At 41.6% G+C, this 117599-nt stretch overlaps 1 protein-coding gene across 7 annotated transcripts; it reads left to right on the top strand.

Annotated features, from left to right (window-relative positions):
• The first annotated feature begins 11069 nt into the window (after nt 1-11069).
• PRDM2 (PR/SET domain 2) lies at nt 11070-112248 on the top strand. Of its 7 annotated transcripts, none has more exons than XM_072156154.1 (9): nt 11070-11196; nt 25358-25434; nt 38212-38329; nt 56010-56113; nt 70158-70310; nt 85056-85185; nt 102888-102992; nt 104958-109146; nt 110667-112248. In XM_072156154.1, exons 2-9 carry the CDS (start codon nt 25426-25428, stop codon nt 110677-110679), a joined length of 4821 nt encoding a protein of 1606 aa, XP_072012255.1. In that variant the 5' UTR covers nt 11070-11196; nt 25358-25425; the 3' UTR covers nt 110680-112248. The 7 variants fall into 7 exon arrangements, with proteins under 7 accessions (XP_072012255.1, XP_072012253.1, XP_072012254.1 ...); XM_072156152.1 differs by lacking the exons at nt 11070-11196; nt 25358-25434 and adding exons at nt 25720-25794; nt 37973-38124; XM_072156153.1 differs by lacking the exons at nt 11070-11196; nt 25358-25434 and adding exons at nt 25721-25794; nt 37973-38124 and having other exon boundaries at nt 104958-109152.
• The last annotated feature ends 5351 nt before the right edge of the window (nt 112249-117599 follow it).

The following is a 117599-nucleotide window of genomic DNA, read 5'->3' as shown; positions in this document are numbered from 1 at the left end:
TGACATAGTGGGAGCGCCCTGGGCTAATCATAATTATTAAATAATAACCCCTTTAACATCTGGTAAACTACTGTTTCAGTTCTGCTCGATGATAAAACGAGTACAACTCTATACAATACATTGGGGGACATGTATCCTAGTTTTCTCTTTCTTTGGTGTATAATTGAGACACTTGGAAGATCTTTTTTTGTGCCTTATATATGATCAAGTTTTGGCTTTTTCTTTAGACTTTTTGTTGCAAATGTCTCAAATCTCAAGCCATGTGAGAGGGTTATATAGAGGACACTGCTGTAAATTTTGCAATTGAGGCCATGGCCATGTTATCTTCCGGCCAGCCAGCGCATACTCAGCAGCGATCGCGTCATAGTATGCGCCTGCTGGAAGAAAACATGGCGGCGTCCATGTCGGCAGTTAAAGAAGACAGAAGAAAGAAGACAAGTCGAGTCGACATCAGGGAGCCGCGCCGAGCATCAGAGGGTGAGTATAAGTTTATTTTTTTTAAGTGCTGGGGGAGGGCAGGCTGTATACTACTAGGGGCTGGCTGTATACTACATGGGGGCTGGCAGGCTGTATACTACATGGGGGCAGGCTGGCTGTATACTACATGGCGGCAGGCTGGCTGTATACTACTAGGGGCTGGCAGGCTGTATACTACTGGGGACTGGCTGGCTGTATATATCTGCTTATACTCGAGTATATAAGGTAATTCCAATTCACATTAAAACAGGGTACATGAAAAAAAAGTCCTTCCTTTGCACCTGCCCAGGACCCAGTGCACCTAAAAAGTCGCAAAAACAAGCAAAAAAGTGATAAATCTGTGAAAAGTCGCACAGAACATCTGGAAAATAAAGATACATAAGGCACTGCACAAGGTGCAGACCAAGGAGTACTTGAAAAACAATAGCAAAAGTCACAGTGATATGTCAGAAAAACAACACTGACACTTAAAAAAAACGTATACTGGGCAGCATATGTAAATACGCCATGAACATATGATGACCCGAGGAGAGCTGCTGACAAACTCAGGTAGATAAAGAGTTCTCCAGGTCCCTGTACAATGAAGGTCAAGGACCACTTTCAGTCCGTCATAGTCATGATAGACTTTCTTCTTCTTTCATCTTCTACGGAGCCTACACTATGATGTATGAGTGCTGCACTATATTTAGAGGTTATGTAGCTCATCCGGCCATACAGCTTCGCCACATACAGCACCCTGAACAGTCACTCATCATATACAGCTTCACCACATACAGCACCCTGAACAGTCACTCATCATATACAGCTTCACCACATACAGCACCCTGAACAGTCACTCATCATATACAGCTTCACCACATACAGCACCCTGAACAGTCACTCATCATATACAGCTTCACTACATACAGCACCCTGAACAGTCACCCATCATATACAGCTTCACTACATACAGCACCCTGAACAGTCACCCATCATATACAGCTTCACCACATACAGCACCCTGAACAGTCACTCATCATATACAGCTTCACCACATACAGCACCCTGAACAGTCACTCGTCATATACAGCTTCACCACATACAGCACCCTGAACAGTCACTCATCATATACAGCTTCACCACATACAGCACCCTGAACAGTCACTCATCATGTACAGCTTCACCACATACAGCACCCTGAACAGTCACTCATCATATACAGCTTCACCACATACAGCACCCTGAACAGTCACCCATCATATACAGCTTCAGCACATACAGCACCCTGAACAGTCACCCATCATATACAGCTTCAGCACATACAGCACCCTGAACAGTCACCCATCATATACAGCTGCACCACATACAGCACCCTGAACAGTCACCCATCATATACAGCTTCACCACATACAGCACCCTGAACAGTCACTCATCATATACAGCTTCACCACATACAGCACCCTGAACAGTCACTCATCATATACATCTTCACCACATACAGCATCCTGAACAGTCACCCATCATATACAGCTTCACCACATACAGCACCCTGAACAGTCACCCATCATATACAGCTTCACCACATACAGCACCCTGAACAGTCACCCATCATATACAGCTTCACCACATACAGCACCCTGAACAGTCACCCATCATATACAGCTTCACCACATACAGCACCCTGAACAGTTACCCATCATATACAGCTTCACCACATACAGCACCCTGAACAGTCACCCATCATATACAGCTTCACCACATACAGCACCCTGAACAGTCACCTATCATATACAGCTTCACCACATACAGCACCCTGAACAGTCACCCATCATATACAGCTTCACCACATACAGCACCCTGAACAGTCACCCATCATATACAGCTTCACCACATACAGCACCCTGAACAGTCACCCATCATATAAAGCTTCACCACATACAGCACCCTGAACAGTCACCTATCATATACAGCTTCACCACATACAGCACCCTGAACAGTAACCTATCATATACAGCTTCACCACATACAGCACCCTGAACAGTCACCCATCATATACAGCTTCACCACATACAGCACCCTGAACAGTCACTCATCATATACAGCTTCACCACATACAGCACCCTGAACAGTCACTCATCATATACAGCTTCACCACATACAGCACCCTGAACGGTCACTTATCATATACAGCTTCACCACATACAGCACCCTGAACAGTCACCCATCATATACAGCTTCACCACATACAGCATCCTGAACAGTCACTCATCATATACAGCTTCACCACATACAGCACCCTGAACAGTCACCCATCATATACAGCTTCAGCACATACAGCACCCTGAACAGTCACTCATCATATACATCTTCACCACATACAGCATCCTGAACAGTCACCCATCATATACAGCTTCACCACATACAGCACCCTGAACAGTCACCCATCATATACAGCTTCACCACATACAGCACCCTGAACAGTCACCCATCATATACAGCTTCACCACATACAGCACCCTGAACAGTCACCCATCATATACAGCTTCACCACATACAGCACCCTGAACAGTTACCCATCATATACAGCTTCACCACATACAGCACCCTGAACAGTCACCCATCATATACAGCTTCACCACATACAGCACCCTGAACAGTCACCTATCATATACAGCTTCACCACATACAGCACCCTGAACAGTCACCCATCATATACAGCTTCACCACATACAGCACCCTGAACAGTCACCCATCATATACAGCTTCACCACATACAGCACCCTGAACAGTCACCCATCATATAAAGCTTCACCACATACAGCACCCTGAACAGTCACCTATCATATACAGCTTCACCACATACAGCACCCTGAACAGTAACCTATCATATACAGCTTCACCACATACAGCACCCTGAACAGTCACCCATCATATACAGCTTCACCACATACAGCACCCTGAACAGTCACTCATCATATACAGCTTCACCACATACAGCACCCTGAACAGTCACTCATCATATACAGCTTCACCACATACAGCACCCTGAACGGTCACTTATCATATACAGCTTCACCACATACAGCACCCTGAACAGTCACCCATCATATACAGCTTCACCACATACAGCATCCTGAACAGTCACTCATCATATACAGCTTCACCACATACAGCACCCTGAACAGTCACCCATCATATACAGCTTCAGCACATACAGCACCCTGAACAGTCAGTTATCATATACAGCTTCAGCACATACAGCACCCTGAACAGTCACCCATCATATACAGCTTCACCACATACAGCACCCTAAACAGTCACCCATCATATACAGCTTCACCACATACAGCACCCTGAACAGTCACTCATCATATACAGCTTCACCACATACAGCACCCTGAACAGTCACCCATCATATACAGCTTCACCACATACAGCACCCTGAACAGTCACTCATCATATACAGCTTCACCACATACAGCACCCTGAACAGTCACCCATCATACACAGCTTCACCACATACAGCACCCTGAACAGTCACCCATCATATACAGCTTCACCACATACAGCACCCTGAACAGTCACCCATCATATACAGCTTCACCACATACAGCACCCTGAACAGTCACCTATCATATACAGCTTCACCACATACAGCACCCTGAACAGTCACCCATCATATACAGCTTCACCACATACAGCACCCTGAACAGTCACCCATCATATACAGCTTCACCACATACAGCACCCTGAACAGTCACCCATCATATACAGCTTCACCACATACAGCACCCTGAACAGTCGCCCATCATATACAGCTTCACCACATACAGCACCCTGAACAGTCACCCATCACATACAGCTTCACCACATACAGCACCCTGAACAGTCACCCATCACATACAGCTTCACCACATACAGCACCCTGAACAGTCACCCATCATATACAGCTTCACCACATACAGCACCCTGAACAGTCACCCATCATATACAGCTTCACCACATACAGCACCCTGAACAGTCACTCATCATATACAGCTTCACCACATACAGCACCCTGAACAGTCACCCATCATATACAGCTTCACCACATACAGCACCCTGAACAGTCACTCATCATATACAGCTTCACCACATACAGCACCCTGAACAGTCACCCATCATACACAGCTTCACCACATACAGCACCCTGAACAGTCACCCATCATATACAGCTTCACCACATACAGCACCCTGAACAGTCACCCCTCATATACAGCTTCACCACATACAGCACCCTGAACAGTCACCTATCATATACAGCTTCACCACATACAGCACCCTTAACAGTCACCCATCATATACAGCTTCACCACATACAGCACCCTGAACAGTCACCCATCATATACAGCTTCACCACATACAGCACCCTGAACAGTCACCCATCATATACAGCTTCACCACATACAGCACCCTGAACAGTCACCCATCATATACAGCTTCACCACATACAGCACCCTGAACAGTCACCCATCATATACAGCTTCACCACATACAGCACCCTGAACAGTCACCCATCATATACAGCTTCACCACATACAGCACCCTGAACAGTCACCCATCATATACAGCTTCACCACATACAGCACCCTGAACAGTCACCCATCATATACAGCTTCACCACATACAGCACCCTGAACAGTCACCCATCACATACAGCTTCACCACATACAGCACCCTGAACAGTCACCCATCATATACAGCTTCACCACATACAGCACCCTGAACAGTCACCCATCACATACAGCTTTACCACATACAGCACCCTGAACAGTCACCCATCATATACGGCTTCACCACCTACAGCACCCTGAACAGTCACCCATCATATACAGCTTCACCACATACAGAACCCTGAACAGTCACCCATCATATACAGCTTCACCACATACAGCACCCTGAACAGTTACCCATCATATACAGCTTCACAACATACAGCAGCCTGAACAGTCACCCATCATATACAGCTTCACCACATACAGCACCCTGAACAGTTACCCATCATATACAGCTTCACCACATACAGCACCCTGAACAGTCACCCATCATATACAGCTTCACCACATACAGCACCCTGAACAGTCACCTATCATATACAGCTTCACCACATACAGCACCCTGAACAGTCACCCATCATATACAGCTTCACCACATACAGCACCCTGAACAGTCTCCCATCATATACAGCTTCACCACATACAGCACCCTGCACAGTCACCCATCATATACAGCTTCACCACATACAGCACCCTGAACAGTCATCTATCATATACAGCTTCACCACATACAGCACCCTGAACAGTCACCCATCATATACAGCTTCACCACATACAGCACCCTGAACAGTCACCCATCATATACAGCTTCACCACATACAGCACCCTGAACAGTCACCCATCTTATACAGCTTCACCACATACAGCACCCTTAACAGTCACCTATCATATACAGCTTCACCACATACAGCACCCTGAACAGTCACCTATCATATACAGCTTCACCACATACAGCACCCTGAACAGTCACCCATCACATACAGCTTTACCACATACAGCACCCTGAACAGTCATCTATCATATACAGCTTCACCACATACAGCACCCTGAACAGTCACCCATCATATACAGCTTCACCACATACAGCACCCTGAACAGTCACGCATCATATACAGCTTCACCACATACAGCACCCTGAACAGTCACCCATCATATACAGCTTCACCACATACAGCACCCTGAACAGTCACCCATCATATACAGCTTCACCACATACAGCACCCTGAACAGTCACCCATCATACACAGCTTCACCACATACAGCACCCTGAACAGTCACCCATCATATACAGCTTCACCACATACAGCACCCTGAACAGTCACCCATCATATGCAGCTTCACCACATACAGCACCCTGAACAGTCACTCATCATATACAGCTTCACCACATACAGCACCCTGAACAGTCACCCATCATATGCAGCTTCACCACATACAGCACCCTGAACAGTCACCCATCATATACAGCTTCACCACATACAGCACCCTGAACCAGTCACCCATGCTTTCTCACTAGTATTATCTTTTCTATTACAGATGTATTATACACAATGGATAACAAGCAGGTAGTTGAAGCTTCATGAGTGTTATAAACTCTCAATATCATATTGATAACTGGTCTGCAGCTTTGATACTAACAAGTTCAGACACAGACGCCCTACGGCACCTTATGGTGAAACCTAGAAACCATAATTAAAAGACATTTCATGCAATGAACTTGGTTATATTGTCTGTCCTTATATTGACTTTCCATTCCCAATTTTGGACAAGTAGCCAAAAATGGGATTTACAGAACCTGGGGGGAATTCTGGGGGACTCAAGGGAATAGCTGTGGCTGTAGCTACATAACATACAGGTATTTTTGTGTGTAGAGGTTGAAGTGTCCTATTAGAATTGGAGCTTTGTGTAACAGTTCTATAGACGGGTTTCCAATGTGTATAGGAATTCAGGATCCTTCAGAATACAGTGACCATGTACTCTCCAAGGAAACAATTTAAGTATCTTAAATCACAGGAAATATCATCTAGGTGTCTCTCCAAAGGAAGTGTCTTATTGAAGGACAAAGAAGCCAGAGACCACCTCTCCGATTTCTTATTGCAGAAATAAGGGGGAGAGATTGGGGAAAGCCAGAGAAGATGACTGTCTGCAAGCTATACACAAACTGTTCACCTATTCCTGCTCTATAAGTTCATGCCTGACAATAGAAAGCCATGCACAATCTGTCCATCACCTCCTGCTCTGTAACATGCCTGACGATAGAAAGCTTTTGCACAATCTGTTTATTTCTTCTTGCTCTATAACATACTGCCTAATGATAAAAAGCTATGCACAATCTGTTTATCTCTTCCTGCTCTATAACATGCTGCCTGACGATATAAAGCTTTGCAGAATCTGTTTACCTCTTCTTGCTCTATAAAATACTACCTAATGATAAAAAGCTATGCACAATCTGTTCATCACCTCCTACTCTATTACATGCTGCCTGACGATAGAAAGCTTTGCAGAATCCGAGTTCATCGCATCACACTAGCAAGTGTGGAACGGGCCTTACACTGCTCCACCTGATTAATCATAAAATTATGTGTGAATAAGTCATTAGACAAATTTATCACTTGCTACTTTTTAAAACCTCTTACCGACATGTGACGTAATACTACGTCACATGCAGGATGCGGTGCATGGAGAGGGCTCACAGGCTGAGCCCTCTCCATAGCTGGCAAGTCTTTGCTGCATATTGCTGTTCTCCCGCTGCCGCCAGAGGCTTCAAAAAGGATCGCTGCCGGCGGCTTCAAAAAGGATTGTCGCTCCTTGTGACGTCATCGAGGAGCGGTGATCCATCGCCGTGACAGCCTCGGGTCTTCTGAAGACGAGAGGCTGCTTCGTGTTAATCCTTTCATTACAATGTGCTATCAGCATGTTGTAATGAATGAGGAGGAAAATCCCCATATACTGCCATACTGTAGTATGGCAGTATATGATAGGATCGATCAGACAACCTAGATTTAAAGTACCCCAAGGAGTCTGAAAAATAGTAAAAATAAAAATAAAAAAAAGTAAATTAAAAAAATTATAAAAAAACATAAAAATTCTAATCACCCCCCTTTGCCTAGAACTGATATAAATATAAATAAACAGTAAAACTAGAAAAACAGAGGACAAAATTACACAAATGATACAGCCCCTCCCCCCGGCAGGCACTTGGCATCTTGATAGCATTTTAACTGTGGCAGGGGAGAGGACAGAGAATATGATTCAATAGGATGGCGGCGGGCAAAGATAAAGAGGGAATGGGTAACCGAATCTTAGACTTTACAATCTAGCATGCTTTTCCGCAGGGTAGGGAAAACAAGCTTTTCCACAAATGGCGTGAAAAGGGGAAAACACAGGTGCGCCTGTTACATGACACAACGCCAAGATGGTTGACATTGCAGAAACTCGTAGATGAATGTGAACTGGGACACAACATTGTATCATGTCCAACCTACTTGATGTGAGTAAGGAAGTAGATTCTAACAAATTTGATGCACTAATTCTTCCGGGGTCCGTCTATGTAATGACTGGGTACAGCAGGATATGGCCCCAGCATTCACAGCGTGGTCCCCAAATATTGAAGTAGGAGTCTTGCATAAGGCAATCCTCAGATGTTGGCAGGTGGTCATCAACAAGGTCTGGAGAGATTAAGATTAAGACTGAGGAATTTAGAATTAATAGAGATGGAACAAAACAAAAAAATAAATAAAAAAATGTAAAAAATTGAGGCAATGGATAGTCTTCCTTACGACACAAAAAAAGAACAGATAGTGCGCCCATTTATACTAACGCAATGTTATCTGCAGAAAAATCTAAGAGGTACATTGGGTCCCTTGCGTCTACCTTAGATGTGATTGTACCCATTGAATATAGATAACTGTTTTGTTTGACTTACCGAAGCACCGAGTGCGCATCACTTCATAACTTGTCTGTGATCCATTTAGATGCTGTACAGGAGAAGAAATTGTGCGTTTGTCTTCCTGCACTACTAGATGTTTTTTGTTTACAACTGATTGTTTCTATCTTGTGTAATATAAGTGAAAAACAATAAAAACTTTTTTTTAAAAAAAGCATTTTCTCAATCCGTTTTTCCGTTTTACAGTATAAACCGTAGTCTATGGGGAAGATTTGTCATATGATGAAATCCACTCCCATCCAGTGCCACTGGATACATCAAGAGGCTTAGACCTCTTGGCTAACTTGTGAAAACTTGCTTGCTGTAGCGAGTGCACAGGCATGGAGTAGGCACACTCTGCCACCAGCAGTGCCCCCTTCACTTCCCCCCACACCTCTTGTCATGGTGCTGGTGCTGTCAATTTGCAGGGCTTCTATAGCACTTTTCTAGCGTATAAGCCCTGTTAAATGTCCCCCTCTGAGTGATCTGTGCAACATGATTCTGATTTGGACATGCACTTCTTTTTAATTGATTGGCCATACCAGGGCCGCATCTGCCATGAGGCGAGATGAAAATCTCGCCTCAGGCAGCGGATGCCCGAGCCCTGAGTGAGGCTTTAAGAGACAGACGCGAATGATGTGCAGAGCGGCGCAGGCACAGATCCTTCTGTCTGTGCCTCTCTGTTGCTCTGGAGGACTCAGGCAGCGTGCAATGACGTCAGGCTGCCTGCGTCCCTTCACAGAGCACAAGGGAGACGAAGACCCGGGAAGAGGATGCGAGCGCCGCTGGGATTGTGACAGGAGTCGAGTCAAGGTGAGTTGATTGCTTTATTATTTTTATAAAAGGGGGGCTGTATATAATAGAAAACGGGAGGGAGGCGTATATAGTAGAAAACGGGGGGCTGTTTATATTAGAAAACGTGGGGCTGTATATATAAAAAAAGGGGGTCTGTATATATAAGAAAAGGGGGACTGTATATATTAGAAAACTGGTCTGTTTATATTAGAATACGGGGGGCTGTATATATAAGAAAAGTGGGGCTGTATATAATAGAATAGGGGGCTGTATATAATAGAAAAGGGGGGCTGTATATAATATAAGGGGGGCTTTATATCATAATAAGGGGGCTACATATTATTTAAGGGGGTTGTATATTACAGAATACAGGAGCTGCTTATTTTATAATAAGGGGGTTGTATATAAAAGAGGCTGTATATTATATAATATGGGAGGTGAGCTGAGCATTATGTAACCTGGGGGTGGCTTTTAACCATAATTTAACTACATATTATATAATCAAGGTGGCCTGTATATAATATAAATTGTGGATGAAGCATTTTTATATATATTTATATATATTTATATATAAATATAGGAGGAGGCTGTATTTAAAAGGGAGGGTTGTTTATATGGAGTACTGTATGCAGCATTTTAATTTTCGCCTCAGACAGCAAAAACCCTAGAATCGGCCCCGGGTCGTACGGTTCGTACGGTTCTTTATAATAATGGCCATTGATTTTGATCCATTAAAAAGTATTGCACTCAGTGCAGCCGTGTGCCCTTGTTAAAAAAAAAAACGGATGGACAGGGCGCGTGCATCTGCCTTAAAGATGAAGTCACAAGCTGCAGAAATTTTTGAGACTGTCCCAGGTGGCTTCCAATAATACCTGTTCTTTCTGTAGCAACAATCCGATTCCAAAAAAATGAACAGTCACAGGAATTTTAATAATAAATCGTGTAGTATATGTGAACCGTGACACTTCACAGCAAATCTGCCTAGATATGTAGTGCTGTATATTGTACCAGATTAAATCATCCATAAGCAGATGTGCCATTCAAGTACCTGGGAAAGATGGGTGGGAGTTAATTTTTTTTTTTAAATATCATCAAATCCAGCTATGATGTGTCTTACATAACACACAAGATGCCTCCTGCCAGCAGATGTGTCCTAATAACCCATTTCCCATGCAAACTTGATTCCCCCTTGGAAAATCTGTACATCCCCTTCTCTATTCTGCACACAGTCTTGGTTTCCCTTTTAACGCAGTAAATAGACATAGCCCCTTTAAGATGAGCCCCAGCTGGTGCTGAAGCTGAGCATGCTGGGAATACTATTCAGTCTGCAGGCCTGTGTGCAGAGGAGAATAGATTCAGCACTCATCGGGCTGCTGCTGTCAATGGAAGACTCCTGCAAGCTGCTGGGGATCGAACCTGGGACAGGTAGGTGCCCTGCTCCCTGCTCCAGTGCCCCCCAGCTAATGGGACCCTATGGGAAGAGATGGGGCATGCTGGGCACAACACAGGGGCAAGGAAACCCCAGGAAGTTGTCAAACAATTCTGATCATCAGCAGAAAGCCTGGATTATGGGGCAGTGCCATTAATATTCATGCAGTGGAGTTGTCTCTCCCCAGATGCTGGATACATGACTTTTATTGTACTTGTAACATTGTATATGCAGCAGCAGGAATTGTGCAGGAAACCTATAAGTGACTGTGTGCGAGCTGAGGCTTTGTTCATTTGTTCAGGCTTTAGACTCCTTCTTATTTTTTTTTTTTGTTCAACACTTTACAGACTGATCTTACAGAATTTTTTTTATATGTAATGACTTGTCCATAAAATGAAGAACAAAAAGAATGGAATCTTTACATAAGGAATTGTTAGCTCAAATTTGTATGTAATAATATTTATAAATAGTTTCTTTCTTTTATAATGTATTTTTTACTATTATTATTAGGCAGTGTTTTTACTGTAGAGAATTTTACGTGATTTTTTTTTTTTGAGAAATTACATATTGTTGGGCATTTTGAGTACACTGGTAGCCCACTGACAGACACACCTTTTTTTAAGGCATCCTCTGCTTTGTATAGTGTACTAACTGTACAGATGATAAATGCATTTTTTTCTTTTGTAATTCAGCGAAAGAAAAAAAAGATTTTGTTCCTTTGTTGGAATAGGGTCTATTTAATAAAATAATTTAATAAAATGTCATTTTAAAAAATTGTGTGCAAAAGCTAATAAAATTAACTAAAAATCAAGATGATGGGATATTAGTATTATATTGTTAGATTTCACAAATTTGTCACATTTGACAAATTGTAGGATCTAATTTGCTTTACATAACAGGACAAGGTAAACAAATGATTAATTTATGAGCCAATATACATAAATGAATTCAGCCTCGGTGTGACAACATTTTTTTTTTTTTTTTTGTCACGCAGATAAAATGGTGATAATTGTGATATTAGAATATAGGCATAAACAGTAATTACGGTGTTTGCTTTCTAAAGGGAAGCGTGTGTGTTACAGGTATCTCTGCTCAATGGAAAATGTGTGAAATGTCTCATTCTGAATTTAGTGTGGGTGTAAATTGTGAATACATCTTTAAGTACTTCTCTCGTCCTGAAGCTTCGCAGCGGCAGGAGGTCCTTGAATGTCTGGACTAGACAATGTGGCACAGCAGAATTTTAATAATTCTACTTGACAAAGGCCCCATGTCATATTCCTGGGTTCTGTCTCAGAATACAAATTCAGAGAGACTGCAGTAGGATAATTCTACAATTATATAAAATTGCATCCCCAAATATCCTAAATATTTGTTAATATCTACACATATTTTAATACTATTTTACAGGGTTTTGTCAATGTGGACAGTTGACAATCTTCCTGATGTTGGGTTGAATATGTAGTCCAAGTCATTTGTTTGTCTTCTTCATTGGTATTGAAGAGTGAGCAGAGCAGATGCAGCAGGTATATGGCAGGAAGGAAGGAAGGAGTGTGGTGAACTGTATAGACAGTTATACCCGACTCTGCTTTTAACCAGTTTGTTACCAGGCCAACTTAGATACAGGCAAAGAAGGGGTTAAATTTTCTTCCTGCAGGCAGTTTGAGTTATATGGGCAGAAAGACCTTTTAGGTAATACCTGATTTAATTTTTTTTGAAGACCTCTCTGGTATTGCAAGTTAAAGGGCACCTACCACCACAAATCTACCTATAAAGGTAGATTGGGTGGTAGGTGCATCAATGGGACGTGAGGATAGCCCTTTTAAGGGCTAATCCTCACGTCCCCTCACTTTTTTGGTAACTTTTATTCCATATATATTTAAATTTACTTATGTGGCTACCGGGGCGTGGAGTAGCCGCATATGAGATTACATGAGGCGGCTACTCCACGCCCCGGTACCCACTTTACCCCTCCTACTCACCCATCTTCGGCGCGCAGCTCCGCGTAGCTGCGCGCCCTCGTCCGGCGACCCTGCCGTCTGCGCATGCGCAGAAGAGCAGGCCCGCGCCTGTTTCGGAGCAGTGACCGCGCAGGCGCGGGCCTGCTCTTCTGCGCATGCGCAGACGGCAGGGTCGCCGGACGAGGGCGCGCAGCTACGCGGAGCTGCGCGCCGAAGATGGGTGAGTAGGAGGGGTAAAGTGGGTACCGGGGCGTGGAGTAGCCGCCTCATGTAATCTCATATGCGGCTACTCCACGCCCCGGTAGCCACATAAGTAAATTTAAATATATATGGAATAAAAGTTACCAAAAAAGTGAGGGGACGTGAGGATTAGCCCTTAAAAGGGCTATCCTCACGTCCCATTGATGCACCTACCACCCAATCTACCTTTATAGGTAGATTTGTGGTGGTAGGTTTCCTTTAAAGCCCCCAGTATCACGGTGATGTCTCTTAATATACTTTCTTCTTCTTATTTTTTTTGTTGGTGTGTTTAGTTTGTTATTTGGAAGCCGGGATACACATGTTGTGGAATTGTTGCTGGTTAGCCAGAGCAGAGATTCTAGCAGCTATATCTATAAGGGTGTATTCACACTGCTTGTCTGTTGAATGTTGTTTCCCATTTGTCTCTACATTGCTTTGGTCTTTTGTCTGTATCTGCCAAAAAACCCCTGAAGGTTTAAAGGACATCTACCACCAGAATGAATGATTGTAAACCAAGCACAATGACATACTGGTAGGATCTGCTCTTATTTTAGCTTCTTACGCCCTGGTTTTACAAAAGAAAATCTTCCAGGCTCCATAGGTGTTACTTCAGCCTGGAGCTCCTTAGGCTCATTTGCATAATTTGTATAGCCTTTTATTTTTTTCTTAAGAACCAGGGCATAAGAAGCTAAAAGAAGAGAAGATCCTACCAGAGGGGGCACACACCAGTATGTCAGTGTGCTTGGTTTATAATCCTTCATTCTGTTGGTAGATGTCCTTTAGAAAACACAACACCCAATTTCCCATACAGACTTGTCATCAGTTGTTTTTTTTTTGAGGACGCATAGACTTCTATTGCCTAATGTTATCAGCATCTGTGAAAAAAATAGGACAGGTTTCAAAATTTTTTGGATGGATCAGTGGAAAACAACTGAAATGTGAATACACCCATAGAAAACAATGGCTCAGTAAGGCATCCGTGAAAATCACTGAACCATGGATGTGAAAAACAATGCCAGAGTGAAGGAGCCCGAAGAGTGGAAAGGATTTATACACATTTATGCAAATCTCATATACAGGTAGTCCCCAGGTTATGTACAAGATAGGTTCTTAAGATGAATTTATATGTAAGTTGGAACAGGTATATCAATTGTAGTTACAGACAAATTTCTTTTGACGATTGGATTTTCCAAATTTTTTGATGTTATGGAAACAAAAATTAACAATAAAGCCACTTTACAGCTGATCATTGTGCCTGGGAGTAAAGTAAAGCATCCAGAGAGCTTCACCAGAGGTCAGAAGGGTCCCCTTGTAACTAGGACTCATCTGTAAGTTGGAGAGCATGAATAATTCGACCATTCTGAAGTTCGGTCTCTATGATGGCTTCTGCTGCTCCGCCCCCTGCAGTCAGCAAAGCCGCAACATTTTGGTCACATTTCTGCGTACAAAATCAAAGTGAAATGTTTGCAGAGATTCAGTATAGTGCTCCTTGGCCACATTTTGGAGTTTTGTTTTTGACGTTTCTTATATAGTAAGAAACTAGTTTTTGATTTATACTAAAATATGGAACCTAAAACTTTTCTTTAACATTTTGCAAAAGGTTTTGGTTAGAATAATTCTCTTTTCCTGTCATTGTAATATTCCCAGACTTGTTTGGTATAGTGCTGTTTGATTCACTCTCAATTTGTCCATACAATGCGTTAGTATTAAAAATTCGTCAGATTTCTTTCTCAAATAGATCTGGAATTCCGTATGTTCGGTGTTAATTTTTATGTTTTAGATGCTATTTGGGACTTACTAGAAAAGGCGTTGCTTGGTGAATTCAAAATTGTGTAGGATACAGTAAACGAGTGTTCCAGGTTTTTGGCACAAAATAATGTTAAGAAATGATCTAACTATTAACTTGCTTAAAGTATGCAACATTCTCATACTACTAGGCACCACTATGATGTAATCTTTGCATTTCCTGAATGCCTCTTTTCATATTGTCTATGTATTGTTGAAGAATCAAAAATATAAAAGTGGTTTTCTAGGACACAGGTATTGTTGACCTTTCATTATAAAAGGTTATCAATATTAGGCCTGTGGGCTTGTGGCACCCAGCTCCCCTACTGGTCAGCTGACCATAGCTTTAATTTTAAAAGTGTTTGCCCATGAAAGGTAGTTCTCAAATTGTAATCCCCTAGTGATGTTTACACAATAAAGATAATTTTTTTAACCCGTTACTTTACAATTTTACTCCTATAGCTCCTATAACTCAGTGATGGTCAGTGTAAAATTCCACAGTGTCGGTGGGGACTCTGTAAGCAGACACATTATGATCCCTCTGTGCTATGAGATGCTGTGTGCTGACAGTGTACTTAGATTATAAGGGTACAGGTTTGTCTACACTTTTATTTAGGTTCTGAACATTCACTAGTATCTGACACATAGCAAAAGAGAGATGAGACTGTCATGAGATGGAAATAAAACACAATGACACACTGAGTTCTACTCTCACCTATAACACACAGCCAGCTCTACTCCCTCACCTAATCAATCATTCACAGACAGCACTGCAATAAAGACCTTATCTTGCCTGTAGCTATTAGAGTAAGACCCTGCACACTGCTGCTTGCCAGCAGGAAGTGTCTGTGTCTGAGTTGGGCTTCGTATGCATGGGGGAGAAGCAGGAGGCAGAGAGTACTGCAGTGTGCAGACAAGAGAAGCTATTCATCATAATCGTAGACAGAACAGGCGCTCACAAGACTGGCTTCTTGTGCAGGTTCCAGGTGGTGGAACCCCGCCAGTCTAAGCAGGCAAACAAGAATTTTGGACATGTGCTAGCCATTGTTTCAATAGCCCCTTGTATCACACATCCCTTTTCGCTTCTATAGGCTTGTGCACAATGCTGTGGTTTCCATGGCCTCATGCAAGAGCCAATGCCCGAGATGCAAAAGACAGAGCAGGTCCTATTACTGTCCTAGTTTGGATTAGGGCAGCCTATTAATATTGGTATCAGTGCCCGCCAATGACACGTTGCATGGGAGCATTCTTTGCATACGTGTGCAGTAGGGCTAATATTTTTCAACAATCCCATAAATGTTTAATTCCTAGCAAACACATTGCATGTTTTCCACAATTCCAATATACTTTACTGTATGGTTCATTCACAGGTAGAAGTACATGTGGTTACCAGGTTTCTTTACATACAAAGATATTCTCTCGCCATGTATTGAGCACGGCACAATAATTGGCCATGATAAAGTGTGCTTTTTAATAATTCCTGGCCAAAATTGGATTTTGGATTTTTTTAGTGGAATAAAAAGAAAAATGTTTTCTTTATTACCTGATTAATGACAGCCTGTTATTGGCAGCATTATGGAGCGTGTGTGTGTGTAGGTAGCCCCGCACATGCCCCCAATATGTAGGTAAACCAGTGTGCCAGTATGCAGGTGGGAAAGCGCGTGCCCCCGGTATGCAGAAAATATGTATACTCCTATACAAACATTTCTGCAGCGTCCTCCTTGCGCCTGCATTTCTTGATGACACTGCTGCTGGTGTCTTCTCTAGGACCCAGGTGGCACCAATAATGTAACTGCAAGACATCAGAGCTAGTGTATTTTCACAGCGCTGCATTAAGAGTCTTCAGCCTCTTGATGTATCGGGTAGCGTGCTGCACACCGTTTATTCTATGCTAGGCCCTGTCTGGTGTAGAAATAAACGCAGCTGGCGACTATTCACATGTGAAAAGTTGCCGGCAGCAGCGAGTTCGCCATCGCGGGGACAGTAACCCTCCGCAACGGCCCACTCTCGGCAGGCCTCATCCCCCCTTCACACCCCACTGGCATGAAGTTGGCGGATTAGGGCAAATAATCGCAAATGCTAGCAATAAGCTGACGTGGTGCAAAGGCCCTGATAAATATGCCCCACTGTGTCCAGTAATCAGTGGTAATAATTATTAAAAAAAAAAAAACTTTAAAGAAATATACCATCAAAGGGTCTAGGGACAGTTCACAAAATGGTTTTTACCACAAATTCTCTGTCAGTCCCTGGCCGATATTGCAAGTAGAATTTGGGCAGACACAGTTGGGAAAGCCCAACAGCAGATCTTTAGCTGGTACTTGACCCTGATTTTACACATTTACGTGCTTGTTTAAGTGCCCTCCAGTGCTCTTGAGTCCTCTCAAAACACTTAATAAGACTTTTCTAGCACACTGGTTGCTCCTGGCACCTATACTATAATATCCAAGCTGTCTGAGCATGTGCGACCAGGGAAAGTAACCCAACATGTGAATCCATGTTAGCAAAGGTGTAGAACTCAGTTGGACTTGCTGACCTGATCCCAACTGAACAGCACAAACGTGCTAAGTTCAGTTCAGCCAAATTGGTTTGAGGCCGATAAATTTGGAGAAGACACAGATCGATTTTTCACATGCTGGGCTATGACCTTTTTTTTTTTTTTTTTCTTTTGCATTGTCTTGAGATGGTGTATAAGGTTGTCAATTTTAAAAGCTCCGGCATCATGTCTTGGAGTCCCATGTCTATTGCCAAGTGTAGAACAGTTACATATAGTATCTCTTGTGCAATAGAACATGATCTGTCCTACAGAACAGGAACAACCCTGGAGACATTTACTGCCAGGTTTTCCTACACAGCTTGTCCATGGGGACTGCTGATCTTTTTGTAAAGTAGAGATTGTCCAAGGAGGACCTTTGAGACACTTTTAAAGATATAGTGAATTTTGTTTTCTGATTTGTTTAGTTCTAGAAGACAAAAATGAGGGAAAGCCTTGTCATTGCCTTGAAAACTTGGAAGATGGTTGTGGTTAGGCTTCTTGTATTGTATCATGACAGTTCTTTATGGTCATTTTTGAAGGATGTTGTTACCTATAGCAAGTCACCTTTTGGCCACATCCTAAAGTGAGGAATATCCCAAGTTTTATAGCTATCCTAATAGTTCATTTACAGTCCATAAATGATTGTTTTGAACCGTTGAAAATCTGTAGGGACACTTCACTTCCCTTTAGAAATGGCATCTCTCATTTCCCTAACATCTGATAAGCAATGCAAATAATTCATATCTTCAAAGATGCAAATTATTTGTTATGGTGACTAGTTAAATTGTGACACATATCTTTACAAGTAGGCTCCTCAGATTTGGTCGCTGTGACTACTTTGTGTCACCTTTTTGTTTTTTCGAAGTAGAAAAAAAAATAACTTAAAGGTTATACTTAAAAGGTTTTACTTAAATGTAAAAAAAAAGTATAAAAAGAAAACGTAAAAACAATAAACATTGATTTTTGGGTAATTCTTTCAAAAATGTAATTTCCAAAATTGATAATCAATTAAGATAACAAAATATGACATTCTTATGAGTGTTCATTGATTAATATCATAACAAAGGTAATAGTTAACCCCATTTTGCCTGCACGTCACCTTTCTCTGAAATAGAGGTTTTGCTTTGATTTTCCTTTGTAGCTACTGTTGATGTTCCTGCCTCAGCAGTCTCCGTAGTCGATAATATCCTCCTGTGACTTGTGGGAGGGAGAGAGTGGTGGAGCAGACGTTCTCTCTAGTGTTACTTGACATCTGCTTCGGGGAACTGTCTTTCAATGGGTAAACAGCACTGTGTGAGGTGTGATATTTGGTACTTATCCAGATTTTAGACTGCTTTCTGAAAACAGCGAAAACGCTGTCATTGTTTTAATATTAGTGTAAAAATAATTGGATATTAAGGCTAGGCTCACATCACATTTTCTTCACATGTTCATCATGTATCCATAGACCTATATGGACAGAGGGAGGCATTCTTTTTGCCTCTGTCTGTAGAGTACAGGCGGTCCCCTACTTAAGAACACTCGACTTACATACGACCCATAGTTACAAACGGACCTCTGGATATTGGTAATTTATTGTACTTTACTCCTAGGCTACAATAAACAGCTGAAACAGTTATCAAATGTGTCTGCAATGAAGCTTTAGTGTTAATCCTGATTCTTATGACAACCCAACATTTTTAAAATCCAATTTTCACAGAAACCAAAAAAGTTCTGGCTGGGATTACAATGATAAAATATACAGTTCCGACTTACATACAAACTCAACTTAAGAACAAACCTACAGACCCTATCTTGTATGTAACCCGGGGACTGCCTGTATATGGCTTTATTCACATGGCTGTTTTTGGTCCCCCATAAACTTGCATTTCCTGCCCCAATTGAAGCACTACCAATCACTTGCTATGGCCCTTGGGGCAATCAAGGCTTGTGCATATAGCCTTACTGTAGAAAACACAGCAAGCTGCTTCTTTCCATCCTGCTTCCTTCTGCTGATGGGTGTATAGACTCGCTGGAAGCCGTATTAGGCTATGTGGAAGCAGATGCAAAGTATTGCATCCATCCCCGGCCTCTACTGAATGTAAGCTCTGCAAGACTATGGACTGAGTCATCCCTGGGAAATCACCCTGAAGATCTGCAGCAGCACTCCATGAGGAGGGGGAAGAACAAGACAAAGTATCTTACTGTGTGCATGCAGTGAGATACGTTGTGTAGCCCTCAATTGTAAGGAAATCCACACAGACAGATCTTTACAACTGAGTGCAAAATTGTAAATGCAGCCTTAAGTGTGTGTACATATATACAGTGACCAAAAGGCAACAAAAAATAATTGGGCTGGTGATAACTTATTAAACATATGTGTTCTGAAATTCAACTCAAGAACAAACCTCCAGAACCTCTCGTGTACGTAACCTAGGACCCCATGTATACCTCTAAATGTTGGTCCTAGCACACCTTCCCTCTCATTTCTGATGTCCTTTATGGATTCCTGCATGGCTTATCTTTCACTGGTAGACATCAACATGACTCATGTTGACATATCTTTCTAGTTAACCCCCTTTCCCTGTAATTTTATTGACCAAAATTTTCCAAAATTGGGACCATTGGCATGAATGCTTGGCAACAGGGCCAGTTTTAGGCAAAGTGGGGCCTGGGCAAAAGTGGGGCCCCAAAATAAAACTATTTTATGAACAGTCACATTCAGTGAGAGGCTCCCTTTAGCCATGTACAATAATAACACTTTGTAGTTTGCAAACAGTAGTACAATAAGGCAATCTGTAATATAGGACTGTAGGAGAATTTCATAGGAGATAAAGATGATCTGTAGATTGATGATAAATATGAAAGATGATAGATTTATAGATGCAACAATATAAAGTAGATTATATATAGACGCAGGCCCGAAAATTGAAAATGCTGCCCCCACCCCCCTCTTGTGCCTAATGAATCTACCTCGCACACAAATAGTCAGTCAATGACACAGGTATTAGTGACATCTAGTATCTAGTACCTTACAGGTGACAATCTGCTCAGGAAAAAGACTTCTTTACGATTTCTCCCAGCCATGGTTTATCTCTGCTGAATTCAAAGTCAAACGTCTTCAGCTTCATGCAGCACAACTCCACACTGTGCCCCTAAAAAAACTTACACTATAATGGAGTGTGTTACTAAATACACAACACGACTGAGTATACTATTCCCCAGCATAAAACATACTTTTTATATTCCCTAAACAATTTATAGTATCTACAGCACCCACAATTTATTATATACCTGGCCTCCTGAACTACAGGACGCAGCTAATTTATATACACATCTTATATATATATATATATATATATATATATATATATATATATATATATATATATATATACAGTTCCCACTCGGTTTAATTAAAATTCAGCCACTACAGTATATACATATCCCCCATAGACAGTATATAAAGCTACTCCAACCCCTGTAGCACACAGCCCCTCTAACCCCCAGTATTACACAGCCCCTCTAACCCCTAGTATTACACAGCCCCTCTAACCCCCAGTATTACACAGCCCCTCTAACCCCCAGTATTACACAGCCCCTCTAACCCCCAGTATTAAACAGACCCTCTAACTCCCAATATTACACAGCCCCTCTAACCCCCAATATTACACAGCCCCTCTAACCCCCAGTATTACACAGCCCCCCTAACCCCGAGTATTACACAGCCCCTCTAACCCCCAGTATTACACAGCCCCTCTAACCCCCAGTATTACACAGCCCCTCTAACCCCCAGTATTACACAGCCCCTCTAACCCCCAGTATTACACAGCCCCTCTAACCCCCAGTATTACACAGCCCCTCTAACCCCCAGTATTACACAGCCCCTCTAACCCCCAGTATTACACAGCCCCTCTAAACCCCAGTATTACACAGCCCCTCTAAACCCCAGTATTACACAGCCCCTCTAACCCCCAGTATTACACAGCCCCTCTAACCTCCAGTATTACACAGCCCCTCTAACCCCCAGTATTACACAGCCCCTCTAACCTCCAGTATTACACAGCCCCTCTAACCCCCAGTATTACACAGCCCCTCTAACCCCCAGTATTACACAGCCCCTCTAACCTCCAGTATTACACAGCCCCTCTAACCCCCAGTATTACACAGCCCCTCTAACCTCCAGTATTACACAGCCCCTCTAACCCCCAGTATTACACAGCCCCCCTAACCCCCAGTATTACACAGCCCCCCTAACCCCGAGTATTACACAGCCCCCTAACCCCGAGTATTACACAGCCCCCCTAACCCCGAGTATTACACAGCCCCCCTAACCCCGAGTATTACACAGCCCCCCTAACCCCGAGTATTACACAGCCCCCCTAACCCCGAGTATTACACAGCCCCCCTAACCCCCAGAATTACACAGCCCCCCTAACCCCCAGAATTACACAGCCCCCCTAACCCCCAGAATTACACAGCCGGACCCACTGGCCAACCTTTAAATGAGTCATGTATGATAAATCTGTTGTGCACATAGCTAGACAAGCTAACTACAGCCACTTTTCATAAGTGGATTAAGGCTTCCTGCAAAAAAAACTATGATATTGTCAATTTTTTCACGACTGATTTGCATCATTTTTTCCTGTCTGTAAAAAAATATCTGTAGGCCCTGATCCATTGCCGCTGAATGACTAAGTGGACTAAATGGTGTGAAAATCGAAAGTGTTATAAGATTTTGCCAGACAATTAGCTCAAAAAGTGAGCAACTATCTAAATCCAGAATTTGGTGTTTAGGGCTTGTGCAGGCAGTAGACATCAAAATGGCAGCTCTGGGAGGCGATTCTGACATCATGCAAAGAAATTCAAGCAGAAACTCTCCAAAATCTCACAAGTTCAATGGGTGAAAGAATTGTGAAGGTGATATCAAAAAAGGGTTCCTATGTTAATGTGTAACTTGGCCTGTTAGGGTGTTTTGGATTGAAATGGCTTTTAACCCCTTAAGGACAGAGGGTTTTTCGGCTCATTTCTCGCTCTCCAACTTCAAAAATCCATAACTTTTTCATTTTTCCGTGTACAGACCTGTGTGAGGGCTTATTTTGTGCGTAACAAATTTTACTTTCCCGTAATGTTATTTATTTTAACATGCCGTGTACTGCGAAGCTGAAAAAAAATTCCAAATGTGGAAAAATTGAAAAAAAAAACGCACGTGCGTCACGTTCTTGTGGACTCAGTTTTTACGACTTTCACTCATCGCTCCAAATAACATGCCCACGAATGTGTACAAAAAAGAAAAAAAAATGTTGCCATCTTCTGACGCTAATAACTTTTTCATACTTTGGCGCACGGAGATGTGTGAGGGGTCATTTTTTGCGAAATGAGGCGACATTTTCATTGCTACCATTTTGAGGTCTGTGCGACATTTTGATCATTTTTTATTTCATTTTTTATGTTATGTAAAAAGGTGTAAAAGTCGCATTTCGGACATTTGAGCGCCATTTCCCGCCTCGGAGGTCACCGCCGCCTGTAACCGTTTTTATATTTTGATAGATCGGGCATTTTGGGACGCGGTGATACCTAATATGTTTGTGATTTTTACTGTTTATTATGTTTTATATCCGTTCTAGGGAAAGGGGGGTGATTTGAACTTTTAATATTTTATTAATTTTTTTTATTTTTTAAACTTTTTTTTTTCTTTTTTTTTTTCACTATCTTTTAGACCATCTAGGGTACATTAACCCTAGATGGTCAGATCGCTGCTACCATATACTGCAATACTTCTGTATTGCAATATATGGCATTTTTGCAGCACATTCATTACAATGAGCCACTGGCTCATTGTAACGAATCTGCAGCTGCAAGATAGCCTCGTGTCAAAAGAAGACACGAGGCTACCATGGCAACCGATCGCCGCCCCCCGATGACGTTTGGGGGCGTGGCAATCGAAAAAAAGATGGCGGCCCCGCGCGCCGCCGTCTTTTAAATGCCGCCGGCGACTTTGCCGGCGGCAACGGAGGGGGGTTGATAGCCGCGATCGGTGCGAGCACCAACCGCGGTTATTAGCGGTGGGGGTTTTATGCATTATGCAAAAACCCCCACCTCTGTATGAAGAGGACTCAGCCCGTTAGCCCTCTTCATACATCCCTTATACCTCTGCGCCGTAGAGCTACGGCGCAGAGCGTTAAGGGGTTAATTTCAGTGAATGTGACCTCCTAATGCTACAAATTCAACAAATGACCATTTTCAGTTCTTCACAACCTATAAAATGTTTGGACACTCTGCTGTGCATAATAATTTGGAACTGTGCATTTTGAGTTTTTTTTTAGTTTTGAAGAATATACTGTTCTCATTGGGAGGTTTGTTCAATAAAATTTGATTTACACTCTAACCGGTGAAGACATTATTATACTGACGTGGCATTTGCATTGACCATTTAGGAAAAGCTGAGAAAAATATCATTTGCATAATCATTTGGAACATGGTGTACATGTCTTAGGCCCCATGCACAGGACCGTTGGGGGTGGGGTGGGGGGGGGGGGCGTATTGTAGCTTGCGGCCGTACATATATTCCCCATAAACGGCAATGGCCGCATGGAGAGATACGGCACCGTACCGCTCCATTCATGGGGAAAACATAGGACGGGTCACCCCTCCTCCTCTCCATGGCGCCGGACGTGTGCCCGCTCGGCTACAGCCGGGCAATCACATGTTCATGTGCATATAGCCTTAAACTGCCACAGATCTTCACACTTCTCACACCTCTGTGTCGTGTTGCAGCCTGCCACATATTAATGAATACCCCCAATGAATCTGCTTTGACTGGAGTGTTCATTTAACAAGACGACTGTCTGCCATTTTCTGTTTGTATTGAAAGTTGGCATGGAGGTTCTTTTCTTGACCCCAAGTTATAGACCATTGGGCTTCATGAACACCTCAGTCAGTAATGGTGATAATCTGGTCTGTAATTTCTATCAGTAGGAGACTTTGGAGAGATAAATAACGTAACACGCAGTGTACTGGCAGGCACTTATTGATTTGGGTGCAGGAAGCGTTCTATATTTTTCAGTGGGGTGTAAGTTTGTGGTGCAAGGGATTAATGATTTGGCACACGATCACAAAAGATTTGAACTGTCTCCACATTCATGAAGGTGAAATAGAACTCCCTAGACCAGCTTTGAGCTGCTCTAATTGTGCACCAAATATTACTCCACAAATCTGATAAATAAAAGTGACTGATTCACAAGCAGTGCCAGAGTTTTGCGCCCAAAAAACCCCACCTATATTGTGGTGCTGACACTTCATAAATAAGGCGCAGCAAGGGAAAAGAAAATTTCTCCAGTTTTCCATTTGAAAGTCAATAATAAATGCCCCCCACTATCTTTAATATGTGACGTATATGGTACTCCTGATGTAGAATGTACCTTGTAGGCACAGTGTGAATAGACCCCTTAATCTGAAGTACCTTTTTTTTTGTTAGCAAGCAACTATATCAGTATTTATTCAATGTTACAGGATGCTTTTTGAAAAACAGAGGGGAAAAAACGGTGCCTCATGCCTCAGTTCATGGACCCCAGTAATATAAGTTGAATTAAGTAGCAATATTGGTACCATCTCTATAGTTTAAATGTTGTTTTTTAAATTTAATTTTTTTTTTGTTTTTAGTGCACATGTAACCAGAAACGTGAGGACTTTGTGATGCACAGCTTCCCAGAGCCCACCAGCAATTCACAATGAATCAGGTATAACATCTGTTTCAACTACTGCAAGAAAAAGAGAGGGTTAATGTGGGTGTACTGGGTAGAAAATGCTCAAACATTTTCACATGGTTGCCCAAAGTAACTAATAAGAGCACAGCTTCCATTTTGTGTTCTGCTGCTAGAAAATGAAAGCTGTTTGTTGATTGGTTGCTCTGGGCAACAAAGGCCTTTTCTCTCAGACTGTACTCTATATGTTTTCAAAAGTTAGAGGCAAAGTTTGCTAATAAGACCCCATAGGGGTAGTTTTACTAGATTACTGGGTACTGGGTGATAGAGGATTGCAGTGATAGAGGATTGGGTGTGTAGAGCAATGCATGTTTACATGGTGCCCAACACAAAGTGGTAAGATATATTTACTGATGGATGTGGATGATGAAAAAGGGGTTGAAAAAAATGATAGAGGGACTAGAGATGAGCGAACACTAAAATGCTCGGGTACTCGTTATTCGAGACGAACTTTTCCCGATGCTCGAGTGCTCGTCTCGAATAACGAACCCCATTGAAGTCAATGGGAGACTCGAGCATTTTTCAAGGGGACCAAGGCTCTGCACAGGGAAGCTTGGCCAAACACCTGGGAACCTCAGAAAAGGATGGAAACACCACGGAAATGGACAGGAAACAGCAGGGGCAGCATGCATGGATGCCTCTGAGGCTGCCTAATCGCACCATTATGCCAAAACTATGGGCAACAGCATGGCCATGACAGAGTGACAGAATGAAGCTAGATAGCATCTAAAACATCCAATAATTGACCCTGACACTATAGGGGACGGCATGCAGAGGCAGCGGCAGCAGCGGCAGGCTAGAGAGTGGCATGGCGACATACCCTAAATGGACTCCGGCTTCAAACCAATGGGTGGCAGAGAGGAACCAAAGGAGGTGAGCAAGAAGCGCTCAAATAATATCGCTACATGATAAAAGTTTGCCAGTATATTTTGTGGATTACACAGCAGGGTGGCGACAAAGTTAACATGGAAGCCATGAAAACAACCCCAAATTCTGCCTGACACAGCTCGTTTGATAAGGGGACCATGTATGCTTACAGTTCATGCCAGTCGCTGCACTTGCTGCCAGTCTCCTTTCGAATAGTTTAAAATAATAATAACCCTCATCCATAAAGCTCTGTATAATGCTGCACCCCCCTACCTCTCCTCTCTTATCTCAGTCTATCGCCCAACCCGTGCTCTTAGATCCGCCAGTGATCTTAGATTAACCTCTACCCTAGTGCGGACCTCCCACTCGCGTCTCCAAGACTTCTCTAGAGCTGCACCAATTCTATGGAATGCTCTGCCCCGGACTATCAGACTAATACCTAACCTCCAAAGTTTCAAACGTGCTCTTAAAACCCATTTCTTTAGGCAAGCCTATAACACTCATTAACTGCATGAAGTTTTAACTCTTCTACTAACCCGTCCTGTGTCGTCCTCCCATCTGTTATCCAGCAACCAACAGGCACCAGACTTCTCTGCAGTCCCATTCACCCTGGACCTGGTATATAAGATGACGGCTGAGTGTTTCAAGCGACAGCAATTCCATTTATTATATTTTTTTCTATTCCCTAAGAAGAATGGCTTGACCATTAAATATTCTTTTACCTCGTGTTACCCCATCATCTTCATAAACCGTAAGCTCTGGCGAGCAGGGACCTCACTCCTGTTGTTCCATACAAATGTTGTGCTCTGTTACATTACATTTGTATTTGTTTCCTATGATTTGTAAAGCGCTGCAGAATATGATGACGCTATATAAATAAAGATTATTATTATTATGGAGGCAGTGAACTAGTAGTAGATTAAAGGTGCTGCAACTATGTTAGTTGGATCTTGTGATGGAGCTGGCGCTCTGCAGCCAGGCGAGCTTTCGCCAATCCAAGCCCCTGTTTCTAGGCTACTCCCCAAACAGCACTTCTAAGAACCTTTTGTATAAGATCAAGTGTAGTAGCGTTCTTATAAGTTTAGGATATGCCGGGTGAGGGGAATGTAAACAGATGCGCAAAAAGCGCTGAAATAATATCCCTAAATGGTAAAAGTTTGCCAGTATATTTTGTGGATAACACAGCAGGGTGGCGACAAAGTTAACAACTTTGATGTGGAATCCATGAAAACAACCCAAATTTCTGCCTGACACACCTCGTTTGATAAAGGGACGATGTATGGAGGCAGCTATATGGACGACTTTTGGAGGTAGCAATGGAGACAACGTGTGGAGGCTGCTATGGAGACAATTTAATTTGGATAGTGCCTGTATGTGGCAGTCCCAAACATTTTTCAAACCAGAGGAGCAGGTAGGTGGCCCTCCAGTAAAATGGGATAGATTGAGTGCCTGTATGTGGCAGTCCCAAAAATGTTTCAAACCAGAGGAGCAGGTAGGTGGCCCTCCAGTAAAATGGAATAGATTGAGTGCCTGTATGTGGCAGTCCCAAAAATTCTTCAAACCAGAGGAGCAGGTAGGTGGCCCTCCAGTAAAATGGAATAGATTGAGTGCCTGTATGTGGCAGTCCCAAAAATTGTTCAAACCAGAGGAGCAGGTAGGTGGCCCTGCAGTAAAATGGAATAGATTGAGTGCCTGTATGTGGCAGTCCCAAAAATTGTTCAAACCAGAGGAGCAGGTAGGTGGCCCTGCAGTAAAATGGAATAGATTGAGTGCCTGTATGTGGCAGTCCCAAAAATGTTTCAAACCAGAGGAGCAGGTAGGTGGCCCTCCAGTAAAATGGAATAGATTGAGTGCCTGTATGTGGCAGTCCCAAAAATTTTTTAAAACAGAGGACCGGGTAGGTGGCCCTCCAGAAAAATGGAATAGATTGAGTGCCTGTATGTGGCACTCACAAAAATTGTTTCAAACAGAGGACCGGGTAGGTGGCCCTCCAGAAAAATTAAATGCATGAAGTACTATAGCAAGAGCCAGTGGGCCCTGTCAAAAAATAGCCATTTTCCTCTGCTTTACTGTACAAAGAGGAGGAGAAGGAGGAAAATGAGGAGGAGGAGGAGGAGTGGATCAATTATTCAGGTTGAGCTTCCTTCACCTGGTGGAGATTGGAAATTCTGAGAAATCCAGCCTTTATTCATTTTAATAAGCGTCAGCCTGTCAGCGCTGTCAGTCGACAGGCGTGTACGCTTATCGGTGATGATGCCACCAGCTGCACTGAAAACCCGCTCGGACAAGACGCTAGCGGCAGGGCAGGCAAGAACCTCCAAGGCGTACAGCGCCAGTTCGTGCCACATGTCCAGCTTTGAAACCCAGTAGTTGTAGGGAGCTGTGTGATCATTTAGGACGATGGTATGGTCAGCTACGTACTCCCTCACCATCTTTCTGTAAAGATCAGCCCTACTCTGCCGAGACTGGGGACAGGTGACAGTGTCTTGCTGGGGTGACATAAAGCTGGCAAAAGCCTTGTAAAGCGTACCCTTGCCAGTGCTGGACAAGCTGCCTGCTCGCCTACTCTCCCTCGCTACTTGTCCCGCAGAACTACGCACTCTGCCGCTAGCGCTGTCAGAAGGGAAATACTGTTTCAGCTTGTGCACCAGGGCCTGCTGGTATTCATGCATTCTCACACTCCTTTCCTCTGCAGGGATGAGAGTGGAAAGATTTTGCTTGTACCGTGGGTCCAGGAGAGTGAACACCCAGTAATCGGTGCTGGAATAAATTCTTTGAACGCGAGGGTCACGGGATAGGCAGCCTAGCATGAAATCTGCCATATGCGCCAGAGTACCAACGCGTAAGAATTCACTCCCCTCACTGGCCTGACTGTCCATTTCCTCCTCCTCCAACTCCTCCAACTCCTCTTCTTCTGCCCATACACGCTGAACAGTGAAGGACTCAACAATGGTCCCCTCTTGTGTCTCGCCAACATTCTCCTCCTCTTCCTCCTCATCCTCCTCCACCTCCACCTCCTCCGATATGCGCTGAGAAACAGACCTCAGGGTGCTTTGGCTATCAACAAGGGAATATTCTTCCCCCGTCTCTTGTGACGAGCGCAAAGCTTCCGACTTCATGCTGACCAGAGAGTTTTTCAACAGGCCAAGCAGCGGGATGGTGAGGCTGATGATGGCGGCATCGCCACTGACCATCTGTGTTGACTCCTCAAAGTTACTCAGCACCTGACAGATATCAGACATCCACGTCCACTCCTCATTGTAGACTTGAGGAAGCTGACTGACCTGACTACCAGTTCTGGTGGAAGTTGACATCTGGCAGTCTACAATCGCTCTGCGCTGCTGGTAAACTCTGGATAACATGGTCAGTGTTGAATTCCACCTCGTGGGCACGTCGCACAACAGTCGGTGAGCGGGCAGTTGGAGGCGGCGCTGCGCTGCCCTGAGAGTGGCAGCATCTGGGCTGGACTTCCTGAAATGCGCACAGATGCGGCGCACCTTCGTGAGCAAATCAGACAGATTGGGGTATGTCTTGAGGAAACGCCAGGCATGGCACATGTGTCAGTCTGCCGAGTTGCAGAGCCGCCACCAGGTTACGGCCGTTGTCACACACAACCATTCCCGGCTTGAGGTTCAGCGGTGCCAGCCACAGATCAGTCTGCGCCGTGATGCCCTGTAATAGCTCTTGGGCGGTGTGCCTTTTGTCGCCTAGGCTCAGCAGTTTGAGCACCGCCTGCTGTCGCTTAGCGACGGCACTGCTGCTGTGCCTAGAGCTACCGACTGATGGCGCCGTGCCCACGGATGGTAGTTCGGAGGAGGAGGTGGAGGAGGGGTGGGAGGAGGAGGAGGCATAGTAGGCCTGAAACACCTGGACCGAGGTAGGCCCCGCAATCCTCGGCGTCGGCAGTATATGACCAGCCCCAGGGTCAGACTCGGTCCCAGCCTCCACCAAGTTAACCCAATGTGCCGTCAGCGATATATAGTGGCCCTGCCCAGCAGCACTCGTCCACGTGTCCGTGGTCAGGTGGACCTTGTCAGAAACGGCGTTGGTCAGGGCACGGATGATGTTGTCTGACACGTGCTGGTGCAGGGCTGGGACGGCACATCGGGAAAAGTAGTGGCGGCTGGGGACCGAATACCGAGGGGCGGCCGCCGCCATGAGGTTGCGAAAGGCCTCGGTCTCTACTAGCCTATAGGGCAGCATCTCCAGGCTAAGCAATCTGGAGATGTGCACATTAAGGGCTTGGGCGTGCGGGTGGGTTGCACTATATTTGCGTTTCCGCTCCAGCGTCTGGGGTATGGAGAGCTGAACGCTGGTGGATGCTGTGGAGGATCGTGGAGGCGACGATGGGGTTTTTGTGCCAGGGTCCTGGGCAGGGGGCTGACTAGCAGCTGACACAGGGGAAGGAGCAGTGGTGTGCACGGCCGGAGGTGAACGGGCTTGTTGCCACTGAGTGGGGTGCTTAGCATTCATATGCCTGCGCATACTGGTGGTAGTTAAGCTAGTAGTGGTGGAACCCCTGCTGAGCCTGGTTTGGCAAATGTTGCACACCACAGTCCGTCGGTCATCCGGTGTTTCCTTAAAGAACCTCCACACTTCTGAAGATCTAGCCCTCGCCGCAAGAGCCCTCACCACGGGAGCTTCACTAGTTGACAGTGGCGCTGATGCACCAGCTCTGGCCCTGCCTCTCCGTCTGGCCCCACCACTGCCTCTTCCAACCTGTTCAGGTCGAGGACTCTCCTCCGTCTCAGAAGCACTGTGTTCACCCGGCCTCTCAACCCAGCTTGGGTCTGTCACCTCATCATCCTCCGATCCCTCAGTCTGCTCCCCCCTCGGACTTCCTGCCCTGACAACAACTTCCCCACTGTCTGACAATCGTGTCTCCTCATCGTCGGACACCTCTTTACACACTTCCACTACGTCAAGAAGGTCATCATCACCCACAGACTGTGACTGGTGGAAAACCTGGGCATCGGAAAATTGCTCAGCAGCAACCGGACAAGTGGTTTGTGACTGTGGGAAGGGTCCAGAAAACAGTTCCTCAGAGTATGCCGGTTCAAATGGCAAATTTTCCTGGGAGGGGGCAGACTGGGGGGGAGGAGGCTGAGGTGCAGGAGCTGGAGGAGTGGGGATTTCGGTGACATGGGTGGACTGCGTGGAAGACTGACTGGTGGTGGACAAATTGCTCGAAGCATTGTCAGCAATCCACGACATCACCTGTTCGCACTGTTCTGGCCTCAACAGTGCTCTACCACGAGTCCCAGTAACTTCAGACATGAACCTAGGGAGTGTAGCTCTGCGGCGTTCCCCTGCTCCCTCATCAGCAGGTGGTGTCTCACCCCGCCCAGGACCACGGCCTCTGACCCCTGCAGTAGTTGGACGCCCACGTCCCCGCCCTCGTCCTCTACCCCTAGCCCTCGGGTTAAACATTTTTAAAATGAGAGTTATAACTTTTTTTTTTTTTTTTTTACTTCTTTTTGTTTTTTTTTGTGTTTTTTTGTGTTTTTTTTTTTTTTTTTGTGTTTTTTGTTTTTTTTTTGAGTTTTTAAAACCAAACAATCCTATCCTATTGCTATGGCTATTTTCTAGCCAAGTATCAAAGGAAGCACACTACTATGCCAGATGAGATGACACTGAGTTAGTGCCTAATAGAAATCCAACCCCTACTGAATTTTGCCACTTCAGCCTTTGCTATGGATATGTGCGCCACTAAGCGCAGAACACAGCGGTCGCAAGTCTCACTACAAATTGCTCAGAATTGGCAAGTACATGCACTGCAGAAACTACAGCCACCAGCAGATCAACCAGAAATCAAATATATAGAACGCTACTGTAGGCTTCAAGAAGCTGTTTGTATTCTCCTATGGCTATTTTCTAGCCAAGTATCAAAGGAAGCACACTACTATGCCAGATGAGATGACACTGAGTTATTGCCTAATAGAAATCCAACCCCTACTGAATTTTGCCACTTCGGCCTTTGCTATGGATATGTGCGCCACTAAGCGCAGAACACAGCGGTCGCAAGTCTCACTACAAATTGCTCAGAATTGGCAAGTACATGCACTGCAGAAACTACAGCCACCAGCAGATCAACCAGAAATCAAATATATAGAACGCTACTGTAGGCTTCAAGAAGCTGTTTGTATTCTCCTATGGCTATTTTCTAGCCAAGTATCAAAGGAAGCACACTACTATGCCAGATGAGATGACACTGAGTTATTGCCTAATAGAAATCCAACCCCTACTGAATTTTGCCACTTCGGCCTTTGCTATGGATATGTGCGCCACTAAGCGCAGAACACAGCGGTCGCAAGTCTCACTACAAATTGCTCAGAATTGGCAAGTACATGCACTGCAGAAACTACAGCCACCAGCAGATCAACCAGAAATCAAATATATAGAACGCTACTGTAGGCTTCAAGAAGCTGTTTGTATTCTCCTATGGCTATTTTCTAGCCAAGTATCAAAGGAAGCACACTACTATGCCAGATGAGATGACACTGAGTTATTGCCTAATAGAAATCCAACCCCTACTGAATTTTGCCACTTCGGCCTTTGCTATGGATATGTGCGCCACTAAGCGCAGAACACAGCGGTCGCAAGTCTCACTACAAATTGCTCAGAATTGGCAAGTACATGCACTGCAGAAACTACAGCCACCAGCAGATCAACCAGAAATCAAATATATAGAACGCTACTGTAGGCTTCAAGAAGCTGTTTGTATTCTCCTATGGCTATTTTCTAGCCAAGTATCAAAGGAAGCACACTACTATGCCAGATGAGATGACACTGAGTTATTGCCTAATAGAAATCCAACCCCTACTGAATTTTCCCACTTCGGTCTTTGCTATGGATATGTGTGCCACTAAGAGCTAAACACAACGGTAGCAAGTCCCCCTGCTAATTCCTCACAAAATGGTAAAAGATGCAAATTAAAATTAAAAAAAGTAGAACGTTATTGTAGCCCTAAGAAGGGCTGTTGGGTTCTTTGAGAATCACTCCTGCCTAACAGTAAGCTAATAGAACACCCTAACGCTTTCCCTGACCAGCAGCAGCTCTCTCCCTAGCGGCATCCAGAGACAGAATGATCCGAGCAGCGCGGCCAGCGGCTAGTCTATCCCAGGGTCACCTGATCTGGCCAGCCAACCACTGCTATCGACGTGTAAGGGTACCACGTCATGCTGGGTGGAGTGCAGAGTCTCCTGGCTTGTGATTGGCTCTGTTTCTGGCCGCCAAAAAGCAAAACGGCGGGAGCTGCCATTTTCTCGAGCGGGCGAAGTATTCGTCCGAGTAACGAGCAGTTTCGAGTACCCTAATGCTCGACCGAGCATCAAGCTCGGACGAGCATGTTCGCTCATCTCTAAGAGGGACCCATTATGTGTGCACTGTGGTGATATCATGTTATATATTATCCCTAAAGTATAACATATGCCTTAAATTATAGCATATTGTAGTATTACTGTACAGTGACATTATTGTGCCTGTTATTTATGTTTTGTGACATTTATCGTTTTGCTTTCTCTGTTATCCACTTATTGTTTAACCACTGTTATTAACTGTACATTGTGTGTGGGACAGCAATATGTCTATTTTGTGTTACATCACTATGCTATGTTTTTACTTTATTACTTATTTAATTTCTTCACTGTATTTATATTTTATCCCTGTACTGTCACATCACTGTGTGTATTATCCCTATTCTGTGACATAACTGTGTGTATTATCCCTATTCTGTCACATCACCATGTGTATTATTCCTGTACTGTGACCTCACCATTTGTAATATCCCTGTACTGTCACATCACTGTGTGTATTATCACTGTGCTGTGACATCACTGTGTGTATTATCCCTGTACTGTGACATCACTGTGTGTATTATTCCTGTACTGTGACCTCACTGTGTGTATTATCCCTGTGCTGTGACATCCCTGTGTATATTATCCTTGTACTGTGACATCACTGTGTGTATTATCCCTGTACTATGACATCACTGTGTGTATTATCTCTGTACTGTGACATCACTGTGTGTATTATCCCTGTACTGTGACATCACTGTGTGTATTATCCCTGCACTGTGACATCATTGTGTGTATTATCACTGTGCTGTGACATCATTGTGTGTATTATCCCTGTACTGTGACATCACTGTGTGTATTATTCCTGTACTGTGACCTCACTGTGTGTATTATCCCTGTGCTGTGACATCCCTGTGTATATTATCCTTGTACTGTGACATCCCTGTGTGTATTATCCCTGTGCTGTGACATCCCTGTGTATATTATCCTTGTACTGTGACATCACTGTGTGTATTATCCCTGTACTGTGACATCCCTGTGTATATTATCCTTGTACTGTGACATCACTGTGTGTATTTACCTGTACTGTGACATCCCTGTGTGTATTATGCTTGTACTGTGACATCCCTGTGTGTATTACCCTGTACTGTGACATCACTGTGTGTATTATTCCTGTACTGTGACCTCACTGTGTGTATTATCCCTGTGCTGTGACATCCCTGTGTATATTATCCTTGTACTGTGACATCACTGTGTGTATTATCCCTGTACTATGACATCATTGTGTGTATTATCTCTGTACTGTGACATCACTGTGTGTATTATCCCTGTACTGTGACATCACTGTGTGTATTATTCCTGTACTGTGACCTCACTGTGTGTATTATCCCTGTGCTGTGACATCCCTGTGTATATTATCCTTGTACTGTGACATCACTGTGTGTATTATCCCTGTACTGTGACATCCCTGTGTATATTATCCTTGTACTGTGACATCACTGTGTGTATTATGCTTGTACTGTGACATCCCTGTGTGTATTATGCTTGTACTGTGACATCCCTGTGTGTATTATCCTTGTACTACGGCCTCAATGTGTGTGTGTAATCCCCGTACTGCGACATCACAGTGTGTTATCCCCGTTTTATATACAGTATATCTTTTATGTCTTTTACTGTCACATCACTTAGTTTACTTTCTGTGACAAAACTAATTGTTGGAGTTTATGCCTAATTGCTCATTTAAACTTTGCACCGCTACTTTAAAGGTTTGAGCAGTTTTAAGAGACATCCTTCTTTTTAGAAAAGTGACTTGTAGTTTCTAAAATGTTGAGAAAATATGGCAAAAAACTTATTAGACAGTTTTGGATGTAAATGTCAACAGAAATGTGGGCAACTTTTGCTTTGCTTTGTCTATGTCCCTCGTCTGTCTGGGGCAGTTGTGTCTGATTTTCTTGTATTGTGACATCACTGTGTACATTATTCTTGTCCTGTCCTGTGCGCAATCTCTTGGTACCATAACATCACTATTCAGCTACTTCTCCATAGTATAACACTAATATGCTGATAGGTCTTTTTTTAAATCTAGATAACTTCCCAAAATCTGTAATTGATTTCTCATTCTTCAGAAACGTTCTTCCTGTCAGCAGTAATTTTTACACTATTCATTTTCGGATTAGTGACGTACAATACAAACACATCACAAAATTCTGGGAAAAGGGTCCTCGGCCGCTGGGGTCCTGCTTTGTGTATTCACTTAGTGCTGATATATGAGGGATGATGTGCAGCAATGAAGGTGCATTGATTTCCTCCCACCTACAGGTTTTACAACTTGATAAACACACATTGGAGGAAATTGGGGTCTGTTTTTATTCTCTGCAAGTAAAGTTTTACATATAAAATGTGGATATTGCATGTTATAAGGATTTAAAGAGGACCTGTCATTCAGAAATTCAGCACTAGGAGCTGCTTACTATAGTAGAGGTCCTGCATATTCATGAGGGCACTGCCTCTTCCCTGGACCGCCCGGCTCACTCCATAGCTCGGCGGTGACTGCTGCGCGTCATGCGGCAGACACCGCCCCTAATCCCACCCATAACCCCGACCCCTCATGAATACGCCAGACCACTTTGAGAGCGTTTGTTTTAGCACTAGGAGCTGCTTACTTTAGTACCCAAATTTATGGGTAACAGGTGCTCTTTAAGTAAAAGGTCCTGCAGATGTCTCATTTAAACTAAGGGGCACAGTTACACACAGAACTTATATTTGTTATCCATGGCCTCCTTTTAAAATCAAGGGCTTTTGGGAACATTAACAGAGCTTCTCCTTGCTGCAGATTCACAGGCTGTTACACTGTGCAAGAGCACTCCCCAATCCCACTGTGTCCTGAATCTTCCTCTGCTGCCTTGAGATTACATCAGGGAGAGGGAAGAGGAGCACGGAGTGGCTCAGGTAACACCCGCAGGAGCTCATAAGTAATGATTTTAAAAGTTGTATTTAGAAGGAAGGAGGCAATGGATGACAAATACTGTATAAAAAGATTACCACAGTTACAGTGCCTGGATATATGAGTAAGTGTCCCTGGTTTATTATGTTTTATTTTGATGGTAGATTTCCTTTAAGTGCCCCGATCTTTTTGCCTACATCTACATAAATCACCTTTTATATTTATATTACCTGGCATCAAAGAAAGCGTGTCCTGCTCATCCGGCCTCTCCCATCTAATGCTCCCCATGTTTTATGCCTCTTTACTGGTCACAGTTCATGTCATGTGACCAGAGTGACATCATCTTTGGTCCTTTAGCCTCTTAACATTAGCAAACTGTACCCCATGTATGTATCTGACCACATGATGTCACAACTGTCCACAACTGGACTTCTACTCCTCATCCTCCATGGAGGCTTCTGTGATTTCATGTGATCACATACATGGTGTACAATTTGCTATTATTAGAAGGCTAAAGGACCTGCGATGATGTCACTCTGGTCACATGAATGTAACACAAGGCACTGTGTAAAAAGATTGACACAATATTTCCAATCTGTACATAGGAGCTCTATATGTCTTTAGTTGAATATTATCAGACAGTCCCTCAGTACAAGGAGGCAGGGCAGTATTTTGAAGAGACACAGATATTTCAGTCAGAATAATGGGGCGTTTTTCACTGCCAGCCTGAGAGAGAGAATAGTCATACATACCCCCAGACATGAGTTACAAAAGCTAATGTGCATATCGGAAAAATGTCTGTAATTAAGTTACAGGGCCCCACTGGTAGCTAATTTTAGGTGATGTGGGGAGGACTTGTAACCCGTGTTGTCAGTCAGGGGGGGTTAAAATCTGGTGACAGGCCCTCTTTAAACCCATAAGGTCCACACCATAGATGTACAGCACAGAGTTGGACAAGCTGGATTGGTAAGCGGAACTCTAGGGGCTAATGGGGCGTGTACTCCACAATTCAGTAGCCTCCTTAGTAAATTAGCATATTGAGGGCATTCAAAATTATAAAAGGTTTGGGCAACTAAAGACCTAAAAAGAGCTATACTACTATAGATAAGAGGAACCTTCCAGCGGGTCTACCTTAATAAGTAGATCCTTGGTGGTAGGTTTTCTTTCAAGGGGTTGTCTCCAAAGTTATCCTGAGTTCCAGTTCCCTCTTTTTGATGAAGCGGAATGTTAAGGATGCATCCTGCTACCATATTCAGTTTCCATAACTATTGATCTCTTAATCAAAAGGATACCCAGCAGTCGGATTCCACCAATCAGAAATGTAAATATGTAAAAAATGTTCATGGAAAAGCCTAATTTCTAATGGAAGTGGTAGTACCCAGTTATAATTATATGCATACATTACCAGGAGAAATAACAGAGGAACAGTCTCAGGAAAATCCGATCTATAGTTTTTCCATGGAAGATGATGGGCTTGGATATGAGTTAGGTGAGCTGAAAAGGTCTTCCGTAATTATGAGTGCTCAATGGATAGGGAGACAGAAATCTTCTACTATTCAGGTACAGTGCACTTTGCTAGGGGGCTTGTGATAAAATATCTGATTTAGAAATTGGAACTGACTTGTGTGTTCATGCTTTGACTTGTAGGATGCAGTAAAACCTCCAGAGGTAGTGGAGACATTGCTAGAAGTGCCTGAACATGTTCATAGAGGGCTTCCTGAGGAAGTAGTGCTCGCCCCCTCTGCTGTTAATAAGTTGCGACTGGGTAAGTCAATAAAAGTTGTAATCATTTTTGTAAACCAAGAGCTTGCTGGAATAATATTGGAAATATTTGTCAAGAATTTTGACTTGCTGGTTAAAGAAGTGGTAGTGGAAATCCCATAAAACACGGTATAGTTCTTGGGATTTCTTTTTATAAAATTTAAAAGTATTTATTTTTTTGGAGGGGTCTTTAATATTACTGACCACAAATAGGGGAAACTGACTCCTATTAGATGATTAAAGAGGCTGCGGCACTCTGCAACAAGCACAGATTATTAATATGTGGACACGAAAGATGCTTTACACTTTAAACACTTGGTGGCAACATTAATAACTCTACTCTGATTACCGTATATACTTGAGTAATTTGATCCAAGTATAAGCCAAGGCCCCTAATTTTCCCACAAATACTCAAGTATAAGCCTAGGGTGGGAAAGCATTGGTCACAGCCTCCCCAATAATGTAATGCCCGCAGCTTCCGCAGTAGTGTAATGCCTGCAGCCTCCCCCAGTAATGTGATGCCCGCAGCTTCCCCAGTAGTGTAATGGCTGCAGCCTCCCCCGGTAATGTAATGCCCGCAGCTTCCCCAGTAGTGTAATGGCTGCAGCCTCCCCCAGTAATGTAATGCCCGCAGCTTCCCCAGTAGTGTAATGGCTGCAGCCTCCCCCAGTAATGTAATGCCCGCAGCTTCCCCAGTAGTGTAATGGCTGCAGCCTCCCCCAGTAATGTAATGCCCGCAGCTTCCCTCAGTAATGAAATGCCCCATGTATCCTCCCTCAGTAATGAAATGTCCTGCCACTTCAGTAAATGAAATGTCCTTTCCAGAGTTTCCTATTTTATGTGAAATATCACCGGTTTACCTATAGAAAATATCCTTCAATATATCCTTAGCTGAGACAAGTCAAGTTGCAGGAGGAGTGTTAGTGCAGTCACCCCTATCCTCGGTATTGTGGTACCTAGAAATGTGCCTTTGGTATCATGTTAAGGATAATAATCCCATCAGATCGCATCAGGACTGTGTTTCTTTGAGCTAACTGTTAAAAGATGGGAATTTGATTGTCAACTATGTCTTTTCCTGCCAGGCCTTTCTGAAAATTTTGTTACTAAATTACAGCATAAAGAATTGTACTAATCCTCAACAAGCCATGTATTTTCTGAAAGGAGACACTTGCAAAAATGCAAAATGTGTCCCAAACAGCAAATAATTAACTTTACATCACCAAAATGTAATAGATGAACATGTGTAGTGTTCACATAGCTTCATAGTTATATGTGCACATGGATAAAATCACTAAAACTGAAATAACCAAAAATCTGCTTTACAGCTATAAACAACCTGTGAAATATAGCAATAAAACAGATTAAGAAGAAAGACAACCCTAAAACTTATATATTTTTAAAGCAGACAACCAGGCAGTGGACAGCCTGCAACACCATCATGCAACTTTGTGACAAACACAAATTATTAAAAAGAAAATGCATTGAAAAGATCCATTTTACATAAAACTCACATCAAAGCCAGATATTTATGCACAAATAGGGATGTAAAAATAATAACACTAAGTGAGCAGATTTGTATATAGCACAACATCAACAAGAATTTATACTCATAAAAATGCTAAAATAACTAAAGCAACTTTGCAGCAAACTGGGATAAAATGCAAAAATTTCATGACAATTCTAAATTTCCACATGTACAAATCCAGACTAAAAAAGTTCAATTTGAGGAGTTCATACATACCACATATGTGTGTGTGTGTATACACAAAAAGTGGCAGCAAAGGGAACGTTAAATTTATGGGGTGCGCCAAACAAGTTTTGGAGAAAATTGCATTTTGCTGCACACAGGTATATTTTATTGTATACTCCGTTAGACAATAGTAACCCAAATAAATAACTAGATATCCATAAACCGAGCAAATGAGATGGGTGTAATGTGTGCACCATTGTATTAGCAGGACAATACCGGAAGCACTTAAGTAAGAACGCCATAACATAGGTGATTATAATAAAGGATGGTGTGGAATAAAAATTTTATTCAGAAATGTGTTTGTGTTTTGTGTTACAAATAACTTTTTGGACATGTTCTGGGTTGCGGTGTAAAATTTGTCTGCATTAGGCAAAGAGGATTGAATGTTTATCGTTTTCCTCAATTTACATTAGAAAAGTTTTCACTCAATATATTACAAGTGTGCGCTCAGATTGTTCCTGTCAATGCATTTAATCAATGTATATAACATACAAAGGTGCTGGTCACTCGCATTAAATTTTCATAATACATAAGACAATTTTCCCAGAAGTGGAAATTGGTAATAAAGGAATATTGCCAATAATGAACATAAGAAAGCAATCATCACAATACACACTCTCACTTCAAGGAATAAAACAAAACTATACTAGCAGGCAAATGCCCACTTAGAATGGCATAAATGGAGCATGCAGTGGTGACATAAATGAGAGATGATCAAGAAACCACAAAAGGAAAGAACAAGAAGGGAAATTACAGGAGACAACATGGAACTACATGAGGAACAAAGAGGAAGGGAGGGGAGGGAAAGGGAAGAAAAGAAAAATATCCATCAACGTCATGGTTACATGGTCAGGAATAAGAGCTTACTATAGGGATACAGCGCCCACAGAGATAAAGTAAACCCCCCAAGATCCAAGTCAATCCACGGAGACCAAATCATAATAAACCCAGAAATCTGAAAATCTACTAGATGTTATGTGTCTCTCATCTCCTCCATCCTCATGATATGGTTCAAAGCCTTGACCCATTGGGCTCTAGTGGGAAATGTTGTAGATTTCCGTAATCTAGGATAATTTGTCTCATTGCAGACAATCAATGTCTCGAGGAAATGGAACCTGGGCGCATAGAGAGGAGTGCAATCTCTGGTGTGGCAGGCAAGTCAGCAGACCACAATTTGTTATAAAGGTCATCCACTGCTCTCCACAGATCCCTAAGCCCAGGACACGACCACCAAATATTCTAACATGGAGCTCTGTGCCTTTTAACATTTTGGAAACAGTAGGGAACATCTTACACAAACTCACAGGGGTTCAGTACCATCTGGAGATTATCTTAAAGTTGGTTTCCTGTATTTGCACAGAAAATGCAAGTTTATGCGTCAAGACAGCTGATTTGTCACAATCCTCAGGGGTTTAACTCCCTCTTCTAAGCCTGACTGTATGGGACCCCCAATTTCTTGTCTCCCAGTAGTCATCCGTAGATCACTAAGTGCTGAGCGGCATTAGCTGCCGAGAGTAAATGCTCTAGGGGGTAAGGTAACGGGGAAGTGCCAGGACTGGGCCCAAGGACTAAATGAAGCCATTGAGTTGGATAGCCATAAACCATCTACTGCAACTCAAACCCTCTAGGAAACAGTCGTCTAAAGACTGAAGATCGCGACCCTCAAGATCATGGCGAACCTGGAGTACATATGTTTCTGGCAAACTGAATAGTTGCGGGTTAAGGCCTCCTAAAGGAAACCTAGATCAGCAGGGAGAATGGTCCCGGGAGCATTGTTAAATTATGCCTCCTCCATATCCTATCCCATACCAAGATTCCTTAGGCTGATTTACTGATAACCACATAGTAGCTAATGGGGGAAAAAGATTAAAAGAGGCTTCTTAGGTGACCTAGAGTTTGGAGGATGAACCCACAACCGCATTCACCATGCAAGCCAAAAGTGTAGCTTTGTAGTATAGCATAATGACGGGAAGACTCGCCCCCTGATCCTTCAGCCTGGTAAGGAGAGTACAGGACATGTGAGATCGGAAAGTTGCCCAAACAAAACTAATAATCAGACCCCATATTTTAGTAACAAAAAGGAAGGCATCAGGCTAGGAGGGACTGTTTGAAAAATATAAAGTATTTGGGGCAATATGTCGATTTTTATCATGCCTATTCTCATAACAATGAGAGTGGGAGTCACTTCCAAGAAAGAAGATCCTTTTCCACTGATGCTTAAAGCGGTTGGTAGTTGAGGTAGGAAGTATCTAAGGGAACTTGTATCCCTAGATACTTAAAAGAATTTGCAGCCCACTTAAAGGGTAAGTTATGATGTAATGTAGCCACACTATCGGCTGGGAGGTTAACATTTCATACTACCTGCAGAATTGCAGGTAGAGATATATGGGGTTGGGTGGCATAAAGTAGTAGGTCATCTGCAAAAACAGCCATTTTGTGGTGGACCCTGCCAAGCTGCAACCCACCCAGACCTAATGGTATTGGCCAGAGATTCCATAATTAGAATACACACTCACCGGCCACTTTATTAGGTACACCTGTCCAACTGCTCGTTAACACTTAATTTCTAATCAGCCAATCACACGGCGGCAACTCAGTGCATTTAGGCATGTAGACATGGTCAAGACAATCTCCTGAAGTTCAAACCGAGCATCAGTATGGGGAAGAAAGGTGATTTGAGTGCCTTTGAACGTGGCATGGTTGTTGGTGCCAGAAGGGCTGGTCTGAGTATTTCAGAAACTGCTGATCTACTGGGATTTTCACGCACAACCATCTCTAGGGTTTACAGAGAATGGTCCGAAAAAGAAAAAACATCCTGTGAGCGGCAGTTATGTGAAAATGCCTTGTTGATGCCAGAGGTCAGAGGAGAATGGGCAGACTGGTTCGAGCTGATAGAAAGGCAACAGTGACTCAAATCGCCACCCGTTACAACCAAGGTAGGCAGAAGAGCATCTCTGAACGCACAGTACGTCGAACTTTGAGGCAGATGGGCTTCAGCAGCAGAAGACCACACCGGGTGCCACTCCTTTCAGCTAAGAACAGGAGACTGAGGCTACAATTTGCACAAGCTCATCGAAATTGGACAGTAGAAGATTGGAAAAACGTTGCCTGGTCTGATGAGTCTCGATTTCTGCTGCGACATTCAGATGGTAGGGTCAGAATTTGGCGTCAACAACATGAAAGCATGGATCCATCCTGCCTTGTATCAATGGTTCAGGCTGGTGGTGGTGGTGTCATGGTGTGGGGAATATTTTCTTGGCACTCTTTGGGCCCCTTGGTACCAATTGAGCATTGTTGCAACGCCACAGCCTACCTGAGTATTGTTGCTGACCATGTCCATCCCTTTATGACCACAATGTACCCAACATATGATGGCTACTTTCAGCAGGATAATGCGCCATGTCATAAAGCTGGAATCATCTCAGACTGGTTTCTTGAACATGACAATGAGTTCACTGTACTCAAATGGCCTCCACAGTCACCAGATCTCAATCCAATAGAGCATCTTTGGGATGTGGTGGAACGGGAGATTCGCATCATGAATGTGCAGCTGACAAATCTGTGGCAACTGTGTGATGCCATCATGTCAATATGGACCAAAATCTCTGAGGAATGCTTCCATCACCTTGTTGAATCTATGCCACGAAGAATTGAGGCAGTTCTGAAGGCAAAAGGGGGTCCAACCCGTTACTAGCATGGTGTACCTAATAAAGTGGCCGGTGAGTGTATAAAAGCGGAGAAAGTGGGCAGTTACAAATCTGAAATGGAGCAAAAAGACTACCATTAATCCGAATCATGGCTGTAGGGTGGGAGTACAAGGCCATAAATCATGACAACATGTGGGGCCCCAAACCTATGTACCGCAAGGTTGACCTCCAAAAAGTCCCAGCTTAGGTGGTCGAAAGCCTTTTCGTCATGGACAGATAGACGGCACAAAGGAACTCCCTGGAGGCGAGCCCCATCAAGGATAAACATTTAAATGCGTTGTTCCTCTCTTGCCTACCCGGAACAAACCCCACTTTTGAATTAAACCGAGATCAGAGACTGAAGTCGCATTGCAATAATCTTGGATTAAATTTTAAGGTCTATATTAATAAGAAGATGGTCCAAAAATGAGCACAGTAGGAAGCATCCTTCCCAGGTTTGGGAATAACGGCTATATTTGCCATCATCGCCTGGTCCTGAACACAAGCGTCCCTCGCAATTTTGTTATAGGAGACTGGAAGCGGGTCTGCAATGTTTTGGCTTTGGAATTTAAAGAATCTGGAAGAAAACCCATCAGAGCCAGGACTTTGCCAAAATGTTTGATCCTTAACAACCTGGGCAAGCTCCTCTGGGGTAAAGTCATCCTCCAGACCCCAGGCCACTGGCTTGGCGATAGGCATTGGAGCAAATTCAGATAGAGTGGAGACATTGACGGCTTACCTATTGGAACATAAAGCTTGTACAGGGAAGCATAGAACTGTCAGACCCCTTCAAGAGTATCGGAGGGTGCCTGAAAAACACCTTTAGAGGGGGAATTAATGGTCATAACTCTAGAAGACATTAAGCATGGATGCAACGCTCTGGGCAGCCACCTCTCACATTTATTCCCATATTCAAAGAACCCATAATGTAAGTGATCCCTAGCACAAAGGGTCTTCTGATCTGCAGGATCTGCTGCTGCTAACCCTAACAGAAGATATCTCTGCCCACAATATGTCTAATAAACAACATAGATCGGATAACTTCAACGAATCCGGAGTGACAAAAAGGGACTTCAAATTAAAGGCATTTTGCCTCTTAAACCCAGCCCAATGTGACATAAATACCCTACGGAGGTCACATTTCAGACCCTCCCCCATGATAGGGGCATTGACTGGGTTAATGGAGTTCAAGGACTTAAACCTATCAATAATGTTCTTGATCTCTGGCAAACAAACCACATACTTCAAAAGCTGGTCATTGAGGCGCCAAGAGAAATGTTTCTGAGAAGGCGAGTGCGGGCAAATTGCATGGTCTTGACTCTAGAAGTGAATCTATAGAGCTAGAGATCAAGAAGAAAATACCAACAGGACGTCCACGCAACTTTACGTTTTATGGATGTTAGAATGGTGGCTTTAATCTCTCTGGGTGGGATGTAAGACTTGGAATAGGTCCACTAATTGGAGTCTGGCATCTCCTTTTTTAGTCTACTGATGGCTGCAAAAGAAAGGGAAGACTTGCCCTCAGACGTGTCCAATAGAGGATCTAGGGGACATTCAGGTCTCCCGCTAAGATGATACATGAACCCCCGGCAAAAGCCACCAGATCCTCCAGAACACGAATGATACATGAGTGTGTTGGGAAAATATACAATAAGCTCCCGATGAGAATGGACAGTGTCACACAGGCCCTCATGGCATTCCTCCAGAACTCTATGGTCCACATGTTTAATCAGACATGATAACTTTCAGGTCTTTTTTTATGGGAGGCCTCTAATTTTTCCAAGGGGATCTTTCAAGTCCTCTCTGGTAGGTATTGCCATGATATGAGCCTTCCAATCCCAATCCTCTGGGGGAGGTAAGGACGCAGATGAGACGCCAGGCCAGGGGGCTCTGCCGTCAGGTGCATTGGGGTCAGAGGGAGTAGGGCTATGGACTAATGCCCAGCATGGAAAAACTGCAGGAAGACAGAAGGGTCTTTACCCCTTGTCGGGGGGAGTCTGATTATTTTTTTGTTTCTTTGTGTTTCTAGCTACAAGGAAACCGACATCAACTGTAAAAGTGCCAGTTCACACTTTAAATGTTCACTTTAAAGTAAATACCTCTCGTTTCCTGGCACCTTGAAACAAAATTTTAGATTTGTATGTAAGAGGAGATTCTCTTCTCAAAGAAGTGAGATTCTAGGTACCACAAAGCTGAAGTTATAGCCCTTTGAAGACTGGACTTATCTCATACTTTCTTGGCCATAAGGTACGGCCCTGTGAGGATGTCCTTGGCAGGGAAAGGGTTAACTCCCTGTATCTCCAGTTTAATAGATGCCAGAACTACTAGCCTGTTACAATCTTCAAGATTAAATGTTCCATTCTTTAAAATTATACCTAAACCATGTTTCTGCAAACTACAGAAACTACAATTGCCCCCCCCCCCCCCTCCGTGACTCATCACTGTTAATTTTCACATAACTTTGAAGGAATTTTTTTTAAAGGTAAGGGGGTGAAATTTCACATAAAAGAGGGAATTATAGATGAGAAAATTTTGCTCCAACATGCATGACATGTTTTTATGCAGTGTAATCTTTTTCTTTGTCCCCATTTTATCACCCAATGGGGGACATTTATCATTGCCCTTTGTTTTAGGTGCATCTTTGTGCAGTTGGCATTACTTACAAAGTACTTACATTACTTGCAACTTTTCCAACACAGAACTGCAAACTGTAAGTGACTTGAATAGGAGGTGTATGTTTATGTGAGGTAATTCCGCAGGGCCTTGAAATGTCAAATCTATTAACTGCAACTGGTGTATGTAATTACTTACCCCAACCATTACTATACAAGGAATTATTTAAATATTTTCAATATGCTATCAAAGAATGGTATCCATACATTTTTTTTTTAATTCTATCATTACAAAAACTTTAAAAAAGTAAAAAAAAACACAAAAATTACATTACAACAACTATATAAGAATTTAAGATCTTCGCAACTTTGCGCCAACAGTCAGAGTGACTAGCGGCTTAATAAACAAGTTTCTCACAAAGTGGCACAATGTGCAACAAACTCCAACCAAACCAGAGGAGTAAATTTAACACTCACCAAGGACACCCATGATAATTTACACAATTCAAATAATAGACATAGACCATTTACAAGATGGGAGGTAATGATACATGTCCCCAAATATACTTATTGGGCTTCCAACTGTCAGGGGGGTGGTCCTTAGCCCAGAGTCAGCATATTGGGTTCAGTAACTAGCAGTACTGATTCACAGGAACAATGGGGCAACACCTACACCCCAGATTCTGGGGGACTAACTTTGGGCCCACCACTGATAAAAATAACATAGTTTATGGAGAAGGAAACAAATGGCTCTGTTCTCAGTTTAGTGGGCATAAATTGTAACTGCAGGCTTAGCTTTCATGCATGCCAAAGGGTGCCAAGCTTGCAGGAGGGCCTCTCAATAAAAAACATGGACAACCCTATAATCAAATTCATTTTTTTAAGTTCTTCTTTCCTGTGAGTATTTAAACAGACTAAATATGGTTGCTTTGCCAAAGAAAAACTTCTGGCTGATTTCATCCCTTGGGCATTTTGTAGCCATCCTGGAGCCTTGTGAACAGACTTGTAGAACTCCCCCCTGGCCCTTAGGCTTTAAATACAGCCAGGTCTAACAATGTCAACTCTCAGAATGTCAAAAATACCCAAGAGAGTAGAAATATCAGGAGCCGAGCCAGGTGTAAGCCTGTGACTGATGCTTCTACCTCACTAAATAGAAGAAAGATTATCTCAATCCCACTATGATGAAAACAGGAGTGCGATAATCCACTTAGTGGAAACAACAGGTTACGATTGTAGAAGAGCGCACTGTGTTATTGGTTTGGTCAAGCACATGGTAATTCTCAGAAGATCTGAAATGTTATTCTGCCATTCCCACACGTTTCTACAGTATGTCATGCTGGAAAATCACCTGATCTCATTCATTGGAGTAGTTGTAGGCTGACACAGGTATATTGTTATATATTTTATCAGATCCAAGTCCACAAGAAAATGCATTTTTCCAAGAGGTGCTTTTTGCATTTTTTCACCAATTGCATTACATTTGGATTTTTTTTTACTACTTCCCGGTACACGGCATGGAATATTAATTACCGTCACTATGAAGTGCAATTTGTTACACAGAAAACAAGCTCTCATACAGATCATTGGTTGGGAAAATGGAAAGAGCTTTGTAGGAACCTGTTACAGTCTGTATATGTGCAAATGTGCTGACAGGTTCCCTTTAAGCTGTTTGACGACATACTGAAACTAGGCCAATTTCTGCTGAGTGTTTCCCTTTCGTCAGTGGCATAACTATGAGAGACTGAAAAAAAAATCTATACATATTTGTACAAACTTATTCATACAATTACACACATTTACATACTTATATCTCCTTCACACTCTGCACCGTACAGAGCAATGAAGAGTTATGAAGAGGGTGCCGCCATCTTTGTTGAGATTGCTGCTCCCTGTGACATCATCTGGGAGCCGCGATTGGTTGCCTAACAGCCTCGGTCCTGCGTCAGAACCAATGCACCAGTGGCTCACTGTAATGAATCCTATGTAAAAATGCCACATACTGCAAAAACCTAAAAATTCTAATCCCCCCCCCTTTCCTTAGAAAGATGTATAACTAAATAAACAGTAAAAATCACAAATGCGTTAGGTATCGCTGCATCCCAAAATGCCAGATCAAAATCTAAAAATGGTTAATACTGGCGGTGAACCCCTTAATGGAAAATAGCCAAATGTCCGGCTCATTTAGCAAAAAATGACAGATCACACAGCTCTGTACACCAAAATATGAAAAAGTTATCAGCGTCAGAAGATGGCGAAACAATTTTTTCCTTTCGTACACACTGTTTTAATTATTCAAAATAATTGCAGTTTAATTATTGAAAAATATTAAAACACACTAAAACCTACAAGTTTGGTATCACCGTGATTGTACCGAACTAAAGAATAAAGGAGACTAATCATTTGGAGCGCACAGAGAAAGTATTAAAATCTGAGCCCACAAGACAGCGAGGCAAATGTGTTTTCCGCCATTTTCACCATCTTTTTTTCCAGCTTCTCAGTACACATCATGGAACAATAAATAACTGCACACACGTAGTAACGCACCAGCGCTGGGACGGTTACTCTCCGTCCTGTGCGCTGCTGCAGTGATCAGAGTTACAGAGCAGGAAGTGTCAGCATGCGTCACTTCCTGCTCTGTCATGGCCTTCAGCAGTATCGGAGCACAGCTCCGATACAGCTTACAGCTAAGTTAGACTCAAGAACCCGCGTACATAGCCGCCCATCTTCCCCGCCAACCAGGCAGAGGTTTTAGTGACCGCCCCAGGCCCGGTCGCAGTCGCACCCCCTGCGACTGCAATTGGTACGCCACTGTCTTTCATATCAGACCCTCCTCTTCTTGCTCTAAATTCCTTATAGGTATAAGGAAATGTTGTTTCTTTACTAAATAATCCCTCTAAATAATAAACTTCCATTATTGTGTAACATTGGGGCAGATTTACTTACCCGGTCCATTCGCGATCCAGCGGCACGTTCTCTGCGGTGGATTCGGGTCTGCCGGGATTCATTAAGGCAGTTCCTCCGACGTCCACCAGGTGGCGCTGCTGCGCTAAAGTTCCCCGGAATGCGCTGGTATACACCGAGCCGGGCTGAGTGAAGGTAAGTGCAAGCTCCGCGACACATTTTTTTTAAAAAATGCGGCGGTTTTTCAGAATCCGTCGGGTTTTCGTTCGGCCACGCCCCCCGATTTCCGTCACGTGCATGCCAGCGCCGATGCGCCACAATCCGATCGTGTACGCCAAAATCCCGGGGAAATCGGCGCAAATCAGAAATATTTGTGGTAACACGTCGGGAAAACGCGAATCGGGCCCTTAGTAAATGACCCCCATTGTGTTGTATTTGCAAAGGTACCTGTATTCATTACATTACAGGAATTTCAGGATACAGCTTTGTAGTTATGGAACAGGCAGCTCTCTTTGGGATGAGAAATAGGAACTATTTAGCCACATATGAGTCTTTAGTACAAATGATCTCTTAGACATCTGAGTACAAATGATCAGGCCGATGGTGGGAATACTGGGGCTCCAGAGCATGGGTCCACTCTTCTGACCAGGCCCGTGACTAGAGTCCCAGTATTCCTACCCCCTGATAGCAGCCCTGGCCACTACAGCCTGTAGCATGCGCTCTCCCTGTCGATGTGTCGTCACAGCCGACCTCTGTAAACAAAAAAAGTCCGTGCAGTAATTGGCGACACCACAGATGAAAGGGCTCTGCATACATCCTTTATTATGTTCATCTCCCCCTCCATGAGCCATAAATATAAAATACTTTAAAACAAGATAACTTCTTTAAATTGAATTGCTCGAGTGCTCGTATCGAATAACGAACCCCATTAAAGTCAATGGGAGACCCAAGCATTTTTTCACTAAAAGAACAGTGCAGAGTAACACATTACAGATGTTTTCCTTGTAAGAACACATTGAAATAACACTATTCTTCACTTTGCAGGTGTTCGCGTGTGTCTCCGCTAAGTTCGGAGATGTGCACGAACATCTGGAATGTGAAGAATAGTGTTCTTTCAATGTGTTCTGCACTTAAATGGTCCTGTGTTCACTGTTTTCACTGTTTTTATTCTATTCTTCAGTTTGCAGATGTGCGCGCACATCTCCTAACTTATCGGAAGACACGCGCGAACACCTGCAATGTGAAGAATAGAATAAAAACAGTGAAAACAGTGAACACAGGAGCATTTAAGTGCAGAACACATTGAAAGAACAATATTCTTCACATCCAGATGTTCGTGCACATCTCCTAACTTAGCGGAAGACACGTGCGAACACCTGCAAAGGGAAGAATAGTGTTATTTCAATGTGTTCTTACAAGGAAAACTTCTGTAAACATGTGTAATGTGTTATTCTGCACTGTAAACACTGTTCTTCACTGTCTTTTATTAATTTAATGCTCGATCTCGTGCCGGCGAGATACTCATGCGAGCAGCGAGCCGGTCCGAGTATGCTAATACTCGACCGAGCAGTATACTCGGACGAGTATACTCGCTCATCTCTAATTATCTCATATTAGATGCTCAAGCAAAACAGACTTCAGTGCTTGATTGGTTTTTTTAGTCACTGGGGCCCTCTAGTGGTGAGATCTTGGGATATTTTGGGATAAATGTAAAGCTTAGATAACATTTACCTAGGGTCCGAGTCCGCAGGGTTTTCCGAATTTTACCGTTTTGCGCCGAATTGCCCCGCTTGCATGCCACAAAAAATGGGGGGGGGGGGCGTGGCCGTTGGAAAACCCGACAGATTCGTGAAAAATCGTGCTATAGGATAGTGATAGTGAATAGGATAGTGAACTCCGGCAGACCTCGACGCAGCAGCGACACCTGGTGGACATCGGGCGCACGACCTTAGTGAATTGCCAGAAGACCCGAATCCTCGTCGGAGAACGCGCCGCTGGACCACAAATGGACCGGGTAAGTAAATGAGTCCCATTGTGTTTACAGGCAGTCCCCTACTTAAGGACACCTGACTTACAGATGACCCATAGTTACAGACGGACCCCTGTGACCTCTGGTGAAGCTCTCTGGATGTTTTGCTATAGTCCCAGACTGCAATGATCAGCTGTAAAGTGTCTGTAATGTAGCTTTATTGATAATCCTTGGTCCCAATATAGCAAAAAATGTAAAAATTCAATTGTCACTTGGGCAAAAAATGTTTTGGTCTGGATGTACAATGTAACCCGGGGACTGCCTGCATTGGAAAAGCTGTGTGACCTAATCAGAAACTGAAGAGACTCCCCAACAGTTACCAGCATGTACATGTTATGGGACACTTAAAGGCATATTCTCATCTGGGCATTTACAGTGAATTGTAATTCATCTACCATATAATATATATATATATGTACACATACACTTCTTCAATTGGATGTTATTTTAAAAAATCTACCTGTGTGAATGAAAATTCTCATTGATTTGAATCACAAATAGAAACAGAAAACATCCGTCCCTTGTTATGATCACCACTGCTGGAGTGATTGTGCAAATTGACAAATTGTTTTTGCATATGAAATGTCTGGGAGTCGCTTCCTATCCCACAGCCATCCTACGGTAATGAATCCAGGTGGTCGGACATCTCACTAGTGCATGTCTGGTCAATGTTGGAAGAGTGCAGATGTGGTCATATCCTAGAATGAATATCTCGTTTCTAAGGGCTAAATTCATGAGAAATTATCTTTATGTGGGTACATTTATATATGGCACATGAATTACCGTATATTCCGGCGTATAAGACGACCTGGTGTATAAGACGACCCCCCTACTTTCCTGTTAAAATATAGAGTTTAAGATATATTCGCCGTATAAGACTACCCCTTTTCCAACGCATATAAAACACCGGTAAAAGTTAAAAAAAAATCTGATTTGAATTTAACATGGTCCTTTTTTTAATTTAAATTCTTATGACATGCAGGTGTATAGCAGGAAAACTGTCGCTCATAAACATAAGGCATACAACAACATTACCATCGTCCATTTTACTGTAAATGTTACCATACTGTACCTTAAATTTTTATTTTATTAAATATTCCATGCCATGTACTCAGAAGCGGGAAAAATATTCCAAATCCAATGAAAATGGTGAAAAAACGCATTTGCACCATTTTCTTGTGGGCTTGGATATTACGTCTTTCACTGGGCGCCCGAAATGACATGTCTACTTTATTATTTGGGTCGGTACGAGTAAGGGGATACCAAATTTGTATAGGTTTTATAATGTTTTCATACATTTACAAAAATGAAAACCTCCTGTACAAAAATTATTTTTTTGATTTTTGCCAACTTCTGGCGCTAATAACTTTTTTATACTTTGGTGTACGGAGCTGTGGGTGGTGTCATTTTTTGCGAAATTTGAAAATATTTTCAATGATATCATTTTTAGGACTGTACAACCTTTTGATCACTTTTTATAGATTTTTTTTATATTTTTCAAAATGGCAAAAAAGTGCATTTTCGACTTTGGGCGCTATTTTCCGTTGCGGGGTTAAACGCATTGAAAAACCGTTATCATATTTTGATCGGGCATTTTCGGACGCGACGATACCTAATGTGTTTATGATTTTTACTGTTTATTTATATTTATGTCAGTTCTAGGGAAAGGGGGGTGATTTGAAATTTTAGTTTTTTTTATTAGAATTTTTTTTTTTTACTTTTTTTTATTTTTATTTATACTATTTTTCAGACTCCCTAGGGTACTTTAACCCTAGGTTGTCTGATCGATCCTACCATATACTGCCATACTACAGTATGGCAGTCTTCGGAAGACCCGAGGACAAATAAATCCCCTGGAACGGTGAGGTATTGTAGTTTATATCCATATAGTTCTTGTAGTGCCCATACCTGAGAGTTGAAATTCTAAGTCCCTGCGCACGCGTGTAATGGTAAGTTCCATCAAGGAAGCTGGAGAAAATTCTAAGTCCCCGCGCATGCGCACGTGAACGGTTAACGTCAAGAGGGAAGCTGGAGGGATTTGAAGTCCTTGCGCAGACGCAGGGTGGGAGAGAGGCGTGCACAAATTCATGCCCTCGGTCCTCCGTTCCAAGTTGGGTAGGATGTGGCCAATGGGACTCGTCAGATGTATTGAAACCCCATTGGTCGAACTGCAACAGGAGTTGCCATTGGCTGGCAATGAATGGGAGGGTACAATGACGACACAAACGGAGGTTTTAAGAATTGGAGCTTCGTTTGGAAGAGCACACTCTAGCCCCGGCACCCCTGAGGACGCCCCTAATGTGGCGAAACATGTCGGGGGGGGGGGGGCGTTTGTGTGGAACAAGTTTTTAGATAGCAGGCACAGTGTGTGTGTGAATATCAATGAGTGAATGAAGGCGAGGGAGAGATCAGTGTAGAATGATCGATACTACAATGAATAGATAAAACTCATCAAAAGTCCTAGAATCGATAGGATCTTTAGTGCCTGTATAGATTAGTGAGCCCGTTGACAGTGAAGACTAACTGCCAGCTGGGCTCTCATAAGTAGATACCTAAGGAAAGTAGTGTGCATGAGACGATACATGTACGTAAAGAACTGACACTAAGGTTATTGGTGTGTATGAGACGGTACATCTACTAAGTGAACGGATACTATGTTTATGTACAGAACAATTACAACAAGAGTTGCAACATTGTAGCTCTATCACCAGAAGGATAAGACTGCTAATTATCGTCAAACTAACGGCACTACACTGACACCTAGTGGTGAGAAGGATTACACACTAAGATCCTAGGACTCTTTAAATCCAGTTGCCCTTGTTCCACGATGCATCACACAATAAAGTCTCCACGATGGCCTGCATAATTTTAATAGAATATAGAATTTGTCCAACCCAAAATTTGTTTTGGATATTATAGTTTGATATTAGTTTTAAAAGCATCAATAAAAGTGAAGTTTTAATGACAAATGAGTTTCAGTGAGGCTTTAGGCCTTTTTTGTGAATAGCTGAGAGTTTGCTACAATTGTAACATACTTTTGTAAGCTAAATACGTTTTTGGCACAAATCTCTATCCTATGTTGATGGTTTGAGATGGTGTATTAGTTCAGAGAAGTGGTAAAACTAAAAGAGGTCACAGTTGTAACTAGACCCTAGACCCTGTCATCAATTGACCTAATAAACTACTAGAAGTATGCAGTTGAACAGCTTAACACCTTCTAGATCATGTTTTTTTCATTGCTCAATGTGATGGCATCATCCAGAAAATGAACTTTGAAGTGAGCTGCAAATTGGTTATATAAAGTCATGGAGGCGGCGAGCTCAGCACTGAAGTCAAGCTCTCCCTGCCTCTGAATGCTTCCTCCCCTGTGATTGATATCATAAACAAAACTTCAGGAGATCTGGTTCGTGATGTGTCTGGATGCAGCACCATCAATTACAGTCATTTTGAGATGAGGAGAGCTTGACTTCAGTGTTAAACTTTCCACCTTCTTGAATTTATACAACCACATTACATTTCACTTCAAAGTTGATTATCTGGATGATGCCACTGCAATGGGCCATGAAATAGACATGATCTAGAAAGCTGCTTGATGATATACTGGTAGTGGTGTCTTATGTCAATTTTATCTGACAGGTTCCCTTTAAAGGAAACCTACCATTTCAAATAGTAGGTGTGAGCTGTAAGTACCGAGCACCAGCTCAGGGTGAGCTGGTGCCGGTAGTTACTTTCGTTAGTGTTATTAACCGCTGTATCGCTGTTTTAACACTTTTTAAACTTTATAGCAGAAGCTGCTATTTACAGCTTACCCCTACCATTTGAAATGGTAGGTTTCCTTTAATGCTAGGAATGTAACCCCCTTGTGCTGATCATACATCTGTTATTGATCCTAGAGGAGCGGACATAAGCTGGTCATTTGTTCAGTGAACCAGCTGCCATTTCAAAGCCAATCCACTTCTGTGAATGGAGGGGTTTAATGACTTGTTCCTCATCCTATAGTTCAGAGTGTACAAAGTATCATTGTGGATTTGGGATGCTCTCCTCTTGTGCTTATGTTTCTCTGATGAAAAAAATAATACAATTTTCCAATATACTTTCTTTATCAATTCCTCACGGTTTTCTAGATCTCTGCTGTCATTCTATAGGAAGCTTTGTTGTTTACTTCCAGGGGACAGAAATGGTCACACAGGTGCGCGACTCGTTATCACACGGAGTATAATCAGAGCTGTGGGTTATAACGAGCCGTGCACGTGTGCGACCATGGTCAGATTTCTGCCTACAGGAAGTAAACATAGAAGTTTTCTATAGAATGACAGCAAGCACAGATCTAGAAAACTATGAGGAATTGATACAGAAAGTATATTGGGAAAATGTATAACTTTTTATTATTCAACCAATATCAGCTACTTGTTGAAATGGGAATAACCCTTTAAGTTAAACCACATCCCTAATCCTCCATAGTCCCCCCTCCTCACATAATAAAATGCATAAACAAAAAACCTCCATGTTTCTGCAGGTCCAGAGCCTAGAGGACTGGCGGCCTGTTTTGACTGGATATCCAATGTCCTATCTATATGAATTTTCATTCTATGGAAATAAGTAACATTTCTATTCGCTATCACCAAGCAAAGATCTTGACAATATGAATTGTACACATACTAGTTACCTAAGACAAATTATTAACATTACAGTCATTAATATTTTAGGTATTTGGGCCAGGAAACAGCTTCCAAGAGGCAAGAAATTTGGACCGTTTGTTGGAGAGAAGAAGAAGCGATCTCAAGTGAAGAACAATGTCTACATGTGGGAGGTAGGGATGTCTTGAGTCCAAGATTCTGAGTCTGAGATTAAGAAACATTTCTTCTCTGCTGCATTTCTTATTAAATAAACCTTTTCAAGCAGAATATACGGAAACTTGATTCATATTTCATCCCCCATTGTCTTAATTCAAGCAGCTATCACTCAATAATAGAAATAAAAAAATAGAAAAAACAAAGCTTCTCTTTCAAAATGTAAGATGAATAAAATTGTTAATCTATTTAGTTTAAATACCAGAGTTTGTCTTATTGAAAAATATAAAAATAGCAGTTAGGATCTCTGATTAAGAGCAGAAACATGTGGTCTGCTCTGCAAGATGTAAAATTGTAGTGTCACAGGTCCTTTTTATGTAGGTACATTGTAATGTTTACAGCAGCAGAGGAGGATGGTACCTTTTACATAGGGGCAGTCCATAGGCATAATTGTATCACGGCGATAATTTCACATAATATGCAAGTAGAAAATTTAATGTAACTCTTGTTTATGTTGTCCTGTGGCTGCTATGCTAGCAATGATTCTTCTATGCATGGATATCCTGTCATAATAGTGATGTCACATGACAGGATATCCCTGAACTTGTTGTTTACTTGGTAACCCAAGAGCAAGTACAATGGAATGTACTCTAACTGACCAAAAATAATAATAATGCGTACAGGTGCGGTCTTGACATGTGTAGGTGGTAGAGGAAATATACATGGCAGTATTCGGCTCAGTATCTTAATGCAAAACCTGGTGTGGAATCTTCAGAGAGGGTAGAGAAATACTGCAGTAATATACCATACCTCCCAATTTGTGGACAAGAGAAAGAGGGACAAAAAGTCCCTCCCCCTTTTTCCTAAACCACGCCCTTTGCCCCACCTACAAGCATAGTTTAATATCGACCTTAATGGCCCCCACAAAGTACAATTCCCCCTTACTGTGGCCAACCCCCTATGGACCCCCTATAATACACCTTAATGCAACTCAGCAACATATAAAACCCCTCTTTAATGTTATGCACATCTGACTTCTTCAGACATCATGTGAGAAGGTAGCAGGGGCTGATCCCACTTCCTCCTGTTCCCAATATTTTGGCTGCTCTGCAGCTCTAATGTGCATGGCCAGGAGGAGGGACAATCCAGGGGAGGGAGGGGCAGCCTGCGGCGTTTTCCCAACCCCCCCCCCTCCCGGGACAGCAGGACAGCGCCCAAAAACCAGGATTGCTCCGCTGAATCTGGGATGAACATGGCCTTGAAATGAACTGGAAGACATTATGCCCATTTTAAAGATGTTGCAACAGGGTCTATCATTAGAATGAGAAAAGGTATCTGGAGGTATCGGTGGTATGTGAGGGCACAAATGGTGAACACGCCCTCGATGGTTCAGACAGACTGCCGATAGAGAGAATGACTCGAACTGCCCACAAGCACAAGCAATTCCAATTAAATCTTTGTGATCTGTTGACATTTTTATTACACACCCCTGTCTATGGGTGGAGCATTTACACCAAAGAAATATGGTGTTGCATGCCAATTATGTGTCCTGCCTTTGTGAGCCAGACACCATTGCCACCTTTTGCAGTAGTGTCATCTACAAGAAACCTGGACTGCTACAGACTGGAAATATATCGGCTTTAGCGACAAATTCAGATTTTCTTTTGGATCAACATATGGAGGACTTGGGTTGAGTGCATAAAGTGGTTGTAGCAAGTTCGGATAGTGGATAACAATCTACTTGGTGGGATTCCGACTGCTGGGATCTCCACCGATTGCAAGAATGGTCCCTCTCCATTAGCAAGAACTTGAGTCTGGCTCTCACTAATTGAATGAAGTGGCAGGTCAAGCACACTTCCTGACGCTCCATTCAACACTATGGTAGTGCAGCAATGTGACAGCTCCACAATATGTGCAAAGCATCCTGTGGCCGGATGTGCTGCCTCTTATGGCAAACAATGTTTTTTATTAAGATAATGCTTGTCCACACAATGCAAGCGTTTTCAGCCAGATTGAAACTCTTTCTTGGTTTGCCTTTTTATTGCCAATCCAGCCACAGCCTCAGGCACCTACTAATCTATAGGTCCTGTTGCAACATTTGTTGGCAAATATACTGAAAGATACCATATAGAATTGTCATGCTCTTATGCCCAACCACATTTCTTGTACAACACTAGTGGCAGCCCAAAAGGCAATTGGAGCCTTCTTCCAATTTACAGGTTTCACCAATATTCTTATACTTTCAATGTAATCTTCCTCCTACATTATCATTACGATCACAAACATTTTGTTGATGTGTGTATATATATTACTACAGGGATCAGGAGAAAAAATAGACAGAAAAGTCATTTATTTTATCTTTTATATCCCAAATCAAATCCCAACAGATAAGAGTATTTGATGTCTAGACCACTCTACCAATTCACAGTGTGATTCCATATTCACAAGACAAGGTCAGATTAATGTCTCGCAAGCAATTCCTTTCTTTCACATCATAAATGGAGCTTCAGGCAGAGGAACGTTTGATATAAAATAAGGCGTATAAGACTGCGAATGTATCTGCGGGAGGCCGTTCCACGGTTAAGTTCTCACAGTGTCGGGTCCATTACATTAATCTAGCTCACTGCACTCAATATGTCTGAGCTTTGTCAAGATTTTCCCATGTACATCTCTGATGTATGTGGTTGTAGAACTAATTATTGGTATATGTGGCTTACACCTTCCCATTTTAAAATATCTATACTGCACTCACCTGTATAGAAAGGACAGTGTGCTATACAGCTGAAAAGAAGTGTGCCAACACATACCACTCACTTTTTCATTTCTCCACTTTGGATTTCTGTTATTTGTGTTGTTATATAGCTCCAGGAAGTAAGAACTCCTAAGGCCTCTTTCACACTTGCGTTTTTCATGCGCGTGTTCTACGTGTACTTTTGACGTGCAGAAATTGCATTGTACTCTGACCCTTTGTAATAAAACGCATACACGCAAGGTTTTTTTAAGGGGGAATTTAAATCTCAGCGTGCTCTACTTTTGCAAGTCACACAAAAATACTGAAAACTGATTGAAATCTAAGTTTTTCACTGACCAAACCCTGATCGCACCCTGATCAGACCATGACGTGATCTGCAACGCAAGTGTGAAAGAGGCCTTAGGGCAGTGCTTCTCAACCTGTGGGTCGCGACCCTGGCGGGGGTCGAACGACCAAAGCACAGGGGTCGCGACTCTATTACGTTTTTGGCGCAATTCACGGCAAAAACGGAATAAAGCATGTGTGCAATAAGCACTCACTGCTTGAGGACCGGTGGCTGCTGTATACAGGGGAAGCTTGAGGACCTGTGGTGATGTCATCATCACATGACCCTCCGGCTTCTCCTCTATACAGACTCCCGCGGAACAGACTGCTCTGCTCAGTGAGGAAAAACTTCAACTTGAAGCAGCAGGTGGGAGACCAAAACTGGGGGCAGGAAGGGGGGCACTAGACCTGGGGGCAGGAAGGGGGGCACTAGACCTGGGGGCAGGAAGGGGGGCACTAGACCTGGGGGCAGGAAGGGGGGCACTAGACCAGGGGGGACCAAAACTGGGGCAGGAGGGGGCACTCTACAACTGGGGCAGCAAACGGAGGAACCAAAACTCGGGGCAGGGGGGGTGGAACTGGGGGCAGCAGGGGGGACCAAAACAGGGGGTAGGAGGGGGGGGACAAAACTGGGGGCAGGAGGGGAGCACTACAACTGGGGCAGCAAACGGAGGAATCAAAACTGGAGGCAGCAGGGGGGGCTAGAACTTGGGGCAGCAGGGGGGAGACCAGAATTGGGGCAGGAGGGGAGGGGCACTAGAAGCGGGTGGCACGAGCGGTGAACTAGAACTGGGGGCAGGAGGGGGGAACTAGAACTGGGGGCAGGAGGGGGGACTAGAACTGGGGGCAGGAGGGGGGACTAGAACTAGGGGCCAGTATTATAGTAGTTATATTTTTGTACATAGGGGGCAGTATTATAGTAGTTATATTCTTGTACATAGGGGGCAGTATTATAGTTCTGTGTTGGCATCCGACTCATATTCGGACGATGAAAAGGAGACTTTACTGGATGAGCGTCTTCTCTGATTAGTTCTATTCTTGTACATAGGGGGCAGTATTATAGTAGTTATATTCTTGTACATAGGGAGCAGTATTATAGTAGTTATATTCTTGTACATAGGGGGCAGTATTATAGTAGTTATATTCTTGTACATAGGGGGAAGTATTATAGTAGTTATATTCTTGTACATAGGGGGCAGTATTATAGTCGTTATATTCTTGTACATAGGGGGCAGTATTATAGTAGTTATATTCTTGTACATAGGGGGCAGTATTATAGTCGTTATATTCTTGTACATGGTTTGGGGTCACTGCAACATGAGGAACTGTATTGTGGGGTCACAGCATTAGAAAGGTTGAGAACCACTGCCTTAGGGAGACTTTGCCATTAAAGGCCGCCTTGCTCGCATGCAGAGACTTACATCCATTGATGCTCCACTGGATTCTGGGAAATATCCATATACATTTTCCAGGATGCAGATATATAAAAAGTGCTGTTTTTTTTTTTGTTTTTGTTTTTGGTGCACCTTTAAAATACAGTGGAAAACACTGGTCTTTTGCTGCGTCAGATTTATCACTGTGATGATGAATTCTGGTGCAGTATAAGACTGTCAATTCCTACTTTAGACTTTTAGTTGGTTTAAACTGTGCATCCGAATTTTGGGTGCACAGGCGATTTACCACAAGCCACGCCCCTTTCCCATGATGCCACACCCATCTCCGTAAGGCCACACCCCCTTAAACGTACAAGTCGGGAAAGAGCCAAAAAAAGGTCTAAATGCCATGATAACTGTGGTGCAAGAAATTTTAGACGGTGTTGGCAAACACCGGAATTGTGTTGCAAGTCTGTTTAAAAATCCTCCCCAGTGACCCAATTCTGTTCAATGTAATAAATGTGTTGCAAACTCCGACTTAGTACTAGCACGCCCCTTTAGATGCACATTCTTCCGACATGTCGGACATCGTGCAGCCGCAACACAAAACTGGTGCAAACACTAAATACATGTGCATGCAGATTTCATGTTATTGCTAGTGCAATACTTTTTCTAGAATCGGATAAGGATAAGGAGGCCTCTTGACTACTTTTGGTTACATAAATAATAGTAGTATCATAGTAGTATATAAGGCTGGAAGGAGACGCAAGTCCATCAAGTCCAACCCTTAAGAATTAAATAAATTTTATCCCCATAACCCGTGATATTTTTTCTCTCCAGAAAGTCATCCAGGCCTCTCTTGAACATGTACATAGAGTCCGCCATAACAACCTCCTGCGGCAGAGAGTTCTACAGTCTCACTGCTCTTACAGTGAAGAACCTTTGTCTATGGTGATGGTAAAATCGCCTCTCTTCTAGGCGTAGAGGATGCCCCCTTGTCCTGGTCACAGGCCTAGGTATAAAAAGGTCTTTGGAGAGATCCTTGTACTGTCCGTTCAGGTATTTGTACATTGTAATGAGGTCTCCCCTCAGCCGTCTTTTTTCTAAACTGAATAATCCCAAATTTTTTAATCTGTCAGTGTATTCTAGTTCCCCCATTCCCCTAATAATCCTGGTTGCTCTCCTCTGCACCCGTTCCAGTTCTACTATGTCCTTTTTATACACTGGTGCCCAAAACTGTACACAATATTCCATGTGTGGTTTGACCAGGGATTTGTATAAGGGCAAAACTATTTCTTTATAATGAGAATCTATTCCTCTCTTGATACATCCCATTATTTTATTTGCTTTAGCAGCAGCCGCCTGGCTCTGGTCACTAAAATTAAGTTTACCATCCACCAATACCCCCAAGTCCTTTTCAGCTTCAGTTTTACTAAGTAATTGACCGTTTAGAACATAATTATACTTTTTGTTTCCATGGCCCAAGTGCATAACTTTACATTTATCTACATTAAACCTCATCAACCATTTCTCTGCCCATCCCTCAAGCTTCCACAAATCCCTCTGTAATGCTAAACTATCGACCTCAGTATTTATTACTTTACACAGCTTAGTATCATCTGCAAATATTGAAACTTGACTGTGTAAACCCACTACAAGGTCATTAATAAAAATATTAAAAAGAAGTGGCCCCAATACTGACCCCTGTGGCACTCCACTGGTAACATCAACCCAATCTGAGAATGTGCCATTAATGACCACCCTCTGTTTTCTATCACCAAGCCAATTACTTACCCAAATACACAGATTTTCTCCTATTCCCAGCAGTCTCATTTTATATACCAACCTTTTATGTGGCACGGTGTCAAATGCCTTTGAAAAGTCCAAATATACAACATCTACAGCGTCCCCCAGATCCAGTCTTGAACTTACCTCCTCGTAGAAACCAATCAGATTAGTCTGACAGGACCGATCTCTCATAAACCCATGCTGACGCTTGGTTATAAGGTTGTGCACAGTGAGATACTCCAGGATAGCATCTCTAATAAACCCCTCAAATATTTTCCCCACCACAGACTCACGGGTCTGTAGTGTCCAGGATCACTATTTGATCCTTTTTTGTATATTGGTACCACATTTGCTATGCGCCATTCCTGTGGAACATAACCAGTCCTCAGTGAATCTTCAAATATTAAAAATAACGGTTTGTCTATCACCGTACATAATTCATGCAGAACCCGGGGGTGTATGCCATCTGACCCCGGTGATTTATCTATCTTAGTGGTTGCGAGGCGGCGCCGTACCTCTTCCTGGGTAAAACTGTTGACATTATAAAAAGAATTTACATTATTCCTCATTGTGTCTTCCACCAGGGGATTTTCCTGGGTAAAGACAGTTGAGAAGGCGACATTCAGTAGATTGGCCCTTTCCTCATCTCCTTCCACCATGACCCCCATGTTATTTCTAAGGGGACCCACACTCTCTGTTTTTAGTTTCTTATCATTTATATACTTGAAAAATAATTTGGGATTATTTTTGCTCTCCCTGGCAATATTTCTCTGTCTCTATTTTTGCGGCCTTTATCTGCTTTTTACAGGATTTATTTTTCTCTCTATAATCCTGTAATGCCTCATCGCTACCTTCACGTTTTAGCACCTTAAACGCTTTATCTTTCTCGCTTATTGCTTTCCTTACAAGACTAGTTAGCCACATAGGGTTTTTCTTGTTCCTTTTATGCTTTTTCCCATAAGGTATGTGTTTTTCACAGTACTTTTTTAGAATATATGAGAAAAAGTCCCATTTTTGGGGGGGGCTTTTGTCTTTGAGAACATTATCCCAGTCTATGCCTTTAAGGTCTTCCCTTAGTTGCTGAAAATTTGCCCTCCTGAAGTTTAGAGTGTTGGTTGCCCCTTCACTAACGCTCTTAGTAAAGCGTAATACAAAATCAATGATATTATGATCACTATTCCCCAGGTTCCCCCCAACCTGTAGTTTTGATACCGTATCAGGTCTGTTGGTCAGTATAAGGTCCAGCAGTGCCCCCCTTCTTGTTGGCTCCAGGACTAGTTGCGACAGGTAATTGTCTTTTGTTGTTGATAAGAACCTGCTACCTTTGAAGGACCTGCAGGTCTCTGCCCCCCAGTCGATATCTGGGTAATTGAAGTCTCCCATGATAAGTACTTCACCTTGCTTTGAAGCCGCATCCATTTCACTTATCAGCATTTCCTCTGCTGCCTCCATTATATTTGGAGCCTTATAACAAACCCCTAGTAATATTTTATTATTCTTTTTCCCTCCTCTTATCTCAACCCATAGGGACTCCACATTTGCGTTACTGATGTCATCTCGCAGGACGGGCTTGAGGCAAGAATTCACATATAAACAAACCCCTCCACCTTTTTTATTTATACAATCCTTTCTAAAAAGACTATAACCATCTATAGTAACAGCCCAGTCATAGCTACAGTCCAGCCATGTCTCGCTGATACCCACTATATCATATTTCCGCTCCAACATCAAGAGTTCCAGTTCCATAGGGAGGCTTGTTTGTGAGGCTTCTGGCATTTGTGTACATACACTTTATATGGTTTTCCCTGTCCGTATTCCTTTTGTCCTTATTCCCCAATCTCATTCCAGCCCCTCTTCCTCCCCCATGGACTATGACTCTTCCCAGCTCTCTATGTACACTATCTATTTCCCCTGCACAAGTGTAGTTGCCCTCCCCCCAGGTCTCTAGTTTAAACACTCCTCCAACCTTCGAGCCATTTTTTCCCCTAAAACAGCGGCCCCCTCCCCATTGAGGTGCAGCCCATCCCTACTGTAGAGCCTGTAGCCGACAGAAAAGTAAGTCCAGTTCTCCATGAACCCAAAACCCTCCTTCCTACACCAACTTTTGAGCCACTTATTTACCTCCTTGATCTCCCGCTGCCTTTCTGGTGTGGCACGTGGTACAGGCAGTATTTCGGAGAAAATTACTTTTGAGGTCCTTGCCCTGAGCTTATGGCCTAAATCTCTGAAATCATTTTTAAGGACCTTCCACCTACCTTTTACTTTGTCATTAGTGCCAATGTGGACCATGACCGCTGGTTCCTCACCACCCCCTCCCAGTAATCCGTCAACCCGATCCGCAACATGCCGAACCCGAGCACCCGGCAAACAACACACTGTTCGGTATGCACGGTCTTTGTGACAGATTGCCCTGTGTGTTCCCCTAATAATCGGATCTCCCACTACCAGCACCTGTCTGACCTTGCCTGTGCTCCCATTACCCTTCTTATTGGAGCAGACATTCCCCTGGTTGCTAGCGGCCACATCTTTCTGCAGCATTGCTACCCCAGAGCTGATATCCCCCTCATCCACCAGCCTGGCAAACTTATTGGGGTGCACCAGATCAGGACTAGACTCCCTACAACTCTTCCCTCTACCCCGCCTTCTACATGTTACCCAACTAGCTGCCCCCTCACTCTGCACCTCCATACTTCCCTCCCCACACCCATCTTCCCCAGAGCAGCAAACTTCGTTCCATATTATCAATTGCCCGCAGCCTTGAAACTTGCTCATTTAGATCCAGAATCTGGGCTTCCAGATGAGCAAGCTTTCTGCTAGAACACAAAGGCATGAATAGTCATCAGACCCAGTACCATTTATTCTCCTGCTGGTGCCTCTGTTGCTTTAGTCAACTTTCCCAACAGGGAAAATGGGGACTGACTTCTATACGTAGACTGTCCTGCACTCCCTCCACTACCTTGACCTGGAGCTATAAAGGGCTCTGTAAGGTACAGCATAATTTATAAAATCAATAGGTTGTATAATGCTCTACTCTCCCTGTCAAAAGATGAGGTCCCTTCTTTGTTAGGCGTATAAACACGGGGATTCTGAATTGGACACCGCCTGGTTCAGGGTCATAACTTAGGCCAGACTACATAGCAAAAATGTGGGTAGGCCCCCTCTGCATAAGCATCAACATCACAGGCAGAAATGCATGTGGAACCCCTCAGGCTCATTTGCATGTAGTCCTTCATCCTGCTGGTAGATGCCCTTTAAGTACAAATGAGGGATGGCAATTAATAGTAATTCACTTACTTCACAAGGATAAATTGTGTATGGATTGTAATGAGTTAAAGGCTACCTACAATGTTGTCTTCTTAATCACCATAAGAAATATGATTGTCAGAATAAGAGGACTGTGGTAAACATTGCATACAGTAATGCTGCGCCTGCATCACTATAGTGCACCAACTAGTCTGAGCTGCTTCCTTGGCTGCTGTAGGAGCATGTAAAGACCCAGGACCATATGGAATTACTTGAGCAGCCACCATTTCTTAAAATACATTGGCTAAAATGTAAGTAAACAATAGAATCTCCTGGATTTCTCATACACTACTCACAAAAAGTTTGGGACAATGTGGGTGAAATTTCGGTATGAAGCTGAAATGCACTCTAACCTTTACATTAAGTGGGGAAAATAACTATTTTGGAAGTATTCCCACCTACAAAGAATGGGGAGGTCTGTAATGTTTTATTAAATGATAATCCAGAAAATCACATTGTATCTTTTTTTCGGTAAGCACCCACAGTGTCAACAAAAGATGTGCGTGCCTACAAATTACTACAAGGGAACTTTTTGAAACCTGGAAAAACTAGTTACTTTGAGCTGTCACTGGTTAATGTGATATAGGATGTAGACATCGGCCATTCAATCCTGGAGGTGATCAGGTGGGAAACTGTAATGTGACCACTGAGGGTCCCAGTGGCTTATCATACATGCTTTATACCTAACTCAAATTATTTAAAGGTGGTAGGGAAAAAAGCAGTAGGTTCTGCAGTCCATGATGGATGATATGTAGGGTTGTTAAATACCTCCTGTAGAAGGGGGCAGTTTTAAACTTTAATCTATGGGATTTTTGCAAGCCCTGTTGTCTACTACTTGCTGAAAGGAGTTAGATTGGTTTGATATATCTGTAGTCTTGAGGTTTAATACTTGAAAAGCGACTTTTTTTCTAATATGACCATTATAATATCTTATGTCAAAAACAGGAATTTACAATCATTTAATGTAATTTAACCAAGTACTATGTATTATATACCCCTGAAAATGCAGCAAATTATACCATAAGTAGTCCTCCAATTTCTAGATTTGGGGTATTGTTGTCCGTTGTCTTAGGCCCCTTTCACACTTGCATTTTTTCATGCGCGTTTTCTGCGCGTGCTTTCGACGCGCAGAACTTGCATTGCACTCTGACTCATTGTAACCAATGGGTCTTTTCAGCATTTTTTTTCACGCACACACGCGCGTTTTTTTTAACACGCATTTAAATCTCGACATGCTCTACTTTTGCAAGTCACGCGCGTGAAAAACGCACCATACAAGTCTATGGAGATGCATCAAAAACGCATCGCACTCTGAGACACATGCAAGTCCAATGCAAGTGCAATGCGTTTTTCACGCATCAATTGCCATAGAAAAGATAGAGCTCAGTCCTGAGTCCATTTCACGCGCATTTTCTGCGTGTGAAAAACGCATTGGAATTGCATTGAAATTGCATCAAAAACTTGCGTGAAAAACTGAGACACTGAACAAACTCGGACTGAAAACTGATTGCACTCTGATGCAAAATGTGCGTTTTTCACTGACCAAATCCTGATCGCACCCTGATCAAACTCTGACGTGATCTGCAACACAAGTGTGGAAGGGGCCTAAAGCTTCTACCCAGAATGGAGGAAATATTGCTTTTGCTTGTAATGGGGGAGTGATTTGCCACATCATACTATTTTATTTCTTTTGCACTGATACAACCAGATTTGCCTTTTTTTTGACAAATGACCCATTATGAGAAACTTCACCTACAATGGGTTGCAGGTAAATCTTGGTATTTTTGGCCAATAAGATAATCACAAGATAATGGTCATCTTGGTGGTCGTTGAAGGTTTTGAGATTTGCGATCTTTGATTCAATTTGCTGGAAAACCATGCACCATCTAGTTGCTCTTCTTTCTTTTTCTAGTTTGTTAATACCGCTCTGGAGATGTGGCCTACAGAAATGAATGCACTACTCCAGATGTGGCCTAACTAAAGCTCTTTAAGGTGGATTCCTTACCTTTCTCTACACACTGGTAATATCCATACCTATGTGACTCCGTACTGCTGCCTTCACTCATTGCCTGGCTGCATTGCTTGCTTATGTTCAAGTGTTTTCAAATACAATACCTTTTTGTGGTTGTGACTTAATAATATTTCTAAAACGCAACGATTTCTTGGATTTGGAATAACTCAAGGGAACTGATGTAATTTGAAGTAAAATTGTATTTCTAACCCAATCTGGGTTGGTAAATGCCTTGACCTAGTACTACACCTTGACCGTTATACAGGGACTATACAGGTCCGATTTGCTTCTCCACCTGTGGATGGGGAAAAAAGTGGCCCTTTTTTCTAAAAATGGTAAAAGTCCTTGGGCTCCAATTGAATGGCCTAACTAAAGAAATATTAGGAAAACTTATTTTAAGCACATAGCATGAGACCATTCTACTTGAAATGCCATTCTACTTGATGTTCTCCAATAAAAATGTATCTTTTCGACTGCATTTTCTACAGAAGTAAAGGTTTCTCAGGTTTTAAGGGTTTACAGCTTTGTTTTACCTAATTTAGTCTACAATGCTTAATGAAGTCCTGCTTCCATAGGAAACTCCTAGATGTCCTAATTTTTTTATCATGGTAATGGGAGTCCTATTATTCCTAGTTGTCTCCCAGCTCTACCAGAAACAGATTCATCTTTTAAAAGTTGAGCAGAAAACCTGCCACTGTCTCCATGCCAGCAGCGTGTGGTCAGTCCCAAGGTGGGGGAACAGCTGCAGCTTGTGTGTGCCTATATAACTTTCCTTGCCTCCACACTCATCCAGCTCTCTAACCTCTCCCCTCTTCCTGTCATGTGCACTAGGTATTGAAAGTCTGACTCTTTTTAGTAAGTTGGGTTATTAGGCTCAGTTCACTCTAAAGATCTGGCTCTGCTGGCTCCTGAAAGGCTCCCTATCAAATGTATAATAGGGGGCCTCAGTCTAGTCAGACGCCCCTCTCCACACTACTTTTAACCCGATTTTATCGGGTTATAGAGGGCATGGTTACCCGATTAGGGGCAGGGTTAAGGGAGCCATTGGCTCACTGCAGGAAGCCTACATAAAAGAGCCGGTTCTTAGCGCTGGCTCGTTTGCGAACCACACATCATTAATGTGCATTGAGCAGGCAGGGGAGGGGAATTGTGTGGAGTAGAGTAAGAATGTATGAGGAGACACAGACACACACAGGCTGCAGCTGCTCCTCCCCCCGGACTTACCACACGCTGCTGCCAGGAAGCCAAGTTATGTGATTTAAACTTATATGAAGTATTGAAATGATTCAGTATGCTCACAAAGGCATTTTTAAAATCAGCATCACACACCAGCTAAAAATGACATTCTTGGTGTCCGGTTCGATTTAAGGTAATTTGACGAAGCAATGATTTTATTTTACCGATCTATTTACAGGTGACTTTTCAAAATTTTATTTTAGTGGAAAATACTGCTAATAAAAATTGTTAAAAGCAAAACGATCCTTAATAATCTTAGCTGCAGATTTAAAATTTGCGGCATGTCAATGTATTGCAATGGGGTGTGGTGCAGATTTCCGGCTGCATAAATTCCGCAGGCATTCCGGTGCATGTGCAGTTACATTTACTTTAGTTGGCTTGTTTTCCCACCAGAAAGTTTTTAATATGCTCAGTAAATGTGATGCAAAGCATTTGAGATATTATTTTGGCTCAAATTATTTTGGAATCCTGACAAATTTTGCTAAGGCTATATTCTGTAATGTTTTTTTTCTTCTTAGATTAAAATTGCTCTTGTTAGACCTTCCGCTGGAATATTAAAGGGGTTTGGCCACTATGTTTTGTATAATCTGTGTGCAAGTGTGGGATTAGGATATTATGTTATTTACCTATATACATCTATTAAAAGTTCTGCATCGCTTTATTGATATGTAAAGTGAAGCCTCCTGTCTTTTACCTCATCAGCCAGACATTCCTGTTCATAAAATGGCCACAGATGGAGGGTCATGTGATCTCTAGTTGTCCATGAGCAATCCCCCTGCCAGGACCTTGTTCTCCTATGCATAAATACTATCATAAGGTCCTGGCAGGACGATTGTTTATGGACAGATAGACATTACATGATCCTCCATCTGTGACCATTTTATGGTCAGGAATGTTTGGCTGATAAGGAAAGGACAAGAGGCCACACTTTACATATCAAGAAAGTAAAGCTTGATATATATTGGTAAATTACCTAATATTCTGCTCCCCCCCCCCCCCCCACACACACACACTTACACACATTACAAAAACCATGAGTTAAAGTGACCAAGCCTTTTACATTTCTTGTCAATTTAATTCATTTTTCCTATGTTTTTAATATGCATTATATTTGCTTGTGCCACTTTTGAAGCTGCCATCTCCATAGTTATAATACCCATGCTAAGTGTTACCACCACCTGGTGATGATTATTATTATTTTCTTTTGATATTGACCCTCACCTGTATTTCATATTTCTATGTTACATGTAAGGTTGGTTTGTTCTTTTGTATTATAGGTGTATTACCCAAATCTAGGCTGGATGTGTGTTGATGCCACAGATCCTCAGAAAGGCAACTGGCTGCGCTATGTAAACTGGGCCCGCTCAGCAAAAGAGCAAAATCTCTGTCCTTTGGAGATCAACAGAGCCATCTACTATAAAACCCTTAAGGTAAGCTATGATCAGATGTTGATATTCTAGAATCCTCTTGCTGATCCTCCTCTGTTACCATTCCATCACTGCCTAGGTCCACTTTGGTGTCCACCTCATGTTCCTACCTCGACCCATAGGAACCACCTGCCCAACTTATCACTGATTAAGTAAAGTGTCTGTTAGTTATATTTGCCTCCTCTCTTCTTTGGGAACTTCTCCAGAATGAAGTCAAGAGATAACCATGAGCCTTTTGATCCTAGAAATCTATGGTGGTGACCACACTGATTTTCATTTAAAGATGATGAAATTTGTTAAAAGTGTTAAAAACACACAAATACCCTGATGCATCCTAACCCTCGAAATATAAGTGAACAGTTTAACACACTGACCAAAAGTTATGGCCCTTAAAATGTATCAACAAACCAAAAGATTAAAAAAATGTGTTCAAATACTTCAGAACTTTTCATATTTGGCATAATTGCAATTGTTCTTGGATGTGAAATAAAAGTAACACAAAAAGTGGACACAGAGTTGCTGTTTTCTTTCATTCTCCGACAGAAAGGATTAATCTACCATCAAAATCAATCATGATAAACCGGGGACAGTTACTCATAGATCCAGGCACTGTTGTAATCTTCTTATATTTATTAACACCGTCAAAGAATAAGAGCAAAAACGGTGCAGGCACAGTCAATATATGGGCCGAGCAGCATGTCACGGCTGAAAAGGTGGTGGGGAGGTGAGGATGTAGTAGCGATCACTGTGGTTGTGCTTCAGCTTCAGAGAACAATACAGGGGTCCAAATACAGATTAAAGGAGGAAGCGGCACTCACCAATCCAGTGAAAATGTCTTTTTTATTCACAAAAAGTGGTACACAGGGAGGCCTTGAGAAAGCGCCGAGCGCGAAACGGCCCGTCGGCTCTGCGGCACTGCGTGCCTCCCTGTGTACCACTTTTTGTGAATAAAGAAGACATTTTCACTGGATTGGTGAGTGCTGCTTCCTCCTTTAACCCCTTAACGCTCTGCGCCGTATAAGGAGTGTATGAAGAGGGCTCACGGGCTGAGTCCTCTTCATACAAAGGTGGGGGTTTTTGCATATTGCAGAAAACCCCCACCGCTAATAACCGCGGTTGGTGCTTGCACCGATCGCGGCTATTAACCCCTCTGTTGCCGCCGGCAAAGTCGCCGGCGGCATTTAAAAGACGGCGGCGCGCGGGCGCCGCCATCTTTGTTACGATCGCCGCGCCCCGGAACGTCATCAGGGGGCGGCGATCGGTTGCCATGGTAGCCTCGGGTCTTCGTTTGACCCAAGGATACATGGCTTCTGCATATCCATTACAATGAGCCTGTATTGCAGTATATGGTAGGAACGATCTGACCATCTAGGGTTAATGTACCCTAGATGGTCTAAAAAATAGTGGGGAAAAAAAAGTTTAAAAAATAAAAAAAATTAATAAAATATTAAAAGTTCAAATCACCCCCCGTTCCCTAGAACGGATAAAAAACATACTGTATATACTCGAGTATAAGCCGACCCGAGTATAAGCCGAGGCCCCTAATTTTACCACAAAATACTGGGAAAACCTATTGACTCGAGTATAAGCAGAGGGTGGGAAATGCATTGGTCACTCTCTCCCCAGTATATAGCTAGCCAGCCCCTGCCCCAGTGTATATAGCCTGCCAGACCCTGCCCCAGTGTATATAGCCTGCCAGACCCTGCCCCAGTGTATATAGCCTGCCGCCGCTGCCAGACAGATCGCACAGAAGATATACAGGGGTCACCGGAAAGGTGAGTTTAGATATATTTATTTTTTTGACTCGAGTATAAGCCGAGTTTGGGTTTTTCAGCACATTTTTTGTGCTGAAAAACTAGGCTTATACTCGAGTATATAAGGTAATAAACAGTAAAAATCACAAACATATTAGGTATTGCCGCGTCCCAAAATGCCCGATCTATCAAAATGCCCGAGGCGGGAAATGGCGCCCCAATGTCCGAAATGCGACTTTTACACCTTTTTACATCACATAAAAAATGAAATAAAAAATGATCAAAATGTCGCATAGACCTCAAAATTGTAGCAATGAAAACGTCGCATCATTTCGCAAAAAATGACACCTCACACATCTCCGTGCACCAAAGTATGAAAAAGTTATTAGCGTCAGAAGATGGCAAAAAAAATTTTTTCTTTTCGTTTAATTTTTGAAAATGTATTAAAACACAATAAAACCTATATAAATTTGGTATCACCACGATTGCACCGAACCAAAGAATAAAGCTGAGGTGTTATTTTGAGTGCACAGTCAAAGTCGAAAAAACTGAGCCCACAAGAACGTGACGTGCGTTGTTTTTTTTTCAATTTTTCCACATTTGGAATTTTTTTCAGCTTCGCAGTACACGGCATGTTAAAATAAATAACATTACGGGAAAGTAAAATTTGTTACGCACAAAATAAGCCCTCACACAGGTCTGTACACGTAAAAATGAAAAAGTTATGGATTTTTGAAGTTGCAGAGCGAGAAATGAGCGGAAAAACCCTGCGTCCTTAAGGGGTTAATCTGTATTTGGACTCTTATATTTATTATTCATGGCCTCCCTCCTTCTAAAATCAACTTTTATAATTATGGTAATTATGCTAGGCTTCACAGGCTGTTACACTGTACAGGAGCATCCCCTTCCATCCCACTGTGTGAGATTACAGCAGCTAGAGCGAGAAGTGTTGAAAGAACAAGGGTGGGGGAGATGTGCATCACATGCAGTGTAACAGCACGTGAAGTTGGAACACGAAGGGGTTCTAGTAACACCTTACCACATTTTTAACATAATTTTTAAACTTGATTTTAGAAGGCAGAAGGCCATGGATAACAAATTTAAGAAGATTATCACAGTCACAGTGCCTGGAGTAAGTGTCTCTGGTTTATCCATGCTTGATTTTAATGGTAGTTTTCATTTATCAAATGTTCTGTACCCCAAAATAGTAGTATTTAATAATACCAGGTACAGTGATCAGTACGACTACATACAGAAAAATGTAAGTGGTGTCCCTCTTAAGGCTGTAGTTGTGTTCATGTTGTTTGTTTCTTGAAAAGCCGGGCGAGAAGGAGATCGCTGAACAACTTGACAGCAAAGAAAGAGCCATAGTATGATAATAATCTGAGTAATCTGAGACATTGCTATGGGAGCAGGTCCTCACCTGACCCCCAAGTTATAGATTACCTTCTACGGTGTAGATGCAACTTTCCGGTTATGAAACTTGTCAAACAATAATATACTGTGACCCTGAATAACAAAGAACACTGAGTCACTGGTGGGCCTCATTTGTCAAAGATGTCTGTGTTGCTCATAGCAATCAAAATTTAGCTTTAATTTATCTTAAATGGGGTAAAACCTGGTCAAAGATAATCTTTAACTTCTAGTGCCCTCCAGTAGGGTCCCCTGTTTACCTATAAAAAATCTCCCCCCAAGTCAGGCAAATGACTCTTCTCACCCAATTTTCACATGAGATGAGTCAAGTTTAGTGGTAGTATCGGTAGTGTCCTTTTAGAAGCCCCGACCTGTTTTTCTATAGTAAATAAAAACATGATTTGTGCATTATATTGAAAATCTAATCTTTCAGATTACATCAGGCTTATGACTTTGTGATCTCCAGAACCAGAGATGAAGGCAGCTAAAAACATAGTTGGAAATGCAAACTGCAAATACAGTTCCAGTTTCTACCTATTTTTAACTGCCTATATCTTCAGTTCTGTTCTGTCACAGAACCACAAGCCTGATGTGATCTGACAGATGAGATTCTTATCTTTAAAGGGGTTTGCCCAAATTTCCCAAATTTGAATCCCCTAGTGTTTACACAATAAAGATCGTATTTAACCCCTTACTTTACAATTTTACAGTATTATTGCTGTTTTAGCTCCTATAATGGTAAGTGTAAGATTCCAGAGTGTGGGGGGACTCTCTTAGCAAACACTTCATGATTCCCCTGTGCTATGAGATGCTATATGCTGACACTTTTATTTAGCTTATGATCATTCCACTAGTATCTGACACATAGAAAAAAAAGGGAGGAGACAGATCAGAGATGATCTATGAGATCCATGAGATGCATATAACACATAATGACACATTTCAGCTATAACTCACGCAGAGTGCCTCCCTCCCTTCCCCTTGGATAAAGACCTTATCTCATCTGTAGGTTGTAGAGTAGGTCTGTGCACACTGCTGCTTGCCAGCAGGAAGTGTCTGTGTGTGAGCCAGTCTTGTAATGGAGGGGTGAGGGCAGGAGGCAGACAGGAGAAGCTATTCATTAGAAGAATATGTCCTGTCTGACCCTAGAAGATACAAGATTTACATTCTGATCCTGGTGCTGTATTTTTGTTAACCCTGATAACACTGAGAATGTGTTATTTCGTTATCCTGAGTATATTTAAGAATATTGGGGGTCATTTACTAAGGGCCCAATTCGCGTTTTCCCAACGTGTTACTCGAATATTTCCAATTTGCGCCGATTTCCCCTGAATTGCCCCGGGATTTTGGCGCATGCGATCGGATTGTGGCGCATCGGCGCTGGCAATCGAGAACCAAAACAATATGGGGTGTGTATAAATACACAGGGTTCCTCAGGGTTACCCCTGAGGAAGTCGCAATCTGGCGACGTAACGCGTGGGGTGCCTTCAGCCACAGGTTTACTTTTTAGCATTCCTCCATTTACTCTAATTTGAATTTCACATCTGATGTGCCTATGGTCTTTGTCCGGTGTTGGATTTTTGGACGTCTTACTTTGTGTATCCATGTGTTTTATTTCCATCATGTTTACCTTAATAATTTGATGTTACTTTTATAGTGCTGTTGTTTACATTGGATACTATATAGCAACGCAATTTATAGGACTCCATTTAGGCATACCTACTTGAACTGCTGTTTATATCTATTGTAAGGAATTTGCTCATACTGCTGTGCTCTGCACACACCTGTGGCTGTGAGTAGGTCCTTGTTACTGGCTCGGATCCACTCCGTTTTTTGTATATATGTGTACTTGTACACTTTTTAAGTGGTTTTAAAACATATATGTGGGACTTTTTTGAATTTTGTATTTGTATATTGAAATAAAGTTTTTGGAATTTGTTGCCTATACACACTTGCATCGGCGCTGGCATGCACGTGACGGAAATCGGGGGCGTGGCCGAACAAAAACCCGACGGATTCAGAAAAACCGCCGCATTTAAAAAAAAAATAGTGTTGCGAAACTTGCACTTACCTTCACTAGGTATAGGCCGGTGAACTTGAGTGCATTTTGGCGGACTTCAGCGCAGCAGTGCCACCTAGTGGACGTCGGAGGAACTACCTTAGTGAATCCCGGCTGGACCCGAATCCACCACAGAGTACGCGCCGCTGGATCGCGAATGGACCGGGTAAGTAAATATGCCCCATTGTCTTCATGGGAATAACCTTTAACATGGCACAAAAAGCATGTTATTTGGTACCATAACACCAAAGATAAGGGCTTCTGAGATTACACTATCTTGGCTACCACTTAACTTGACTGAAAATGTGCGAGAAGAGTCATATTTTCTTGGTTTTGGAGGAGATTTGTACTGTTAAAGACTGTTTTATTATTTTATGTTTATTAGTTTTAGTTATTTATTTACTGTAATTTATCTGCTTTCCTAAAAAATATTGTGCTTCCACCTACTGTACACCACACAGGCCAAACTCGAGGCCCACAGGACAAATATGACTGGCCTCCCTATTCTATGTGGTCCACAAGATGTAAAAAACTGATTCAGCTTTTAGATGTAGAGCCACAATAACCATAGTTGTATCTCCACTGTAGTTCTCACTCCAGGTCCACACTGGCTCTAGCACATACAGAAGAACAGCATGTCAGCTTTATCAGCTAGGTTACCTCCCCGCTATGCTCCCAATGTTACAGCCAATCGTGAAGTAAAACTTTGATGGGTGTTGGGGGAGATTAGAATTTGTATAGTTTTAGACCCCCTGCACTGGGCTCATACACAAGGCCATGACTTCCATGACCCAGTCTGTGACCTGTCTGCCTGAGCCGCAAAACTCTGGCCCTATTTCTGCCTGTGTTTGCAGCTCAAGCAGTCTTTTCTACCGGCGTTCATGTATAAGTTGTCCTCATAATCTAATGATGCACAGCCTTGTTGTTTGCAGACCGAGAATGCACACAGTCATGTAGGGTAGGCTAACTAGAATAAATGGCCCTTCAGTTTCAACAAGGTTTTTTTTTTTTTTTAAACATAGGAAAATGCCTTATGATAGGTCAAGGCATAAGGTATACCCAACGCAGGGGGATTAGTAATGAAAATAGAATGATGTGATGCTACGTGCAGAAGTATATAGCTGGGTGTCATCAGTATAGAGATGATACTGGAAACCAAATCTGCTGATGGTTTGTCTGATGGGGACAGTATAGAGGGAGAAGAGAAGATGACCTAGGACTGAGCTCTGAGGAACCCCGACACTGAGAGGAAGATGAGAAGAGAAATATCCAGAGAAGGAGGCTCTGAAAGTGCGGTCAGAGAGATAGGAAGAAAACCAAGAGAGTGCAGTGTCCTTTAGGCCTATGGAGCCTCAGCAGGAGGAGCTGGTGGTCCACAGTATCATACATTGCCGAGAGATCCAGAAGAATGAGGAGAGAATAGTCACCTTTGGATTTAGCAGTGAGGAGATCATTGACGACTTTAGTAAGAGCAGTTTCAGTGGAATCAAGAACAGACCAGGCGTTCCCGAAGTTTGGAGATAAAAAAGAGATTACACACTGGTCGGCAGTTGGCAGCATTGTATGGGTCCAGGGAAGGTTTCTTTAGTAAAGGGGTGACAATAGCATACTTGAAAGAAGAGGGAACTACACTAGAAGAGAGGTTGAAGATTTTAGTGAGGTGAGAAGTGACTGCTGGGGAGAGAGACTGTACTGTGTGAGGGGATGGGGTCACTGATACAAGTAGTGGGTCGAGCAGAGGAAAGGAGCCTGGACACTTCTTTGACTCAAAAGAAGAGAGTGAACAGGTTAATATACCGGAGAAAAGGGGATTAGTGGAGTAAGTGGATTGAGAAATTATTTCCTGGTGAATACAATGAATTTTATCTTTAAAGTACTTTAAAGTAAAGATCAACGACCAAGGTGTGTGAAAGGTGGCTGCACCTTTGGTGTTAGTAAGGAGTGAAGGGTATCAAAGAGTGTTTTGGGGTTGTAAGAGACAGAGGATAGAGAGTGTAGAAAGTCTGCAGATGTGTGCGATTTTCTAAACACACATTCGGCAATCCTGGAGCACAGTCGAAGGAAACAAGTTTTGTCCACGTGCCAAGGTCGCCTGCGTCTGTGTTGAAAATTTCTGAAAGAGAGTGGTGGATCTCATCTAGGGAGCTTTCCATCAGTAGGAATATAGTGGTTAGTAACAAGGTTTGGACAGGTGAAACAGGAGATTGGAGACAGTGGAGACTGGAAGATTTCTGTGAGTTTGTGACGAGGGTACGCAGGTTCCGGTATGAACAATTAGAGGAAGATTTCCGAGAAGGTGAAGGATTACTGAAAGTAAAAGAAAGAAGGTAATGGTCTGAAAATGGAAAGGAAGAATTGGTAATATTAAGATATTTAAGACAAAGTCTAGTGTGTTTCCCTCATTATGAGTGGGGGAATGGGAGAGTTACAGCACTTTTCTGTAATACGTAACAGATATATAACAGTAATCCTTTACTCAAGCATATCAGTAAATTACTTATAATAACCAGGAAATTTCTGACACCGCATTACAAATTCTTTTCCGTAGACTATTATGATCCAGTATATTTTATTATTGGGCAGAAGCTATCCAATCCAGATATAGGCTTCAGTCATACAACATTTTTTTCATTGATATAATTTCTCTTTTGCTACTGTTTTACAACAAAATCAAAGCCATGCCACACTTTAAATCAAAATCACAAATAAAAAATAAATATAAGACAAGAAAAAAGTAGACTTTGCATAAATTCATATTGGAAAACCCATAACCTGTGGCCGCAGAATTTTTTTATTAAAGAGAACCTGTTGACAGAATCACACATTTTCACCTAATGACTGGTTCCCATGGCCATTTTAATACTGAATCCAAATCTGATTTCATACCAGTAATTAACATAACTGTTTCCACTCAATTTTAAAAGAATATCTTTATAAGACCACAGTCCCTGCCAGCAGACTGTATCGAGTCATGGAGGTATCCAAGTCCCTATTTTGTCATCATCATTACCTCCTCTCTGCTCTGCTAGCTCTCTCCGTCTTCCTCCCTTCTCTCTCCCTTCTACAGATGGGAGCTGACACAGATATTTGCTTAGAGCATGGGATCAGCTAATCGCTGCATAAGGGAAGAGAAGGGGGGAGGAAAGAAATCTAGCATAGAGGAGATGATGACACAGGGTCTCAGATGCCCTATGACTCGATACAGTTTGCTGGCGGGGAGACAGGAATACTTTTATATACTTTTAGACATGAGTGGAGCCAGTAATGTTAACTATAAAAGCAACTTGGTAATTCGGTTCCCATATATTTTTTAATACTATCATAAGGTGAAAATTTGTGATCACAGGTTCCCTTTAACCCCTTTGTGCACCACAACGGGCTGAGCTCTCTCCATACACAGGGGGTGTCAGCTCAGCTGTACAACACCTCTAACTGCCACAGAAGTTAAGTGATGCACTCAAACCCGACTGTGGCACAAAACAGCACCGCCAGTAGGTGCCGCCACTTAGATGGCCGAAAATCACTCCCCGAAAATATCATCATTGGCGCTGATCGGTTGCCATGACAGCCCATAGAGCCATAGAGACTTGTAGGCCTGCCGTAGATACTAATCTCTAATAGCCTGCTGATGGCAGTCTATTAGAGATCAACAGTAAAATGACAAAATACTCCAATACAGTTGTATTGCAGTATATTGTATGAGCAATCAGACACCCCAGGATTAAAGTACCCAAGGGGGCATAAAATAATGGTAAAAAATATATATAAACAAATGTAAAAGTGGAAATCGCCCCTCTTTTCCTATTACACATATTAAAAAAACATAATAAATAAAATTATAATAAATAGTAAAAATACACATAAATATGTTTGGTATCACCATGCTCCAAAATGCCCCTACAATCAAAATATAAAAATATATATTCTGGCGGTGAACACCGTAGTGGAAACTGGCACCCAAATGTCTGAATAACCATTTATTTGCCATTTTTCCACCCTTAAATATTTGAATAAAAAATTATCAAAAGGTTATATAGGTCCCAAATTGATATAAATGAAAACATCAGTGAATCCCTCAAAAATAGACACCTTACACAGGTCTGTACACAGAGGAATAAAAAAGTTATTGGCCTCAGAATTTGGCAATATGGCATTTTTTTTTTTTTTAAACTAGTAAAATTTCTCTAAATATTAGTATCCATGTGATTGTATCAACCCAGAGAATAAAGTAGAGGTGTCATTTAGAGTCCACAGTGAAAGCTGTAAAAACAGAGCGCAAAATAAAATGCGGCTTTTGGAATGAGGAGTGTAAAAAAAACAGAAATACAATACCGAAAAAAGTTCTTTAGGGGTTCATTTATTTGTTATGGTTTATTTAATGAAAAGTTATAAAATGTTCTATTACTTTCTATATCTAAACTAAATATGTATAGTACATGCACTTTTTGACATCTGCTAAAATCAAATTTTACTCTCCTTTCCCCTCCAACACTTTTAGTCAGGACACCCTAGAGCAGTGGTTCTCAACCTTTCTAATGCTGTGACCCCGCAATACAGTTCCTCATGCTGTGGTGACCTCAAACCATGCAACTCGCAGTAAAAACACAGTAAAATTTCGTCTCTGATGGCTTTAGGTGACCCCCGGTTTTGGTCGTTCGACCCCCGCTGGGGTCCCGACCCACAGGTTGAGAACCACTGCCCTAGAGACATAAATAACAATTAATCCCACTATGGAAAGTGGCGTTTACATTGGGGCAGATTTATGAAAAGTGTGCTAAGGTTAGACAGTGCAGAGTTAGACTAGACAGTCTTATTCTGCACAAGATTCATAGATTCATATATATCCTGGATGATAAATCTGTCCTAGTATAAGACTGTCTAGTCATACTCTGCACCTCCTATTAGTTGGCTTACTTTACGCCAGAAAACTAGGACAAAATACTGTCGGTTCAGCAGTATTTCTGACGCACGGACCTTTGTGGTGTACGCTACTCCCCCTTTTCATAGGCCACACCCCTTTGTAGAGCTAGTCGTAGGAGAGACAGACAACGCTCAAAAACCCTTTATAAATGTGGTGCAGACATGTTTTTAGTGCAAAGTATGGCAAAAGTCTGTCTTGGACAGATTAATAAATCTCCCCCATTGTCTTTTGAAAGTCCACACTCTCCATTGTCTTTTGAAACGCAATACAACAGCTGAGGAAAAAAGATTTGCTTAATAACATTGCTGATAAGATTTGCGTTTGCAAAACGCAATGTTAACCACAATTTAATTGGCCAAATCTCCTCAGACGTATTGCGTTTTAAAACTCAATGTAAACACCATGGGGCACATTTACTAAGGGCTTTGCGCCGCGACTGTTCACGCTCTTCATGTATAAAATGGCTTGCACAGGTACAAGTGTCTGTGCTGCGATTGTGTCGCATGTGACCCATTTTTGGCGCAGCTTCCATGCCACACAAATTAGATGGCGTGTAATGGGGCGGTACGACGGATTCGGATTGAGCGTGGGATTTAACTTTCAAATTGTATCGCACGCGCTATGTTAAAGATGCTTTACAAAAAAGACGGTGAACTCTGTTGGACCTGAGCGGGGAAGCGACACATTCATAATTTCAGGCGCACAATCTTAGTGAATCGTCGCACGCAGCATTATACACGGACAATACACTTTCAGTGAACTCGTTTGTCATTGTAAGTAAATGTGCCCCCATGTGTGAACGCAGCCTTGGATTAGTATGCGGCAGTGTAGTCACATCAAAGTTGTGTTCTGAATTGAGGTATATTTGTTTGAAAATGTCACCACTTCACCTCTATCAAGGAGCTGCACAAGACTTGTGTTCTATGTTAACCCTTGAGCAACCAGGGTCGGGTGAGGGGGGTCGATTTTGCCTGCAATAACTTTAGGGTGTTTTGCATGTTCCTTTCCTTTGAACATATAATTAAGTGAGAAGCCCAGTTAATATTTTACAATAAATATCTTATTCTGGGTTGAAAGTCCACACTCTCCAATTAAAATCCTATATTTCACCTGCCTTGTAGTAAAACATTTGTAGCAGATGCTGCATCCGACCAAAGAGAATATGTAAGTTCCATCTCCTTTGATGGGTTTCCTTACACCTGAGCAGGATTGTGATCTGCCAGCTCAGCTGTAGTCTCCGCACTTAGGATGCCAATCACACTTGCCTTCGCTTCCAAGCTGGTGTATAAGAGCGGTCGTTCTGCAAGGTCAGATTTTCTTCTATTACTGTACAAAGCATCCTGGCAGTGATTTCTAGACCTGATAAAGGCCCGATCATTGCTCTTGTGCTCCGGACTCTTGCACTACACAGCCAGATATACTTAGTGCCAGGGAATTGCTGGTTAAATGTTGAGTACACGGCTATAAATAATCAACAATACTGGTGGTTCTGTATTACAGCTCTGTCCAAACCAGAAAGTGTATAGGATGAATTCACATGATGCATCAGATATCCCTTCTACATGAATAGGACAGATAATTTTATGTAAAAATCTGGTGCATGTGAATCCATGCTAACACACTGCATAAGACTATAGGTCAGGCCTACACTGCACTACCCCAACTTGAATGCTTCACCAGCGAATAACATGTAAACTAAAGGTTTTAAGTTAAAATCAAAATTTCTTTAGAAATATTTTAAAGATTTTTGAAAAATTTTAGGAAAAAATATTTAATTAAAAAAAAAAACAACCTCTGGACATTAAACCGCACCAAACATACTAACACATGCTAATTCTGTTGGGGGTTTTCTTTGCAGCAGTCACCTCATTTACATCACAGACAGGAGAAATACAATAGAAGATTACACCTCTATAGAAATTACCAACATTGCCTCCACTACTGATGATGTTTCTGGAAAACATTACACTCTGTCCCCAGAGTCCTGACAGACAGTATACTCCCCACTGTGGAATAAACAAAATCTTATTCGTGCCCACACATATAGCAGATTTTCTGTCTGCAAACTCCAGAATTAGGGTGATGCCACACATGGCATTTGAACCTGTTTTTGGTCCATTTTTAAGCAGTCTGTTAAAAAAACGCATCAATTTTTTTTACCATTTTTAATTAAGATAATTGTTAAAACCTGTCAAAAATGGATGCATTTTCAAAAAACGCACTCATTTTTTAACGGACTGCTTAAAAACGGACCAGTAAACGGGTTCAAAACGCCATGTGTGGCATCACCCTTACAGTAATTTATACCACTTCCATTAGCGCTTTTGTTACTTCGGCAGAAAATTGGAGAGGACTTGCAGCGGCTGTTTCTCACACCTCATATAATGGAAGTGGTGCAAAAGGAAACTAATGGAAGCCATTAAACATCCATTGAAATCATTGGAAATTTTAAGGGATCTGTTAGACTCCCAGAAGTCCAAACGCAAGTATTGCAGAGTACAACTGAAGTAATCAGAAGATTACACAGTAAAGGTCCTTAAAAAAATCTATATAGTTCTCAAATAGTGGGAAAAAGTAAATTCACATATTTGATGTAACCTCATTAGTTGCTCTGGATAAATATATTGTGCCATGAACACTTAAAAAGAAGGAAGGGAGAATCAGAGGGAAACATTGAGAAATGGTGTTCTTTTGTATTTAACCTCCCTAGCTAATTATAATAAAAAAAAAAAAGGAACGTATTATACAGAAGCAACAAAGATGAATGGACCTATAGCGCTATGGAAATGCTTTCATTATGGATAATTTCTATATATTTATTGTAACAATCAATCTGTCTATATACCGATCAAATTAATCTGTTTATCTGTTTTAATCATCCATCTCATATATATCTATCAATAATAATAGATCTTTATATAGTGCCATCATATTTCGTAGCGCTGTACAGATCATGGGGTAAATATACAAATAAAACAAGACAGCTCATCGGAGCTAACACTATCTATCTATCTATCTATCTATCTAGTTTAGGAAGAGGCAGCACTCCAAAAGGTAGTTTCAAAAAAGTGGGGTGTCTTTATTCCATGAGCGACGTTTCAGCTCCTTACGAGCCTTTTTCAAGCATCTTTCCTTTTTCTTCTATCTATCTATCTATCTATCTAAATAAAGAAAAAATAGCAGCACAGTCTCTTTGAAAAAGTTGGTCTATGGGTGCTATCCTACACTCTCACCATGCAGAGTCCATAGAATACAAAAAATTAAAAACGGCTGCACTCCATATAGTGAAAAGCAAACGAGGTGGAATAAAAACCATGTTTGCTTTTCACTATATGGAGTGCTGCGGTTTTTAATTTTTTGTATTTATCTATCTATATTATTAATGTGTTTATCTCTCTTTAATATTAATAATATTTTAAGACTAATATCTTGCTTATCGATCTATTCTTCCTGCCTCATATCAATTATATTTATAAACTCCATATTAGTTTAATCTATCATCATATTAAGTGGTTTATCTGATATCTATCTATTTTTTCTAGTGGACTATTTTCAATAATATTTAATTATCAATATCATATTTATGGTATCTATCTATCTATCTATCTATCTATCTATCTATCTATCATATCAATCTCTTTTCTATTTTTCTTAAGTGTCTGTTCTTCTGTCTGCCTCAGATCTATAATTTTTATGAAGCTCATACTGCCATATCTAGAAATCTATTTTCAATAATATCTATCTATCTATGTATCTATCTATCTATCTATCTATCTATCTATCTATCTATCTATCTATCCACAAAGTATGTATTTGAAACTTTATCTGCTATAAGAGTAAGCATATTACTCAATATAATTCTGATATTGTTTAGACTTTATTAGGTAACTAAAACATAAGCCCTTAATATTGCTATGGCAGCAGAAAAATTAATAGATTATAGCTATTGGAACATGAGGGTGAAAAAAGTATTCCACTAAAGGAAAACATGGGGTATTAATATTTAATTTTTGGTCCTATCATTGGAGCCACATATGGGGGAGAATAACTAAAATCTAGTGTGAAGGATTCCTCAGGAAAGCTGGGTGGTGGTCCTATTGCAATTATATTTGTTATTATCCATCTTTCCCAGAAGAAAGAACAATTGAATGTTCAGAAGTAAATTTTGTATTGTATTAATTTTTAGAATCTTGGAGAAAATTCCTTTTAGTGATCCGTCTCTATATTTATGACTTAGTGTTGGGCTAGGGGTTAAAGGGCCATGTCCTCTGGTGAGCCGGCAGAGTGTGGATCATGCAGTCCTCCTTCCAGCAGAGGGGAGGATTGGAAAGCCTTTTGCTGGGTCAGTCGTGACCCCCTCCTCCGCCGCTCTCCTCCTCCTCTGTCCTCCCCTCCTCCTGTCTTGCAGGCTGAATAGTTAAACTGCTCTTCCTGTTTGGTTAGTATGTAGTCAGTGCAGAGTACAGCTGTTTATAATCCCCATAGCTGCTTCCACGCCCTCTGGCCCTGAGCCTGCTTCTCTCTCCCTCTCCCTTTTTTTTGCAATGTACTAACAACCTCCCCTCTGATTGGTGTTATATTTGTCTCTGTAATTCTTGCAGCCAATTGAGCCAGGAGAGGAGCTCTTAGTCTGGTACAATGGAGTAGACAACCCAGAGATAGCAGCTGCCATAGAGGAAGAGAGAGCTGCCAGCCACAGGAGCAAGAAGAGCTCGCCTAAATCCAGGAGGGGTAAGCCATGGCTGGGATCATTGACGGGAGGGGGGGAGATGTCTCCATGCTGTGTGTGTGCTTGGATGTCGATGTGACCTTTCCCAGACTGCACTGTCTGCATGATCTCCTGTAGCTCACACCATATCCCTACAGCTGAATCATATGATGTGTATGTGCCAGCTCCGCAGACTCCCTACAGCCTCCTCCCATTCCTCCCTCACTCCCGGCTGAATTGCTAGCTCTTGTGGTGGGTTTTTGTATTCTGACAAGTCTCCTGTGCAGAGCGGTGAGCTGGCAGCCCCCTGTCTGTGTGTCTTACTGGCACAGGAGTTAGGATGGCAAGTGAACTTCAGGCGGTGGCGTCATTGCCAGACTGGAGATGCGGGGGGCTGGAGATTGAGGTTAAACTACAGATCAGACAGCCCAGGATAGCAGCCGAGGAGAGAGGTGTCACTCCAAGGATTACTGCAGGCTGCATCTGTCCTCCGTGCTATTCTTAAGGCCTCCTCCACAAACCAGAGATTTCTTTTTTCTGTATTTCCTCCTTCTATCAGCTGTTGTGACACTCCGTATACCTACCTCATACTGCAGTATATGTTTGTCTGTTGAGTACGGTTTACATGCTGCGTGAATCGTATATAGTCCGCAAAATGTGTGTGTTATGTTATTGTTATGCTTGTTTTGTGCGAATGTATATTGTACGTGTCTATATATAGATACATACCTATAGCAGTTACATATACGGCATGTGAGCTTTGTATGTGTGTATTCGTGTATATAAATCTCTGTATAGCATTCAATACTAACGTATTGTATGAATAGATATAATGTACATTGTGTAATATATTTATCTTGTATATGTATGAATATATTACAGTGTAGTGTGCTACTACTAGGTACATAAAGGCTTTGTAGACTCGAGCTAGGGCCTAGCGGGGGAACAAGGAAATAGCGATCTGTGAAGTATTTTAATGTAGTTATCAAGAGATCTGTTGCACAACCTCCTGAGAAGAAATGTGAAATTCCAATTTAGCAAGTCACATTGCGTTACTAAAGAGTGAGTATTCATGAGGGGCCGGATCCAGCTCTCAGGATTAGTCGTAATGTACATAAACTCACTCAGTGAATAGGGATGGTATTTGTTCCTTCCTGCAATGCTAACTTATATATAACCAACGCATAAATAAATTTGCTCATAACATGGGTTAATAGATGTACCTATCCACGTATGGTGACCTCTGTAGGAGATGTCCTCCTCAGTGTCTTCCACTTTTACAGAAGAAGTAGATATAACGTTGAAATGGTTAAAATTCTTTTTTTAGATTTCCCCTTTTCTCTACAGTTTAAAAAAAAATATCTTCATTTTTTGTTTGGGCTTTTGCTTTAAATGGTAGGCTTGGTAAAGTAAATTCGGCTCCAAGACTGATCATAAAGTAATTCGTTTGGCCAAGAAATGTGTGACTAATAACTCAACCGTTTTCCATAAATTTTGGTCAACTACAGCGTTCTTCACTTTACTACTTCTATAAAGAAATAGGACACTCAGGACTTTTAAAAAGTTAAAGTTGGAAGTGTCAACGCAAAAGATAAATGCAAAAACCCTGAATTACAATAGCTATAGTATAAATGTATGGATCTTTACTGTACCGCCATACACTGATGACCTCATACAAAGCATCCAGAACATTTTTGTGGCATGTTTCATCACATACTATACTACAGAGCTATTCTCCACTGTAAGTGTTAATACTTATCACATGTTCTTATTATGGACCTGTCATTTCTCCACATGCCTCAGTGGGTTATCCTTAAATGATTTTTGTGATCTCCCATTCATTTTTCATACTGATGAACTATTTAGAGGGTAGGTCATCATTATTTGATCAGTGGGTGTCTATCACCTGGACATCACACCGATCAACCTTCTATATCTGTGTCCACTATATATTCAAGGAACATATCCAAAGAATAGTATGTTCAACATGCACACAAACTCAGATGAGTTTGTTGGTTAAAACTGAGATTTAGGTCTGTGTGTATATCATGGGCTGCAAACAATGGACCTGCGTGTCATCAGCATGTGAGGTCCACTAAAACACCAATGACCACAATAAAGATTTCTCAAGCCACAGTCACAGGCAGGAATAGGACCTGCTCTGAGTTTTTAAAGGGAACCTGTCACCAGGAGACCCTTTTTTAGTACTCCCCAGTCCCCACAGAGCATAGTACATACACTGCCAATGTGTTTTTTTTATAAAAAAATTGGTTTTACAGAAAAAAAGATGTGTTATATTGTACCTTTCATTAGCATCTGCTGTGTGACTAGGCAGTTGCCAATTGGGAGGTGCTGGAAAGGAGCAGCCCCCCCCACCCCACACTTGGGAAACATGTGACCTTTTCAAATATATGAATAACTCCCCACACTCGGGATTGGCTGTAGTGGAGCAGGGGGCGTCGCTAAGCCAAGTGATGGGTGTTTTCATATATTTGAAAAGGTCACATGGAGGAGGTGTTCCCCAAGGGTGGGGGGGAAACTGCTCCTTTCCAGACCCTCCCAATTGGCAACTGCCTAGTCACACAGCAGATGCTAATGAAAGGTACAATATAACATATCTTTTTTTCTGTAAAACCAATTTTTAATACAAAAACACTTTGGCAGTGCATGTACTATGCTCTGTGGGGACTGGGGGAGTGCTAAAAATGGGTCTCCTGGTGACAGGTTCCCTTTAAGGCTCGGCCAGTCAGGTCACACACAGGGCGTGGAATCACAGCATTAGTCCATACTAATAACCATGTGCTCACCATTGAATCAACAGGTAGCACATTGACAAAAACAACATTCATGTGCAGGAAGCCCTAGTGTTACTTATTTAGAACCTGTTACTGGGATAAAAGAGTGGAAACCAACCAATCTGGTTACTATTAAATTCATTGGCTTTATCATTTATTGTTGGAAAACTGACAATTGTAATTTTAGTTTGTCACATCATTTTTAAAAATCCATATGTGGTAAGTAGTAGTTCGGACATCACTGTGACTTTTGCTGGCTGTAGGCTGTGTTAGTCTAGTGAGATGCTTGACCATCAACATGTACAGTATACAATGTAGAATAGAAAAAAACAACGGCGGCAACGTATGTCACTTGAGAAAATAAGATGGCACATGTTGGAGTCCAGCTGTCTGATCCTTCTCTCCCCTGACATTTGCCATCAAGGGAATGTCAGAAGATCCTCACAAAATCACTGGGTTTAGCCAACTAACATGTGTGATCTCACTATGCACTGAAATTTAGTAGGGCCCAGTATTTGCACTATGTAAAAAAGATTTTTGATATAATTGATCAGTTTCAGTTTTTTAGTGGAATCTGTCAGGCAGTTTGGGACCATACACCAGCATGACTTTATACAACAAGGGTTTAAGTTCCCAAACCTATTGAGCTCAACTCTACCCATTGCTGCAACACGGAGAAGACCAGTTTAGAAGGTGCCGGTGAGGTAGGTCTGCATGAGGCTTTAGCACATTACTAGTGCGCCTGGTGTACATGCCCTGGATATGGGATGACTTTGCACAGTGCACACGGTGTCCTATAGAGGCTCATGTGGACCCACCTCACCGGACCCACAGCTCTTTTTCATGCGGCAATGAGCATAAATGAGCTTAATTTGTTTCGGTTCCGATAACCCAATTGTATACTGGAATCTTTATTTTTTTAAGCAGCCCCCTCCGGCCACGTTTTAGTTTTTTTTCACAACTCTCGGACAACCCCCTTCAAAAGGTTCTTTGATATGGCCCAAATTCAGTTAAACCTCTTCAATAATAATGGAGTTCGATTAACCCACGCTGTTCACATCTTATTATAGAAATTCTCTTATAAGCTTTTTTTTTTAATTATAAAATAAGTTACTATTTTTGGGATGGGGACACTTAACCAAGGTTAACTAAATTGCAAACATGGAACTGTTGTTCACTACATCCAACCTAGTATATACTTGTGCATGGTCCAAGACAAAACATGAACATTACTGCATTCCTATCACATGAGGACTGGCTGTGACAGATTTACTGCATGTCTTGTCTGTTGCAGACACCAGAACTTCTGACCAAATGCTTAGGTCAGTGATGGCAAACCTTTTAGACACCAAGTGCCCAAACTACAATCAAAACCCACATATTTTTCGCAAAGTGCCAATGCGACAATTTAAGCAGTAACTTATTACTCCCTGCTCTGTCACAGGTTTAAATTTTATAGGCACCTGAGGACACAAATACAGTAGAGTATCATTGTAGTTTCCTTCTAGGGTCCTGGGCTGCCTGGGACTGCAAGAGGCGTTGAGTCCTGTCTGGCGAACTCTATGCTGGAGTGATGGCGTGGGTGCCCATAGAGAGGGCTCTGAGTGCCACCTCCGGCACCCGTGCCATAGGTTCGCCACCACTGGCTAAGGTCAACTTAGATGTTCTGAAAGACTAGAATTTTATAGTTTATCTGAAATGATGATTTGGTGTTTACCTCCGTGTCCCAGTCACAAGAATATTCTCATTTTGTCTCCTACTTGCCAGGGTACTACATTTCTTGATCTTCTCGCTGCCATTTTAAGGGTCATGGGACTCGTTTTCCTGCGAAAAATTAGGTTGCCAGATCCTGACCCTCCCATATATCAAAAATTTGGCAAACACTATGACAAATTCTAGATGTCCAACCAAAAATGCCTAAAGGAATATTCAGACCAAAGTGATACCTCCGTAATCCTGTTGCAAAAGTGTTAAACTCCCATAAAACCCCTTTAAATATTCTGTATGTTAATTATACTACCCCCTGAGATTACTGACATGAAAGTCTAGAATTTGTAGAGCTGATATGAGTCATTACAAATTTCCCCTTTTCTACTTTCACGTCAATGAAAAGAGATTTCAATATGTCTTGGATCAGCGGATATTACTGCTATGGTATAGGTAACGCCACAGAAATATCACTGTCACTTTTTAAGACTGGACTGTAAAAACAACTTTTTACAGAATACATATCTTTTGAAATGGTGTGGTAATTATCTGACAGAAAATAACATAATTTTTGCAATGGGTAAGGGTGCAGCCATTTAATGTTCAGTGCAAGAATTTGCGATTAAAATCACGAATAGCCACCTCCACACCATTTGGGCAAGGAGGGGGGGTAGATTGGGTGCAGCGGCCGGTGAAGGGGACGGAACTTTGTTCTTTTGCAAAACCAGCAAACTTTCATACGTTGGTTTTTATGCAAAACTACGTCCGGTCTGACCTGGCCTAGTTTTACGCTGCCCGCCAGATACATCAAGAGGCCTAAGGTCGCCGGCATGTGATAAATCTCTCCCAATATTACTCCTGGTGTAAAATAATACCCCCTAAAATCTCTTATATCACTTTGTCAAAAGTAATGACACCTCTAATATGTGTAGATGTGCAGAGATCACCCATTTGCATTGTCTCTAAAACTGTACTCCATTTGTGTCATAGGTTACGCACAGTCAGATTTTTCACTATAACCTTCTGTGCTGAAATAATGATGTCAAATATAAGCTTCACGTCTTCGGAGTAATTATTTTTGTAGTTTGTATTTTGGATTTTGTTCCATTTCATTTGGAACTCTTGATATCACGTGTATGGTCTCACTCCTTGGCCTCGCTCCTGACTAAGGATTTAGTAATGTGCAGCTTCCACTGTATGTAGGTCACGCTGTTTATATGAAGTGTCATCTTGTATGCATAAGTAATGCTCACGTCATGGAAATCATATACATTTAACTTACTGGAAGTGAACATTTGGGAGATGAGGACTTCTCATACTGCCTCTACGGTATTTTCCTTGGGTCGGGACAATGGTGGACGCAGACAGTTTTCGGTATTATCTCCCTGAAGTTTTACAGGACTGTAATGGACAATCTTGCTTCCTCCATGTAACACCAAACAGCTTTATTTTTTTTGTCTTATCATCGGTACATAATGAGATTACAGTATATATTTTTTCCATATATATTGTTTTTTTAGTGGGTCAGGCAGAAATTTGGAGAATTTGCCAACATCTCTACTGACCAATGTTAAATATGTTTGCCATATGGTATTCAGCTTTGCAGACTTGGGCCAAGGGCTTAAGAATCAAGGACATAAACTTAGACTGCTTTTATCCATGTGATTCATATGTTCTTGTTTTCTTTCATCGTATCCATGTTGTAGTTTTCCAGTGAAGTGGGTCATGACGCATCAAAATAAGTGAATACTTCATTCTTTAGAGTAGGCTGCTTGTTTAATGTCCACTGTAGACTGTAAAGGGCTTTTTTTTTCCACACCATGATTCTGGCTTGGCAACACTCGTTTTTGTAATTTTTTCACTTTGAAAAGGTGCTGGAGGTTGGGACATTCTGTACTGTAAAATATTCCAAGTGTGGATGCATAAAACAGCTAAACAAGTACCAGATAGTTGAAACGTTGCTCTAATATGCACTCTAAAACTGAACTGAATGGGGTTGGGTAGGTTTTTTAACTATTGGCCCCAAGTGGTGTGAAAATAATAATAAACTTATGCTTAAAGTGGTTGTACCAACTATTTAAATTATCTCGTACCTACAGGAAACAGTATGAATGATTGCAAGATCCATAGATAAACCAATCATTAACTGTCTATGGAAGTGTCAGAGATTTGATTGGCAGTTTCCAACAGTCCCAGATAATTTGGGGATTCATGCTCATTCTGTCACTCCAACTATTAGTGAGAATGGGACCCCCATTCTCTGGATTGCTGGGTGTTCCATTCTGATGATCAGCAGGAGTCCCGGAAATTGGACCCTTGCCGATCAACTTGTTATTTTCTATCCTGTATATAGCGGATAACAATAGTTACTACCACTACAACAGAGGTTCAGGGGTGATGTCACGTCCACAGCAAGCACCCGCTACAGGTTAACACAAGCAGTGTCACTGCTGAAACCTCTGTATAACGATAGAGGTCATTAACCGGGGGTAAGGACCGAGGTAATAACAGGCAGTTGCTGAGTTATGTACAATATAGATTCTGTAGGTTTGTTCTTAAGTTCAATTTGTATGGAAGTCGGAACTGTATATTTTATAATTGTAACCCCAGCCAAATTTATTTTGGTCTCTGTGACAATTGGATTTTAGATGTTGGATTGTCAGAAGAACCAGGATTAACAATAAAGCTTAATTTCAGACACCTCTGATAACTGTTACAGCTGATTATTGTAATCTAGGGCTAAAGTACAGTAAATTAGTAACATCCAGAGGTCCATTTGTAACTAGGGGTTGTCTGTAAGTCGAGTGTCCTTAAGTAGGGGACCGTCTGTATACAAGTTCTTTATTATTTTTATACCTGCAGCCCATGAAGAAAAAAAATTGTGTTGCTGGAAAACCTCTTCAAAACGTTGTACAATTTTTGCTACCCTATTTTTCATTTGCTTATATTTCACAATATAATTTTGGAGGCAGGTGATTTCATTTATCAAATGTATTGTTAATATAATTGCTTATTTTTTTATAAGGTTCCATTGAATTGGCTATTTATTTTACTTCTGAATGAAAAGTGCAGTAAAACCACCATTTGTATGAAGATTGCCCCTGGCTATTGTCACTCACCACTTCTATTTATAAAGTGCTTTTTCTTAATCACTTCCCAGAAATTTTCTTTTTAGTCTTCCAACCTCTGGATCATACAGTCTGCTGAATAAGTCATGAGAGAACTTTACCAGCAATTCTTGGTACTTGCAAAATATCTTTAAAGGATTGAACCTCTTCTCATTACACAGTGTTGCGTAAATGTCCATGATGAGGGCAAGAAAAAGGTGGAGTTAATAATATTTTTATGTCTTCCTTTTTTGAGAATATCAGAGCTTTATAGACTAGTAAAAGAAAACTACTTTTCAAAATCCATCAGGATAAACCAGGGACACTTACTCATAGATCCAGGAAGAACCATGACTGTGCTAATCTTCTTATATTTGTTATCCATGGCCTCCTACCCTCTAAAATCTACTTTAATAATTCTACCAATGAACCTGAAGAGCTCTAGAGGGTGTTTCCAGAGCCCCCCAGTGCTGTAGATTCACTTGCTTTTACAATACAGGTCCCCCCCTCTCCCCGTTAAAGCAGGTCCTCCCACCCACCCCCCTCCCCAACATTAACACACCCTGGGACCTTTGGGGTCATTAAAAGTAGATTTTAACAAGAACGAGTCCATGGGTAACAAATATAAGAAGATTACCACAGTCACAGTGCCAGGATCTATCAGTGAGTGTCCCTGGTTTATTGTGTATGATTTTCTTAAACGTTTTATGAATAATAACCATACTATAAAGCTATTGGTAGGCATCAATGGCACCAGAAATGAAACATCACAGGTCACCCATATAATCATTAGATATTCACAGGTTTTTTGAGGTCCCTTAGGCTCCATTTTGATATTAAATGGTAGTTTTAGAGACAGCCTTGTATACTGTTAGGTTATGTTTAGCTCATAGCTAAGAAGGTCCATAGCAATTCTATCTTTAGGAAACCGCAGTTCTCCATGGAAGAAGGCTTTTCATTTGAAATGAGAAATTCCCTAAAAATCCAGCCATTATTTCACTTCTCCTTGGTGAAAGCTATATCTGAGACTAGAATAGTAGTTAGCCTCTTTGTCTCTTTAGCACCAGCTGCAAGACTCAGAAAATGTCTTAATGCGCTATATCTAGGTTAGTATGTACTGTATAGGCCAAAGCATCTGTATCATCCCTACAATCACAAAATCCAACATTCTCTGATGCTTTAACCTCTTCCATGTTTCTGCAGATCCACAGTTTTCCCTTCCTCCTTGACGTCATGTGTATATTTCTAGCTGTTTTTAGTAACTAGGTCAATTCACATGTTGACGGCAGAGGTTAAATTCTGTTCAACGTGTGACATATTTTCTGAATTCCATTATGCGAATTGCTGCATTGTGTTGTGTACAGACTTGCAATAGTTTTTTTATTACATTTCATCCTGTTATGTTTATGTAGCCTGTGTTGATTCTGGTTTTGTGTTTTGGATGAAGTATTATCCACATTAAGTCACATCCACAACCAGTTGAACCAACAGTATATAATGTATGGAAAATTTAGCTGTGTATTGGGTTCCCTAAATTGGAGGAGTGGTGCTTATTTCAATATTAAATGCAAAGAATACTCGCTATATCTATAATACCAGCAGTGAAAAGGTATTGATGATGGAATGGATATTTCCTTTTTTTCCCATAATAATCCAGATTAAGAAAAAATAGAGGAAGCGTATTTATATACATGCAATAGATGGCTAAAAACAGGACATTAACGGAAATCTACTATCACGGATCTAACTATTAAGGTAGATCTGATAGCATGTTCATCTAATGTATTGTAGGATAGCCCTTTTTAGACAAACAGGAGCCAGACCTAGTTGGCTGTTGTTTGATTTGAAAGATCTGGTATAGTAAAAATAATACATTATTTTTAGTTGGACTACCCCTCAAATGAAGACCAACACATATTGGGGCACATTTACTTACCTGGTCGTGCACGTTCCCCAATCCGGAGTGTCCGACGAGAAGGAACTCTGCCGCGACTCACATCGTGCGCCCGAAATCCTGCATGTGTCGCTTCCCCGCTCAGGTCCGCCGGAGTTCACCATCTTCCTCCCTATGCATGTAAGTGCATGGCTTGCGACACAATTTTAAAGTTAAATCCCTTGCTCTGTCCGAATCCATCGGATCGTCGGATGGCCTGCCCCATGATTTCTGTCACATGAACGCGGTGCCAATGCACTAAAATCCCCTTCTAAATCCCTGTCCCGGCTGCGCGATCCCCAAAAATTCGGAAATGCGCCCGCGAGACCCTTAGTAAATAAGCCCCATTATCTGCATATGTTGGGGATAGGAATAGTTTTTGGCCAAATGATGGTAGCATTAGTAAAGACTTATGTATCATGTATACATCGGACTGCTAATAAATTCCTCCGTGATAGAAGTGATTTTTTTTTTTTTTTTTAGCATTTTGAAGACTAAGGATCATATTGCATGTGAATATGTTTTCCCTAAGACCCAAAATGAGTGGTTCTGTCTCATAATGGAATGTAATAAAAAATTCTAAGAATTATTCCCCCGGAGTCCAGCTATCCCTTGCTCTCCTTTCTTTGAGACTGTTTGGTGAGTTGACTGGTTACAGCAGGAGCCCTCCCCCACTGCTATGTGTGTAGTTGTAGGACACTATAGCTACACCCATTGGTAGATGCCTTCCCCCTGCTGTTATCCAAAAGTGGAAGGGATCAAAAGAAAAGTAACTTCCGTGTTCATTGCAGGATTTTTACCAAACCATTTTAGGAGCTGAATTTATTTCTAGGTGTTCATGTAAGTTTATATCTGCCCTGTCATGTACTTTTTATAAGTGAAGATTCATGAAGTCCTCTGTGTATTGTAACGTGAGAAAGCAATGCCTCAAGACGTTTCTGGTAAGTATTCAGTGGTATATCTTGTTCTTCCGGCAGTGTTTGAGCTTGGAATTCCTTCTAAGATCCCTAGAAGACCCAGGACTAGCTGCCAAACATCATGATTCTTTTATCTGGGTTACAAGCAAATTTACCTGTAATTTAGTATTTGAATTGTGCTCTTCATTTTGAGCTGTTAAACTTTTGTTAAGGGGATTTCCCACAAAGAAAAGTTAGGCCCTATACACGGACCGCTTGTTTCCTTGATCTGTGGGGGTCTCGGCACTGACACCCCCACTGATCAGCAAGTTAGGCCCTTCTGGCGCTAATAACTTTTTTATACTTCGGTGTACGGAGCTGTGGGTGGTGGCATTTTTTGCGACTTTTGATGGCTTTTTTTTAATGTTACAATTTTCTGGACTAGAAGACCTTTTGATTATTTTTTATATTTTTCAAAAATTCCAAAAAAGTGCCTTTTTCATCTTCAGGCGCTATTTTCCGTTACAGGGTTAAATAGGGTTAGAAACAGGACAATACCTAACATGTTTCTGGTTTTTGTTTGTTCATATTACATATTCATTACATTTTTTTTTTTACTATTTTACAGACCCCCATAAGGTACTTTAACCCTAGGTTGTCTGATTGAGCCTATCATATACTGCCATACTACAGTATGGCAGTATATGGGAATTTTACCCATCATCTATTACAATGTGCAAATCACACATTGAAGAAGGTCCTTCTTGGGTCTAAAATTTGGTTGGTGGTTTGGGTAGCCCTGGGCCCTCTTGAAGGCTACTGTCAAACTGCCTATATTATAAATCCACTTCTGATTGTAACTTAGTTTTGTTACCAGTACAGTCAGTTATGGAAATGTCCACTAGTTTCTCCCTGGCAGGATGGTTGAGGCTTTGCAGGTCGCAGGTTCTGCCCCTCTGCACTAGACATTTGTGAATAAACAATTGTAAACTAAGCATTCAACAAAATAGTTTGCCCTGTGACCCATTCACTTTCCAGTAATAACCCTCATGATCAATAACCACAAGAGTGTATGTTCTCTGCTGAGAACAAACCACAAGACCAGGGCAAGATGCAAGCGTGCTACATTCTGGTTTTGCAATGGATCCTTTCCCCTTTTTGACAACAAGTTTTACCTTTTGCAATGCAAAGAGAGGACTCTATTCCTCAACTCATAGCATGTACTATATACATAACACTCCTCTTAGTTATGTATTATGCACTTTTCCTCTTGGTTTTGTATTATGGTTATGCACCCCTCCTCTTGGTTATGTATTACGATTAGGCGCTCCTCATCTTGGTTTTGTATTATGGTTATGCGCTACTTATCTTGGTTATGCACTCCTCCTCCTGGTTATGTATTATGGTTAGGTGTTCCTTTTCTTGGTTATGTATTATGGTTATGCTCTCCTTCTCTTGGTTATCTATTATGGTTAGGTGTTCCTCTTCTTGGTTATGTATTATGGTTATCCTCTCCGCCTCTTGGTTATGTATTATGGATAGGCGTTCCTCTTCTCGGTTATCTATTATGGTTATTGCCCCTAGACTTGTGTTTACTGCTGAATTCACTCAACGTGATGCATTACATGCAGATGAAAAGATGACAGTAGTCATCGGGGAGCGTATAATAAGACAATGCTGTAAACACAATGCACATTCTTCACAGCTCCTCATGGTAATTACCGGAGCCTTGTTATGGATCTGAGCTATGCTTTGTTCCGCGCTCCTCACATGGGGAGCACAACAATAGACTTCAGTTTGTCATGTTAATTTTGCTAGTCTGCTCACTGCTGCAGTGACATACATTTTCTCATTGACTTCCTCATACATTTTGATTTGTCCATAGAAATTTTCCCATTTTTTTTTAAAACAAGGTGGAGAAAAATAATCTCAACTGTCAAGTCAACTGGTTCTCAAATACCATACATGTTAGAATAGTTTTTGGCAAATAAGTGATAAGACCATGGCTTCCATTTACTTTGGCTTGCATGTCTGAATTCCTTGCAACTTCCCAGCATCTTAACATCCACATGGACGATCTGTGACTCTCCAAAGTAGTTGCATAGAATATCTATTCTTTGTATTTTTGCCACTCACTATTAGATGAAAGGTTTATATGTAATTATAAGTATATTATAGTGTCAGGATTAATGGAATTTAATATGAATGTAACTTTATCATGGAGAACTTGGGTAGGACATTTTCTAGGTAATTTGCTGTACAAGGCGAATCTCAAAAAAATTTACTGGGGGCAATGGGTGGCTTTAGGCACCCCTTGTTTTTTCCCACTGGGTTGTGCCGGGGGCAATTGCCTGCCATACCCGGTGGAAGAAACAGCCCTGACCTTATGCTTGATTTAAAAAATCGTAGTAGGATCAGTACTGTGCGAAAAGAGACTTGAAAAGGTCTAGGGGAATAGTAGCTATAATTATTGAAGATATGGGGTCACTCTTAGACCCCCTGCATGTAAAATGTAAAAGTGTGCCAGTCAAATCCCAAGGACTGAGCTCAGTAGTGTGGTTGCAAGTCCATGCAGAATTGTGAATATGACCCAGAGGTGCATCAACAATGAGGTGAGTTGAGCCTCTTGCCTCAGGCAGCACCTCCTGCAGCAAGATTGTCCTGTTAACACTTAAATAGGGCTTCTTCACAGCAGATGTCAGTGTGATTGTGTAGAACCCACATACTTAAAAATAACCTATATATATATTACTATGGGATTGGGCCAGGGGGTGCCATTCTATAGCTTGCCTCAGGCAGCAGAAGGTTCTGTAAGATAGTAGAAATATAGCAATATTGACAAAACCATGAGTCTACGGAAAAATATTTCTGCAGCTCCATTGTTTTTGTCAAAAACAACCTAAATGTTTAGAGTAACTGAAACATAAGGCCCTTCACACTTCCATTTATATTCCTGACTGTTGGCACCCCAGCTTCCTCAACACCATGTGACTACCTGACCCCTGAATTGTAGTGCATCTTTGTGGATACTAGGAACCTTAGTTTATTATAGAGGAATCCGGGATAAATATTCAGCAGCCGCTTCTCGCTAGTAATACATTATGCGATCATTTTCACATCAAACCAGTCAGTCACGGGTGGCAGAAAATGTTGTTTTTCATCTAGCTAGGATCAAAAGAGCTGCATCACTTTCATGCTCAAGCAGATTTGATGTTTGCGCTCGCAGAAATAAACTGGGCAAAATATTTTATTTATGGACTAAAAATGATTTTCCGTCAAAAATAGAAGAATTTTCCCTACCCATCAATACTATCAGAGCATATATAGCTTTATATTGTGTTTTGCTGTGTCTTTTACGTATTGGTAGCATATTGCCCTCTCTTACGTAGAGCAAGTATGGTGGGAGTAAATTTGTGGGGAACTGGCTTTTTGTGATGTACCCATCCAGCAATAAAGAAGATAAAGCTAATTGTGGGGATGTAAAAGTATCCTTTAATATCATAGCCCTGAAAAACACCATAAACATCCTCATCATTGTCCTGCATGGGTGGATTGCAGTGGAGCCCCCCCCCCCCCCATTATTCTCAAAATATTTTTGCAAAAATGACAATGGAAAAACGTCAGCTCACTCAGCCACTTTTGTGATGCATTACGTGTGATGTCTGAGCATGGACACCTTCGGTTCTAAAGTACACAGCATACAAGAAAAAAAAGAGGAGAGTAGTCCAGGTACCAGGGAATCCATGCTTGAGTAAAAGCATTTTTTTAATTTCATCATAATAAAATTTAGGTAATCTACGGGTCCAGTAACCGCAGATTGAAAGCAGATAGAAGGGATGTATCCTCCATTCCCCATTGATTCTAGTACCGGATGTAGGAAGTGATTTTAGACTTGTAGGGGCTATAATGTTCATACAACCCAGGGCTCATGGCAGCCTAAATCTGTGCTTGCCCACATGTACGTCTTAAGTAGCTACCCTACTATGGCATCTACCGGTATATGCTGGAGGCCTGAACACTTCTTGCTTTTGAACACCTGTAATGCCTGCTCACACCATGACTCGAATTTGGATGAATCATTGGATCAGGTCAGCATTACTGTGAGTGTTCCCTTCAAAATATCCCCTTTGTACATCCGATTAAAAATATTTGAAAAACGTTTTTCTACAAAACATATCAATTGAATAGCACAGATTGAGAGCTGCTAAGGATCCGTGTTCTGGAATGTTCTGTATGTGGAGCTAAATTTCACAGGTGCTAGATAATGTCTTTGCCGGCTTCCTGAGACCTACTGAAGGGTCACAAAGAGAGCAACCGGGGTTAATTGTAGCTATACAATGCTCAGCATGATCCCCTATGATATAAAACCATATGTTGTTGCGTCACAAGCGGCTGTGCGCATAATTCTGCAATTTCAGTGTATTGTGAGCAATGAATGTATCTGTCCAAATGAAGCCGTTGACATCCAGCGTACTCATTATCACATTGCTCAAATAACATAAAGTGTTTGTGGAAAGGTGAATAAGGCCAATATGCTGTCATTATCAGTGGTTTCTTTTCATTGAATATAAAAGCACAACCTTGAAGGATCTGCTCATCTCTTCTGACTTTTCTGCTAAATATTTGTTGCAGCTTTTTCCTTATAACTGGATGTTGTTGCTCCAAGAAACTTGGGGATAAACTGACAACTGGGTGTTACCATTTTATTTGTCCCTATATAGTTTACTGTCAACACAGGATGGACAGTGTTAGATTATAGCAACACATCCTCTATATGGTAACAACTAGCAGGGGCAGACAAAACTAACTGAGCTTGTAGTCTCCTTTCCACCAGCTCCAGAACTACTATTTATGAGCTTTGTCCCTCTCGCCTTGTTGATAAAGTGGGAATGCTAACTATTACATTCATACACTATGTATACATGTCTTACACTGCAATTACTCATGTATATTTAATGTATTATATCGGTGAACAAAAGATTTCTGGGACCAGAAAAAGTTAATTAAGATTATTGAAATGTTCACAAATATTAAATAAAAATCCTTCCCAAATGACCTTTTCCTCTTTTGAAAAAAGGATAATACTATGAAAATATTAAGCACATTATTTATCCTGTATGGATTCCAATAGAAATGCAGAAATATGTAAGACAGTAAATACATGGTGCTTTTCCTTCGGATGCAGGGCTAACACTTTGGTAATGGGCTATTGGCCCAATACTTGGTGGTTTTGGATCCTATAAATGAATTAAATGGTTTTCTTTAGATGCTAGCTGAGAACTTCTGTTTCATTCTACACAAGAAATGTTCTTTCTTATTTGTTGTTATTGTTTGGTCACTCCCTTTCCCCCCAAATTTTATAAAGATATCTATTGCATTTGTAAAGCAGTGAACATCTATGGCAGTGGTGGCTAACCTATGGCATGGGTGCTAGAGGTGGCACTCGGAGAACTCTCTGTGGGCACCCAGGCCATCACCCCAGCACATAGTTTCCAGACAGGACTCAAGACCTCCTCCTGCAGTCCCTGGGCATGTGCTGTGATCAATGCTATTTTAAAGCTACACATACTTAGTCCTGAGACTACAGGAGGAGCAAGGAAGTGCAGACAAGGCTGCGTTATTATTGGAGCTCCTGCTCTGGGCCCTGCAATTCTTCCTGTTCAGGGAACAACGGAAGAAAGCTACAATGATTATCTGAATTTCTCCTCTTTCTTTCAACTGTATTGATGTACTAAGGACGCCGATACAATTAAGAGATGTAACAAAACAGGTAGCAAAATGTTACTGCTTAAATTGCCATGTTGGCACTTTGAATGTAATAAGGGAGTTTTGGTTATAGTTTGGGCACTCGGTCTCTAATATGTTCGCCATCGCTGCTCCATGGCTTAAAGGTGATCAAGAACGTTTAGATGCAATGCTTTTGCATGAAAGCTTCCTCTGGGCATGGAGGGACTACTTGTCTTCCTGGGCCCTTGTACAGCAGTGAAGTCTGCACATACTACATGTCCACCCAGTTGTCAATAGATTTGTACATTTCTGGAAGGTTTCAACTAAAAAAGGATACAAAATAGACAAAAGTAGACAAAAAAATACACCTGGAGAGGTGAGAAAGCAACATTCTAGTTCACATTGATCCACTCTCATAAGGCCCCCTTTACAAAAATGACTGATGCAGCATTGAAAAAATAAAGCAATGCTAGACCCTCCATTAGGCGTAGAGGATGCCCCCTTGTCCTGGTCTCAGGCCTAGGTATAAAAAGATCTTTGGAGAGATCCTTGTACTGTCCATTCAGGTATTTGTACTTTGTAATGAGGTCCCCCTCACACAATATTCCATGTGTGGTCTGACCAGGGATTTGTATAAGGGCAAAACTATTTCCTAATCATAAGAATCTATTCTTCTCTTGATACATCCCATAATTTCATTTGCTTTCGCAGCAGAAGCCTGGCACTGATCACAAAAAAATTTAGTTCACTATCCACTAATACCCCCAAGTCTTTTTCTCCTTTTTTTACCAAAAATTGTTTAATTAGACACATACTTATGATTTTAATTTCGTCGACCCAAGTTCATAACCTTGCATTTATCTACATTAAACATAATCTGCCATTTGTCAGCCCAGGGCTCCAGTTTCCACAAATCCTTCTGTAATATTCTACTACCCTCCTGTTTATTAATTACTTTACAGAAATTTTTTGAAACTCTGCTTTGTAAACTCTCTATGAGCTAATTAATAAAATTATTTTTTAAAAATTGTCCCCTATTCTGACTCCTGTGGCAACCCACTGGTAGCTGTTATGTGTATACTAGACAATAAAACCTTATACATTTGTTGATGTAGAACTATATCCTGTTATTTTATTGTAACTTCCTCTTTGAATTCCAGCTTGGCCGTTAGGGAAGATTTATCACTAGTGCTAATGTAAGATTGTGTCTCATTTTAGTTCCCATCTCATGTTGTTTACTTTAAACTGGTTTGTACTCTGTAATGTAGTATTTTATTATTATTATATGTCCCCTTTATGATTTCTAAAACGCTATGAATATGATGGCGCTATATAATTAATGGTGTATTATTATTATTTATGGGCTTTCAAGCTTAGGGCCAACTCTTGTTTACGTGAATGGAAGCAAAACTACATAGGACATCAATATCTCTAAATTGGAACACCCCTCTTAAATTTGTAATTTTTTAGAATTTTAGGATATTACGTCTTGCTATGTTACTATTCACATATGACAACATAAATTGTAGTGTGTTACATGCTCTTGTTTTTGTGTTGTAGGAAGGAGGCGATCACTCCATGCTAAAAAGAAGCTAAACCTAAGCAAGCAAGAAAAGAAGAGTGGCTCGGACGTAACCTCTGCCGCAATGAAAGATTCACTAGACGGTAGGACATGCTAAGTTGCTCTTGCATAGCTACTTGTAGCCCCATTTAATGCCCATACTGACTTCCAGTCATTCTTAGGATTATATGGGTGTTTTTCCCAAGAGGGAATTACATATTACATATTGAATTTGATTGCCTTGTTCTGCACGGTCATGGGGCCCAACATGCCCTTACATCTGCTATCACTGTCCTATTGGCAGCCATTATACATGAGTACAGTACAGGCAGTCCCCTGGTTACATACAAGATAGGTTCTGGTTTGTTCTGAGGTTGAATTTGTATGCAAGTCAGAACTATATATTTTATAATTGTAACCCAAGACAGAATTTTTTTTTGGTCTCTATGACAATTGGATTTTAAAAATGTTGGGTTGTCATAAGAACCAGGATTAACACAATAAAGCTTCATTGCAGACACCTGTGATAACTGTTACAGCTGATTATTGTAGCCTAAGGCTAAAGTACAATAATTGACAAAAATCCAGAGGTCCGTTTGTAACTATGGGTCCTCTGTGTTTGGGTGTTCTTAAGTAGGGAACTGCCTGTATTGTAGTGTATTATATCAATGAAAAAAAATTGCAGGGACCAAAATAAAAAAGTAAGGTTATTGAAATGTTTAGAAATATAAACTAATATTGTTCCACAAATTACCTTTTCAAAGAAAAGCATAATACTATGAAAATATTAAACGCATTACGTCATGTTATCCTGCAATGCTGAGGCATGTAAGACAGCAAATTCATGGTGCTTTTCCCTCGGATGCATGGCTGACGCAATGGGAATTGATTTATTGACCCAATACATGGTGTATGGATTTGGATTCAATAAATTGATCACATTTTTTGCTTTAGGTGCTAGAAGAGAACTTCTATTTGATTCTAAAGAAAAAATGTTGTTTTTTGTTTTTGTATGGTCACCCCATTCCACAAATTTTTTCATAATGTGATCAAAAGGTTTTATGCACTTTAGAACTGGAACAACAAAACCTACAGCTCACTAAAAAAAAAAAACAAGCCCTCAAATAGTGCGTTTGATTAAAATGAAACAAAGAAAAACTAAGTGTCATTTCTAGAAACTTGATTATCGTACAAAATTATAAATTCACTCTAAAAAAAAAAGTTGAACACTGTATATAAAAACAACATGTTTGGTATGCAGGGTCAGGGAGAGGTCTACAGATACAAATGGTGAGTTGGAAAGTGATTGGATCAGTACCTTTAGACAGGATATCAATGGGAGGGGAGAGAGATTCTGTCAATCACAGCAAGTACACTATTAGTGAATTAGGGCCTAGTCTGCAGGAAACAGATGAGTGTGGTGCAAATCAATCGGGGTTGCCACGAGAATGGGTAAGTTAATAAAGTTATAGTGTAATTAATTTAAAGGCTCCCAAATACGACATTGAAATATACAACTTATCTTTCAAAAAAGTGTCCTAAGCAATAATCATAGGCTTTCAAAATGCAAAATGTAATACATTGCTGAATCTAAAGCTTAAATCCACAAAGGACAGCTACCACCAGGATGAAGAATTGTAAACCAAGCACACTTTACATGCTGGTGTGTGCCCCCTCTGGCAGGATGCACTTTACTTTTAATTTCTTATGCCCATATTTTCATGAAAAAAAGCTTTGGAGATTATGCAAAGAGCTCCACAGACTCATTAGCATAATTTTAAATCCTTTTTTTTTTTAAATAAGGGCATTAGAAGTTAGAAGAAGAGTGGATCTGAGGGGGCACTCGCCAGCATGTAGGTGTGCTTGGCTTATAATCCTTCATCCTGGTGGTAGATTTCAACACGTACCCACTCCCTTAGCAAACCTGTTTTACCAAAAAAAAAATTTTTTTTTTTTTATACAATTCATTATGTATGATAATTTATTATATAATATTTATAGTATTGTTACGTGATCTCTAGGATTTACAGAAGTCTATTGGTCTCAAACAATCTCTCTTCTATTTGCAGCTCCAAACGAAGAGGATGCAAAGCCTCTAGGGTCACCTGTGCTGTCTCTTGAACAGACTGCTGTGATCCAAGAAATGGTGAACCACAATGTTCTTCCAGACCGGATTTCTATCTCTACCCCCGAACTACCTAAAGTAGCAGAAGACATCCAGACTGTGGAGGATGTCCTCACGGAACAGGAGCCAATTGACGACTCACAGAAAGAAAGTTCAGAAAGGGAGTCTATAAATCTGGAGGAAGAAAGTGTTGAGTTGCTTGATGACCTGAGGAGTACATCTGATGAGACTCCTGAAGGTTCTCCAAGAAAGAAACCTATTAAAATCCCTAAACCTAAAGGGGATGTTAATGGGGATTTACCAGAAGCTTTTATGTTCCCATGCCAGCATTGTGAGAGGAAATTTACAACAAAACAAGGGCTAGAACGACACATGCATATTCATGTCTCTACAGTGAATCATGCATTCAAGTGTCGATACTGTGGGAAAGCTTTCGGAACACAGATTAACCGGAGGAGACATGAGAGACGTCATGAATCTGGCCCTAAAAGGAAAACTTTAGTGTTGAACACTTCTGGTGAATTTGGCCATGCTCACAAACACATAATAGATTCTCTCAAAGCGACAGAGGAATACAGCAGTTCCCGAGTACAAAGTAAAATGACTGATTCTGATAGAGAAACTTCACATTCTGTACTCTCTGAAGAAAACGGCGAGTCAAGCAGAGAATTGCACCCCTGCAAGTACTGTAAGAAAGTCTTTGGAACCCATACAAACATGCGTCGACACCAACGCAGAGTTCACGAGCGTCATCTAATACCAAAAGGAGTGAGACGAAAAGGTCACCTGCTTGAAGATCCACAACTAAAATCTGAACAGTCTCCACCAGTTGAAAATATTTATGTAGAAAACACAGAAATTGAAGAAGACGGGGAAGCAGATGATGTGTATATTATGGATATATCCAATAATATATCTGAAAATCTAGCCTACTTTATTGATGGTAAACTTCCGACCTGCAGCACGGTTAACGCGTGTGATGTAATAGAAGTGGAGACTAGCACTGCTGATGTCCTTGGAATTAATTGCTTGCTTACTCCTATCAAAGTTGAAGTTTCTCAAAATGTAAGGCCTCTCCAAACTGCCCCTGATAATCCAAACCCACTCAGTGACTCTTCAGGCAGTGGAATTGTGGAACCTAAGAAGAGACGAACAATTAGTCCTCCTTTACTATCAAAAATTAAAACTGAAGTAGAACTGGAGCCGGTTACACCTTCTTGCTCCCTAACAATTCCTTTAAGTGTTTCTGTAGGTGATAACTTGTCTTTTCCAAAGGAGAAAAGTGTTTATTTATCTTCAAAACTGAAGCAACTACTTCAAATGCAAGAAAGCAATAAGTCTCAGATAAGTCCATCATTACTCTGTGAAATTCCAAAGCTTAGCCCAGCTGTATCTACCTTGGCATCAAATTCAAACAGATTTAAAAGGCGTACCAGCTCTCCTCCTAGTTCACCACAACTCAGCCCAGCTCCTAAAGAATATGTTAAGCAAGAAGGAAAAAACACTTGGAATGAAGGACTGGGCCCAAAAATACCAAAGTTAGAAAGTCAAAGCAGCTCCCCTGCCTGGAGTTTATCTGGTAGAGAGGAAAGAGATAACTTAAGTCCATGTGAAGATCTAAAGATCAATAAAGACTGGGCTCCAAATGTATCTTTTGGCAATGCCTGTAACCAGCAACCGTTGGACTTATCCAGTGGAATAAAACAGAAATGTGAAGGCAAAAGTCGATCACAGGTTCCATGGGAATCTGTACTTGATCTCAGCGTAAGTCGGAAGCCCTTTTGTGAAACTGAGGCAAAGGATTATAAAGGGAACAATATTGGGGCAAAGAAGAAGAAGCCTACTACGTGCATGTTAAAAAAGGTCCTGCTAAATGAATATGATGGATTAGTGCCTCCAGGGGAAAATACTTCACAGCCAGATTCAGAGCTTCCCTGCAGAACAGATGAGCTTGGGCCTGAAGGTGAACTTGCTGGATCAAGTGAAGATCTTCCTACTACTATGGAAGATCCCTCTGCTTTAGATGAGAGCACATGTACAGCCGACTGCCATTCACCACCTATATTGACACCTTCTGAAGCCCCTTCACCTTCCCCTTGTCCTCCATTTTTAACAGACACTACATTGCCTCCTCCTCTTCTTACAACCAATGTTCCATCACTTCCAGATTCTTCATGCAGTGTTCCTCCAACTCCATCTTGTGCTTCACCCCTTTCTGCCAGCACACAGTCCCCACTACCGGTTCTTTCTCGCACAGTATCTCCATCTCCATCTCTTACTACTGATGATCCTTCTGGTTGTGCTTCCCCTGGTCCACCTACTCTTTCCTCTTCATCGTCGTCTTCTACTACTTCTTCTTCATCATCATCAGCATCTTCTTCATCTTGTTCATCACCTCCACCTTTGTCTGTAGTCTCTTCAGTTGTATCTCCATCTTTAAATTCAGAATCGTCTGCCCATATATTTAAGCAAGAGAAGCACGATGATGAAGCACCGACTGAAGACTCTTTGCAGATGATTCAAAACGACTCAATTTGTGAAAGTTTTAGCAAGTCCTTTGTGTGCAATGTTTGTGACTCTCCATTTGTAGCGATCAAGGACCTTGCCAAGCATCTTGTTGTGCATGCAGAAGAATGGCCTTTCAAATGTGAATTCTGTGTGCAACTTTTTAAAGATGTCTCACATCTCTCAGAACATCGTTCTATGCTACATGGGGTGGGGAAGATTTTTGTATGCTCATTATGCAATAAGGAGTTTGCTTTTCTTTGTAACTTACAACAGCATCAGCAGGACCTACATGCAGATAAAGAGTACAGTCACAGGGAATTGGAAAGTGGAACACTTAGACCACAGAACTTCACAGACCCAAATAAGCAAAGCTTAATCCTAAATGAAAGAATGGATGAGGACCCCATGACACCATCGCCAGAGGATGATGGTGATATTAATGACTCTTCTGAAGAACTGTATACAACAATTAAAATTATGGCTGCTGGAGAAAAATCTAAAGATCCAGATGTACGAATGGGTCTCAATCAGCACTACCCAAGCTTTAAACCACCACCCTTTCAATACCATAACAAAAATCCTATGGGCCTTGGGGCTACTGCAACCAATTTTACTACCCATAATATTCCTCAAACCTTCACTACTGCTATACGTTGCACTAAATGTGGGAAGGGCGTTGACAACATGCCTGAATTACATAAGCATATATTGGTATGCGCCTCTGCCAGTGACAAAAAGAGATACACTCCAAAAAAAAATCCAATACCTCTAAAACAGACTGTGCAGCCTAATAATGGGGTAGGGATTGTTGTCTTGGAAGCTGAAGAAAAGAATTCATTTCGGCGAATGGGTCAACCTAAAAAACTTAATTTTACTATTGAAATCGGCAAAATGAGTTCGGGCAAGATTAAAATGGGGGCAATTAAAAGGAAAAACCAGCTAGTTCACAAGGCAATTTTGCAAAAGAACAGGAAGGCGAGACAAAGATCTACTGATTCAGCACCTCATTTTTGCCCCTACTGCAATCGAGAGTTTACCTATATTAAAAGCTTGAACAAACATGCTTCTTTTAGTTGTCCAAAAAAGCCAGCTTCTCCACCCACCAAAAAACCAAGTCCCAAACCATCAAAGAAGCCATTATCTGTTAAGAAAAAAAAACCCAGCATCCCTCGAAGAACAGCAGATGCAGAGATACAAATGCAAAACACAGAGTTAAATTTGGGTAAAACTAGAGCAAGGAGTCTGGCACCTGCTCCTGTTCCACCACCTCCCCTGCCCATCAAGTCAAAGCAGAATGTGAAATCTACTCCTCCTGTGAAGTCTAAAAAGCAGGCTGTGCCTGTTGTAAGGAACTCAAGCCCTGTAAGGCTACCTAAGGGCCAAATGGTCCAAGAGGGGAAGAAATCTAAGAAAGCCACACTCCAAGTCCTACACCAGTCTTTTGGGAGAACGCAGAGGAAACTTCACATGCGAATACAAAAGAACAAGTTGCCAAACAAACATCTAGCAAAGAAGAAAAAAAAGGACAAGTTCAGTGCAAAGTCCAGAGAGAGGGTTAGCGGACCCCGAACTAGAAGCTCTGCAGACTATTCAGATAGGAGAGAAGATGGAAGGCAAGAATCCAGGTAAATGTAAGTCTTCTAGAGCTTCTCTATTGTTAAATTGTTAAAAATGGGAACTGCAGTTTTTTTTAAGTATTTGTTTCTTTTTCAAAAGGAAAGTATATCACCGCATCCTTCACAAGGGTAGTCATGGCACCCTGAATGGCAAATATGCCTAACAATCCCAATATTGCTAGGCAGATAAGAATTCGACAAGCTCTTGATGCTAGGTAAAATAGTCCTGCTGGGCCTAGTTCACCCCTGGGTGCGGACATCCGTTATGAACTTACAACACTATAACGATAAAAACTGAAGTCTATCAGATCTGTTAAAATGTTCTCTGATTTCAAAGGACATTTAATGACTACCGTTAGTATCCATTGTACCATGACGGAAGTGGTGCAAAGAAACACTAGGTCCATTGAAATCAAAGGACATTTTAACAGATCTGTTAGTCTTCAGTTGTTATAATTTTAGTGATGGCAGTTAACTTTGCATTGTTTTAAGAAATTTGTGAAATTTTACCTTTTAAGAGCTATGGTTAAGCATGGAGGCATACATCCTCTTTTTTTTATCCAGCATTAGATTTCTCACATGTTGTAGATGGACCTGTAGATCCTGCACACTCGTAGGTTGCGGAAGCTGGATCCATAATAACTTGACTGGTCATAAAGCTGGTGATCAGAAAGGCCAAGAAGTGTTGTAATCTGGCAAAGTCATTCCTGAGGAGCCCTATATCCCTGAATCTTCTGTATTGTACTAAAAAATGGTAGTTGGATGCCCTACAACGAAAGGCAATACATATGTCTGCAGAATGTCCTGCTCATGTGACTTCTACATGGTGACTGACTATTATATGCAATGACTCATCACATCAATACACTCTTCTGGTGATCTTCCTGGGTCCAGATCTGCAATCATCAACAATCTTGGTAGTTATACCAGTCCCTAACGACACTACCTCAATAGGCACACCAGTAACTACTCCCACTCTCTCAGCAGACACTCCACTAATTGCCCACACACTCTCAGTAGACGCACCAGTATCTGTCCTCACTCTGTTGTCACACCAGCACTTACCTCCACTCCCTCTGTAGACATACCAGAAACTGTCCCCACTTTCTATGTAGACACACCAGCACATGCCCCCACTTGCTCTGTAGAAACACCTGCACTTGCCCCCACTCGTTCAGTAGAAACACCTGCACTTGCCCCCACTCGTTCAGTAGACACACCTGCACTTGCCCCCACTCTCTCAGTAGACACACCTGCACTTGCCCCCACTCTCTCAGTAGACACAGCAGCACCTGTCCCCACTCTTTTTTCCCACCAGCACTTAATTACCATTCCATACCACTTAATTACATACCCCCACTATCTCAGTAGATGCACCTACCCCCACTCTTACGGTACACATAACAGCACCTTACTCCACTTTCTCATGAGACACTAACATCCATTCTAATGTAGTTCAACTAAAAACAGGGTTTACAGTAGATTCCTGGTGGACATTATTAAGTCTAACTTTTTGTTTCATCTTGCAGGGGCCTGTTATAAATTGCATCCTTTTCCAATGACCATCAAAACATGGAATAGCTGTTGCATGATCAAGAGAAAATAAGCACTACACAAACAAAGCAAGAGAATGCAAAGCAGACTGCACAGCGACAAACAGCCAACCCACTGCAGCCCTGTCACCATGTGATTTCCTGCATTTCCTCCGTGTTTGTCCGGCATGCTGAAATACTGTTCATTCCAGGAGGACTCCGTACATTCAACATGGAGCTGCTCATTGACATGAGTACATTCTGAGTTTGGTGTGATTATTCTTGGAACAAAAGAGATCTTATACAGGGAATGTAGACTTTATCTATCCCCCTGTAAACCTTATTTAAAAAAAAAAAAAAAAAAAAGAAAGAAAAAAAAATCTTTAAAAAAAAAAGTTGAAAAATGTTAAAAAGTTGGCAATTCAGGGTTTTGAAAATATTGCTGCATTTGACACAAGTACTTTAACGGAAAGTACCAAACTTGTTTTTTTACCTATAAATCCTGCAATTGAAGCCTAAAATATGAATTCAATGACAGTTTGGAACTTTGTCAAATTCCCGCCATTAGACACAGGATATAGTATTTCATTACTATTATTACTTTATTGTTTTTACCATATTTCAATCTCACATCTTTATATTCACACAGAGCTGTAGTCTTGAAGGTATATCACTTAATAAAATGTCCTCTTCTGAGTTTCATTTTATTCTAAGGTTGGATTGATGGTCTATGTATGAGTTCCATCAGTAAGGGATTCCATATAATGCACACATCTGTTGTGTCAGTACTGTAGGATAGCCGGAAATCCTTGTTTTGGCCTAAGTTTTGTTTGTTCTTCTCACTACTGTCCTTAGCAGTAATTTTTCCATTTATTCATCCCGGTAAGTATCCTCTATATACCCTTCTCTGTCATCATTTAAGAAGTAATCTACCTCCTAGACTGTAGTTCAACACTTGTTTTGGTGACTCTTGTGCCACTTTATCGCTTTTACTATCATTCCCAATTTTCAAATTTTTTTTGTTTTGATTCTCTAACGGGGGACGTTTAAGTTCAGAAACTGTATAAAGCATTTGTAGAACGTTTAAGTATAAAAAAAAGACAACAAAAAATAAAATATTTAAAATTATTTAAATTTGTTTTTGAACATGTCAGTTGTATTATGTGATTTATTTTTGTTTTTTGCTTATATTTTTGGGGATGTGAATCTTAAATTTTTTCATGTACTGAAGTTTGCTGTTTTCTCCATTATTATTATTATTTTGTTTACTTTGATAAGTGATTTTAAATATATTTTATTGAAATTATTACTGTTTTGCAGAATTGAAAAGAACAGTTAAGGTTGTCACTGCATTGACAGATATATTTTACTTAGAGGTATACACAACATAAGATGTGGTTTATGCTATTTTTATTCTGGCATGAAATCCTGTGATTGTCAGATGTGTTTTAAAATGGATAAAAAAAACTTTTATGCTGTTTCAAGCACTTAACCTTATAGAAGGGGCTATCGTGATACCTTTTATATACTTGTAATCAATTTAAAAAATACTTTATTAAACCAAGTTTGGAAATCTAAACTTTAAACAGTTGAGACTTTTTTTATGAGTGTGGTCTGATGACAATAACTTCAAATTCATGGAACTTTATGATGTTACTCTACTCTTCATAGGCCATCAATATCGGATCAGTGGGGTCACACTTCTGGCACCCTCGCAATCAATGGGTTGAAGGGGTCGTGCCCACTTAAAGAGGTTTTCCCACAAAGTTAGGCCCTATTTACATTATAGGGCCTAACCTACTGATAGTTGGGGGGTCTCAGTGAAAGGACCCCCATGTATCACAAGAACAGGGGACCGATGTACCTCTGTGACTGCCCTCGTGGCACCACCAAGATGGCCAGAGCAGCCCTACTCAGCAATCTCCTTCAGCTCCATAAAGATGAACGGGGCAGCCTGGCCATGTGCAACTGGCTGCTCCAGCCATCTCTGAGGTGCTACGAGGGGTGCACCGTTCTAGTGACCTGTGGATGGGGCCTAACTTGCTTCTTGGGAAAAATCCCTTTAAGATATTAAGAGAAGGTGGGCCTAAAGTATCAAAGTGCCATCTGCCAGACACCTCTATTTATGAAACACACAAGATTTAAAAATACATTGCTCCAAAACAAAATATAGAGAACATTTAAATAAAACATCCTAGATCTCAATGAAATTTTCCAGTAGCAATTCTTTACTCATTACATGACATAGGGGAATGTGTTGAGAACAATGAAACATAAAAATCATCAATGGCAATCGAAATGAATATCCCATGGAGGTGTGGATTTGTAATAATACTCAAAATCCAATTATAGTGGAAATGCTTGAAGACAAGTAATTGAGGCTCAGTAGTGTGTGGCATCCACATGCGTTTAGGACCTCCATACCACACATGCTCCTAATGGGTCATCGGAAGTTCTCCCAGACATGGATAAAAGCCTCATGCAACTCCTGGACAGTCTGTGGTGCAACATTGTGTTGGTGCATGAAACAAGACATGTCCTAGATGTGCTTGATTGTGTTCAGGTCTGTGGAATGGACAGGCCAGTCCATAGCATCAACAACATCATCATACAAGAACTGCTGACACTATAGCCACATGAGGTCAGAAGGACCCCAGGGCCCACTGCACCTGCATATGGTCTCACAATAGGTCTTGGAATCTCATCCCGCTTCCCAAATTTACCTAATTCCGGTGTCATCCTGGTTACCTCTGGCTAGCACGTGGAGGCCATCAAAGAAGTGCCTCCCAACATCGTTACTGTCACACTGCCAAACCAGTCATGGTTCAGGATGGTGCAGGCAGCACCAGACTTTGTCATATCTGCTCAGTGTGACCCTCTCTCATCCTTGAAAAACACATGTGTGGCATGCTGGGCACTCCTACAACCCTCAAGGAGTCTGTTATCGACAGCCTGAAGAGTCATGGATATTAGTGACCTGCTAGAGGTCATTTTGCAGGCTCTGGCACTGAAGGTAGTGGTCCTGCTGCTCAGTTGTTGCTGATGGTAGTAAAGAGAGGGCATAAGGCTGGCTGCTTGCTTTAGCTAAGGATAATTGGTGGACAAAAACCAGGGAGGAAGGAAGTTGATGCCCATAGTTTAAAATGAACAGAGGTTCTCCTGTGTATCTTATATGATGATGCTAATGAAACACAGGTCTTCCATTTACCTTTCATCCCCATAAAGTTCCATTTGGAATTGTATCTATCCTACTTCTGTTATTTATACAGAAAAAAATGATGTGGACTGCTGCACTATTTTATCTGCTATAAACAACGGAAAGGCAAGAAGGAAGCTGCCAAATACAGATGTGAACTTATCCTTATTTATTACAAAAATAGTTGCTTCTCTTCCAAATAATATGTTTGATGAGCATAAAAGTGAGCGAAATAAAAAAAAACATTAGGAAAGGCTGCAGTGCTTCAGTCAGAGTAAAAAATTTTATTGCTGTTAAAAGATGAAAATGACAAAAAAAAAAACAATGATTTTTTTTGTTCTAAAATGTTTTTTTTTTTATACCAGGAGGAGATTGTATCCTTGTCTAGCAGATACTTATGATGGAGTGTGAAAAGAGCAACATATAGGCCCACATTTATCAAAAATAGTCTGTGGAGTGTGCAGATTCATGAAATGTGTCACTCGTTCTTCATGAATCTGGCGCCCCCTGCACTGCTCTGGCAGAATGCATCATTTTTTTGGTGCACTTTGTTCATGCTGCAGAATTGTGGCGCATGTCAGTAATAAATTTGGCACACGGTTCCGACTTAGCACTAACTCGTCCCTTTAGGTGCACATTTCTTCTGTCTTGTCGGACATAATGCAGCCATGACGTAAAACTGGTGCAGACACTTTATAAATACATGTGCAAGCAGTTTGCATGTTCTTTTCAGAGCAAAGTCAGAAAGAAAACTGGCGCAAACACTTTAATAAATGTCGGCCATAGTGTGTAGAAACTATAGAGATTTAGTTTTCTCCTTATTCTTATCTACATCATGGACTGGTTAGGGCTGCACTTTAGTTGTGAACTACCATGGAGCGTCTACTGCATATGTCATCACTGATAATGTATGCGCTATGCCTAAAAAATACATGGATGATGCTCCCTCTGGTGGCCAGCAGTGGGAAAGATACATGGTATACAACAGTTTTCTTATTCTTTATTTTTTTTACTGACCAATTTTTATTGGTTTTATAGAAAACATGTATGCACAGCAATGCAGATTGATGGCACATTTCACCAAAATTGTTATGTCATTTAATTTGCAAATTAAAAAAAAAATGTATTTTTGTTGACATGGTGTACTAAAGGGAAAAAAAATCTATACAGAATGCACATTAACGACCTGACCCTTTTTTTGTTTTTGTGTTTCCAACTTTTACTCCCCATCTTTAAAAATCCCAAACTTTTTTTTATTTTCCCATGTACAGAGCTGTATGAGGGCTTGTTTTCTGCCCTAGTGATGTTTAATATTTCATGCCATGCACTTGACAGCTGGAAAAAAATATATCTTATCATATAATGTCCCCCTTAGTGGTCTATCACTTATTATGGTGCCTCTGCCATGTATAATGCCTATTTAAAGGAAACCTACCACTGGTAATGGTAGGTCTTAGCTGTAAACACCGGGCACCATAGGAAGTGCGCGCAGCGCCGAAGCTACCTCGGGTCTGTTCATCAAAATGTGTTTAAACCGCGATATAGCGGTTTAAAACACTAGCAAAGGTAATCTCCGGCACCAGCTCACCCTGAGCTGGTGCCCAGTGTTTACAGCTAATACCTACCATTAGCAGTGGTAGGTTTCCTTTAAGATACTGCAAAATTTATAATGCCCCAATGCACTTCCCTGCTTCTAGGTGTCATGACTCCATCACATGCCGTCTGCACACAGCAGCATGGGAGGCACATTGATGAATGGCCCTGGGACAGCAGGACTGACTTGAAAATCTGGGATGAAGGAGCACTTATACACTCTCACCGCCTTTCTCTCTTCATTTGCCCTTTCTTCTGTGTTTTGGGAAAATATAAAAAAAATTCTGGAAAGAGGTGTGGACCTAAATATGTCTGTATGTTCATACTTTCAGCCACAAGATGTCATGCAAGGTATTCACTTGTGAGTGTCTACATTTGGTGAATGATGTCACCCAGCTGTAATATCTTCTGTATGTACAGTTTGCACATACCGGTAATACTTTCTGGGAATAGGAACAGAAAACCACCTTTTTTGAAGATGACTTTGGAGCTAATGATATAGCAAATGAGTGTATTTCTATTGGAATGATTTACAAATGGCCTAATAGGGTAAGAATACTCGGTGGAAACGCGTGTCCAACATCATAACTAGTCTACCCTATATGTCCTACACAGGAAAAATATGTACATATTTATATATATATATTGACATGTACCAGCTCGACGAATGCCAAAAGGCCACTGGCTCAACATATAACATTTTGGGTGCATGCATTCTTAAGGTGTGCATAGGGCAAAAGATCTGATTAGAGCATTAGAGCGGCTGCAGACAGACAAGTGCTGCTGTGGTAATGGTTCGCATGTTTGTCCAATGCCATCCATTGCACACATTGAATATGCAAGTAAAACGGCCTCTTCTATGCCGGACAGGGCTAGGGAGGTGATGCGAGAAGAGGAAGAGACTGCACTGAGATGGAAGGTTCCACCTGGGGATTCCCAGGAAGATGGTGAAAGGGCGGCCTGTGTTGTTAGTGGCAGCCAGGGATGAACATGTTATGAACATAAAACTCACAGTCTCTTTATCCTTGGACGCTAAAATATAAACAGTAACAAGTTGAGGTAGAAGGTTCTTCCTGTTTGGTCCACAAGGTAGCTGGTGGTTGGGTAGCAGTCTGGAGAGTAGCTCACAGCCCTGGTCCTATAGCCTGGGGCTGGAGGATAAGGAGAGGCATATCAGCAGGCCTGATGGAGGGGAATCCCTCTCAGGGATCTGGAACAAACTAAACTTGATTGAAACCCGAATCTTGCAAGGAACTCCCCTAAATAAACTTTAGCAGGTGCTCAGAAGGCATGCTGAGCTTCCAACTAATGGCTGCCCTTGCTACAGAGAAGGATAAACATAGTGGTTGCATTTAACATCAGCAAGTAACATTAACTCTTCCTCACAGGCAGAAGGGAATATTAGTAGATGGCTACAAGGCTAAGGGATAGTTCCCTGAAAATAGCCAATTGTCCAGAGATTTACAGAGATGATCAAGCTCTGCCTATTATATAGGGAGTTAAAGGAAGCAGGTTTAGTTTGTAATGTCTGACCAGAAGGCCATTACAAGTAGAATGGGAGCCCTTGCATCATAAAGAAATCTGATACAAGGACTCCCTGTTTGTTGGCGACGATGCTGTAAGAACTGTTACTGTGCGGGCAGACAGGGAGTTTTTGCATCAAATTTCTGTAGGATGCACATTTTCCCATCCAGTAAAATGTGTGCGATAGCTACGTTTTCTTTTTTGTGCCACAAAACATGTTTCCCTTTCTAAAAGCAAACTCTGAAGACATTCCTGGTGCACAACTTTTGTTCCAGGGCAACCTCCATCATCCAGAATTCACAAGTGAAAATTGCCCAGAGACTGACTAAGAAAACCTAAGTTGTCTATAACCTCTAAACAATGTTATATGTATCCTTGAAGTTGCTAAAAGACCTTCTATAGGTAACTTATTTTGACCCCTTTTCCTCGAGCTCCTCAGTGGCTTTAGACTATGGCTACAGAGTTCTGGGATACATAGTTTGATCTTATTATCCCTTTTCTTTGTTGCTATATAAGCTCCCTGGTGTGATTTTGTAGGATATCCAAGAAGAAATAAAATTACCTGAAATTTTTAGCTCCTATATCTAACAAAGGTTTGCCTTACCCTGGTAAATTTC

This window comes from Engystomops pustulosus, chromosome 6 (assembly GCF_040894005.1).
Source record: "Engystomops pustulosus chromosome 6, aEngPut4.maternal, whole genome shotgun sequence".
Lineage (NCBI taxonomy): Eukaryota > Metazoa > Chordata > Amphibia > Anura > Leptodactylidae > Engystomops > Engystomops pustulosus.
This window is presented reverse-complemented; position numbering and strand designations above follow the sequence as displayed.

What these genes read in the sequence shown, in the direction of transcription:
- PRDM2 (XM_072156152.1), top strand. Translation starts at nt 25,767, where the DNA reads ATGTTTACATGGTGCCCAACACAAAGTG. An exon ending in AGAAATCTTCTACTATTCAG is followed by an intron (nt 38,125 to 38,211) that starts GTACAGTGCACT and finishes TTTGACTTGTAG; the next exon opens with GATGCAGTAAAACCTCCAGA. An exon ending in ACAATGTCTACATGTGGGAG is followed by an intron (nt 56,114 to 70,157) that starts GTAGGGATGTCT and finishes TTTGTATTATAG; the next exon opens with GTGTATTACCCAAATCTAGG.